At 43.5% G+C, this 142884-nt stretch overlaps 6 protein-coding genes and 1 non-coding gene across 14 annotated transcripts; 2 read left to right on the forward strand and 5 right to left on the reverse strand.

The window, feature by feature from the left end:
- Nucleotides 1–1206: 1206 nt before the first annotated feature.
- Nucleotides 1207–35289, reverse strand: tmtc3 (transmembrane O-mannosyltransferase targeting cadherins 3). Of its 4 annotated transcripts, XM_069718642.1 has the most exons (15): nucleotides 34904–35056; nucleotides 31192–31405; nucleotides 30814–31032; nucleotides 27974–28073; nucleotides 26902–27017; nucleotides 25885–26057; nucleotides 17996–18248; nucleotides 11911–12059; nucleotides 11544–11664; nucleotides 11305–11416; nucleotides 9503–9606; nucleotides 9015–9184; nucleotides 8599–8825; nucleotides 2514–3344; nucleotides 1207–1246 (listed from the first exon to the last, which is right to left on the reverse strand). In XM_069718642.1, exons 2-15 carry the CDS (start codon nucleotides 31378–31380, stop codon nucleotides 1242–1244), a joined length of 2769 nt encoding a protein of 922 aa, XP_069574743.1. In that variant the 5' UTR covers nucleotides 31381–31405; nucleotides 34904–35056; the 3' UTR covers nucleotides 1207–1241. The 4 variants fall into 4 exon arrangements, with proteins under 4 accessions (XP_069574743.1, XP_069574741.1, XP_069574740.1 ...); XM_069718640.1 differs by lacking the exons at nucleotides 1207–1246; nucleotides 34904–35056 and adding an exon at nucleotides 35203–35289 and having other exon boundaries at nucleotides 2457–3344; XM_069718639.1 differs by lacking the exon at nucleotides 1207–1246 and having other exon boundaries at nucleotides 2457–3344.
- A 29-nt stretch (nucleotides 35290–35318) lies between these two features.
- cep290 (centrosomal protein 290) lies at nucleotides 35319–83152 on the forward strand. Of its 3 annotated transcripts, none has more exons than XM_069718636.1 (51): nucleotides 35319–35678; nucleotides 38307–38384; nucleotides 38601–38670; nucleotides 38757–38803; nucleotides 41953–42087; nucleotides 42552–42605; nucleotides 43885–44031; nucleotides 44332–44514; nucleotides 44752–44841; nucleotides 45246–45368; nucleotides 46192–46315; nucleotides 48153–48325; nucleotides 48626–48788; nucleotides 48899–48999; nucleotides 49594–49660; nucleotides 51368–51483; nucleotides 52914–52989; nucleotides 53176–53309; nucleotides 57284–57448; nucleotides 59266–59415; nucleotides 59498–59613; nucleotides 59690–59792; nucleotides 60113–60343; nucleotides 61920–62093; nucleotides 62196–62307; nucleotides 64095–64300; nucleotides 64499–64650; nucleotides 65232–65343; nucleotides 65854–66309; nucleotides 66388–66552; nucleotides 66680–66787; nucleotides 66991–67125; nucleotides 67228–67497; nucleotides 67681–67788; nucleotides 68000–68199; nucleotides 70105–70318; nucleotides 70662–70799; nucleotides 72165–72386; nucleotides 72775–72897; nucleotides 73957–74099; nucleotides 75346–75501; nucleotides 76875–76998; nucleotides 79286–79420; nucleotides 80237–80323; nucleotides 80405–80569; nucleotides 80667–80789; nucleotides 81340–81509; nucleotides 81599–81740; nucleotides 82074–82147; nucleotides 82446–82540; nucleotides 82642–83152. In XM_069718636.1, the coding sequence occupies exons 1-51, from the start codon at nucleotides 35568–35570 to the stop codon at nucleotides 82884–82886; spliced, it is 7311 nt and encodes a 2436-aa protein (XP_069574737.1). In that variant the 5' UTR covers nucleotides 35319–35567; the 3' UTR covers nucleotides 82887–83152. The 3 variants fall into 3 exon arrangements, with proteins under 3 accessions (XP_069574737.1, XP_069574738.1, XP_069574739.1); XM_069718637.1 differs by having other exon boundaries at nucleotides 51380–51483; XM_069718638.1 differs by lacking the exons at nucleotides 81599–81740; nucleotides 82074–82147; nucleotides 82446–82540; nucleotides 82642–83152 and having other exon boundaries at nucleotides 80667–80797; nucleotides 81340–81453.
- A 225-nt stretch (nucleotides 83153–83377) lies between these two features.
- Nucleotides 83378–87322, reverse strand: rlig1 (RNA 5'-phosphate and 3'-OH ligase 1). 3 transcript variants are annotated; one of them, XM_069718647.1, is made up of 7 exons: nucleotides 87102–87322; nucleotides 85446–85560; nucleotides 85200–85295; nucleotides 85006–85122; nucleotides 84654–84857; nucleotides 83931–84100; nucleotides 83378–83739 (listed from the first exon to the last, which is right to left on the reverse strand). In XM_069718647.1, exons 1-7 carry the CDS (start codon nucleotides 87189–87191, stop codon nucleotides 83536–83538), a joined length of 996 nt encoding a protein of 331 aa, XP_069574748.1. In that variant the 5' UTR covers nucleotides 87192–87322; the 3' UTR covers nucleotides 83378–83535. The 3 variants fall into 3 exon arrangements, with proteins under 3 accessions (XP_069574748.1, XP_069574747.1, XP_069574749.1); XM_069718646.1 differs by having other exon boundaries at nucleotides 85446–85563; XM_069718648.1 differs by having other exon boundaries at nucleotides 83378–83714; nucleotides 85446–85563; nucleotides 87102–87320.
- Nucleotides 87323–88497: 1175 nt separating this feature from the next.
- lyve1b (lymphatic vessel endothelial hyaluronic receptor 1b) lies at nucleotides 88498–91926 on the reverse strand. The gene is made up of 5 exons (XM_069718652.1): nucleotides 91754–91926; nucleotides 91028–91188; nucleotides 90136–90504; nucleotides 89439–89517; nucleotides 88498–89179 (listed from the first exon to the last, which is right to left on the reverse strand). The coding sequence occupies exons 1-5, from the start codon at nucleotides 91924–91926 to the stop codon at nucleotides 88978–88980; spliced, it is 984 nt and encodes a 327-aa protein (XP_069574753.1). The 3' UTR covers nucleotides 88498–88977.
- Nucleotides 91927–97166: 5240 nt separating this feature from the next.
- Nucleotides 97167–104702, forward strand: LOC138632798 (golgin subfamily A member 6-like protein 25). The gene is made up of 7 exons (XM_069718625.1): nucleotides 97167–97433; nucleotides 99473–99673; nucleotides 100029–100216; nucleotides 102688–102901; nucleotides 104078–104176; nucleotides 104274–104341; nucleotides 104536–104702. Exons 1-7 carry the CDS (start codon nucleotides 97167–97169, stop codon nucleotides 104693–104695), a joined length of 1197 nt encoding a protein of 398 aa, XP_069574726.1. The 3' UTR covers nucleotides 104696–104702.
- A 424-nt stretch (nucleotides 104703–105126) lies between these two features.
- Nucleotides 105127–119411, reverse strand: eif4g2b (eukaryotic translation initiation factor 4, gamma 2b). Its single transcript, XM_069718627.1, has 22 exons — nucleotides 119355–119411; nucleotides 118986–119028; nucleotides 118663–118771; nucleotides 115713–115778; nucleotides 114468–114593; nucleotides 113820–113922; nucleotides 113546–113677; nucleotides 113243–113309; nucleotides 112450–112601; nucleotides 112174–112284; nucleotides 111670–111852; nucleotides 111306–111447; nucleotides 111015–111178; nucleotides 110807–110920; nucleotides 110269–110412; nucleotides 109975–110079; nucleotides 109103–109318; nucleotides 108442–108700; nucleotides 107615–107819; nucleotides 107308–107516; nucleotides 106766–106887; nucleotides 105127–106680 (listed from the first exon to the last, which is right to left on the reverse strand). Exons 1-22 carry the CDS (start codon nucleotides 119409–119411, stop codon nucleotides 106615–106617), a joined length of 2895 nt encoding a protein of 964 aa, XP_069574728.1. The 3' UTR covers nucleotides 105127–106614.
- LOC138632815 (small nucleolar RNA SNORD97) lies at nucleotides 110496–110662 on the reverse strand. Its single transcript, XR_011311835.1, has one exon. It is a non-coding gene; the product is annotated as a small nucleolar RNA SNORD97 (small nucleolar RNA).
- Nucleotides 119412–142884: the final 23473 nt, after the last annotated feature.

Here is a 142884-nt window from a genome sequence, read left to right on the forward strand (position 1 = left end):
CGCCACCTCCGGTCATACGCGTCAGCTTTCACGCCTCGGTGAGGCCGGACGTGAGACGGATCCGGTGCGTTACCGGCTGGTACCGTCAGATGATGCGCGTCCCTCTCTACATATGCAGCAGACCAATAAGAACCCTGCAGGTGTCACCTGTGCTGCTGCTACACCTGTTAGAAACAGACACCGCAGAACAGCCATGAGTTATCATCTCTGTTTATTTAATAACCTCGACCCCACCACATAAAAAAACTCTCAAATCGTACAAAAGAAATGAGTCACTCAGCAGAATGAAGAGGAACTGAAGATGAACTGGATGCTTCCCTGGTCAGAGTCGTACCTTCTTCGTTGGGGGTGGAGGGGCGGGGGGGGGGGGGGGGCTGCCAGCCATAGACGGAAACATCTGCAGTAATAAATAAGACTGGATGCAGTAAACCCTGTAAACACATGAAGTCAATGCATAGCAAGGCTCCGTAGTACCGACAGCCATCAGCACTGAGCAGAGTCACGGTGCTGAGACAGTGTGACATGAGAACAGGTGCATCATGGGAGCTTTGGAGACAGCTCACAGAGAAAATACACTTCTGCTGAAGCTGCTTTACAGATCGCAATGAATCTTCATGCTGACGCAAGTTGACGAGCACCGCGGCCCCGTTAGCAGCTACGCTACCAAACGTGTGCGCTTACAGACGCTCTGAAACGTCCCGGGACGACTCGGTTCACTGCAGGTTCACTGCAGGTTCACTGCAGGTTCACTGTGGTCGCTGCTGGAAATGTCGAAAAAGGCCAAATCACCGACTACAGAAACTGGAACACAGTTTCCTCATGATGTTTTAAAACATCCTCGTCACCGTGGAGACGGATGTTGGAGACTCATTTTATGCAAATGTGCTGTGAAAATTCTTCCCTCGTGAAGTCAAAAATTTAAAAATGAAGAACTCATGAGCAGCGTATGAAAGGGTGTTGCTGAGGTCAGAGTCTGTCGGGGGGTTTCCAGGGAAAAGGACAAACGTCCTTCTGCAGTGAACAGAGTGGAGGTGTGACAGACGATGACATAATCCTCTAAATGGCTGTGAAGTGGAGGCAGGAAGTGGAGTGAGATGGATCCAGATTAGGAGCTGTTGTTGCAGCACCACAGAAGTGTTGGAGGGTTAATCTGCTCTGGGGTTTATTTTGAGAAGCTGATATCATCCTGCCTGGAGGAAGTCTGGGTGACGCGTCATTTCCTTTAATTGTCCACGATACAATCATTCTTTAAAAAAAGAGAAAGAAACAAGAACACAAGAGTGAGTCACATCTGAGAGAAGAAACATTCAAATCCAGTGATGAACAACCAAATACAAAGAAATACAACTACTGCAGATATGGAAACACTCTCTCCTTCTCTCTCCCTGTCTCCTTCTCTCCTCTCTCCCTCTCCTTCTCTCTCCTTCTCTCCTTCTCTCTCCCTGTCTCCTTCTCTCCTCTCTTCTTCTCTCCTCTCTCCCTCTCTCCTTCTCTCCTCTCTCCTTCTCTCCCTCTCTCCCCGTCTCCTTCTCTCCTTCTCTCTCCCTGTCTCCTTCTCTCCTCTCTCCCTCTCTCCCTGTCTCCCTCTCTCCCTCTTCCCTGTCTGTCTCCCTCTCCCTGTCTGTCTCCATCTCTCCCTGTCTCCCTCTCTCCCTGTCTCCATCTCTCCCTGTCTGTCTCCATCTCTCCCTGTCTGTCTCCATCTCTCCCTGTCTCCCTCTCCCCCTCTCCGTCTCCCTGTCTGTCTCCATCTCTCCCTGTCTCCCTCTCTCCCTCTCCCCCTGTCTGTCTCCCTCTCCCCCTCTCTCCCTCTCCCCCTGTCTGTCTCCCTCTCCCCCTCTCTCCCTGTCTGTCTCCCTCTCTCCCTGTCTCTCCCCCTGTCTCTCCCCCTCTCTCCCTGTCTGTCTCTCTCTCCCCCTCTCTCCCTGTCTCTCCCCCTGTCTGTCTCCCTCTCTCCCTGTCTGTCTCTCTCTCCCCCTCTCTCCCTGTCTGTCTCCCTCTCTCCCTGTCTCTCTCCCTGTCTCTCTCTCTCCTCTCTCCCTGTCTGTCTCCCTCTCTCCCTGTCTCTCCCCCTCTCCCCCTGTCTGTCTCCCTCTCTCCCTGTCTGTCCCTCTCTCCCCCTCTCACCCTGTCTGTCTCCCTCTCTCCCTGTCTGTCTCCCTCTCCCCCTCTCTCCCCGTCTCTCCCCCTGTCTGTCTCCCCCTCTCTCCCTGTCTCTCCCCCTCTCTCCCTGTCTCTCCCCCTCTCTCCCTGTCTGTCTCCCTCTCCCCCTCTCTCCCTGTCTGTCTCCCTGTCTCCCTGTCTCCCTGTCTCCCAGGTTGTGCTTCTTGTTTCATGGATTTCGTGAGCATGTTGTTTCCCTTCTTTAGTGCTGAATGTGAATACATCAAAGAAATAACATGTTAGTTCATTAAGGATGCACATTTCTAAGTGGGGATGATGCAGTCTTATTCTGGAGCATTAAAGAGCTCTACAAAAGTAGTCCGGCTGTCAATCACAACGCTGTCAATCACCACTCAGTATGCGCTCGATCTCCTCCAGTCTCTTCAGGGCGGCGGCCCGTTTCTGCTCGATATCGTTCATCTCTTTCGTGGACTTCCCTTCGGCCCGGCTGCCTCCGGACTCGGGCCGGTCCACACCTCTCAGGCTCTCTGCAGAGGATTTCCTCTCATTCTTCTCATCCCCTCCTCCTCCACCCCCGACCTCCCCAGCACCACTCCCCTCCCCCTCTCCTTCCTCCACCCTGTGTGGCGTCTCCTCCGGATCCTTCGGGGCAGCTGCCTCCGCTGATGACAACGGCTGCCCCGCAGCGCTCATGGCAGCCATTTTACTTCGTACGATGCTTAAGTGACGACGCACGTACTCCTCGTTCGGCGCCATGGCCAGAGTTTCCTCCAGGCAGCGCTCGGCCCGCGGCAGGTCGCGCTCCTCGAAGTACACCACGCACAGGTTGTGCTTGCCTTGGACGTTGGTGGGGTCCATTCGCAAAATGCGCTCGAAACAGTCTTTAGCTCCGCGGGTGTCCTTCTTGTGGTTCATGAGGATGTCTCCCTTCAGGATGAGGCCCTTGATGTGCTCCGGGTGGTGGCGCAGCAGCTCGTCCAGCACAGGAAGTGCATCGATCTCTCGTTTGGACTGAGAGTAGAGCAGCGCCAGGTTGAACAGCGCGCTGCGGAAACCGGCCTGCAGACCGATGGCTTCACGCATCCAGCGCTCTGCTGCTGCGTTCTCGTTGGCGTCCATGGCCAGCATGCCCAGGTTGAAGTAGCCGTTGGCGTCTTGGGGCTCCTCCTCCACGTAGAGGAGGAAACGACGGTTGGCCTCGGGCCAGAACTTTGGCTCACCTGCAACACAAAACACAAACAGTGTAAAGTACTTCACTGAAATTCATGAGAGGAAACACAGCTGTGAGGAGAGGATGAAACATATATGATATATATATCATATGTATATATCATACAAGTCAGTGGTGTGAAAAAGTGTTTCCCTTCCTGATTTCTTATTTTTTTGCATGTTTGTCACTTAAATGTTTCAGATCATCAAACAAATTTAAATATTAGTCAAAGATAACACAAGTCAACACAAAATGCAGTTTTTAAATGAAGGTTTTTTATTATGAAGGGAGAAAAACAATCCAAACCCACATGGCCCTGTGTGAAAAAGTGTTTGCCCCCTAAACCTAATAACTGGTTTGGCCACCCTCAGCAGCAACAACTGCAATCAAGCATTTACGATAACTTGCAATGAGTCTTTTCCAGCTGTGGAGGAATGTTGGCCGACTCATCTTTACAGAGTTGTTGTTGTAATTCAGACACATTGGAGGGTTTTCCAGCACGAACCGCCTTTTTAAGGTCATGCCACAGCATCTCAATAGGATTCAGGTCAGGACTTTGACGAGGCCACTCCAAAGTCTTCATTTTGTTTTTCTTCATCCATTCAGAGGTGGACTTGCTGGTGTGTTTTGGATCATTGTCCTGCTGCAGAACCCAAGTTGGCTTCAGCTTGAGGTCACGAACAGACGGCCGGACGTTCTCCTTCAGGATGTTTTGGTAGACGGTAGAATTCATGGTTCCATTTATCACAGCAAGTCTTCCAGGTCCTGAAGCAGTAAAACAGCCCCAGACCATCACACTACCACCACCATATTTTACTGTTGGTATGATGTTCTTGTTCTGAAATGCGGTGTTACTTTTACGCCAGATGTAACGGGACACACACCTTCCAAAAAGTTCAACTTTTGTCTCGTCAGTCCACAGAGTATTTTCCCAAAAGTCTTGGGGATCATCAAGATGTTTTCTGGCAAAAATAAGACGAGCCTTAATGTTCTTTTTGCTCAGCGGTGGTTTTCGTCTTGGAACTCTGCCATGCAGCCATTTCTGCCCAGTCTCTTTCTTATGGTGGAGTCATGAACACTGACCTTAACTGAGGCAAGTGAGGCCTGCAGTTCTTTGGATGTTGTCGTGGGGTCTTTTGTGACCTCTTGGATGAGTCGTCGCTGCTCTCTCGGGGTAATTTTGGTCGGCCGGCCACTCCTGGGAAGGTTCACCACTGTTCCATGTTTTCTCCATTTGTGGATAATGGTTCTCACTGTGGTTCTCTGGAGTCCCAAAGCTTTAGAAATGGCTTTAGAACCTTTTCCAGACTGATAGATCTCAATTACTTTCTTTCTCATTTGTTCCTGAATTTCTTTGGATCTCGGCATGATGTCTATCTTCTGAGGATCTTTTGGTCTCCTTCACTTTGTCAGGCAGGTCCTATTGAAGTGATTTCTGGATTGAGAACAGGTGTGGCAGTAATCAGGCCTGGGTGTGGCTGGAGAAATTGAACTCAGGTGTGATGAACCACAGTTAAGTTATGTTTTAACAGGAGGGGGAAAACACTTTTTCACACAGGGCCATGTGGGTTTGGATTGTTTTTCTCCCTTAATAATAAAAACCTTCATTTAAAAACTGCATTTTGTGTTTACTTGTGTTATCTTTGACTAATATTTAAATTTGTTTGATGATCTGAAACATTTCAGTGTGACAGACATGCAAAAAAATAAGAAATCAGGAAGGGGGCAAACACTTTTTCACATCACTGTACATATATATATATATATATATATATATATATACACACACATATATCTATACATATATCTATATATAGATACATATATCTTTATATAGATCATATAGGTATATATATATATATAGAGAGATCATATAGGTATCTCTCTCTCTCTCTCTCTCTCTCTCTCTCTCTCTATATATATATATATATATATATATATATACACCCCTATATGATACCCAAAACAAAGCTTGTGCTCATAGCGACAGGATGAACTAAAACATGAGCAACACGTTTTGGCTTGTGGCCTTCATCAGGGTCAACATGAACATACGTGTTGATGTGTTTCACGCTGGAGGTCACAAGCTATAACGTGTTGGTCTAACGTTTACGTTTTTCAACATACTGCAAGTGTTTGTGGAGTTTCAACCACTTGTAACTCAATAAAACCGAAACGGCGGACTCAAGACTTCAGAACGACACTTCACGAAGCAACGGGTGATAAAACGGTTGTCTTAAACACGATTACTAATAAAGCTATGTGTCCTCAACCTACGGTTACCAACACAAACCTGTTTACATGGTTTTACCGGAGTACGGAGATGGTTTGGCTATGCAGACTTCCGTCCCACCGGCAGCTGCTGCTACTCAACACAATACTCAACACAACCCGGAGCCGACCAGCTCCGTTGTTCAAAGACAAATGTGTGAACACGAGAAGTTTTCAGGTGCACTGGTGCGACCAGAGAAAATGGTTGGTCACATTTGACCGATTAGTTGTTGCACGTGACCAGAATGGTTTGAAGAGTCATTTAAAGAGTGGAAGAGGGTCCGATAGGCACCTCGCTGATTATTTAGAAAGTCATATTTTCAAAATGATCATGATTCAAAAGTAGACGGTCCTTTTAAATGGTGGGGAAAGTCAACAGAAATCCTTTGATTGATGGAGTAGCATTAAATTAAATAACCTTCACACCTGCCATGACATCATACCAAGGTTGACTGAACCGAGTCAGACTGAGGTGAACATGTTGTAAAAGGAAGACATGCCCTGTTTCTAACTACTCACCTCTTGGTTAATGTTGTTTGACTAATTTTGCCCTTCGTAATCTGATGATGAAAAACATCACCTGCAGCACGAATGTGACGAAGGTTAAAATGTGGTGAGTTTTACAACAGCAGAGAGGTTGGGTGGATGACCGAACATACAGTTGAAACCAGAAGTTTACGTACACTGTGCAAAAAGACACATAACACTTTTTTTCTCACTGTCTGAAGTTAAATCAGACTAAACCTCTCCTGTTTCAGGTCCGTTAGGATTACCAACATTATTTAACTTTTGCTAAATGTCACAATAATGAGAAAGAGAATTTCTTAGAGAATTTTATATTACTTTCTTTGAGGTCAAAACTTTACATACACCAAAAGTACTATGTCTTTAAACAACGTGGGCAAGCACAGATGATGATGTCATGGCTTTTGAAGCTCCTGATAGGTTAACTGACAACATGTGAGTTAATTGAAGGCACACCTGGGGATGTATTTTAAGGCCACACCTCAAACACTCTGCTTCCTTGTTTGAAATCATGGGAAAGCCAAAAGAAATCAGCCAAGAAATCAGGGAGAGAATCGTGGAGCTCCACAAGTCTGGTTCATCCTTGGGTGCAATTTCCAGATGCTTGAAGGTGCCACGTTCATCTGTGCAAACAATTATACACAAGTATAAACATGGGGATGTCCAGCCATCACACCGCTCAGGAAGGAGACGGGCTCTGTGTCCCAGAGATGAACGTGTTTTGGTCCGACATGTGCAAATCAACCCCAGAACAAAAGCTAAAGACCTTGTGAAGATGATGGCTGAAGCTGGTAAGAAAGTGTCATTATCCACAGTAAAACGAGTCCTGCACCGACATGGGCTGAAAGGCTACTCAGCAAGAAGGAAGCCATTACTCCTAAAGAAACATAAAAAAGCCAGATTACAGTTTGCAAAAAGACACCAAGACAAAGACCTTAACTTCTGGAGACATGTCCTGTGGTCTGATGAAACTAAAGTGGAGCTGTTTGGCCATAATGACCACCGTTACATTTGGAGGAAAAAGGGGGAAGCTTGTAGACCTGAAAACACCATCCCAACTGTGAAGCATGGAGGTGGCAGCATCATGTTGTGGGGCTGTTTTGCTGCAGCAGGAACTGGAGCTCTTCATAAAATAGACGGCATCATGAAGAAAGAACATTACCTGGAAATATTAAGGCAACATCCCAGGACATCAGCCAGGAAGCTAAAACTTGGGCGCAAATGGGTCTTCCAAATGGACAATGACCCGAAGCATACTGCCAAAATAGTTAAAAAGTGGCTTGAGGACAACAAAGTCAATGTCTTGGAGTGGCCATCACAAAGCCCTGACCTGAATCCCATCGAACATTTGTGGGCAGATCTGAAAAGGCGTGTGCGAGCGAGGCGGCCAACAAACCTGACTCAGTTCCACCAGTTCTGTCAGGAGGAATGGGCCAGAATTCCAGCAGAGTACTGTAGGAAGCTTGTGGAAGGATACCCAAAACGTTTGACCCAAGTCATGCAGTTCAAAGGCAATGCTACTAAATACTAAGGAACTGTATGTAAACTTTTGACCTTGAAGAAAGTAATGAAAAATTCTCTAAAATATTCTCTCTCATTATTGTGACATTTAGCAAAAGTTAAATAATGTTGGTAATCCTAACAGACCTGAAACAGGAGAGGTTTAGTCTGATTTAACTTCAGACAGTGAGAAAAAAAAGTGTTATGTGTCTTTTTGCACAGTGTATGTAAACTTCTGGTTTCAACTGTATAATGCCTGAATCTCCTGTCAAACCTGCTGTAGATGGAACTGTTTCTGAAATGCCTTTGCTGTCACAGTCCCACTGAAGCATGTCCTGACAGGAACTTGGCCATGCCTGCTGTGTCGGGGCATGTCTGGTTCATTTCAACTGAAGCAGAACCTGGTTACACCCTAAAAGTAACGTCAGGTCACTTCCTGGGTTCATACCGTTGGACTTTTCAGTTTGCTCTGAACCAAAGTAGCAGGAGTGAAAGGTCCTTGGACCACGGTTCGGACCCATGGACCACTGATGATTGTCCTATCAGTCGTTGTAGTCATCAGTACCGCTCACCTTACCGGTAACTACAACCCGCAGCATAGCTTGCACTCTTTGCCTCCATCTGTCAGCGACTATAACTTTTGCACGATGAGGACGTTTACTTGCCAAACTTCGAACTACTCACCAGTAGTGTGCGTGAAGTCGGCGCTACTGGTAGAACCATTATTAATAGTATAAAGACATTGAAATAAATGTGTTTGTTCCTTTTTCTCCATTCAAATGGAAAAAGCTACAGCCGCGATCGCAACACGCCAATGTCAGATGCACGCCTATCGAAAAACCAATCGATGCTCCCCGATACCAAAACTACCTGAGCCAGGAGCATCCGATGCAACACCAACCTTTCTTCCCCTCCATGTGTGAAAACGCCCTCCAACTATTCTCTTACTCCTTGCAGACGCGACTCACCAGACTCCTGCATGAGAAGCGCTGAGTTGAAGAGGGCCAGCTTGTGGCGTGGGTTGAGCTCCAGGGCGTGGTTAAAGTTCTTCAGGGCTTCGGTCGGGTCTTTCATCTCGATGTTGACGATGGCCAGGTTGTACCACAGGTCGGCGTTGGTGCGGTCCAGCTCCAGGGCTCGAAGGTAGGCGTCCCGCGCTTCTGTCAGCTTGTTCATCTTCAGCAGCAGCTCCCCTCTGAGTCACAACAAATGAAATGCAAGTGAACACCATCTAGTAACACCGCAACTCGGTTAGGGAATAGAAAAGAGCACAAAAGATGAACAGTGAGGGAAGCGACAGAAATGTTTGACACCACAGAGTACGGTCATTTCGAAAAGACCATGTGGTCTAAAAGATCTGATGGGTACAAAGTTAAACTCTTACCTGCTGATGTAGGCCTGCTTGAAGTCGGGTCTCATGCTGATCGCTTGTCGGTAGAGCTGGTCGGCCTCCTCCAGCCGCGAGTCGTTGGCCCGGATCAGATTTGCCAAGTTGATGTAAACATTCAGATGGTTTGGAGCCACACGTGTCGCGTACTTCTTACCGGGAATCACCTGATGAGACACGCCTCATTAGTCTCTGCTGACTTCTGAGCAACACAGTGATTCTAAGGAGGAGATGGAAAATCTGTCTGATCGGGGATGTTAACGTTAAACCTGCTTCAACTACGTGATCCAGACCAACAGACACTCTAAACTGTGGCGACAACAAGCCTCACTGACCCAGCATGAAGACGACATGTTTAAAAGGAAGAAAAATACAAATAAAAATGAATGGGCGTTAGCCAAGAGGCGTGTCTTTGCCCAGCGATGAATAGTCTCGGTACAACCTGCTCCAAACATCTGCGGACTGAGCATGAAATGACTTGATACCTGAGGCATGAGGGATTTGGCAACCAAGTATGCGTCTTCTGCCTCTTTGGACTTATTCAAGTTTTTGTAGGTTCTTCCAACGTTCATGTGAGCGCCGATGTCATCTGCAGCAACGTTGGACAAAAAATACAAAAGGGAAGAGAGGAAATAAAAGTAAATTCTGTTTATTTGCAATGAATTTGAACACATTTAATAAAACAAGACTCCAAAATATGGCGGGTGTATTTAGAAGCAAATCCTTCTGCAAACCAGTAAGAAAGTGAAGCGTTGCACGAGGTCAGTGGAGTCAAGCTGAACTGATGCTGGATGATTTGCGCAGCAGGAAGTCCTCGCTGGTGTGTTTGCATTGCTAATCTTGGGGAAACACTCATGAGTGGTGAACCGGCAAAAGTGCTGATGTCTCAGCTGATGACAGACTTCTTAAAAACCGAGTCAGGAAGCATAACGGAGAAACTGGAAAAGGCTGAAGCTGTCGTAAAGGCATATTTCATGTGTTAACATTAGATGGAAGATAAGTGTAGGTTTGTTTGACTGTATAGAGTATAATGGACTCAAAAGAACAACTATTAACCATGCGGATGGCTTTAAATGCGGGAGCAGCTCAGTACAGTGCCTTGCCCAAGGACACTTTGACAGGAGCAACAAGTGAGTGAACCGAGTGAACCAAAAGCCCATCAGACATCGAACTCAATGGGAAGCCCGCGAGAATTTATATGTTTAAAGAAGATAACATGTTATTATAAGCATTTAATATTTCACCAGTCATCCCTTCCATCAGCTCTGAGACCCATGGAGAAGAAACAACACCTCTATTGGAGCAGCCGTTAACCAATCAGCCTTGACCACATGTAGTCGGCATCTGACGCGTTATGTACGCTGAATGACTCCCAACACGGCCATCGTTGAAACATCAACATCATCGAAGTTAGCAGCCTTATAACAACACATAAGTGGGCGGGGCCAGGCAACAAAACACACTCTCGCATGATAGATTTATTTGACAAGATTTAAAACATACTGTACATGACATGCTGATCACAAATGACAGACTTCATATAAAATTCTTAAAAAGTATCGAGGATTAAAAATACACAGTAAAGCCTTATGGCTTATTTCCATTGTGGTGCTCGTTTTATTTTCTCATTTTTCCCCCCCTTTATTTGACCATTTCCTGTCCATTTTTCATTGTTCCATTGTAAACCAAAGGAAAAGTAGGAAGTGCATCAAAGGAAGCTGTTGGTGATCATGTGAGCTGTGAACAACAGCCTTCGTTGTCCTGAGTGGGGTAAAGTGACCCTGAACTAACAGCGCCTGGAAATACTAGCTGACAGTTTATTTATGCAGTGTTGAGGCGATACTATTTCACTGACCACATGACATCTTTCTACAGTGTTGGTAACTGACACAGCGATGATGCTGGCAGAGACTACCTATCATATTTCCCTCTTTAATCTTCCTCATGCTCAACATTCCTCAACACAGCCAGACTCCGACTGAAGAAACGCTCAGAACTCAGCTCAAACATTCAAAGATGAAAACAGCATGAAATTATACCCTCTGACCTAAAACAAACCCAAATAGAGTAACGACCCTGCACAGTGTTTCTTCCACAAAGAATAATGAACAGGTAATAATGTCTACTGCATGCTGTGAATTCCACTGAAAACAACTGATGTCACCTTTTTCCTGTTAAGAAATAATTTTACAAGCCCCAGTGGATTGTTCTTTCGTCACCATCTGAGATACTATCATGTTATTCACACCTGTCAAGTATTTACAAAGGTTTGATTTATGTCTCTCACCTGGTTGAACCCTGGTGGCCTGGAGAAAATACCGCAGCGCCTTGGCGTAATTGTTCTGGTTCTCCAGAGCGTGGCCAACGTTATTCCACAACTTGGCATTGTTCTTGTTAACCTGAGTCGGCAGACAATTCGAGGCACATGTCAATAAGCTTGTTCTATTTTGTCAGAGATTAATTAATCATTTAGAAAAAATTAATCATGTTAGACTGTGAAATCAACACTTAATTCAAATAAAAAACCTTCAGGGCTGAGGTGAACAGAGTGTATTCTGACTCCCAGTCCCAGTTCCTGTTGAAGGTTTTCACTGCATGTGTCATCAACATCACTCCAATCAGCAGCCAGGAAATCTTCTTCAACTGTCTACAAAGGCACACATTTAAAGAGGGTTAAATTCTGTTGCTTTGGTTATACAATAAACCAAAGGCTTGATATTGTTCACATATATCCTTTCAGAATTTGAGAAGTATAAGAGTCCACTTTGTTCTTTGTATCTGCAGCTATGACTGTGTTTATATTCAATAATGTTTGCACCAATTTATGTAAAAATAAACGGTAGAACCTGTCCTCTGTTGTTCATGTTATTTGTCATTTTGGAGAAACACTTACACTTTCTGTGAGACGATCTTGAATCCATGTGCAACGAGAACACAGAAGCCCATGCTGGGCACATAAAGAACCCGCTCCGCCACAACGAAGCCCACAGGGAAGAAGAGGTTGGACGCCGGAACAAACGGCAGGACGATCAAAGACAAGGCCTGGAGGACACACAACAAACAGCTTTAGTCCATATGAGCAAGTCTCAGAGATCCTGCTTAAAACGTGGAACAAATATGCAGCAACGATTAAAAAAAGATTCTACCTCCAATAAAATGTAGTTGTGATAAGCACCTTCATGCCAGACTGACGCTGTCAATGGTTGAATAAGATATCTGTTCCTTGTGTTTTTTTTAACTTTCCACTAATAATGAAAGAGTCATTATGTTATCACTTCCTATCATAATAAGTACACTGCACATCACAGAAATATCTGGAAATAGTTATCACCTTTTATTTAATGAGCTTAAGGAAACTCAAAGTAACAAAAAATTTCAAATATTGCTGAGATTGGTTGAATTTGCATTAATTTTGTTGTGCCTGCAACATTGTGATTTCCTGTGAGGACTGAGATGATCAGAAGCTACTGACAGGTAAAACTATAAATCTTAGAAAATGAGCTGGCTTCCATCAGATCTGGGTTCAGCATCCTCGTGCTCAAGCTGGAGCCTGAAGGTTGGTCGGTTTGTTTTTTAACATGCATCACTGACGGGCTCAAAAAAGGTCAAATAGGGAGTGCGTGTAAAAGATTTACTGAAATAAATTAAACGTATGAAACATAAACCAATGCGGAGCAACAGCAGAGGGGGGATGTGGAGGAACGTGTTTCATGTAACAAGTAGCATCGTTAACATGCTCCATTACAGAGAAAAATAAAAACTGTCTTAATGAGCATCTAAAATATAACTTTTACTTCACGCAGCCGTCTTTTAACAATAACACTAATGGCTAAAGCAGTGATGCCTCTGAATGTGTTGGAGACTCCACATTTGGTTAATTTATTTCTACACAGTACGTTGTGTGTAATAAAGTGCGCATCCGGGTTTCTAACAGACGGCTGCTAGCCGGGACATAAAAGGACGTGCACACAAGAACATTGGCTGATTAGACAAGTTAACTTTCCTTTTGAGTTTTTGTTGATGTTAGATGAGCATTTGCCCCCATTTGTTTCAGACTTAAAATGTCTTCTGGGGGATTATAAGCACATTTCATTCAGACAATGTGTTGGGAGCATTTCCCTGGTTTCTGAAGGGTTACCAGATTCTGGTGCGTAAGTGCCCATCACCAGCATGTGTCCGAAGACCAGGGTTAAGAGGAGTTGGTAAATGGAGTAGATTTACAGTGGGTACGGAAAGTATTCAGACCCCTTTAAATTTGTCACTCTTTGTTTCATTGCAGCCATTTGCTAAAATCAAAAAAGTTCATTTTATTTCTCATTAATGTACACTCAGCACCCCATCTTGACAGAAAAAAACAGAAATGTAGAAATTTGTGCAAATTTATTAAAAAAGAAAAACTGAAATATCACATGGTCATAAGTATTCAGACCCTTTGCTGTGACACTCATATTTAACTCATGCTGTCCATTTCTTCTGATCCTCCTTGAGATGGTTCTACTCCTTCATTGGAGTCCAGCTGTGTTTAATTAAACTGATTGGACTTGATTAGGAAAGGCACACACCTGTCTATATAAGACCTTACAGCTCACAGTGCATGTCAGAGCAAATGAGAATCATGAGGTCGAAGGAACTGTCCAAGGAGCTCAGAGACAGAATTGTGGCAAGGCACAGATCTGGCCAAGGTTACAAAATCATTTCTGCAGCACTCAAGGTTCCTAAGAGCACAGTGGCCTCCATAATCCTTAAATGGAAGAAGTTTGGGACAACCAGAACTCTTCCTAGACCTGGCCGTCCAGCCAAACTGAGCAATCGTGGGAGAAGAGCCTTGGTGAGAGAGGTAAAGAAGAACCCAAAGATCACTGTGGCTGAGCTCCAGAGATGCAGTAAGGAGATGGGAGAAAGTTCCACAAAGTCAACTATCACTGCAGCCCTCCACCAGTCGGGGCTTTATGGCAGAGTGGCCCGACGGAAGCCTCTCCTCAGTGCAAGACATATGAAAGCCCGCATAGAGTTTGCCAAAAAACACATGAAGGACTCCCAGACTATGAGAAATAAGATTCTCTGGTCTGATGAGACCAAGATTGAACTGTTTGGCGTTAATTCTAAGCGGTATGTGTGGAGAAAACCAGGCACTGCTCATCACCTGCCCAATACAATCCCAACAGTGAAACATGGTGGTGGCAGCATCATGCTATGGGGGTGTTTTTCAGCTGCAGGGACAGGACGACCGGTTGCAATTGAAGGAAAGATGAATGCGGCCAAGTACAGAGATATCCTGGAAGAAAACCTCTTCCAGAGTGCTCTGGACCTCAGACTGGGCCGAAGGTTCACCTTCCAACAAGACAATGACCCGAAGCACACAGCTAAAATAACAAAGGAGTGGCTTCGGAACAACTCTGTGACCATTCTTGACTGGCCCAGCCAGAGCCCTGACCTAAACCCAATTGAGCATCTCTGGAGAGACCTGAAAATGGCTGTCCACCAACGTTCACCATCCAACCTGACGGAACTGGAGAGGATCTGCAAGGAAGAATGGCAGAGGATCCCCAAATCCAGGTGTGGAAAGCTTGTTGCATCATTCCCAAGAAGACTCATGGCTGTACGAGCTCAAAAGGGTGCTTCTACTCAATACTGAGCAAAGGGTCTGAATACTTATGACCATGTGATATTTCAGGTTTTCTTTTTTAATAAATTTGCACAAATTTCTACATTTGTTTGTTTCTGTCAAGATGGGGTGCTGAGTGTACATTAATGAGAAATAAAATGAACTTTTTTGATTTTAGCAAATGGCTGCAATGAAACAAAGAGTGAAACATTTAAAGGGGTCTGAATACTTTCCGTACCCACTGTAGCTCAGCAGCTTGGGCTTCTTTTTACCCTCGTTCCTGTTTCGGTACACATATTGTTTGTGGGTTTATAGCTTTACAAATATGGCTAGCATCGCATGAATGTTGACTCCATGCTCAGACATATGGAATAACAAGAGATCAAGCATTGCAGTGACTGAGCAGTTGGACTAACTTGGATGTTGGGTAGCTTCGGTAGCACCACCACTCATGCTTTGAGCTTGTGTGTCAGAGGTTGACCAAACTCTTCACTGTTTCTGCAAACAACATATCTGATAGTTGAGGTGGATCCAACTTTACATTCCTCTGGATACGTTTAGGAATGATAGCTTGCCTTAAACACTTTTTCATTTTTAATGTTGCTAACCCAGCTCTTTCTTTACTAGTTGTTGCATTTGCTCCTGGATCCAAAGTTGCTGGGAGGAGACATCAGGTCTGATACGGGGGGATGGTTGGCAGCATGGGTCTGTTTAAATGGTAATCAATGTGGTATCCATTTTTATGCAATTGAGGTATATTTTGTGGACGTGACTTGTATATTTTGTTTATTGACTTGTTTGGTTTTGTTTCAGATGTTAAGGTGGAAGCTTGATCTTGAGAGGGAGGTGAAACCCCTCCCATTGGCTGAGTGTCGTCAGCTGATGCTGTTCACCTGTGGCCTTCCAGGCTATAAAAGCTGGCCCGCGTGTTCAGTCTGTCTCTCTTCTTCTTCGGCATCAGCGGTATTTCGTGTTTGCACGTTCAACAGCACTTATGACACATGTCCACTCACTGTTGCATTAATGCTGATTTTAACACTCCATTCTTGGTTTATTCTATTTTTAATCAATTTAAATTGTTCTACGTGACTGTCTTGCGTGGACTCTGTTCTTGCCACCTTCTCTGAGCCAGTTTACTGACACCATCGCCATCGGACTTTAGGGCAGAGTGAGGAGGCACAGAAAGTCCTACTTACTACCAACATTAGATGCATGACTGTGTACCATAATCATGCTTGACAACATGCTGCAGTGTAAACTTAAAAAAAGGCTATTTGTAAATACTTTTTGTACACAACTGGATGTTTAAAGTGAAGATAAACGATTAGCAGAATTACAGCGAGTTCATCGGCAGACCGGTTTTAATTTTGTATGACAAAAACAAGTAAAAAGTATAAAAGCTGTTATTCAGAAATTATTTTAATTTCTAGTTTGCTGCCTTTTTGTCACCGGGGGAGAAAGTAGGACTCTGGACCAGCTCACCGTTATCTAACACTATTTGTAAGTGTCCCGTGCTCCATGTGAGACAGCTGGCAGCCGTGCAGTGATGCTATTAGCTCGATGTGGTATGATATTGTTATGCAACGTATTCCAGAAAGCTCTTGGAAAACCAGAGTAAACACCGCAAAGGTCATAATTCAGTTGATTTTGTGTTCGTTTGTGTTCCCCTTTCTAAAACTGAAGCTTAGAGCAACACTGTGAGGAAGTTTACTGACCGTACGAGAACCAGTCGCCTGTTACACAACAAATTGTCATTTGTCTGTCCCACAATGAACCATCCTCATCCATTCATTCTGTCAAAGAAGAGTTTGCGTGTTATTGATCATTTGGCCTGTGTTGCCTATTGTTGTTTACTCAATTTGCAAACAAAACAAGTATTGTTTTTTTAAATGAAGCCGATAATTATGATCTGTAGTTTTGTCTCTTTGTTAATGATGCAACGCAACACCGTCTTGAAGTAAACATCACTCACATTTAGTTCACAATTGAAACCAGGTAAGAACAAAGGCGAGAACCTAAACAACAGGGCACCCAGGGTCGTCATAACGTGTCTCAAATAATGTTACCACCAGCTAATAGACCCGTGTTCATCCAATACCCAATTTAGGGGGGTAAAGTACCATGATCATTTTTTTGTCTATTGGGCAGTTGGTGCGACGGTTGGACTGAAGAGAGCACAATAAACGATGGTTTTGGTGAAGCTAGTTTCAAGCCATCCTGTTGTGTTAAAAACAAGAAGGGGAGTTCTTTCATGTCTAAAAGTGTTTACATCAAATTAAACGGTCGTTTCTGAGGGACTGAAACGAAAAAAATAAAAAGTTATGGTGTAACTTAGTGTTCACCCAAGCAGAGACACAAAACATTTGGTGTCACAGTCGTAATGAGGTCAACGGAGACGCATCACGATGGACGATGACATCGTTCATGAGGTCTGAACTTTAGTTCGTATTCTATTGTTTGTCTTCAAATAACATCGTATGACCACTCACAGGCTGATCTCTGAACTGAATATTTATGGTATAAACTGTGACGTATACAGGGATCTAATGTCATATTTTCACAAATATGGAAATATTCTGAAAGTTTGAGGTTTCGGAAACACGTAAAAAGAACTGAAGAAACGTTTGCATTCGACAGCAATCAACTTGAAGCAGATTAGTGGTATTGATCATGTTAACGTTGGACAAAAGGTCAGATTTCCTTCAGTTGAATCGCTCAATTGAAGCAAAGTTCCGGTGACAATCGGGTAGATTGGACTCATCATTGTTTTTAACATGTTGTATCCCACCATGTTTCCAGGAGACATTTTCTGACTAAGTAGCATTGTGATAGCAGGAAACTGGGTCAAATCATGGCTCAACTGGAGGTTTGTGAGGAGGCTCTCTAAAACACTGTGAAAATTGAATCAGCTGTATCCAAAGCACAGCACGATCACGTGAGCACATCTTCAGGTGATGCAGCTCCGTTCGCTGAGGTCAAGCAGGCTCTCTAAACGAGGGGAAACCAGGCCACGACTTCAACACCAAAGAAGATCCGACTGTCCTCTGCAGTCACCTGACCTCAACACCACTAAACATTTATGGATCCCCTTGAGGACGGAGGACGCAGAACATTCATAAGAAGCTCTTTGAAACACAGTGGGATCATGCTGGGACAACATGGTTTACCAGGTTATGTGACTCATGTTATTCAAGGAGAAGAAGGGGCAGACAAATTAACAAGACATTTTGAAATCCATTTCCATTTGTTACGCTGGCGGCATTTGTAATTAAACATTTTGTATTCAATTTATTGCAAATCTCAGAGTTTTGCTTCCCATTCTATTTAATATTAAAGTGCTTTTGAATAATTGTCCAAAAAAACCTCCTCTCACCATGACGACAGTTTTGGCAGAGCGGTGGCTGTAGCGCAGGCTGTGGTAAGCTAGCAGGCCCAGGAAGGAGTAGAAAAGCAGCGTGGCCAGGTTACGGAAGTCGATGAGCGACTCCACCAGAGGGATGGTGCCCATGGTCCAGTCGCAGCACAGCTCGGACGGGTTCAGCAGAAGCCACGCGTTCACAGGAAGTAGGTAGTTGAAGGTCATTTGTCTGGTGGGAGTCGGGCTGACTGCTGCCGGGTTGTCGAATCTACAAGAGGACACAGAGGGGAAAAAAAATCATCAGGCCAATAAAATATGGTGACATGGAGGGTAAACAAGATGAAGTCAGACCGAGAATGTGCATTAACAAAGGGCTTTTAAGTTGAAAACTCAGTCACGTGACATTCGATTGAGCCATATTTAAATTCACCACCGATGCTCTGTCACTTACCCACAGACATTTGGTCTTAAATGCCTGGACCAATCTGTGCTCCATAAATATGTGTAATATCATGAAATCTACATGGATTGGTCTTAATCTACCTGGGCGGGGCTGCCAAAGTAAAATTGGGAAAGGTTGGGCTCTGCGCTGCAGCAGACAAATGAACAGTCAGGGGGGCGGGGCTCTTCCGCTACTGATGTGTTCACAGACGAGGTAAACTTGAAAACACTAAAACCAGAGGAGGCTCTGGTGAAACCAGACTGGATATAAAAGAGTTCGTAGCTTCAGGTCTGTAAAATGGTTCCGATCCAGAAGTGTCTTCAGCTGCAATACCAGCGAGTGCCACTAGAGGTCGGCTCCAAAAAGCCTCCGGCTCCATAGACTCCCATTCAACTTCTCTCATCAAATCCAAAGTGAATAAAATGTGTCCATCAGTTATCTCGGTGTTGTTAGCTAAAGTCACTCCTTCTTATTAGTTTTCTGGAGGTCCATCTGAAAATAATCCCTCATTCATTAGAAAAGAAGATTCAAGAAGACCTGTTTTTGGGGGCGTGTCTGTTTGATTGACAGGCCTGTGGTGCAGTCAGGTGACAGCTATCGGTGGGCGGGACGTAGTATCGTCAGGTTTCCAATCAGATCGGTCAGATCCACCGCTGGCTCCTCCCCCAGCTCGTCCAAATATGGTCACTTCCTGCTCCAAACCGCTCCGAACTAACAAAGATGGTGACGGACAGAATCTGAACTGGAGGATTCATAACGTTCATAAACCAACGATGACCTCACTGATGGTTGATGACATCACTGATGGTTGATGACATTACTGATGGCTGATGTTTGGGTGAAACGAAGCCTCAGGTAGATGTTCTTCTATGTCCAAGTTCCAGATAGACCATAATACATAAAGTTTTGTTAACTGAGAGACTTCAGTAAATTAACTCCTGTGAAAAGTTTAAAATTGTCTTCACATTTATCCCTCTTAAAAAGATGCTTCAGATTTGATGAGGATGTAAACTCGTCATACAACCCTGTTTCCAAAAAAAGAATGCGGTCTAAAATCCCCCAAAAATATATAAATGCGATGATTTGCAACTCAAACTTATTTAATTGAAAACTAATCTTTTAATCCCAATTTTTTGGAAACGTGTTATTCTCATCAAATTATAAACTTATTTTTCATAAAACAATAACATTTCTCTGTTTCAACATTTGATATGTTGTTTTTGATCTATTTTCAATTAAATATGGGTTTATGTGATTAGCAAATCAGTGCATTATTATTTTTATTGACATTTTATACAGAATTGCAACCATTTTGATAACAGGGTTGTACTTCAAAACTGCATGGTATTTAGGTTAGGTGAGGTTAGGTATTTACTTTATTAATCCCCGAGGGGAAATTTTTTTCGCTACAGCAGCATGCAGGAAGAAATAATATAATAATATAAAAGCAATAAAATAGCAGTAAAAAAATATAAAATATAAAATGCACAGTATATACAGTACAGTATATATCTACAGTATATATATTATATACAAACAACCAAGAAACACAGTCAACAGTGTTATTATGTGATGGATTTTGCCAGAGGTGAGTTATTGTACAGTCTAATTGCGGTCGGCAGGAATGATCTCCTGTATCAGGAATGATCTCCTGTCTCAGGAATGATCTCCTGTATCAGGAATGATCTCCTGTATCTGGAATGATCTCCTGTATCAGGAATGATCTCCTGTATCTGTCCTTGTGACAGCGGAGCTGGAGGAATCTTTTGGAGAACGTCCTCCTCTGTCCCTGCAGCAGGTGGAGAGGGTGGTCAGGATTATCCAATATGGATAATAGTTTGTTCAGCGTCCTCCTCTCCACCACCTTTTCCAGGCTGTCCAGTTTGTAGCCGATGATGGAGCCGGCCTTCTTAACCAGTTTGTTAAGTCTGTTGGTGTCTCCGGCTCCAATGCTGCTCCCCCAGCAGACCACAGTGAAGTACAAAGCACTGGCCACAACAGATGGTAGAACATCTCCAACATCTTGCTGCACACATTGAAGGATCGAAGTTTCCTCAAGAAAAAGAGTCGACTCATCACCTTCTTGTAGACAGCGTTGATGTTGGTCTTCCAGTTCAGTCTGTTGTCATGGAGACACCAGGTACTTGTACTCCTCCACCATGTCCACCTCCTCTCCCAGAACTCTCAGCGGTTGTGGAGCCGTCGTCTTCCTCCTGAAGTCGACCACCATCTCTCTGGTCTTGGCCACGTTCAGGAGCAGGTGATTCCTTCCCGCCCACTCCACAAAGTCCTCCACTACTGCCCTGTACTCATCCTCCCGTCCATACCGTCCACTGACTCCTCCTCCCGTCCATCCCTTATACACCATCCACTGACTCCTCCTCCCATCCATCCCTTATACACCGACCACTGCAGAGTCATCAGAGAACTTCTGCAGATGTCTTGACTCTGAGTTGTTCTGGAAGTCAGTGGTGTAGAAGGTGAACAGGAAGGAGACAGAACAGTTCCCTGTGGAGCTCCAGTACCACTGACCACCGTATCAGACAGCACACTGCCCAGACGGACAAACTGTGGTCTGCGTGTCAGGTAGTCATTGATCCAGGAGACAGTGGACGTGTCCACCACCACCGCCCGCAGCTTCTCACTCAGCAGCAGTGGTTGGATGGTGTTGAATGCACTGGAGAAATCAAAGAAGGTGATTCTCACAGAGTCACCGGTTCCATCCAGGTGAGACTGAGCTCGTTGCAGCAGGTAGATGATGGCGTCGTCCACTCCCACATGAGGCTGGTACGCAAATTGCAGAGGGTCCAGAGAAGATTTCACCAGCGGCCTGAGGTGGGCCAAGACCAGCCTCTCCAGCACCTTCATCACATGAGATGTGAGGGCAACCGGTCGGGAGTCGTTGAGGCCAGATGGAGTCGTTTTCTTAGGGACAGGAACCAGGCAGGACGTCTTCCACAGCACCGGGACCTCCTCCTGCTTCAGGCTCAGGTTGAAGAGGTATTGCAGGACCTCAGCCAGCTGGACGGTGCAGGTCTTCAGGACCACGGGGCTGATGCCGTCAGGCCCTGCAGCCTTGCGCTGGTGGAGTCTCTCCAGCTGTCTCCTAACCTGGCCAGTCGTCACAGAGAGGGGGGTGAGAGGGGTGGGGAGGTCATGGTGTTTGGGAGGTGTAAGGTGTGGAGGAGACAGATGAGGGTGGTGAACTAAATCTGTTGAAGAAACAGTTTAGCTCATTGGACCTCTCCAGGTTCCCCCTGGTTGTTCCTCTCCAGGTTCCCCCTGGTTGTCTCTCTCTCCCCTTGAACCCAGTAATCTCCTTCATACCGGTCCACACCTCCCTTACGATGTTCTGTTGGAGTTTGGCCTCCAGCTTCCTCCTGTAGGAGTCCTTGCACTCCCTAAGCTTCTCCTTCAGGTGGCGCTGCACTCTCCTGAGCTCCTCCCTGTCCCCAGACCTGAAGGCTGCTTTCTTCTTATTAAGAAGAACTTTCAGGTCACTGGTGATCCACGGCTTATTGTTGGGGAAGCAGTGTCCAGTCCGTGATGGTACGGTGGTGTGTTCACAGAATTTAATGTATTCTGTGATACAGTCCGTCCTGCTGTTGATGTCCTCCCCATGTGGTCCACACAGCACGTCCCAGTCCGTGGACTCAAAGCAGTCCTGCAGGGCGTCTTTAGCCTCCTGTGTCCACCTCCTCACAGTCCTGGTGGTTACAGGCTGCCTCTGCACCAGAGGAACATACCTGGGAGTCAGCAGGACCAGGTTGTGGTCTGATCTACCAAGGGGGGGAAGGGCAGTAGTACTGTATGCATCCATGGCATTAGCATACAGTAGGTCCAGAGTTTTATTGTTCCGTGTGGGGCAGTTCACATACTGGTGCAAAGTTGGCAGTACTTTATCCAGACTGGTTAAAGTCTCCAGTAACTAACAAAAATGCACCGGGATGCTGAGTCTGAAGTTTGGACACAGTGGAGTAGATGGTGTCCACTGCTGCCTCTACGTTCAGCTGATGGAGGAACGTACACAGCGATAACGATGGCGGACGAGAACTCCCTCGGTAAATAATAAGGGCGCATCCCCACGGCTAGAAGTTCAATGTCCGGGCTACAGAAACGTTCCTTCACACACGTGGTCGGGATTGCACCACCTCTCGTTCACATAGACTGCAATCCCTCCACCTTTCTTCTTGCCTCTCCGAACAACGTCTCCGTCCCCCCGAACGGTCCTGAAGCCGGGTACAGCCGCGCTGTGGTCCGGGAGATGTGAGTGCAGCCATGTCTCGGTGAAACACATGATGCTGCACTCCCGGTACTCTCTCTGGGTCTTTACCAGCACCGAGCTCGTCCGTCTTGTTGGCCAACGACCTCACGTTCCCCATTAAGATCTCCGGTACCGCTGGTTTGTATTTCCTCCTCTTCGCCTTCAGTTTAGCTCCAGCGCTGTAACCCCGCCGTCTTCTCCGAAGTTCAACGGGGATCTCAGGCCTCGCTCCGGGCAGCAGCAGTAGAGGTCTACTCAGCGCGATCAGCTGATCACGAGAGTAAACAATAACAATGCCCCCAACCAGAAACGTGGAAAAATTACGGTCCATTGTCTGACCGTTAACTTAACACACGTGAAGAAAAGAAAACAACAACTCCGAAGAGGAGAAAGGCTTAAAAATACTATAATACAAAACACACTCGGGGGGAGCTGCTGTAACAGGCTGCCGCTAGCGCGGCACCATCTATTAATGCAATTAATTGCTATTTATTTTCAGCAATAAGACATAATATTAAGATGGAGATCCGTGACAATGAAAACATGTGAGCTGAAATGTGAATTGAGACCGTTTGTCCTGGAGCCACAGTGACGGCATGTCGTCTTTGACACCAGCACATTCTCAGCTCCTGATTTTTATCGGCAGTTCCAGTTGAGCACCTCGAGTCTCGACTGGAATCTGAGCTGCTCCGGTACGGCAGATAGTCCGAACTTGTTCTACACAACCACAACTGCGGAAACTGATCCAAACTGCGGAGGTGATAGTCTAAATATGTGGCATTGTTATGGCTTGGACCTACAAACTCTCAGACAATCTGGAGACAGCTTTAGGATTACGGCGAGAGGATTAGGGCCAACCAGGCTAATTGTCTGGAATTTTATCTTCATGCTCAAATGCCATGAGGTTGAATCCTGTGCAGGCAATTTCAAAATAGTTTAAACTCAGTAATTACTTAATCCGGTTGAACTATTAACATTTTGCCATGGGCACGGGGATCCTCTCACTAGTTCATCTGAATGTAAACACTGAATCTCTCATTGGGAATTATAACCTATTAACTAGAATCCAGGCAGAAATAATTCAGACAGCATTTGTTGAACTTCAGCCTTTGTGCTTCAGTTCATTCAATTTGAAATAAAATAATCTATACTACATTAAATTAGCTTCAGTTTAAGTGGGGTTATATCAGTATAGTAAGAACTGTGTGACCAACATAGCCCTCTTGTTCAAAGTTTAGGGGTTAAAAGTATTTGGACCAATCATGAAATCTCATCATATTTAATATTTTGGGTGAAATTCTTTGCAGTCAATGAGGTGACATCAGAGGACACGTTCTGTCCTCCCTGGTGAGGCTTGTGTCTGGGTCACTCTGGCTGCAGTCTGGTCCTCAGTTAGGAGGCCGAGGAATTTAAAAGCCTATTAAAGCAAGATGGTAAGACGGCACAGAACGCAAATGGGGCCAAGTTCTAGTGTAGCGCTGTCCGGTTGGACGTGGCACCCGTCCCGTCCTGACCCGTCCGGTCCCGACCGGTGCTTTCAACCCAAATCAAGCTCTTCCACCTCTTTGACGTTAAAAGTGCTTCAGTTGTTTTGGCTGTATGTTCAGTATGTTGTGTTGTCCTGCTGAATGATTAAATATAATCCAGTTAGTTCTGATGCACTTGGCTGAATGTGAGCACACGGAAGGCTCCTGAAAAGCTGCCCAAACATTCTGTGCACCAACGGAGTCTCCCATTAAATTCCTCTGACGACCATCTTACTTTTACCTCCACCAGTAAAATAAACATCACAGTTTGTTAAGGAGGAGCACAGTAAATCTCACGAGGACGCTCATAACTGACAATAAATCATCTGAGGAACAAAAAGATAAAAACAACAACAGCAAAAAAAAAAACTTGCAGCTTTTGTCTTTTCTAATTCACTGACGTGTAAGAGGCTTATCGGGAGGTTTCTACAGTTGGTTTTAGATTGCTGTGGCTTTGACCTTTAAACTCCTCACAACTGGTGGCTTTCAACATACCAAATGAAGGAATTAAAGCAGCACTGAAAAGGAGCAACTACGATGCAGATGTACATTTGATTCATTTTCAGGCAGAGCTCTTAAAGATCTAGAAAATAAATGTTGGCCACATCCATCTACTGCAGCAAGTCAGAAGCCGGAGGAATATTTTCTACTTCAATAAAATAGCAGTGTAAATCATTATATAATCAGAAATAATGAAATTTGTGTGTTTATGTAAACCTGCAATCCATTAACATTAAAATCATGACTTTATCTGCTTAGTCTCTGCAATTGTCTTTTCCTTTTGAGCACATACATGCAAACAAGGCATTTCCTGGAGCTCTCTCCCAATAAAAGCCTCCAGCTGGATCACTAATGGTCCTATACAGGCGGATATCTGTCAGTGAGGGATAAAGTTGGTTTGCCAGAATGCAGCTTCCGATATCCATTTCAAATGAAAAGCCATTGTTTCAAAATAAAAGCCCCTTTAGCATTTCAAATACATGTTTTGGCCTACTACTGTAATTTAAAACAGCAGACACACAAAAAAACCTGCATTCCATAGCTAATACATCAGTTAAAATGCAATCTCTCAAAAAGTTGTTTCACTGTTTTCAATGTTAAAAAAACCTTTTTTAACACATTTTATAAATGTCTTTTTGTATCTCTATTTTGTATGAAAGAGTTTGTTTTAACATTTCAGTGTTTTAAAAAAGCAGTGTGAGTGATTTAAAAGTATTTTTAGCATTTAAAAAAAACCAAAACTTTGTTTAACCACTTTAAAAGCTTGGTTGGTATTTTAAGACGAATGTCTTGTCCAGTTGATACTGAGGCTTTCCACTTCCAAACTCCTCCACTGCCCGTTTTCACACCATAATTGCACACAAAGAGCGCAAACACACGCATGCACACAGTATAAATATGGATGTTATAACAGTTGAATTCTGTGTTATTTGAATTTTTTTTTGCTGTGCTTCTAAATTTCTTTGTGTGCTCTTAAACTGTTTTTATTTCGGGGCACATTTACTCCGTGGGAAAAACAGAGGTTCGTGTAGAAAATGAATCCATTCAGCCCAGAGCAGTCAAACATTACTGTGAAAAATCAGCTTTTAGTGCGAATGATTCACTAAATGACTTCAAAATGTGTCAACAGTGAAATAGAGTTTGTGGAGCATCTTGTTGTGATGCTGCCTACCTGGTGAAGACAGGGAGCTGCGACTGGATGACCTGAACCCTGACGATGACGAGCAGCAGGGTGCTGATGACGAGGACGATGAGCTTCAGCAGAGTTTGCAGGACAGCGTAGGGGAAACCGTCTTTACCCTGCAGGACCTGCCGCAGCGTGAGCAGCAGCATGGGCAGAGTGAACTGAGGGGAGGAAGGAAGAACGACAGGATGCAGTGTAAAGCAACTACAGCCCGGCTGATTGATCAGTTGGCCGATCACGGATATACCGGTATCACCTTACGTGCTGTTCAAAATGAAAACTTTTATTTACAGAACATAATGCAGAAAAAGTCATTTAGAAACTGTTCTATTTATGTGTGTTTTTAGTTTATAGTTATTTACTGTTTCAGTTCAAAGTGTAATTTTATATAGTTTATGATTAAACTCTCAAACGTCCTGCCACCGTTATTTACTGGATCTTTGTCACAAGTGTTTGATAATCCCATTTTGTTTGATATATTGATCTCAGGTTTTTTCTTCTTCATATCAGTCTCAACCCCGAAAATTCAGTATTGGTCTGGCACCCCTTCAAACTAACCACTGACCATTCACAATTTAGCAGATATTGGTTATTATTGATGATTATTACAAGGTCTCATATATTCTACTGTAGGTGAACTGTGGGTTCTGCTTAGTCATTCTGCTGGGTGTCTTTTCCAAGCACCAAAATGTTTTGGCCAGATGACGGGTCGGAGCGTGTCTGAAACGGGAAGTCTGACGGTCAGCAGTGGTGAGTGCCGACAGCGGTACAAGGAAAATGAATCAGTGACAAGGTGGTCGGGGACGTCCGAGAACAGTTCTGATCCACCTCGCAGCCTGCCGGACCGGAGAGGATCTGCTGCTCATGCCTTGGTGCCAGACACCAGAAGGGGAAAGTCAGAAGTCTGGAGCACATCACTGCAGAGCTGGTCATAATGTTCTGGGGCTCATCCGTGTATGAAATGTTTCGTGTGACCCTCAGAAACAAAGAAGGATCGTTTCTTACCCCCTGAGCAACGAACACTTCATGGACGCAGCAGATGCCGACGACAGTGATTCCCTGCTCCTTACACAGAGTCGCTGCAGCCACAAGGACGACTGTCAGAGCGATGGGCGCCCAAACTGGAAACGGAGCACAGAAACCACATTAGTAACACAAATTATACAACTTCTCTGTGGAAACCTTCTTTGGATCCACCCCTCATTAACATGTCCAGTGTCACTTCGTCTGATGTTTGCACTCGATCACTGGAAAATCAGCCCTTGAAGTAGAATGAAAGCAGGTCATACCAGGATGTAGATAATGTATGTCACAAAAACACAAACAGCTTTTCATGGTGATCTGCCCACTCAGTACAAGTCCAGACACACCTCCTCATTCAAGGGCTTTTTATTACTACGCATGACCAAACATTTGGGGTGACGACCTCTGACCTCAGGGTAATAAAAAAGCTGCCATCAAAAGCTACTTTGAAGAATCACACATTTTTGTTTCTTTACACTTTTTTATGTTTACTTCTACTACTTTACTTCTGAAGTCTTCAGTGAATCAACACTTTAACTCTGTGTGTATATTATCTATGACCTTAAAAATCCTGCATTGGTGCGCCATTGCCGTGAACTTAATCTGAATGAGAGTAGCTTGGCGTGAATCAGTGGTTACAGTCTGTACAATCTGTTGCAGGCGTGACTTTATGTTGCACATTTAAAAACATGGGGCATGAAATGATACCTGAGGGTGTCATCTTATATTCACCGACCACAAACGCAGCACACGCAGGTGCATCTGCATTGAAACGATGGGCGATAAAATGCAAACAAAAACACGTTAAAGCAGCACGTTTCTGAATTTACACGAGACGTTGTGATTAAAAACCCTCATTATTTGTCAGTGCAATGAATAATTGGTCGTTAATTGCTCACTCCTGAATGCTGTTTGGATTATTCGGCTCAACGAATCACTAACGTTTTTTTTTATAGCAATAGTTTATAGAATAAAAGTGCGTATGAGAATAAAAGATGACATGATAACCCAGAACGTGTTCCACGCTGGAGATGATGAGGATCGTTGGACTCACCGATGGAGTGGTCAGCGCCGGTTGACTTTGTGTACGCCAGGAAAGCAGCCAGGAGGAAGATAGAAGACAGAAGTTCAGCTCTGCCGACCACACCAGTGACCTGGTGGGAGAACGGGGGGGCAGTCAGTACTGTAGGTACCCGTCCATCATGATGTGGAAACAACATGTCTTACTGTTCGTTTCGAGCAGAGTTGCAGTGCAGAACGGTCCGTACCGTGTGTTCAGTGATTAAATAAAGACAATACAGTCAGAGGACTTGTGATGAAAGCCATGCTGTTCAGACACAGACTCTCAGGTGTGTCAGTATCAGGTCTTCCTACCGGCACCGGACTGCCGCTCTCTGGGAGGTTAACATCCACCACACATCCCACAATGGGGTCGTCTGCACACATGGCCAGATAAGCAACACGATATCTCTGTGAACATGACGCACGTGTCTCCAGCTGGCAGAGAGCTGGTCCTGAATCCAGCTGTGAAAACACATCATTCAGGTGAAACACCACAGCGGAGGGTTGGTAGAGATGCAGCTCCACCACCGAGCCTCTCTGACACCAACATCTGTCACTTATCTAAATGATGACTGCCCTCATGTGGAAGAAACAACCTGTTATAAGCAAAAGGCCCAAGTTCTCAGAAATAGACTTAACCTACATTCACGCATGTGGTCACACAAAGCGCTTTACAGAAGAGAGGCTATTGTTCGTGTGTGTCCCTTAAGATCATCACAAGAGGGTTCGCAGCTTCCAAGAAACAGGGATTAACATCAGGAATGAAACGGAGCATCGTCGTCTGACTGACCTATTTGTCAACTGGTGGAGGACGATAATACAAAAGAACTGCTGGTGGCCGACGTGGCTGCAAGCAGCTTCCAGGAAACGCCTACAAATATCACTTCAATCCATCACAGCTGTATGGTAGAGAGATAAGAAAATAAATATGTACATTCAAATGAAACTAAAATGAAATAAAATGGAAATATTCCCAGACCACAAATCCCATTTCCTGTGTGCGTGTTCAGTGCAGCTTTTCACCCTTATATCATTTTGGAGCCTTAACAAATTGTTGTGGAGTACAAGAAGTAATTTTTTTTATTTCACTCTATTAATCCCCGAGGGGAAATGTCTTCACTACAACAGGGGGGCTCTCAGGGGGGAGATGCTGCAGCAGGCTGCCACTAGCGCGGCGCCAGGTAACCTGACCGGAGGTGCATGTTTTTGGATGATGGGAGGAAGCCGGAGAACCCGGAGAGAACCCACGCAAGCACAGGGAGAACATGCAAACTCCGCACAGAAAGGCCCAGGACCGGATTCGAACCCGGAACCTTTTTGCTGTGAGGTGACAATGCTAACCACTGCACCACCGCCCAAGTTTAATTTATATTTAAAAATACTCGGGAGATACAAAAAAACAACAACCCTGAAGTCTTCATTCAAAAAGACATTGATAAAGACATGGAGACACACTGGGTCTCTTTGTACCACCTCATCATGAAGGGACCTTCAGTGCTTGGAGCATAACTCAAAAACAAATGATCCGTTCAGTAAGAGATTCCAGATGGCGATAACATGAAGGGCATTTGCTGGACTAACTCTAAGGGCTCATTTGTGAGGCAAATTGTTCCCATTCAAGAAGTCTGAGAGACTCTGCATAGATTAGAGGACACGGTGAGGAGCAGCGGTGCAGCAGAGCATGCCGTGTAACACAAGCACTCCTGAATGTTTCCTTTGTTTTTCCTCTCCGGTCTGGTCATCTGTTCAGCCGCAGTGAATAGGATGAATTACAAGTCCTAATTAGGGAAGAGCCTTTTCAGACAGGCCAATCAGATCAAGTTCAAATGATCAACAATAAGCAAAAGAAGGGTTTTGGTTTCCTGTCAGGTTCAATAAGACCGGGAGTACTGCCGACATCCACGATGCCCTGATTAACCAATAACAGCTCATCTGAAATAGATAAAGGACAAAAGTCTTTTTCAAATATTTAGATGCAATGATAACAGTAAGAGGTAGATAATTAGTGATGCACACCGAAGGGGTTTAAATGACACCTGCAGTAACTGTAGTTCCCTTAATCTCTCTATACGCGAGTTAGTAACAGGAAGAGAGAAGGGAGATGTGAGGGATGAGACATAATCACATCTTCAGCATCACACAGGATTTACTCATCTTCTAATCAGAGTCACATTAGTTTGTTTTAATCATAACAAAGCAGTGTAATTTGGCTTCTGAAGCTGCTGTGATGAGCAGGAAATCTTCAGCACAGATCTTATGAAGAAACCACATGCAGGCTGCATGAGAACATAAATACCTGCAGCCCAGTGTGTCTTTGATGCCCCGCCTCCACCCAGCAGGTGGGCATGTTGGAGCAGAGCGAAGGCTGGTGATGTTTCCTAATCTGTGCTACAGTACAGTATGTACACACGGATTATATATTACAGCCTCTTTTATACCTCGTTGCACCTGTACGTCAACGTGTCCCTGGTAATGTACACTCACCTTTCTATCAACGCATTTGTGGACGGATGCACTCAGTCAATGTTAAGTTATACAGCATCTAGTTCAGCATAAACGTTTGAATTTCCTGAAATATGCTTCAGTACCTCCCAAAATAGTTTCTACATTTCTTCAGTGATGACTTCATGCTGCCCCTTGTAGTAACTGAACAGTTAACATCGCAGAATCCTTTCTTTTCATACCTTAAAGTCCATAAATTCACGTTAAAAACTGCTTCGTTACTCATTGTTTCAACAACAAGCGCATCACGTTAAAGGAGTAATGACTGAGTGGAGCTGGAAGGTGTTCAGACCTGCAGGTTACGTTTGTTCTCCACGCAAACACACTCACAGCTTCGGTGTGGATGGGGTGCACAGCGAACAGCAGCGCCGCCACCAGGCTGGACGTGTTGTCCAGGAACAACCGGCACACTCGCAGGAAAAGCACGCAGACGGCAGCGTGCAGCACGACGTTGAGCAGATGGTAGGACGCCGCGCTGAGTTCACTGAAGAGGTAGTTCAGCCGGAAGGTGAGCACGGTCAGCGGTCGGTAGGATTTATGGCTCCGCTCCTGTCAGGGGACACGAAGTGGTTCTTTAATTTATCTTTACAGTCAAGGTAATCTGACTTTAAATGAAAATGTAAATGAACCAACTCGGAGGCTGAGACTCACTACTTCAGCTTTTATTTCTGCCTGAATCAACAAACTGAGTCACACAGCATGGCTCACCTCAGCCATCGGCGTTCCCCAGAAGTCGTTGAGAAACAGGTTGCGGACCGGCGTCGACGGCCGCAGGTCCTTGTTGTCGAGGATTGCCGAGACGTCATCAAACACAAACCCGCACGACAGGCTGTTCCAGTAACATCCCACCACCAGTCCAGTCAAAAGCAAAATCTCCTTCCATGACACAACAGCCATCGCTGACCGAAGCCGTCATTGATCACTGTGATGGAGAACCAAACATCATCATTCACATTTATTTCCTGGTCAAACATAAATAACTTCACAGCAACCAATCCATTGTATTAATAATGTAACTTTCTAAAAGACTATGACGAGGAAAATGCAGTATAAAGCACTTTAAAAAAAACCTGCAGTTGATCCAAAATGCTGCAGCGACAGGATTATATTTATCTTGTTATCTTATCTCAGAGATACCACGTCATCCTGACTGAACATTTCTGGGTGGCTGTGGCTCTGATGGCAGAGCGAGTCGCCCACTTGTCAAAAGCTTCTATTTCAGTTGCTCCGCTGACTTAGTGATGCTACCGTAGAACCGTCCAAGAAGCCCTGAGCTCCGTAGAACCATCCATGAAGCGCTGAGCTCCGTAGAACCGTCCATGAAGCCCTGAGCTCCTCCGTAGAACCGTCCAAGAAGCCCTGAGCTCCGTAGAACCGTCCATGAAGCCCTGAGCTCCTCCGTAGAACCGTCCATGAAGCCCTGAGCTCCTCCGTAGAACCGTCCATGAAGCCCTGAGCTCCTCCGTAGAACCGTCCATGAAGCCCTGAGCTCCTCCGTAGAACCGTCCATGAAGCCCTGAGCTCCTCCGTAGAACCGTCCATGAAGCCCTGAGCTCCTCCGTAGAACCGTCCATGAAGCCCTGAGCTCCTCCGTAGAACCGTCCATGAAGCCCTGAGCTCCTCCGTAGAACCGTCCATGAAGCCCTGAGCTCCTCCGTAGAACCGTCCGTGAAGCGCTGAGCTCCGTAGAACCGTCCATGAAGCCCTGAGCTCCTCCGTAGAACCGTCCGTGAAGCCCTGAGCTCTGTAGAACCGTCCATGAAGCCCTGAGCTCCTCTCTAACACCATCTACACATCGCTTCTCTGTTGATGATCTCTCTTCGCTGTCCTCCTGGTCTCCAGGTCTCCTGGTCTACCCTGGTCTCATGGTTCCTGGTCTCATGGTCTCCTGGTTCCTGGTCTCATGGTTCCTGGTCTCATGGTCTCCTGGTCTCATGGTCTCCTGGTCTCATGGTCTAATGGTTCCTGGGCTCCTGGGCTCCTGGTCTACCATGGTTTCATGGTTCCTGGTCTCATGGTCTCCGGGTCTCTTCTCTCTGCTCCCCTGAACCGGTGGAGGTTCCTGTTGGCTGCATCTCTATGATGGAGTTGTTGTTCTGAGATGATCTCACACGTGAACCTCCGTTGGTTCTGTGGACACAAACATTCCTACCAGAACCTCCGTTGGTTCAGTGGACACAAACATTCTGGTACCAGAACCTCCGTTGGTTCTGTGGACACACACATTCCTAACAGAACTCCGTTTGGTTCTGTGGACACAAACATTCCTACCAGAACCTCCGTTGGTTCAGTGGACACAAACATTCCGGTACCAGAACCTCCGTTGGTTCTGTGGACACACACATTCCTACCAGAAGCTCCGTTGGTTCTGTGGACACAAACATTCCTACCAGAACCTCCGTTGGTTCAGTGGACACAAACATTCTGGTACCAGAACCTCCGTTGGTTCAGTGGACACAAACATTCCGGTACCAGAACCTCCGTTGGTTCAGTGGACACAAACATTCCGACCGGAAACCTCCGTTGGTTCTGTGGACACAAACATTCCTACCAGAACCTCCGTTGGTTCAGTGGACACAAACATTCTGGTAACAGAACCTCCGTTGGTTCTGTGGACACAAACATTCCTACCAGAACCTCCGTTGGTTCAGTGGACACAAACATTCTGGTAACAGAACCTCCGTTGGTTAAGTGGACACAAACATTCCTACCAGAACCTCCGTTGGTTCTGTGGACACAAACATTCCGGTACCAGAACCTCCGTTGGTTCTGTGGACACAAACATTCCTACCAGAACCTCCGTTGGTTCTGTGGACACAAACATTCCGGTACCAGAACCTCCGTTGGTTCAGTGGACACAAACATTCCGGTACCAGAACCTCCGTTGGTTCTGTGGACACAAACATTCCTACCAGAACCTCCGTTGGTTCTGTGGACACAAACATTCCTACCAGAACCTCCGTTGGTTCTGTGGACACAAACATTCCTACCAGAACCTCCGTTGGTTCTGTGGACACAAACATTCCGGTACCAGAACCTCCGTTGGTTCTGTGGACACAAACATTCCGGTACCAGAACCTCCGTTGGTTCTGTGGACACAAACATTCCCTACCAGAACCTCCGTTGGCTCTGTGGACACAAACATTCCGAACAGAACCTCTGTTGGTTGTGTGGATACAACCATTCTGGTACCAGAACCTCCGTTGGTTCTGTGGACACAAACATTCTGGTACCAGAACCTCCGTTGGTTCTATGGACACAAACATTCCTACCAGAACCTCCGGTGGTTCTATGGACACAAACATTCCGGTACCAGAACCTCCGTTGGTTCTGTGGACACAAACATTCCCTACCAGAACCTCCGTTGGTTCTGTGGACACAAACATTCCGGTACCAGAACCTCCGTTGGTTCTGTGGACACAAACATTCCGGTACCAGAACCTCCGTTGGTTCTGTGGACACAAACATTCTTACCAGAACCTCCGTTGGTTCTGTGGACACAAACATTCCTACCAGAACCTCCGTTGGTTCTGTGGACACAAACATTCCGACCAGAACCTCCGTTGGTTCAGTGGACACAAACATTCTGGTACCAGAACCTCCGTTGGTTCTGTGGACACAAACATTCCGACCAGAACCTCCGTTGGTTCTGTGGACACAAGCATTCCTACCAGAACCTCCGTTGGTTCAGTGGACACAAACATTCTTACCAGAACCTCCGTTGGTTCAGTGGACACAAACATTCTTACCAGAACCGCCGTTGGTTCTGTGGACACAAACATTCCAGTACCAGAACCTCCGTTGGTTCTGTGGACACAAACATTCTGATACCAGAACCTCCGTTGGTTCTGTGGACACAAACATTCTGGTACCAGAACCTCCGTTGGTTCTGTGGACACAAACATTCTGGTACCAGAACCTCCGTTGGTTCTGTGGACACAAACATTCTGATACCAGAACCGCAGTTGGTTCTGTGGACACAAACATTCTGGTACCAGAACCTCCGTTGGTTCTGTGGACACAAACATTCTGGTACCAGAACCTCCGTTGGTTCTGTGGACATTCTGCTACCAGAACCTCCGTTGGTTCTGTGGACACAAACATTCCGACAGAACCTCCGTTGGTTCTGTGGACACAAACATTCCGACCAGAACCTCCGTTGGTTCTGTGGACACAAACATTCTGGTACCAGAACCTCCGTTGGTTCTATGGACACAAACATTCCGACCAGAACCTCCGTTGGTTCAGTGGACACAAACATTCCGACCAGAACCAGAATTTAAAAGTCCAACCAGCTCGTTGTGCTGCAACATACAGCTGGCTAACGTTGCAGCTAAGTTAGCAGCTAATGCTAACTAGCGTGCTCGCGCTGTTCGGGCCTGAGGAGGTGACAGCAGAAGTAATGAAGCTCTTTTCTTACTGCGCCTGTAAAAAGGAGCGAGACGACCCGGACGGCGGAGGTGGTATCAAACCCGAGGAACGGGGACCGACTCACGGGACACACGCTTCATCAAGCGGCATTCCATTTGTGCTAACTAGCGTTCAACACATCGTCCCTATCACTTCCGGTTCAGAGGTCACCGCGGAAGTTGAACGCTAGCCGAGCTGGACTCTGCTCCCTGCCGAACCGAGGTGTTCCCGGGCCGGTACCGAGCGGTTATAAATGCCACAGTGCCTTGTGATAACACCCGCCATGTGGCCACGGTCGGGTTGAGTTACCTGTTACCGCTTTTTAATGCTGTTTGTAGTTTGTCGTGGACTCGCTTTTCAAGCTAACTGCTAATGTTGTTGTCAGCTGTAACCAAGCAGCCAGAACCGTCCGGACGTGGACCTCAGGGCGGTCCGTCCACCCGGACTCTGTCTTCACTCATCCGGGACATCCGTGTCTGAGTGAGGGTGGATGGCAGCGGGGTCCACTGATCACAGCGTCGAGCTCGTTCAGAAACATGAGCTCGGTTCTGGTGTTCTGGTGTTGAAGCTCTTTGTGGTTCTGTGGGACGTTTGAGGATCACATGCGTGTTTAGAAACGGTTTCCTCACCAGCAGGATCCCCGTAACTCTTCATCTCCATCTTCAACGAACACCATGTCTGAGGTGGCTGCAGGTCCCTGGTCCAAAGTGTCCAACGTCGACCCGGAGAACCTCCATGAGTGTCAGAAGGACGAGCTGGACGACGTCTGCCACAGTTTCTTGTTGGTAATTGTCCACATTTCATACCAGTATTAATTACACCTCAAGGAAGAGTTCCAGACCTGTACCAAAGTAAAAGTACTGGTACCAAAGTAAAAGCACTGGTACCAAAGTAAAAGCACTGGTACCAAAGTAAAATCACTGGTACCAAAGTAAAATCACTGGTACCAAAGTAAAAGCACTGACACCAAAGTAAAAGTACTGGTACCAAAGTAAAAGTACTAATACCAAAGTAAAAGCACTGATACCAAAGTAAAAGCACTGATACCAAAGTAAAAGTACTGGTACCAAAGTAAAAGTACTGGTACCAAAGTAAAAGCACTGGTACCAAAGTAAAAGTACTGGTACCAAAGTAAAAGCACTGGTACCAAAGTAAAAGTACTGATACCAAAGTAAAAGTACTGGTACCAAAGTAAAATCACTGGTACCAAAGTAAAAGCACTGACACCAAAGTAAAAGTACTGGTACCAAAGTAAAAGTACTAATACCAAAGTAAAAGTAGTGGTACCAAAGTAAAAGCACTGATACCAAAGTAAAAGTACTGGTACCAAAGTAAAAGTACTGGTACCAAAGTAAAAGCACTGGTACCAAAGTAAAAGTACTGGTACCAAAGTAAAAGCACTGGTACCAAAGTAAAAGTACTGATACCAAAGTAAAAGTACTGGTACCAAAGTAAAAGTACTGATACCAAAGTAAAAGTACTGGTACCAAAGTAAAAGTACTAATACCAAAGTAAAAGTAGTGGTACCAAAGTAAAAGCACTGATACCAAAGTAAAAGCACTGGTACCAAAGTAAAAGTACTGGTACCAAAGTAAAAGTACTGGTACCAAAGTAAAAGCACTGGTACCAAAGTAAAAGCACTGATACCAAAGTAAAAGTACTGGTACCAAAGTAAAAGCACTGATACCAAAGTAAAAGTACTGATACCAAAGTAAAAGTACTGGTACCAAAGTAAAAGCACTGATACCAAAGTAAAAGTACTGGTACCAAAGTAAAAGTACTAATACCAAAGTAAAAGTAGTGGTACCAAAGTAAAAGCACTGATACCAAAGTAAAAGCACTGGTACCAAAGTAAAAGTACTGGTACCAAAGTAAAAGCACTGGTACCAAAGTAAAAGTACTGGTACCAAAGTAAAAGCACTGGTACCAAAGTAAAAGTACTGATACCAAAGTAAAAGTACTGGTACCAAAGTAAAAGCACTGATACCAAAGTAAAAGTACTGATACCAAAGTAAAAGAACTGGTACCAAAGTAAAAGCACTGGTACCAAAGTAAAAGCACTGGTACCAAAGTAAAAGCACTGATACCAAAGTAAAAGCACTGGTACCAAAGTAAAAGCACTGATACCAAAGTAAAAGCACTGACACCAAAGTAAAAGTACTGGTACCAAAGTAAAAGTACTAATACCAAAGTAAAAGTACTGGTACCAAAGTAAAAGCACTGATACCAAAGTAAAAGCACTGGTACCAAAGTAAAAGTACTGGTACCAAAGTAAAAGCACTGGTACCAAAGTAAAAGCACTGGTACCAAAGTAAAAGCACTGATACCAAAGTAAAAGCACTGGTACCAAAGTAAAAGCACTGGTACCAATGTAAAAGTACTGGTACCAAAGTAAAAGCACTGATACCAAAGTAAAAGTACTGGTACCAAAGTAAAAGTACTGGTACCACCTGGAAACACTCCACTCCAAGTTAAAGTCCTGCAGTCAAAACCTCACTGAAGTTAACATTTTATCAACTAAAGGTACTTAAAGTATCAAAAGTAAAACTACACGCAATGCAGTAAATGCTCTCTGTCAGCGGTTTTTTTTTAAAATTTTTAACTAAATTAATGTACATTCTAATGGTGTAATTATTTAAAGTTTTGCTTTTTAAAACTACTTCATGTACTGCTGGTTAGTTTAATCTCCAGTAATGCATCGTATTCCACAAGATTTTTAAATGTTTGTATTGTTTCTGTACTGTATACATTAAGTCAACGAACACATTTTCCAGAAAGTGCATTTTAAAATAGTTTATTTAGCTTAAAAAGTAGGAGATTTTTCTCAACCCATAAAACATCAAATCCTTCAGTTTATCAGAAGAATTCAAAATCACCACATTTGGAGATGATGAGAAACTGTAATCTTAAAAAGTAACTCGTGACTAAAGCTGTCACACAAAGTAGAAATGACAAGATTTGTCTCTGCGATTTAGTGGAGTACAAGTATGAAATAAAGTACATATACCTTAAATTTATATTTAAGTACAGTACTCGAGTAAATGTCCTCAGTAACACTCCATCATTGCTCTTAGGTTGCAAATTTCAGTCACACTGTGTATGTCAATGTGATCAAAGAAATGCTGCTGTCCTTAATATGAGCTTGTTATTCAGGGCCTCTTGCTGGGTGTCTTTTTGTTTTTTTTAACAAAATGGACTTCTCTGATTGGTTTGCTTTGACTGTCCATGCTGTCTTTGCTCGCGGCAAATCTCTCACAGCAGCCCAACATCTGCAGAAACCTCGAGCTGAACTCGTACTGAATGGAGCAATACTATTATACGTATGCTACTATAATGTTTTGGTCCAGATTCTGGAGCTTAAATGACACAACAGTTGTCTGCTTTTAATTCCAAACCTGTTTTTTCCCACACAGATTGATGAATTGGAGGTGAAGGATGAAGCTCCAGAGAAAATCATTCAAGTCCTCCGAGTGTCTCAGGCCCTCCTGGAGGTGTTCAGTTTTATTATTTCCACAGTCTGATCTCTCCCATGCACATCTGTTACCCGCCCCACTGGTAGATGCAGTGTGTTTTAAGAAGGAAGGATATTTTATCTTTAATCCACTCGACTGATCTTGATTCTGTTTCAGTGCATCTGCTGTTTGAAATGTTGCCTCTGAAACAGAAAGACGATCATTTCCGATGTCTTCTCTCCCTCTGCCTGTTAGATTAAGAATCGGGAGCTCGCTCTTACCGTCAACTTCGTGGAGAACGTCGGTGTCAATCACGCTAGAATCGGTTCGTACGCAGATGAAGTTTGATCAACAAAATGTTTTGTACGTTCAGCCCGGTTTACATTGTTGTTTCTGCCTTCTGTGTTGTAGAAAAGGAACTTCAAGCAAAGCTGTCTAGACTGGAGGAAGAGGGCAAGGTAACGTCTGTGTATCTGTTTAATGAACTTCATATGTGTCTACATACACTGAAGGAAATCATTATTTGATCTCTTGACGATTTTGTAAGTTTGTCCACTGACAGAAATGAACGGTCTATAATTGTAATGGAGGTTTATTTTAACAGACAGAATTTAAAAACAAAATCCAGAAAATCACAACATACAAAATTTATAAATTGATTTGCATCTGATTGTGTGAAATAAGTATTTGATCCCGTAGCAGAACATGACTCAGTACTTGGTGCAGAAAGCGTTGTTGGCGAGGTCAGAGGTCAGAGGTTTCTGGTAGTTGGTCTCCAGGTTTGAACATCTCAGGAGGGATGTTGTTCACTCCTCTTTGCAGATCCTCCAAATCCTTCAGGTTTCCAGGCTGTTGCTCGGCAACAGGAAGCTTCAGCTCCCTCCACAGATGTTCTCTGGGATGAAGGTCCGGAGACCGGCTCGACCTCTCCGTGACCTTCATGTGCTTCTTCTTGAGCCATTCCTTTGTTGCCTCGCCGAATGTTTTGGGTCATTGTGGTGCTGAAGACCGTCCACGACCCGTCTTCAGTGTCCCGGCTGAGGGAAGGAGGTCGTCCCCAAGATGTCCCGGTACACGGCCCCGTCCGTCCTCCCCTCGATGTGGTGAAGTCGTCCTGTCCCCTCAGCAGAGAAACACCCCCAAAACAGAATGTCTCCACCTCCATGTTGGACGGTGGGACGGTGGGGACAGCGGGGACAGTGTTCTTGGGTTCTAGTCAGCGTTTCTCTTCCTCCAAACACAGCGAGTCCAGTTGATGTCAAAGAGCTGGATGTTGGTCTCCTCTGACCACGTCACCTCCTCCAAGCCTTCTCTGAATCCTTCAGGTGTTCGTTGGTAAACTTCAGACGGGTCTGTCCCTGTGTCTTCTTGAGCCGGGGGACCTCGCAGTGCTGCAGGATCTTAATCCATGACGGCGTCATGTGTTACCGATGGTTTCCATGGTGACTGTGGTCCCAGCTGTCTGGAGATCATGAACAAGTTCCTCCGTATAGTTCTGGTCTGATCCCTCACCTTCCTCATGATCATCAATACCCCACAAGGCCAGATCTCCGTGGAGCCCCAGACCGAGGACATCCGGGCGGCACGGTGGTGCAGTGGTTAGCACTGTCACCTCACAGCAAAAAAGGTTCCGGGTTCAAATCCGGTCCTGGGCCTTTCTGTGCGGAGTTTGCATGTTCTCCCTGTGCTTGCGTGGGTTCTCTCCGGGTTCTCCGGCTTCCTCCCATTATCCAAAAACATGCACCTCAGGTCAGGTTACCTGGCGCCGCGCTAGTGGCAGCCTGCTGCAGCAGCTCCCCCCTGAGAGCCCCCCTGCTGTAGTGAAGACATTTCCCCTCCGGGATTAATAAAGTGTATAAAATCAAATCAAAATAAAAAAATCCAGACCGAGGACATCCAGACCGAGGAGATGCAGACCGAGGACGTCCAGACCGAGGAGATGCAGACCGAGGACGTCCAGACCGAGGAGATGCAGACCGAGGAGGTCCAGACCGAGGAGGACATCCGTGTCATTTAGTGTTTCTTCCATTTCCCAATAATCTCACCAACAGTTGTCTCCTTCTCACCGAGCTGCTGGCCGATGGTTTTATAGTCCATTCCAGCCTCGTGCAGGTCTGCGATCTGTCCCTGACGTCCTGAGACAGCTCTTTGGTCTCCATGGTGGACAGATTGGAATCTGATTGATTGATTCTGTGGACAGGTGTCTTTTATACAGGTGACGAGTTGAGATTCGGAGTACTTTCTTAAAGCGAGAGGACAAATCTAACCGTCTGTGGGAGACAGAGTTCCTGCTGGTTGGTAGGAGATCAAATACTTATTTCACACAATCAAATGCAAATCAATTTATTACAGGAAGTAGTATTGTTTCAAATCACACACTGCAGCTCTGCACTGACAGGAAATGACCTCATCATGTGACCACATCACCCTCCAAAATATCTGCAGCTTTAATTATTTTACCCAGAAATCAACGTGTTTTTTTTTCCCTCTGTTTAACACTCAATAAACACACTGATTCTTCTGGCCAACTCTTTTAATTTGAAAATCCTTTACGTCGGTGGCCCCGCCCCTTCCGCTATGGAGCCAAGATGGCGACCGTTTAGGGTTGAAAGTGTCCAGAGTTTCACACTTCTTGTTTGGAGCGTTCTGAGTGCTTCATCCTGGAACTGGTAGTGTTCTGATGTTTTTGTACAACATCTGGAACACAGCATCAGAGAAATGTCATATTTCCATCACTATGTCTACGTCGTTTTTTGAAGCTCGAGTGCCCCGACTCGGCCTTTCTTTCCTTTAATAGCATATGATTTGAGAATTAGCGCCACCACACTACATTCTTTGTTTTGCGTAATGGTGCATGTCATTGTTCGTAATTTCTTTCTGTATTTCAGCAGCAGCCGTTGCATATTTCAGTAGTTATCATAGTAATATCTGTTTACAAAAACCTAAAGGGCAAACAGAAATGTAATTTTTATTGATATACTTTTATATATATATATATATATATATATATATATATATATACCCAATAAACGGCTATTCTTCTACGTGAGGTGTATTTTTAAACTAGGATTTTACTATAATAGTGGCATAAAATGAACAGAAAAAGACAAATCCTAAATATATGAATGACAAATAATCTTTAACTAAAATAACATTAGCGTAACACTCTTACCAATTATGAATAACATTATAGATAATTATTATGAATGTGAATAAACACACTTGTGTGTGATTTGAAATCACTTTCCATGCATCTTTACTGCTGGTAGTGGTGCCATACCTCTCAGCCAATCAGTGAGGGCAGCCCCGGCTACAAGGGGATTGGCTGTGGTGACCACTGAAGACAGCACCTAAGAAGATTACAGCTAATTCCCTGCATGCTCACAGCAGTTATTTCTAGTTTCAACCTGATTATTATTTCGGTTTTGTTTTAGGTTTGTATGTAATTAGAATTTTCCCTCCTTCTGTTTGCTTTGCAGAGAGAAAGTTAATCTTTGTTGTTGATCTTACGTGCATGTTGGCGCTGTAAACAGATGGAGGTGATGACACACTGAACGGTTTCTGGGTGGGGGGGTTGTTTATCTCGTTTCCGGTTCATTCGACGCAGCACTTCGGCACCGGGCCAGACACCCACTTTCTTAGGGATGAGATCCGTCAGCTCGAGACCCAGCTGGAGCAAAGGGAGAAGGAGCTGACCCAGTTAAAGAAAGAAATGGGCAAGGACAAGAAAAGCAACGAGGAGGTATGAGCATCTCACCAGGAGAGTCCTGGAGAGTGGATTCACGCCGAGTCCTTGATGACCTTTGCACACGCTGTGTTGACATTTCACATGCTGTTGAAAAGCATTTCTTATCTGGTCAAATCAGACGGTGCCAGCAGGTGATATTGAACTGCATATTAGTATATTTTAATAATGGGCACTCAAGTAATAAATAATTGAATGTTTTCACAAATATTCATAAAAAAAATTCCATCTGAAAAAAAAAACATTACAACTTTAACATATTTTAATTATTTGACCAATTATGTGTATTTTCGCTAACATGAGATGTCGTTTGTATCCAGGTTTCACCCACTTTCCATTTCTTAATACTCAGGTTAAAGCTCTTGAACGAGGCCGCGGCCGAGTGGAACAGATGTTCAATGAGCATCTTCTTTGCTTTGCATGGGACTCTGTTTCTGAATTTTGTGCTGTTTTTTTTCTAGCTGGTTGTGCGAGCGGAGGAGGCTGAGAACGAGGTCAAGAAGCTGAAACGAGAGGTAGGTGACAGTCGGCAGATTATTTCCTCACGTCATCCTCCTTTAATACTCCGTCTATTCTTAATCTGTCTCTCGTTATCTCTTTCTGTTCCACTGCAAAGATAAAAACACTTAAGAAGAAGGTAAGAAATGTAGGAAATAGTTAAATTAGGTTTTAAATATTCAGAGTTAGTTTGATAGTTTAGGTGTAATTGAGCCCATATTTAAGGGACACATTTTAAAAGTTTATATTAGTTCTGACCACTGAATCCTATTTTTGTTGTCATCGTGATATGAATGTGCTGAAGAGAAAAGTGTGAATAGATATATATGATTTTATTTACATTTACATTTGACCAATCAGATGGAGCCCTGGATACAGACTGCTGCCTAATGTTGAGCTCCACCACAGAAATATCACATCTCGCATAATAATCATGACGTTTAACTCAAGCTCCAAGCAAAAAAATCTGTTTGGATAAACGTTGATGACTTTTCATTGACGAGTGTCCCGTTCGGCACCATGAACGTCTCCCTGCATCTCTTCTGTTCAGTCAGTGGCAGAGAAAAAAAACCTTCTAACTTTCTGTCTGAGTGATAACTTTACATGTAAATAACTCTGAAGTTGCAGCACAGCAGCAGCTTTTAAGTGGCTGCTGGTTAACGTGTGGCATCTTAATTCTTAATTCAATCATAATTGCCCGTGTTTCGGTCTCTATTTCATACTCGTCCTGTTGTTGGAGTCCAGAATAATGAGAGTAGCTTTGTTTGAATTTGGCCACATGAACATACAGAACATGTGAGTTCAGAAAGAAGAAGAGAATCAACCAGATGTAAAGACACCAGGCAAAATGCAGATACAACGTAATGACATCACACATATGATATCATCGAACACTTTTCAAGGTGGCTTTAGCTACTCTCCATTGAAAGTAAAGCTTTTTTGGATTTGTTTTCACGGAGACATTATTTAGTTTAGATAGTGAGTTTTGTATTGTAATTACTGTTGTAGGTTCGGTTAAAAGTAAGACTGCAACTTACTAATCATTTTCTTGATGAATCAAATAATCATTTGGTCCACAAAGCCTTAGACATTATTTTAAAATGGCCGTTACAAATCCTCAGAGCTGAAGGCGACATCTTTGTCAAACACCCAGTCTGGAAGGCCAAACTATTTATTCACCTTTAAAAGACAAAACTAGTGGGAAATGTTCAACAAATAAGTGCTTTTACGTGTGTGTGTGTGATGACAGGAAGTCTGATTTCTGAATTGATCTCTGTCCTTCCTGCACCACATCAGAACCAGCAGCTCCAGCAGGATGTGGACTTCTACCGTGGAGAGTTGGACCAGAAGGAGCCGGTCCCGTCCAAAGACGAGAACGCTGAGACTCAGAGGAAGCTCAACTCGGCCAACCGCCAGCTCTACCAGTGCCTGGAAGATCTGCAGGTACTTTGGAAGTCTACTTGTTTAGCGTAACATCTGGCTGATGCAACAGACCATCATTTAACAAGCCTGGCAGGACTACAGTGCTTTCTGACAAATGTCAAGGAAGAAAAAACCCTAAATCTGAATACTGCCAAAGACATGCAAGATAAGTGTTGTTTTTAATTAATAATTTAACTTTTTACTAGTTTGTTTTATGGCTTTCATCTGTTTCTATGATCTGCTCTTTGTCCTGCTGATTTGTAGCATGTGAAGGTATGTGTCCACAAATCAAGCCGACTCCATTGTTTTTGTGTCCGTCAGCGAGCCGAGGACGAGAACGTCCACCTGAAGACACAGAACGAGCAGATGCAGAAGAGTCTGGAGGAGTCGGTGAGGGAGATGGAGAAGATGACAGACGAGTACAACAAGATGAAGATCGTCGTGCAGCAGACCGACTCCATCGTGGACCAGCTCAGGAAAGAGCGGGATCATGCAAAGCTCCAAGTAAAGACCGCCCTCAGTGAACTGATCTTTTTATTATCTTCTCTGTTTCAATTCCAAATCTGTGGGTAGTTTCCTGAAATATATTTTCATCATTCATCATTTCACTGCGGGTTATCACATACATAAACCAGGATGCCATGAGAAAAGGCTGCGATGTTGAATCTGTCTGGTTTTTTTTAGTAGATGATGACATTTGTTGTACTAAATCATGTCTCCATGTGTCTGTTTAATGTGCAGGTCAGAGAGTTAACAGATAAGATTCATAGCATGACTGAAGAAGACGACCCAATTATGGCAGCTGTTAATGCCAAAGTGGAGGAATGGAAGGTGGGTGTTCATCAAACCTTTTGTTTTTCCTTGAAGAAACATATAAGCTAAAGTATGTCTGACAAAAGAGTACAGATGGATTAGAAACATACAGAGATTTGAATAACGTCTTTAAGGTTTTTCATTCTTGGATTCTTGGATTCTTTACCTGCCGTTCAACCGTAAGAATGGGAGTCTTAACCTGCAGACTTCTCCGGTGTGTTCACGGGAAGTTGTAAAAACTCTCAGTTCATCCGGATCAAGCAGACTCTCTTTAGACTTCCAGAGAGTCAGAAGAGACTCACTTCCTCGATTTATCTCGCAAAACCATCTAACGTTTCCTACTATCATGACTGAGTTTTGCATTTTGTTGAACTCTTCTACAACTCTTGTACTGTTGTGCTGACTCGGTCTTTTCCTCACAGAGAGTGCTCTCGGTGAAGGATGATGACATTGTGGTGTACCAGCAGATGATCCGCGACCTGAGGGAGAAGCTGCGTTCAGCCCAGCTGGACTTGGACAAAAGCAACGTTATCGCCTTGCAGCAGGTTCGTCACAATGAATCCTCGTCTGTGTGTTTCTCATCTCCTGCCTCCCTCAGTGGTGACCACAAAGGCTCTTTACATAGAAGTAACTTTAAATGAAAGGTTTACCTAATATGGTAAAGGATTGATCAGATTTCAGGGCACCTTATTTTTAATTGAAATAAATGTTGTGTCTATCATTCTATCATTTTTGTGTCACTTAAGATAAAATAGTATTTTTCAGATGAAATGTGCCAATAGAGAAATTGTTTGATTTAATTTGTGACGTCATTACAGGAAGTGGTCATGTATTAAATGATCACAATAACAGCTGCAGGAAAAGCATGAGGAAGAATGCTTACAAAATGCAGCATCATATGTGCCCTCAAAAAAGCTTAAATTAAAACAATGTGCTTCAGATATGATTCTTGTAGACTGGGCATACTTTAATGTGAACTAACAGAACAACAGGAGAACCCTGACTACAGTGTGGAGTCAGTATGTGTGCATGTCTTTGTGGGTATCTTCCGGTGTTGGGGTTTCCTGACACAGCTGATTATTTCATGTTTTTCCAACTATCTGTCTGCATGTCATTTGTCTTCGTTGGGCTTTCTGTCTTTGCTTCGTCATCTTTTATCACCCTGTCCTTCCTCCATCTCTGTCGCTGCCCCGGGTCAGGTCATATACGAGCTCTGCGCCGTAAGTTATATCTGTCATGTACCTCTTATCCTCGTATCCTTGTTTTCATTTCATACATTTCCTTAATGATGATAATTAAGTGCCCCACAGCTGGGTTTGCTGGTACATAAATCGTCATCAGTCTGAGTTGTCGGTGAATGTCTTCAAGGCCGTCCAAGAGCGAGATAATCAGATCAAGATGCTGAGTGAGCAGGTGGAGCAGTACACGGGTGACATGGAGAAACACGCCCAGCTCATCGAGGAGCTGAAGACGTCCACGAGGAAGGACCGAGGTGGGTGGAGCTGGTTCATACGCATACCGAAGACACGCATGTAACAGACTTCTGAGAAAGTCCGTCGAATGTCCCGCTCTGAAAGGAGAAAAATATAGTCTTTAAAAAAACACGCCACACATTCATGTTTTCGGCTTCATCAAATATTATTTTCTGTGAGCACCTTTGGATTTTGAACTGTAGGTCAGATAAAACAAGCGGTTTTAAGATTCCACCGGAGACTCCTGCAAGTTCTGATAGATGAGAGAGAAATAATTGATGGAAAACAGGAACCAGTTTTATCCCTGAAGAGAAGGGAACAGTACAGATTACAGCATCAGGTGTGTCTGCTCTCAGAAATCTCTATTTTAGATGCTTGCTCCGGAATAGAGAGATAATAATAATAAACTTTATTTGCATAGTACCTTTCATACAAGAAAAGCAAATATAAAGGAACATTTAAAAATATAGAAAATAAATAAAATGTGTAAAATTAAACACGAATAGAGTTCAAATATGGAAAAGAATCAGTAAGTGAAGGCTGCTGCAGCTTCTCAGTCACGGCTCAGGACAGACCTGTTCAGCCTCACTGCTGTGACTCTCACTCAGAGCAGGCAGCTGTTTTCACCTATGAAACCTTTAGAAGCTGAACAGCCACATGTTTCCAGGGGAGTCAGTGGGGAACAAATCAGAGCTGGACAGTGAATACCGGATCGTTCATAGAACTATGATTCTAAATGAAATGTACCTGCAGGATGCCTGTAGTGGTAATTGTTTGCAGATATATCAACTATAAGGTTCAAATCGTGTCCTGATCATGTAATAATACGGTTCTTCTTTTAAGTGGCTAAAATTTTTTATAAAATCTGCAGGAGTTTTGTTTAAGGTAAAAGTTTAGCATTGATATTAAAGTTTGCAGTAGCATCACCTCAGATGAATCTCCATGAAGTCATGAGTCATCCCGTAGGTCAATCATTAACTGAAGTTCAATCTCCTGTTAAATTAAGTATAAAGTAAAGCTTGTGAGGTATTGCGTTCATCTTTTCAACTTTCTGTGGCTGATAAACAGGTGAAGATGAGCAAAGTAAATCTTTAATAGTAATAAATGCTCGTTATGATGTGAACAAGAGCAGCGACTCTTTAACTGGTCTCGCCCTGAAGGAGCCACATTTTCTCTTAGTTATGAAGTCGTGATCCAGATTCTTTTTTTTATGTTTTAAACCACTCCGATTTTTCTTGGAAAAAATTGTGCAATAATTCACAATGCCTTCAAGCACTGTTAAAAATATGATTTCAGAAAAAAGTGGATAAAATCCCAATGAAATAAAGAGGCAGACTTATTTTGAACAACAGGCATGTATCTGTTACATCTGTTACAGACTCATAATACGCATCAAGTTTCAAGAATCTAAATTGAACTTGAAATTTGTGAAATGTGAAATTTAATGCTAAACATGTTTACAAATGCTCAAATGAGAGAGAACTACTGATTTGACAACAGTAGTTTTGGTCCTGTATGTACTTCAAGATAAAAGCACACCATCAGAAATTCCGTAGACTTCAAAATAATAGTTTTCCCTCAACTTTGTTTTACCCTCAACACACATTCACGGCTCACTCTGACAGTCCTCGTGACCCAGCAGTTAAGAAGCACTGACCTAAAGGAACTAGCTAATGAAATCCTATATTATATGACCTTTATTTAACCAGGTAAAATCAATTGAGAACCAATTCTCATTTACAATGATGACCTGTCAACACAGTCCACACAGTGACACAAACAGCACAGATATTGTGTGAGAACTGGATGTTTACTCGAATCTGCAGTTAAAGAAGTCATTTGGGTTTCTTGAACAAGGCCTACCTTCGAGCACGCAGCAGAAGAAGATGGAGGAGCTGAAGTCCAGGCTGGAAGCTGCAGACACCAGAGCAGCGGAAGCAGAGGAAGCATTGAAGCTGGCAGAAGATCATGCAGAGGAGAAAGACAAAGCTCTTATTGAGGCTTCAAACCGCTTGAGCCAGTACGAGTCTGTAAGTCTACAAACTCTCTCTCCCCTTTGGGTTTCACTCGCAGCTTAAATCAAAGATTTGGTTTCATCTTAATCAAATTATTTGAGACTTAATTTCCCAGAAGTCAGGCTTTTGAATTTATTCTTTTAATGTTCATCATTACTTTTAATAGAGACGTGACTGTGGTGTGACCAACGGGCTTCTTGAGTCTACAAGTGTGGTGTTTGTCTGTCGCCGTATCTCATGGCTTCCTGAAAAAAACAAGAGACAAGATGTGCTTTTTGATGGACAAGTAACCACAGATCTGTTTCTGTATTTCAGGGCACTTACGGCCTGGAAGCAGCCATTGTGGAGATCAAAGAGTGTAAAAATGAGATTAGAGTGAGAGATCGTGAGGCGGAGGTCATGACCAGAGAGATCAACCAGCTCGAGATGACGATTAGCGACCTCATGGACCAAAACCAGGATTTTAGAGAAAAACTAGGTCAGACTTTAACAAACCTTTACTTTTCTCATCTCCCAGGATGTTGAGACAACACTGATTTGGAACCTTGAAATTCATTTCACTTTTCTTTCTGTTGGTCTCCACTGAAGGTCTGGAGCCAAAGCAGGAAGTGGATCTAACAGAGTTCAGGCGCGCCAAAGATCTCAGACAGCGACAGTACAAAGCAGAAAATCAAGTTCTCACCAAAGAGGTAAAGTGGAGTCACAAAGGTTCAATTCAGTTCAATCTGATTTAATTTGTGTAGGTTATTTAAAGGAACTTAATACAGTAAAGTCCTTCAATCTTAACTTTACAGCATCATACAGAGAAACCCAACAATTCAACAAAGGGAAAACTCCTCTTTAAGGGAGAAAAGCCTCCAACAGACTATGGGAGAGAGAAAGAGTGAAGTTAATGAGGTCTAATGGTGAAATATGAGTTATAGAGAGTAAAAGAGTGAAGTTAATGAGGTCTAATGGTGAGATATGAGTTATAGAGAGTTAAAGAGTGAAGTTAATGAGGTCTAATGGTGAGATATGAGTTATAGAGAGTTAAAGAGTGAAGTTAATGAGGTCTAATGGTGAGATATGAGTTATAGAGAGTTAAAGAGTGAAGTTAATGAGGTCTAATGGTGAGATATGAGTTATAGAGTGAGAGGAAGAAGCCCAGTGCATCATGAGGTCCCCCAGCAGCCTCGGCCTGTAGCAGCTCCAACTACAGGATTCATCAAAAAGGGAAAGCAGCAGTTACAAAGGTTGTTTTTTTTCATGAGCTCCTCTCACCTTACTTTTTCATTTCTTTCTAGATTGAACGGCTTGAAGAGGAGAGACTAGAGCTGAAGAAACAGATCAGACGCATGGCGAAGGAAAGAGGTGACAGTAGAAATGTGTTTTATTTTGACATTGATGTTCTTTTCCAAAAGAGATAAAATCTGAGTTCATGTCTTAGATTTATTTATGTCCATCTTCTGATAAATTTTCAGGGAAGAAGCAGCTGAACAGCATCGTGTCATTCATAACTGACTTTAACACTTTGGTTCGTCTCAACTTCACTCACGTGACTGAACATTTACAGAAGGAGCTGCCTGCTTGTATAATATATGGCAGCAGTATTTTAACAGGTTCAACATGATGGTCAGTGTAGTTCTCTTCAGTCTTTATGTTCATCCAGCAGCATTCAGACCTGGTCTGTGATGAAAGTGATGCAGAAATGCTGCTAATAATAATAAAGACAACTTTATTTCTATTGCGCTTTTCAGAAACAAGTTACAAAGCGCTTTACATACATTAAAACACAATAGGGAACAGTTAGTAAAATATAATGATTAAATACAACAAAAATAAAACAGTCATTAAAACAGAGTGAATCAATACAAATGCAGTCAACAAAAGGCAGGTCTAAAATAGTGCTTTTAAAGAGTGGCTTGAGAGAAGAGTGTGTTAGTGTCCCTGATGTCCTCTGGCAGGTCGTCCCACAACTGAGGGGCCCGAACAGAAACCTGTAGTTTTAAGATTAGTTGGAGGTTCGGTCAGGAACGACCAACGTGACATCTCAGGTTGCATGTCAGCCCGTAGAGGTCACGAGGTCAGATATATATTCAGGAGTGATAAGTGATCATTACAATTTTTTAAATCTATTCTCAAATAGACAGGAAACCGATGGAGTGATTTTAAAACAGGTGTAACGTGCTCCCTCCTGTTGGACCTGCTTCTGAGTCTGGCTGCTGCATTTTGAATGAGTTGAAGTTGTGTGAGGCAGGAGGACAGAGCGGTGCAGTAATCTAACCGGGAGGACATGAAAGCATGAATTACTGTTTCTGGGGTATTGAGGGTTAGAAATGATCTGATTTTTGAAATTTTCTTGAGTTGAAAAAGAAGCGATTGTACATCAGAGTTGATGTGCTGCTCGAAGGTGAGATGGCTGTCACAGTCTCAGGGTAATCCCTGAGGTTTCTGCAGGAGGACGTAACGTTAGCTGAGAGGGAACTGAGATGGGAGGAAATGTAACTTTGGGATGAGTCTGGACGTATGATGATAATTTCTAATTTTGCTGAATGTAACTGAAGAAAGTTTGATGCCATCCGATTTTTTTATTTCTGCAATGCACATGTGGAGGCCGCTGAGTTGGTTAGTTGGTTAGTGTGGTTGTTGTTGGATAGCAGATGTTGCTGAGGCTGTAGTAAGATGGCATTGAAGGGTTTCATGTGTGAAGAGGGCATCACAGGCTGGTGAGACGGGAGAAGATGGAGGAGGTGGAGCATCAATGATGACAGAAAGGAATTTTTTTTGGTTGGATTTAATACAGGATGGTTTGTTTGTTCAGAATCATTTCTATTTTACATTGTTCCTCTGCTTTGATTTCTGTTTCTCTGAATAACGGTGTCATATAGGCCAGTTTTGGTAGAGTTTATTGTGTGAGCATGACAGCATCACACAATAATAACATGTCTAAATCATGTAACTAAATAATACAAACCAAAACTATGTAGAGTGTTTTCTCACTGGTTTATTGTCTATCATAACTTTCGTTCTCTTTTAAAACATGATATTATTAGATATTAACGGTTTGGCGTTAATCAGCCATGTCTGCAGGGTTCCCTCAGTCCAGCCTGCTGTTGGAGGACGATGTCAGCAGAGCCGTGCAGCCGCCTCTCAAACGAAGCAGCACGTACACTGATGAACAGATCAGACGCAAGGTGAGGAACAACATCCTTCCTCCATCCTCCTCCATCCTGACTCCTGAGTAACAACATCCCTCCTTCATCCTCCTCCATCCTCCTCCATCCTGACTCCTGAGTAATAACATCCCTCCTCCATCCTCCTCCATCCCTCCTCCATCCTCCTCCATCCTGACTCCTGAGTAACAACATCATCCTCCTTCATCCCTCCTCCATCCTCCTCCATCCTGACTCCTGAGTAATAACATCCCTCCTTCATCCTCCTTCATCCCTCCTCCATCTTCCTCCATCCTCCTCCATCCTGACTCTTGAGTAACAACATCCCTCCTCCACCCTGACTCCTGAGTAATAACATACCTCCTTCACCCTCCTTCATCCTCCTCCATCCTCCTTCATCCTCCTCCATCCTCCTCCATCCTGACTAACAACATCCCTCTTCCATCCTCCTCCATCCTGACTCCTGAGTAATAACATCCCTCCTTCATCCTCCTTCATCCATCCTCCTCCATCCTCCTCCATCCTGACTCTTGAGTAACAACATCCCTCCCTCCTCCATCCTCCTCCATCCTGACTCTTGAGTAACAACATCCCTCCTTCATCCTCCTCCATCCTGACTCTTGAGTGACAACATGACTATTTCATCCTCCTTCATCCTCGTTCATCCTCCTCCATCCTGACTAACAACATCCCTCCTCCATCCTCCTCAATCCTCCTCCATCCTGACTCCTGAGTAACAACATCCCTCCTCCATCCTCCTCTATCCTGACTCTTGAGTAACAACATCCCTCCTTCATCCTCGTTCATCCTCCTCCATCCTCCTCCATCCTGACTAACAACATCCCTCCTCCATCCTCCTCCATCCTCCTCCATCCTGACTCCTGAGTAACAACATCCCTCCTTCATCCTCTTTCATCCTCCTCCATCCTCCTTCATCCTCTTCCATCCTCTTTCATCCTCCTCCATCCTCCTTCATCCTCTTCCATCCTGACTCCTGAGTAACAACATCCCTCCTTCATCCTCCTCCATCCTCCTCCATCCTCGTTCATCCTCCTCATCCTCCTCCATCCTGACTCCTGAGTAACAACATCCCTCCTTCATCCTCCTGGATTAAGATGATGTCATGTATCCAAGAATTTATTTATTAACTAATTTATGTGGATGCCAGTAGGACACCAGGTAATGACATGGTTATGTGTCCATTAGGGAAACAATCCCAATGGTTATTTAAAAGAGAATCCATAAGAAGAATATTTACGAGAGAGGATAAACTGAGTCAAGCACATCAAACCGACAGGAAGTTAATGACCTGTGATCGGTCCACATTAATCTGTGATTGTCAAATAAAAGTCCTGAACAACTGTAAATGGTTTAGTGGCCACAATATGTGTTGCAACTGTAGATAATATCTTTTACTTAGGTTTTCTTTTTTTTTTTCCTTTTTATTGCAGAATGAGTTCCTGGAGAAAGAGTTGATCAATAAGGAGAGAGAGTTGGAAGTTCAGAAGACCCAGTTTCAGGTCAAATGTAAGTATGAGATTTGACATCAGGTGTTTCATTTCCTATGTTTGGGAAATGTGTGTCTAAAGTAAATAACATTTTAATAATAAGAAGAAGGAAAGTTAACATCTGAACAGTTTATACAGAGAGAATAGTTTTTGTTCCTTTTAAAGTGAATTTAATATCTCCCTGCTTCACTGTTTGTCCTGTCAGTGGAAGAAGTGTCCAAAGTGAAACGAGATCTGGAGGCTGCATTGAAAGACGCCCTTCAAGCTATGAGGATCAATCAGCAGATGTCTTCATGCGATGATGCCGTCTCTGTTCCTCATCTGGAGAGGTTGGCTGGTGTGAGTATCTGCCACACACCGAACCTCATGTTAAACACGAGTCGTCTTTAAATACAAGCTGCCTTTAATTATTCAAAGTTTGGTCCATATCGGGGACTGTTTTTGCATCTTTATGGACAAAGACTTTGGGGTCATTTTGAATGAATTGGCATTATGTTGTTGGAAGGACTTCAACGTCATCTGAACAAACCTTAATGAGAACAGGGTTTCCAGACTGGAAGCACATCAAACACTGAAGCACTGAGCAGGAGTCAGGCTGATAATATTACCTTAATATTAAAAAACAATTCAATTCAACTTTATTTATATAGTGCCAAATCACAACACAGGTTATTTCATGGCACTTAACACATTAAAGTTACAAGTCACGGGAAGACTTTACAATATTATACAGAGAAACCCAACAATTCAACAATTCAACAATTCCCACATAAGCTAGGAGGGGAAAAACTCCCTTTAATAGGAAGAAACCTCCGACAGAAACAGGCTCAGAGGTGGGCGGAGCATCTGTTAACAGAACCAGGATCAGAGGTGGGCGGAGCATCTGTTAATAGAACCAGGAGCAGAGGTGGGCGGAGCATCTGTCTCGACTGGTTGGGGTGAGAGGAGAGCAGAGAAAGAAAAGGACAGCATAGAGATAGAAGAGAAGAACTGTTGGTGGAGACGACAAGCGCAGAGCAGAGACATGCAGCTCCATGACGGGACATCTGGAAAAGAAAGAACAGAAACTACACGAGTGAAGGAACTGAATGGAGACAACAGATAATAAGTAGAAACTATGGGAGAGAAGAAGATGGTGAGGTATGAGTCAGTTAAAGAGTAGGAGGAAAGAAAAGAAGCTCAGCATGTAACGAAGTCCTCCAGCAGCATCGGCCTATAACAGCATAACTAAGGGTTGGTTCAGGTCTACCTGAGCCAGCCCTAACTATAGGCTTTATCAAGAAGGAACGTTTTGAGTCGAATCTTAAAGCTGGAGAGGGTTTCTGCCCCTCCAACACAAACTGGGAGCTGGTTCCACAGGGGAGGAGCCTGAAAACTGAAGCTCCGCCTCCCATTCTACTTCTGTAAACTCTAGGAACCACAAGCAGACCAGCGTACTGAGAGAAGTGCTCTGCTCGGATTATATGGTTCTATAAGATCTCTAAGATATGATGGAGCCTGGTCATGTAGAGCTTTGTAAGTCATCAAGAGAATTTTAAATTATATTCTTGATTTCACAGGAAGCCAGTGAAGAGAAGATAAAACTGGAGAAATATGATCTCTCTTGCTAAATCCCGTCAGTACTCTTGCTGCAGCATTTTGGATCAGCTGCAGGTTTTTAATGAGTAATTTGGACATCCTAACAACAAGGAATTACAATAATCTAGTCTAGAAGTAACAAATGCATGAATGAGTTTTTTTTCTGCGTCACGCTGAGGAAGGATTTTCCTGATTTTATTAATATTACGTAGATGAAAGAAGGCAGTTCTGGAGATTTGCTTTATATGGTGTCTAAAGGACAAATCCTCATCAAAGATGACTCCAAGGTTCCTCACAGTTCTGCTGGAGGCCAAGACAACGTCATCCAGAGTAACTAAGTGATTACAGAAAGAGTTTCTGAGGTGTTTAGGACCAAGTACAAGAACTTCTGTTTTGTCTGAATTTAGAAGCAGGAAGTTTTTGATCATCCAGGCCTTTATGTCTTTTAGACAGGCTTCAAGTTTTACTAACTGATTAGTTTCATCTGGTTTTATAGAAAGATGTAGCTGAGTGTCATCTGCATAACAATGGAAGTTGATGCAGTGTCTCCTGATGACATCTCCTAATGGAAGCATTTACAAAGTTAAACGTATTGGGCCTAACACTGAGCCTTGTGGAACTCCATCACTAACTCTTGTTTGTCTGGAAGACTCATTGTTGACATGGACAAACTGGAATCTATCTGATAAGTAGGATTTGAACCAGTCTAATGCAGTTCCTTTAATCCTCGTAACGTCTTCTAATCTCTGTAATAAGATCGTATGATCAATCGTATCAAAAGCAGCACTGAGGTCCAGAAGAACAAGTACAGAGACGAGTCCATTACCTCAGGCTAATACAGAATACAACTCAAGCAAAGAGTGCCATGAGTCCTACAGGAAGTAGATTAGTGTTTATTTACAAACAGAAAAAACAACAACAGCCTCAGAATAGAAGATAATTTGTTCACACTTGAGTTTGTTTGTAATTGTAAATACATCCTGATCTACTGGCTTATTTCGCTGAAAGTAGTGTGAATAGGTTGGAGGTCTTTGCTGCTCCAGACTGGAAGCTTTTATTTGAAAGAAAATCACCACATTTATCACATCCATCACTTTATAAATACAGTTTATTATTATACTGTGAATTATCCCATGTTTACTCACGTAAACATCAAAAAGTGTTTTTAATTCAACACCACTCCTTAGTTCAGCTGTTAGGGTTGTATGTGTGTATTTACACAATCTAACTGTGACAGTGGACAGAAGCCAAAGTCTTGTCTCACTTTGTACTGCAGGGAAGGACACTGACTTTATATTCTTCTGCATCTCCTATTGTTTGTGTTTCAGGAAGATGTCAACAGTTCAGACGCCCATTAGTCAGCAAAGATCTGATGATTGTTTCTGTTTCTGTGAAGTCTGCCACCTTACCGTTTTTCAAACAGTCTTGTGGTGTCTGATCAAGTCTTCATCGCTTCAAGTTACTATGGCAATTCTTTTTAAATTGACTTCTGCAGAAATCAGCAGCTCAGGTCTAAAACAGAAATAGATTTTATATCATGTCACATGATGCTTCTGCAACTCATCATCACAACCTTTCTGTTTAAGTTCCTGTAGAAACGTGTTTCCCAACGACTCTGCCGTCACCTTGCAGAGTGCCTCCACAAGGACATCAGCTGCGCTCAAAACAGTGGACGTTGTCCCGCCTCGTTATTTTACTGTTCTTCAGTTAATGAAGCTCAGGATTTGTCACTTAGCAACTTAATAAACAACGAATGCGCAAAAAAATAAAATAAAAGAGGGAAGTCAAAAGTTTGGGATGGTTGGACGCAGCATACGATGCAACACAAAGGGAACCGCTGGGGAAGATGATTCTTGGGCTCTGATGTCACTGCTGGGTTTAGCAGCAGAACAACAAGGAAGCAGGAGGCACCAGGTATCAGTCACAGCTGAGCGGGTCATTTACAACAACAAGTGTTCTTAAATCTTACATGTAGCATGAGATTATGATCATGGTGGAGGTATTTAACGATTTTAATTATTTATATGTTGGGTCAGATTAATATCCCGTCTGCAGCAGCGCTCCTGACTGCTTCCCGCTAGCGTAGCATCCCGGCATCCTTGTATTAGTTATTTGTTCAGTACAGGAATAATGTAAGAAGGTTACTGTTTGAGTAGAAATGCTTAAATGGAGCAGCTAGCTTACCTGTCTGACCTGTTGCACACCTGGTCATTGGAGCAGCAGCTGTTCGTGGCTCCTGATTGGCTGTGAGGGCCAGGTGAGCTCTCTGTCAGCTCATGAACTGTTCCTCTCCTTCCAGACCAGGATTCAAATCCACTTTGAGCAGATGTTCATCCTCACTGGCTCTCCCAGTGGAGGCGAAGTTATAATTTTATTTTTTAATGAATTATTTTTTAATATTTATCACTGCTCATGTATATTTAATTTAAATCGTTGTGTCTTTGTTTTATTTCTTTAACGTTAAATTGATTTATTGATTATTATTTTTTTCATGTCTGTTTGATTTGTTTTAATTCTGTCTGATGTTATGCAGCAATTTGTTCAACTTTTTTTTATGTATAAATGTACTAAATCAATGACATGACGTGACTTTTGACGTGACTCAACGCGTTGTGACTCGACAGTCAGCACCTTCAACGAACTTCTTCTTGAACTCGTCCCATCGTTGGTCATCCAGATATTTTTCTTGTTGGTTTTAATGCCTTTGATCGTTGCTCATCATCTTCCCGTCACAGGCGCTGGATGTGAACATCATGAGCGGTCAGTCTGAGGCCGCACCGCATCTCAAGTCCCAGATCCATCAGCTACTGGGGAGGAACGAGGAGCTGAGGCAGGAGCTGAAATCAGCCCGGGAGGAAGCGACCGGCAGCTTCAGTCAGCTTGTTAGAGCCAAAGAAAAGGTACATTCACATGAAGAGATGATATGATTCACTGGTTGTTCAGAGTAAAGCAGATCTTAAACCCAAACTCCGGTTATTTAAGGACAAATCCGAGTGGTTTCAGCTGAAAGTCGTTAACCTGACAAATTTAAAGTTTAATAAACATCCGTAGTGATTTATAAAGCCGTGGCCTCCGTTCAGCAGTGTGATTGACAGGTGGAGAACATTTCTCTGACCGGTCGGACTCCTCTCGTTCCAACATGTGCTGCTTCTGTTTCATATGAAGACAGAAAGGAGATACAGTACATCTGGAAAGTATTCACAGCGCTTCACTTTTTACACATTTTGTTGTTACAGCTTTATTCCAAAATGGATTCTATACGTTTTTCCTCAAAATTCTACACACAATACCCCATAATGACAACACTGAAAACGGTTTTTTTGACATTTTTGCAAATCTATTAAAAATAAAAAACGAAAGAAATCACATGTATATAAGTATTCACAGCCTTTGCCATTACACTCAAAGTTGAGCTCAGGTGTTTCCTGTTTCCACTGGTCATCCTTGAGATGTTTCTACAACTTGATTGGAGTCGACCTGGTAAATTCAGTTGATTGGACATGATTTGGAAAGACACACACCGTCTATATAAGGTCCCACAGTTGACATGTCAGAGCACAAACCAAGACATGAAGTCCAAAGAATCATCCGTAGACCTCAGACAGGATTGTATGGAGGTACAGATCTGGGGAAGGGTACAGAAACATTTCTGCAGCATTGAAGGTCCCAATGAGCACAGTGGCCTCCATCATCCGTAAATGGAAGAAGTTTGAACCACCAGGACTCTTCATAGAGTCGGCCGCCCGGCCAAACTGAGCGATCGGGGGAGAAGGGCCTTAGTCAGGGAGGTGACCAAGAACCCGATGGTCACTCTGACAGAGCTCCAACGTTGCTCTGTGAAGAGAGGAGAACCTTCCAGAAGGACAACCATCTCTGCAGCACTCCACCAAGCAGGCCTGTATGGTAGAGTGGACGGACGGAAGACACTCCTCAGTAAAAGACACATGACAGCCCACCTGGAGTTTACCAAAAGGCACCTGAAGACTTGACTTGACTTGAGGCTGTAATTTCTGCCAAAGGTGCCTCAACAAAGTATTGAGCAAAGACTGAATACTTATGGACGTGTTATATTTCCGTTCTTTATTTTTAATAGATTTGCAAAAATGAAAGAAAAACGTTTTTCACTTTGTCATTATGGGATATTGCGTGTAGAATTTTGAGGAAAAAAAATATTTAATCCATTTTGTAATAAAGCTGTAACATAACAAAATGTGGAAAAAGTGAAGCGCTGTGAATACTTTCTGGATTTACTGTAAACAAACTCAACTTTTCATCTCAATCACTTTCTTTGACAAATAATGTTAAATGGAAACCATGTTTCCCACAACACAGCCTGCACCATGTGTGTGAGAGACGGCTGGTTTTATATTAAAGCCTTTTCTTCAGGCAGCTGTCGTAACTTATCTTTAATTTTATTCTGTTACACATCTTTCTCTCTTTTATGTTGCTCTTCTTTTACCTTTTTATTCCCTTGTCAGGTTCATTGTGCTCTTGGGTCGAGTTCTATCCTTTAGTTTTCTATTGGTTTGCCTGTCTATGTTTCACAATATCTCCTGTGACACAGTTTTTCTTTTGTCCGAGACTGTACTTTTGTTAGAAACTTTTCCAAACAAGCCTGTTAGGAAACACTGAAATGGCTTTGATGTACAAATGATCTTTTTAGAGAACCTGAAGTTGTTTCTATATAAAAACACATTTAATCATTGGTTGCTGTCAGGTGAACCAGCTCGAAGCGGAGGTTGAGCTGTTCAGGAAGGCCGGTGGCAGCGGGGTCATCCTGCGACCTCTGACCCTGCCTGAGGGCCTCGGGCCCAGCAGCACCGAGGTCGTCAGCTCCCTGAACGAGTACGCGGTTCGACTTCTTCAGGTCGGTGTCTCTGTCCTCTGAAGACCTGGACTGAACTTAAAAATGAAACCGTTCTAATTTATGTTATACTGCTTTTATTTAGGAGCTCAGAAACAAGGAGGAAAACAGCAGGAGAGTTACAGGAACGCTGGAGGAGTACAAGGAGAAGTTTTCTGTTATCAGCCATCAGCAGGGCCTCCTCTATAAGGAATACCTGAGGTGGGTTAACGACAACGTCTCTGGCTGGTTTTTAACCTCACGTGTTAAACTTCCAACCTTGTTTATCGTCTTTTAGTGACAAGGCAGAGTGGCAGAAAGAGAGGGAGACGTTCACAGAGATGAAGAACAAGCTGGAGGAGCGAAAGCAGGTGGACGAAGTTAAAATCCAAGAGTTCGATGTAAGTAGCACAAATAAATGTTTAACAGGCAAATACGAGTTAAATGTGACAAGATGCACTGCAGCAATGAAGCATGTTTACACACATTGTTTCAATGTAGATTTGATCGCCGATTAATCTCACTAAAATAACTTTCCTCCAACTCAATAACTGAAACACACACGAGGAGAACAGAACATCTGTTCAGACTCGATATGAGCGAGACTCTGGAGAATCTTGGACAGCACCGACGCCAACACATTGAAATCAGCTGCTCAGTGTCTGAACACAATGAATGAATGACTCAACGACTAAAAAGAGAATTTTATTTCACCCCTCAGGACCTGCTGGACGCCCTTCAGAAGGACCCCGAGGAAATGAGGCGGCAGCTGAGCGAAGCGTTTCGCCGGCTGACGGTGCTGAAGGTTAACGAGAAGAAGCTGACGCGGCGCTACACGACGCTGCTGGAGCAGGAGGAGCACCTCCGCAAGGAGAACAGCCGGCTGAGGGACGACAGCAGCCGCCTGCAGGCCTCCGTCACCCAGAGGATCGGCTACCTGCAGAGATACAAGGTAGTGGCACCAAAACACTCCAATTGAAACAACTTCTGTGTTTCCCATCGTATAGTAGTAAAAGGTTGCAGTTAATCATCCACTTCTTTCAAAAGATTCTTCAGGAAATGAAAGCTGGAGCCAGTTTTCACTGAATAACTAAAGCAGGAAAAAAACATCATATCGCTTTTGTTTGTTTTTTAATTACATTTTTATTACAAACACAACTCTGAAACATTATCTTGAAAACATGTTTAAATGATGTTCCCATCTTAAGAAGGGTGAAAAGAATAAAGTAGAATAACTTAAAAGTGTGTAAATAATACATATAAATACAATTAAAAGAAAATCTGAACATTGAACAGAGGAGCAGCTAAATAAATCATTTTGGATTGTGTAAAATCTGTTCTAGATGTTCTAGATTTCAAACAGCTTTCAAACTTTTCCTGTTCAAGTCTTAAAACAAAAGTTAGTTAAAAAATATTGTGGATCACATGAACTCAGTCCTCCACTGTGGGAGTTTCAGTTGTCATCCATTTTCTATAGAGCTTTCTTACTTTTTATCAGCAAAATATTAATCATAAATCTGTTTTCAGGACCCAGGACAGCATCTGGTATCCTACTTTGGCACCCTGTCTGTGGTTTTTTATTTATTATTATTAATTATTATTAATATTATTTATTTATCCAGATGAACAATTCACATAATCTGGCACGGTAAAAAATAAATACCAGTGGGAGGCCTTTATTTGGTTTTCCATCAGGAGAAAGTTTTGGATAAAACCTGGTCCTCATCACAACCGACACTAAATGATGACGTGAAAACACTGAAGGCTGCTAACGGCTAACGACATCCTGCACAAACAGGCGATGATTAAATAGTTAAATTCAGTCCTTTGTCTCGCTGCCTTCAGCCTCCTCTCATTCAACCTGTGTCTCCATCCCTCCGATGTTCTGTATTGTTCTTGTGACAGTAGTTTCACGTGCAGTCGCTATGACGACGAGCTACACTGAGGGAATACAGTCCATTATCAGTAGAAAACCAAATCCACAAAAAGTGTGTAATAAATTCATAAAAATCAGCATTACAGAGAAACATGAACAAGATGACTTGGTAATAGATACATACATATACAACGGTTAATTATCATTAAGTCAGCGTCAACTTTATTGTCAATTTCACCATTTGTACAAGACAGACACAGAGATCGAAATATTGTTTCTCACAGTCCCACAGCGTGCTAAAATATCAAGATAAAACAAGAAAAGTATAAATATGTAACAATAAAAACAGACAACAACCACAAGTCAGGCTTGACTGCAATATGTATCTGTACAATGAATGCCAAAGACGGATAGCAGCAGATTATAAAGTGAACAATAACAATGTGAAGTGACAGTAAAATATGAAGGCTTCTGTAAAATTCAGGTCTTATTCTCATATTTCTGAGATGTTGTGACCAAATGTAGTTATTGTAACAGGCAGAGCTGACAAACAAACACATGGCATTTTGAACCATCCATTATTACAATATGGATGGTTATGGTTATTACGATGTACGATGCCCGTTCAACGTCGCTCGTCTTTTGTGTTGAGGAAATGGCTGCGTATAAGATGGCAGCGCTGCAGAAGACCCTGGACGACAGCGTCCCCTCGTCGGACCTGGAGCGGGCCAACCGCCAGTACACAGAGCTCACGGTCAAATACAGAGACCTGCTGCAGCGGGACGGCCGCCTCGCCCAAAGAACCACCAACCTCCACCATCTGCAGGTCTAAAAACTCATTAACCATCTGAGTATTCTCGTGACACCTCCTTATTTTCAGCTGTTTACTGACTCACCATAACATATTTCTATCTTTTCTGTCTCTCAGAGTGAGAACGAGTCTCTTCGAGATCAAATCTCTGCCGGGAATAAAGAACTGGAGATCTCAAAGGAGAAGCTCAACACATTAGAGCAAGCGTGGGAGAACATCAACTCAGCTGGTAAACTCATGATGCCGCTCATCACGGGCAGTTCGGTTGTTTTCCTCTTTTAAAATAACTTGAGTTTTGTTTTTTTTGTCTTGAATTTAGATAATAAAATGTGTTTTAATAGCGGTTAAACTACAAAACAGCCCAAACAGTCTTTAACTGACATCGTGGAGAGTTTGGCGCTGACCAAACAGTAAATCAGCTCAGAATAACCCAGCTGAGGAGGAGCTGAACTTCTGGCCACTGTCCTTATCTCCAAAACATTTTCAGGGATGTGGTGATGCCACTAAACTTCCCACAGGGACACCAATCCAAGTTGTTTGTGTCTTTTTTAAATTTGTATTCTTCCTGAGCTTGAATCTGCTCTTCCACAGCCATTGTTGTAACACAATAGATGATTAAAGCTGTTTAGTTTCAGCCTCACAGTGATCCGAGTCAGCACGTTCCTGTCTCCACAACAAGGATGTTGACTTACATGTGATCATAACCGATCAGCGCTGTAACACAGAGAATCAACCACATCTGAACTCTCAACGTAAATCAGAATAAAACCCAGTTTTATACAAATACAACACCGCAGTTTGACTTAATAAAAATAATAACAATAAACTTTATTTGTTTAACACCTTTCATGAAAGAAAGGCAGCTCAAAGAGCAAGAAGATTACATGGTGTTTCACAAAAAAAAAAGAACATTTAAAAATATAGAATAGAAATAAAATGCCTTATTTTTATTTAATGTTTATTTGTGTAGTATGTAGCATAAACAATGTGACACCACAGCACTTATAGCCTCAGATAATTTGCAATGCTCGTCCCGAGATGGGCTTTTAAAATACAGAAAATCAACAAATCAACACATTCACAGGAGACGATCCCAATCATACATTCAACCATAGATATACACAATCAAAACACAAAAGTTAATGAGAAATATGGAAAATTGAGATAAAAACACCATAAAAGAAGCACCAGATCATTCATGACTACATGACTGCTGCCTCTTTAAAAACTCTCTCAGTTTGAGTTTAAAATGATCCCAATCAGGATCCAATTTGACTTCGGTTGACTGAGAATTCCACATGCTGATCCCTCGGAAGGATAAAATGCATAAATTTAAACACAAATAGAGTTCAAATATAAAATAAAGCAATACGCATTTTAAAGACGCGGTAGTTCAAAGAGCTCCAGGAGAAGCTAGTTAAAGGCTGATGCGAAGAGATGTGTTTGAAAGTATGTTCTGAGCTATCCTCCCTGATATCTGCAGGTAGTTTGTTCAAAAGCTGAATCCCCAGTTTTATTTGGTCTGTTGCTGGAAAAGAATCAGTAAGTGAAGGCTGCTGCAGCCTCTCAGTCACGGCTCAGGACAGACCTGTTCAGCCTCACTGCTGTGACTCTCACTCAGAGCAGGCAGCTGTTTTCACCTATGAAACCTTTAGAAGCTGAACAGCTGCATGTTTCCAGGGGTTTCTTTAACCTCCAATAAACCAGCAGCAGATGATCTCAGAGGAACACAGTTAACCAGTGAGTCAGTGATGGAACTCGTCCGAGTCCATTCAGAGCTCCGTATGTGAGGAGGATGAACAGCTGAGTTCTGGATGAGCTGAAGTCGCTCTAGTTTTCTAGAGAGACTTCAGGAATCTGTCTGGTTTATGAACGGCTGCACCTCGGCTACGTTTCTGAGATCTGAGTCTAAGATCACGCCGAGACTTGTTACCTCTGAGTTTATCTACAAGTTCTTGACTTATTCCTGGTTTGTGGATGAATATCATTCTCTGTTGTGCTTTTCTCTGTCATCAGGAGGCGGAAGCTGCATGGACAAGGCGGGCAAAGCGTCGGTCAACAACGAAATGGTCTCTGCTGCAAGACGCATCACCACGTTGGAGATGAAGGAGCTGAACGAGAGGCAGCGAGCCGAGCACGCTCACAGGATGTACGAACACACCAGGAGCTCCCTGCGGCAGGTGGAGGAGCGCAACGTGGAGCTGGAGTCCAAGTTCGCAGAGGTGAAGAACATCAGAGGGTGTTTCTGTGGCTGCAGGCGGCAGCAGGGTGAAGTGTTAGAAAGTGTTTTGTTTCACCACCTCGGCTGCTGGACTGTTTTACTGCAGCGTGTGCCAGGTCATCACCCGTTTATGTTCTTTTCAGCCAAAGCATTTATTTAATGACTCTCCTCAGGCAGTTCTACCTCTGCTTTCCTTCAGCTGACCAGGATGAACGCGGAAGCCCAGAGGGTTGAGCGGGAGCTGAGTGACGAGCTGGCGGACTGCGTCAGCAAAGCTGTGAGCGACGCCGACAGAAACAAGATCTCAGAGCTGGAAAGGGCCGAGGCCGAGCTCCGCACCGAGGTCTCCAAGTACGTTGGTCAAAGTCCCGGCCTGACGCAGATCATTTACACTCTTATCATTGAGTGAAAGACTCGCAATCGTAACATAACTTTAGGGATAAATCCTCAGAGCATACATGTTTTTGAGCTCACAGCATTGTTATATAAATGTTAGTCAAAGATAAGCCTGCCTGAGTGAGAAAAGATGGCGAATTTTCCCGACAGAAGTTTCTCATGTCACAGTAAAGATAAGCTCATTCTTTAAAATCAAGTTTCTTGTTGATGATTTGATGCCTCCTATCAGCACCACATTATTCAACTCTTCTATTCATCAGCAGCTGAACTAAACTGATGCTCCACTTTTGTAAATGTGAAGTCATTCAACAGATTTTATAACGTTGAAATCTGTTTTAGTCTAGTTTACATTAAAATGCACCTCTGTATTGATTATCCACATTTATAGATGGATTTAAATACTTTGGCTCTTCACATGAGTATTTCTTTGCTTTTCTGGAGTGTGTTGGTGGTGAACCGTGGAACTTATAATAATGATGGGAATAAAGAAATGAAACTTTTTTACAGTTTAAAACCATGTGTTTTTTTCCCTCCAGGCTTCAGGAGGTGTCTGATGTGGCCATGACTCAGGTGTCCGCTCTGCAGTCCAGACAGAAGTCCAAAGAGAAAGAAGTCGAAGCTTTAAGGAGACAAATACTGGACTACCAGGTAAATATTATCCTCTGATTGATTGACTTAATGAGAACAAGTCAAATCAGATAGTTTACTGTCTTTTGTATTAGCTGTCTATCAACAGGTGGTTCTTTTATATCATTATCATCATTTCAGATGTTTGCTTTCAGCCTGGTAAAATAAAACAGGACGAAGCTTAATTCAGGGCTGGACGTTTAATGAAACCCTCAAGGGTTTTTAGTTTGAAACAGTTCCAGGATGTCTGAACGATGCTGAATTCATGATGCATTCAATGTGTTGAGAATCCGGCTCTGACCTCCTCTGGGAGGTTTTCAGTTTTAAACACATTCCCACCTGTTGGAAATCGTGTGTTTGGTTCAGATGAGATGTTGTGCCCGATTAGCGCCTGCAGGAGTGTGTGATAAAAACGTAATAGAAACCTGCTCAGTTCACACATGGCCATCTCAGAGAGTTAGTTTTAAGGAGCTGGCGTCGTAAAGTGTGTTTCATGTACGACTGATTCAGATATTTGCATCTCTCCGTCAGTCGCAGTCCGATGAGAAGACCCTGATTGCGAAGCTCCATCAGCACATCGTGGCTCTGCAGCTCAGTGAAGCAGCTTCTCTGGTAAAGCTGGAGGCTGCCGTCTCCAACAACCAGCAGCTGGAGGCCTTCAAACTGCGCGCCGAGCAGCGGCTGGACGCCGGCGAGCGCGCTCTGTTTCTGGCCCGCCAGGAGGGCAGGAACCGCTGCGTGCACCTGCGGCGGACCGTCCAGTCGCTGCGCCGGCAGTTTGCCGGAGCGCTGCCTCTCCCCCAGCAGGAGAAGTTCTCCGTGACGATGGTGAGCCTGCAGGAGGACAGAGTGAAGGCCCAGGAGGAGAAGAAGAAGGCGGAGGAGGAGAGGAGGAGGGCGGAGGGCCGAGCTGAGGAGCTGGAGCTGAAGCTGCGAGGGCTCCAGGAGCTCATGTCCACACTGAAGGATGTGAAAGGAGCTCAGAAGGTCACTTATTGACTCACTGTTTGTTTTCTGCCCTCGTAGTTGATTAAAGATGAAACTGTAACTTTGAACTCATAACAGGTAACGGAGTGGCACAAGAAGATGGAGGAGGCTCGTCTGCAGGAGCTGAGGAGAGGCCGGGAGCTGGTGGTCCAAAGGGAGGAGATCCGGTACCTGAAGAACCTGGTGGAGGAGCAGGAGCGAAGCATCCGCTCGCTGGAGGAGGAGACAGTGCAGCAAAACACTGTGAGAGACTCCTGGAACAGTCTTTATGCACAAGTCATTGTGATAAAGAAAAAGTATTATTGTGGTGTGATGAAGTGAATTAACATGTGAAAGTAATGCAGAGAACTCTTCTCTTTGCTCCGTTAAGCTCCAAGAAGAGCGTCAGCTAGTGTGGGATCAGCGAGAGGTGGAGTTAGAGCGCCAGCTGGACCAATACGAGAAGCACCAGAGTGAAATACTGAGCAGTGCACACAAGGTAAACTACCGTTTAATGATTGTGATGATGAAATAGCTCAAGTTGATATTTTCTTTTAAACCAAAACATGCTGGATTTGCAGCTTTTTCAGTTTTTGAATTTAGTCAAGAGTAGATTCTAGCATTGGTCTTACTGTTTAATGTATTACATTACATTACATCTCTGAACCATGGTGTTAATGAATGTACTTGTGGTTGTTTCAGTTTGAGGAAGCTGCAGGATCTCTTCCAGACCCGACGCTGCCTCTCGCTCATCAGTTAGAGTTCGCTTTGAGTAAAATCAAAGAGCACGTCTGCACCATCCTGGACACACAGGCCGCCTGCAAGAACTTAGATGAGGTTGGATATTCAGTCACTTCACATTTCCACCATTCCTCATAGATCAGATGCACAACGTTATTGTTTGTCACTGTTTGAAATCTTAATTTTTTCCATATGCAGAAGTTGAAAGAGAAGGAAGCAGCTCTGTGGAAGGCAGAACAAAACATGGTGTCCAGAGATAAAGTGATCAACGAGCTGCGTCTCCGGCTGCCAGCTGCAGCCAGCAGAGAACGGCTGCTGGCCGACATCTCCAAACACGAAGAAGGACGGACAGACAGTCAGCCGGCCCTCAGGCTGGCCCACCAGACCATCAAAGACCTCCAGGGGCGGCTGGACAAGAAGGAGGACGTGCTGAAGAAGTACCAGAACCAGCTGTCTCAAGCAAGACAGGTACGGTGACACGAAGACAAACACCAGGAGGGCAGTCATTCTCAGCCTCAAACACTCTTATGTTTACTTTTAACTTCTACAAATGAAGAAGTTTTCAGATGCGCAACACAACAACATTTCTTTGTTTGTTTTGAACTTTTCATTTCCTCTTTGTTTCCTGTACCTGCCTGCTGTCCATCCCAGGATCAGAAGGAGATGATAAAGAGACATCAGGACGAGATGAAAACGTTGCATCAGAAGTTGGATTTGCAAACGGACTCTTCGCTGGATCGCTTCAAACAGACGGCGATGGTACTCGTCAATCACGGTCTCTTTATGAACTGTTAGATTCGTCTGACATACAGAAGACTGGGCTTTCTGGAGGCTGGTATATCCCATAATTCCCAGCTATGCAGCTGGAGATGTGTGAAGAACAATCAGCACATCCATCTTGATGAAATGTCCCGCTGTGCTTGGTGTTGAATGTTTTCCTGAATGCTCCTTTCTGCCTCCATTGTTCCAGGAGTTGATGAAGCGGCCGACCATCAGGGTGCCGAGCTCCAAGCACCTGGAGCGGCTGGCTGAGTTGGAGCAGACGGTGGCCGAGCAGGACGTCTCGCTGCGCTCCGTCACAGAGAAGCTGAGGCTGACCTCTGCAGAGATGGAGCGGCACCGGGTTGCCATGGAAACGCAGGCCAAGAAACACGCCAACGACATGTTAAGGTAATTATCCTGTATAACTTTTTTTCTTTTTTTTTCAACTCAGTGGTCCTCTATGAAGTTTATATTAAAGCAGAATCATTTAGGTTCCCTTTATTTAGTTATTTATGACACTCAAAATTGAGCTCAGGTGCTTCCTGTTTCCACTGGTCATCCTTGAGATGTTTCTACAACTTGATTGGAGTCCACCTGGTAAATTCAGTTGATTGGACATGATGTGGAAAGACACACACCGTCTATATAAGGTCCCACAGTTGACATGTCAGAGCACAAACCAAGACATGAAGTCCAAAGAATCATCTGTAGACCTCAGACAGGATTGTATGGAGGCTCAGATCTGGGGAAGGGTACAGAAACATTTCTGCAGCATTGAAGGTCCCAATGAGCACAGTGGCCTCCATCATCCGTAAATGGAAGAAGTTTGAACCCGATTGAACATCTCTGGAGAGATCTGAAGATGTCTGAGCACCGACGCTCCCCATCCAACCTGATGGAGCTTCAGAGGTCCTGCAAAGAAGAACGGGAGAAACTGCCCAAGAATAGGAGCCAAGCTTATAGCATCATACTCAAAAAGACTTGAGGCTGTAATTTCTGCCAAAGGTGCTTCAACAAAGTATTGAGCAAAGGCTGTGAATACTTATGTACGTGTTATATTTTCCTTCTTTATTTTTAATAGATTTGCCACTTTGTCATTATGGGGTATTGTGTGTAGAATTTGGAGGAACAAAATTAATTTAATCCATTTTGGAATAAAGCTGTAACATAACAAAATGTGGAAAAAGTGAAGCGCTTTGAATGCTTTCTGGATGGACTGTAGTGATCTCAGTGATGAGATGAAACAAAGCGAAGCTGTCAGACTGCGAGGAATAAGATGATTTAAACAATGTAATCGCTAATTAAGGGAAATTGGAGGAAATTGGGTGTTATGGGGTTGAAAGTTTCATTAAAAAGCATCTGAAGGAAAGCAAATTGAAAAAGGCTTTCAGTAGTGCATTAGGTCACTGGCATTAAAGCCACATGAGAACACACTAAAAGGCATGAATGGGAATGAATGTTTAAAAATACAGCACTGTTCAACACAAACTGCTGCCTCCAGATATTCAGGTCAACACCTGTCAGAGTCTGCATGTTCTCCGTGTGGCTGTGTGGGTTCTCTCGGTTCTCCTGCTTCCTCCCACCATCCAGAAACATGCCATCAGGTTAACTGATGGTTCTACAAATGTCCCTGAGGTGTGAATGAGAGCGTGAATGGTCTTTGTTTCCGTCTGTCTCTATGTCCTGTGATGGACTGGTGACCTGTCCAGGTGAACCCTGCCTTTGCCCAAAGTGAGCTGGGATAGGCTCCGCCCCCCGTGACCCTGTTCAGGATAATGCGGGTATAGATAATGGATGGATGGATAGTGTCATTGCAGTGCATAAGAGATCACTGTGGTGATGATTTAAGAAGTCTGCTTCTCTGGCAGAAATATGTCCCTTCTTTCAAGTAAACTGAACTAAACTCAGTTTATTTTGTACAAGCTGCATACAGTAAAATCTGCCTCATGTGGTAGACATGATTCATCCATCAGGGGAAGTTGGAGGAAAACATTTTGACAGAAATATGGTCCCATGATGAAACTACCAACCAAACAATACATGAAACTGATGCTGCCCTGTTGGCAATGAAATGAACCTGCCTTTGGTTGTAATGTAGGAAATGTAATTCAATGTAAAGCTTGATTCTGAACTGGGCTATTTATTTATATTTACCCAATATTTATTGTGGCAAATATGTTATAAGTGTGTAACATTATTTTGTACTCATAAATACACTCGTTAATGTCTGATTAGCAGATGATAAACATGTTGGTCACAAACATCTGATGAAGAACACCATGTTGTAAAACTGACAGAGGGTGTTTGTTGCAGGCTAGAGGAGCACCATGTGTCCCAGCTGAAAGCTCTGACCGCTGAGACCGAGGATCAGAGGAGCCAGATGGCCCAGACGGAGAAGGAGGTGAACTACCTGCGCTCGGAGCTGGAGGCCCAGAAGGAGGCCAACGTTCGCTCTCCAAGCAACACCATGAAGAACCTGGTGGAGCGCCTGAAGGCACAGCTGGCCCAGAAAGAGAAGCAGCTCAAGGTTCTTCTGGGATTATTGGTTTCTGTAACGTTTAAATGTGAGAAACATGAAGTGGACGTCAGGCTGAAGAGGAAAAAGTACTTGTTTCCTCCCAGTTCAAAGATGAATGTCGAGTGTTTTCTCTGATAAATGGCAGCCTGACACTTTTTTCCTTTTTTATGGTACTCACATCATGTTTTCATTTGTCAAAACTCGTTTCGTCATTTTTCACCTCGGAAAAATCCCGTTAATACCAATAATGAATGTGAGTGCGAGGACGTTGTCTGTAGGAATGAATGGCCACGTATTCCCCGTGAATTGAACTCATCCTGTTTCCTTTGTCTGCCTGCTTCCTGTCCGACAGGCTCTCAGTAAAGCTCTGCTGGACCTGCGGGCCGAGATGACGTCGGCCGCGGAGCAGCAAGTCATCGCCAACGCTGCACAGAAGGAGCAGAGTCTCAACGTACAGATGATGATTGACAGGCACACCAAAGACTTGAGGGTCAGACCGCCGTCACCACACACTGGTTTTTCATGTGTTTGTTTTATTTCATTTGCTGTTGAAGCCATTAAATACATGGCATCGATCTATCTATCTATCTATCTATCCATCCATCCATCCATCCATCCATCCATCCATCTATCTATTATTTATCTATCTATCTATCTATCTATTATCTATCTATCTATCTATCTATTATCTATCTATCTATCTATCTATCTATCTATCTATCTATCTATCTATCTATCTATCTATCTATCTATCTATCTATCTATCTATCTATCTATCTATCTATCTATCTATCTATCTATCTATCTATCTATCTATCTATCTATCTATCCATCCATCCATCCATCCATCCATCCATCCATCTATCTATTATTTATCTATCTATTATTTATCTATCTATCTATCTATCTATCTATCTATCTATCTATCTATCTATCTATCTATATATCTATCTATCTATCTATCTATCTATCTATCTATCTATCTATCTATCTATCTATCTATCTATCTATCTATCTATCTATCTATCTATCTATCTATCTATCTATCTATCTATCTATCTATCTATCTATCTATCTATCTATCTATCTATCTATCTATCTATCTATCTATCTATCTATCTATCTATCTATCTATCTATCTATCTATCTATTCTATCTATCTATCTATCTATCTATCTATCTATCTATCTATCTATCTATCTATCTATCTATCTATCTATCTATCTATCTATCTATCTATCTATCTATCTATTATCTATCTATCTATCTATCTATCTATCTATCTATCTATCTATCTATCTATCTATCTATCTATCTATCTATCTATCTATCTATCTATCTATCTATCTATCTATTATCTATCTATCTATCTATCTATTTATTATTTATCTATCTATTATCTATCTATCTATCTATCTATCTATCTATCTATCTATATCTATTATCTATCTATCTATCTATCTATCTATCTATCTATCTATCTATCTATCTATCTATCTATTTATTATCTATCTATCTATCTATCTATCTATCTATCTATCTATCTATCTATCTATCTATCTATCTATCTATCTATCTATTTATCTATTATTTATCTATCTATCTATCTATCTATCTATCTATCTATCTATCTATTTATCTATTATTTATCTATCTATCTATCTATCTATCTATCTATCTATCTATCTATCTATCTATCTATTATTTATCTATCTATCATCCATCCATCCATTTATAAGGCTTTTCATAAGAATAATATTTGTGTGTAAAATCCCTTCTATGATGTTTTTGGCGCCACCAAACTGATCATTTTAACATCAAGTGACCTTGAATAACTCTCTTTTTTTTCCCAAAGGCACAAGTACAAGAGCTTAATGAGGAACTTCAAGCTGCAAAGGATTCTGCCAAATCAGCCAGAGGCCGTGAGAACGTGCAGAAGGAGGAGGCGGGCCGACTGGACCAGGACATCCAGAGGTACCAGAAAACCCAGAGACGCCTGCAGGCCGAGAAAGACGAGCGGGAGCAAGAAATCCACGAGCTCAGGCAGCAGATCAAGAGGCTCAGCGGCGCCCTTCAGGTTAGAGGTGCTAACGAGTCACTCAGTTATTTTATAAGCTGCAGAGTGAAACATTCAACATGGACGAGGAGGAAGACTCCTCCGACTCAGACCTGAGATATGATGCGAGACCGTATTAGGCCGGCATCGTAAAATACAAAACAAGTGAGGAATGCTTCAGATAAACGCCAGCGAGTACCAGAACTGATTTAATTATTCAGGTATTATTTTGGATCAAATAGGGTTTTTTTTTAAAGTTGGGGTCCAGATTTGTCTGAAAACTTGAATTTCATCTTGTGACGCTGACCTTAGCAGCTTCTCTCATTGACATAAACTAGAAATGTCCAGTTTGGACCGTTGCACCGAGTTGGGATGTATTTTCAGAACATTGTCTGTGTTTGTTGTCCAGAATCCACCAGAACCAGATGGAAAAGGTCCGACCATCGAGAATCTGCAGAAGAAGATCAGGAGGATGGAGGCTGACCTGGAGAAAAAAGGAGAAACCAAAAGTGTCAAAGATGATCACGGAAAGGTTTGAACATCAGCTCTTAAAACATTTTGGACCCTTTTTTTTAGCGCTGGTTTCTCTGGCTGCGATGTTTTGGTGGAGAAGAAGCACACATGGTCAGAAGGCTCCTTCAGATACAGTCCTGCAAAGAGACTTGTTGGTATTTAGGTGGAAATTAACATCACTTTATGACCAGTTTGGTAATTTTATCAACAAGCACAAACAAGATACTTTGAGGATTTTGTAATACTGTGGTCCAATGCCTAAAACTTTAAAATTACATCAGTAAATCCTGTAGTTCATTAAAGCCTGCAGCCCCCTTGACCCTTTGATGACCCCCTGACGACCCTCTGACCCCCTGATGACCCTCTGACCCCCTGATGACTCTCTGACCCCCTGATAACCCTCTGATGACCCTTTGATGACCCCCTGATAACCCTCTGACCCCCTGATGACTCTCTGACCCCCTGATGACCCTTTGATGACCCCCTGATGACCCTCTGACCCCCTGATGACTCTCTGACCCCCTGATGACCCCCTGATGACCCTCTGACCCCCTGATGACCCTCTGATGACCCTCTGATGACCCCCTGATGACCCTCTGATGACCCCCTGATGACCCTCTGACCCCCTGATGACTCTCTGACCCCCTGATGACCCTTTGATGACCCCCTGATGACCCTCTGACCCCCTGATGACTCTCTGACCCCCTGATGACCCTCTGACCCCCTGATGACCCTCTGAGCCCCTGATGACTCTCTGACCCCCTGATGACCCTCTGACCCCCTGATGACTCTCTGACCCCCTGATGACCCTCTGACCCCCTGATGACCCTCTTTTTATTTATTATATATATTATTTCTTCTCTCTATTGATCCGTATTGATCGAGCATGTTTCAGACGTGATCAGGTTGACGTGACTTTAATAATCAGAACAGCCTCCATCTGTTCTCAGTTAGAGACACCGACAGCAGAGACCTGCTGATCTGCACATCACAACAGCCTCTTCACGGGACGGACATTTTACCACTGTGATATTATTGGATGTGTGTTCAGTTCATGTGCAGCCGTCCTGTCTGACAGACTAAAGAAGAAACGGTGCGCTGGGAGGAAGGAAAGAAGTGGCAGAGCAGGATGGAGAAGATGAAGAGTTCACTGAAGGACAAAGAACGAGAGAACCAATCTCTGAACAAACAACTGGGCACCCTGAGAGACCTCTACACCAGGTACACACACACACACACACACACACACACACACACACACACACACACACACACACACACACACACACACACACACACACACACACACACACACACACACACACACACACACACACACACACACACACACACACACACACACACACACACACACACACACACACACAGACACACACACACACACACACACACACACACACACACACACACACACACACACACACACACACACACACACACACACACACACACACACACACACACACACAGACACACACACACACACACACACACACACACACACACAGACACAGACACACACACACACACACACACACACACACACACACACACACACTCACTCACACACACACACACACACACACACACACACACACACACACACACACACACACAGCTCTAGTTTGTGCTGTTAAATGTTTGTATTTCTGAGTTACTTCAGATTTTCAGTCATAACAGTCGAATATTTCGTGAAACAGTTTGTTTTCCTTCAAACACACAACATGTTGACGTTGACAGTTTATGGTGTCGTGAACTTCCTGTTTTCTCCTCTGAGGACATGATTGTGTGTTATTGTGTGTAATGTGTGTTATAGTGTGTTATTGTGTGTAATATGTGTAATGTGTGTTATTATGTGTAATATGTGTAATGTGTGTTATTGTGTGTAATGTATGTAATGTGTGTATAATGTGTGTTATTGTGTGTAATGTGTATAATATGTGTAACGTGTGTTATTGTGTGTAATGTGTGTTATTGTGTGTAATGTGTATAATATGTGTAACGTGTGTTATTGTGTGTAATGTGTGTTATTGTGTGTAATGTGTGTAATATGTGTAATGTGTGTTATTGTGTGTTATTGTGTGTAATGTGTGTTATTGTGTGTTATTGTGTGTAATGTGTGTTATTGTGTGTAATGTGTGTAATGTGTGTTATTGTGTGTAACGTGTGTTATTGTGTGTAATGTGTGTTATTGTGTGTAATGTGTGTAATATGTGTAATGTGTGTTATTGTGTGTAATGTGTGTTATTGTGTGTAATGTGTGTAATGTGTGTTATTGTGTGTAATGTGTGTTATTGTGTGTAACGTGTGTTATTGCGTGTAACGTGTGTTATTGTGTGTAATGTGTGTAACGTGTGTTATTGCGTGTAACGTGTGTTATTGTGTGTAATGTGTGTAACGTGTGTTATTGCGTGTAACGTGTGTTATTGTGTGTTATTGTTTGCAGACTGGAGCAGGAGAGAGCAGCGCTGCAGAGGAAGCTGAAGGCTCGAGGTGTGACGGCCGACCAGGTGGTGGCAGTGAGATCCTCTGAGCTGGAGACGGAGATGGAGGAGCTGAAGAAGAGGAACTCCGGGCTGGAGACGCAGATCATCACCGTCAAGTATGGACCGGCCTTTAAAACCGCTTTTTATAATATTCACTTTATTGTTATAAACTCGTTGGTTCTTGGCTGGATTTACATCATGAATTTAAGACTACACCGTGTCATTTCAAAATATGCACTATAATTTACTTCTCGAAGGATTAGAAATTAAAAAAAGGTGCAGGAAACAGGTCATAAAAAAGACATCCTGTAAATATTGATTAAAAACATCAGTCAAGAACATTTTTGCAAAACTATGTACAGCAAAGACCAATGAAATCCAGAAATACTCGAATCATAAATTCCTCTGTGAAAATGGAGCATCTCTGAAAGCTCAGTATTAATTAATAATTGAATGATATTAGAACCGGATCGGTGAAGGTTCCAGATCCCCACATGAGAAATGATCATCTGTCCAGAAGACCTTTATAAATCCAGAGATATAAACTCTGATAAACTGTGATATCTCCAGAACAATCCACGTAACTCTACATCTGTATGTTGTGTTCTTCAACAGCAGCAGTTCACACGTATTTATTTTTACTAATGTCTCAGTTTCATGGAAGTCGTTTCATTGTTTAATTTAATCACCATAATGGTTTGTGTTTAGTGTTTTTTAGGCCGATGCTGATATCAATGTGTAAAAGTGTAACAATATCTGGGTCAGTGTAATTACATTTACAACATTAAGTATTTAAAAATATGGCTAATGTGAAACTAGAGCCGGAAGGATGCTGGATCTTCGTGGCTGATGCTGCTACAAATATTAGGAAGTTAAAGAAATTTATATCGATATATTGGCAAAGACATAATAAAAGCAGCCACAGCCGCACGTATCAATGTCCAGTCATCATAAGGTTGGTGGTTCTATTCCCGAGTCCTCCTGTCTGCATACCAGAGTCCCATTCACCTTTATCATATTTTAATATTTTATTTTATTGAAACAGTGAATTTCACTGGAAACTAAATAATGATAGAAAACCATAAATGATCATTAAAAAAAAAAAAAAACACAAAGACAAATTTCTAAATTGGTTAAATTCAAGATTTCTTTTCTGCATTCTGTTCTTAGAAACAGTTTTCATATCAGACAGAATACACACTAATACCTGTACTAATATCTGTGATTGGACAGTAACGTCCAATAAGACTGGCCAACTGATTGGTGGGACTCCGCTGGGATCTACATCTAAAACAAACATAATAACAACAAACATAATAACAACAACATATTTAAACTTGAATCATGTGACACATCAAGTTTTAATGCAGTTGATTCTTCAGTAATGAACCTCCTGCTCGTCCTCCTCGGTCTTTATAAAAATACAAAACAAACTCTGTGATGTTCAGTAATAATAAGTTCTCGCTGACGGATCGTGTCGACCGTGCAGGCAGCAGCAGGCGTTACCGCGGGACGTCGCCATGGAGACGCTGATGCTGAGGAACCGCTTCCTGGAGGAGAGACTTCACTCCGTAGAGAGCCACGCAGCCACAGAGCTCCCGTCAAGACCCTCGGTAAGTCATGAGTTCACTCTGAGATCACGACTCGTTTATCAAACTGGTCGTTAGTTCACACCTTTATGTCATTGTGATTGAATATCTGAGTTTTGGACACTAAACAAGTCATTTGAATTTGACTGACAGAAAAGTAATCAGCAACTCTTTTCATAAGTGATGAATCCCTTCAGTTGGTTTGATTACGAAGCATCATTTCATTCTTCTTCCTTTATATCATCGTGAACTTATTATTTGTTTTTTGGGGCAGATGAAACAGTTCAGTGGACATTTTTTTGACATTATAGACAAAATGAATAATCAGCTCCATCAGAAAATAACTTTTACAGGGTTTGTTTTGCTTTTTTGTGATTAAAAGCACGATTTTGCTGCGTTTTTTTATTTTGTTTTGATTGCGATGCAGTTGGCAGTTTTTCGTTTGTTTTTTTCCCACTCAGTCAAATTGAGAAAATGTGACTTTTTATTTTTTATTTTAAGTACGACATAATAAATAGTCCAAAGTAATAAGTAATATGATGATAAGCAGACTGTACATCACAGAAATAGCTGGAAATATTTTAGTTCTCATCTCCTTTTAGTTTCTAAACTTAAAGAACCACAAATTACAACAACAACTCAATTTCAGCTGTCTCATAGAAGTCTGCTAGGAGAGTCCTGAAAGTGACGTAGATTCACAAACAGACATCGTGTGACTGTAGTATTTAATACAAACACTACATCTTCTGTATAAATAGGTGCTTTAAATGCTTTTCATATAATATTAATTTAACACATACTGTATCCACAGAAACAAAGTCCTGTCACTTCAGTTTTTTCCTTTTTTTTGGTTAACCAGTATTTGGTTTGTTGTGATGATGAGGAGAAGAGAGGATGAAAAGCTTTGACGATTGTAAGTCATTTTTAATGATGAAGCAAGTTTTGTTTGGAAATGTTTACTTTGTGCTGTAATTCCTCCAGCAGAGTTTCTACTGTAACTTAATGCAGAGAAATAGTTGGACCAAATTACAAGCTCCTGATCATATTGATTATTATTATACTGAAATATCAATTTCTTGGAAGGACTGAATAATAGGAAGATTAATGGATCATTTCAATAATAGTTGGTTTCCTCAGTAGTTATTGGAGTTGTGGTGTCGGAGCAAAAACAAAAACACGTGTTTATGTTGTATAAACTGTATATTCACTGTTTATTTACGGATGTATTTATATATTTATGATCTTTTTATGGACTCAAAGATGTGAATGTTTCACTGTTTTTCTGCTCTAACGACATGAATGCGCTGCAACTTACAGATATGAGAAGACACCTTTATTACAGGTTTACAGCACGTCCTGCAGCCTTCTTATCTCTGCATATCATGTGACCCTGTTCTGTTCCAGGGACTCTGACATGTCCGTTTATCTCTGTGTTCATTTCTCTGTACTCTCCTTCCTCCCTGGATTTAACCGGATGACTCCCCTGTGAAGTTAAAGAGCCGCTCCTCTCCGACTCTGAGGAGGATTTCTTCTGTCACATTTGATGTTGAAGACGGGTCCCGCAGAGCGAAGGCAGCGAGGTGTCCCGTTAGCTCGGAGACCGCAAAGAACGCTGTCGGCCATCGGAGGGCGCCAGAGAGAGAAACTCAGACCGGCTGTGGCGCAGCGGAGGATGACGGAAGTGAAGATGAGACGCAAACAGCTGCAGATATTTCAGAAAGTACATCAGACGTCTCTGCTGGCCGTGAAGTTAATGTGTCTGAAGATCAAGAAGATCCACAGAACACGAAGGGAAGTGACACCGAACCTGACAGACCAGAACCACACGGTGTAATGAAGAGGAATGGAGAGAGCGAGGGTGTCTGTCACCTGGATGGTCCACACACAGATGAGGATGATGATGATGATGAAGTGGGACTCACATCAGAGGAGCCTCGACAGGCTGAAGAGGAAACAGAGGAAGATAATCCGGAGCAGTTGTGCTCAGCAGATCCAGATGTGGAGTCCAGCAGCACGACGAGCAAACGACCCGGCAGCTTTATCGGGACAGAACGAGAGACTCGAACAGGAGAGAGCAGATCTCTCAGACATCTGAAGGTACTTTTTAGTCGCCTTGCTGAGGTGGTAACGTGTCACCAGTGAGTAGGAAGTGGCTTGTTAGTGTGTCGTGTTTCCTCCCCTCCGCTCTGATCAGCTGTGTGGAGACACTTCATCACCCTGGAAACAGAAAAGAAAGCTTGTTTCCTCCACAGCAGTCAAACTAACGACAACCTTTTATATGGACTCATCCTGTTTCTTTTCTTTCACGCAGACGTCGGGACGAGGCACGGCAGCTCCATCACACCGAGACCAGGACCTCCAGAAAGAAAACCTCAAGCTGGCCTCCGAGAACCTGGAGCTGCGCTTTCAGGTGGAGCAGACGAGCCGAGACGTCCCGAGACTGAAGGTACACAGAACCTGAAGGAGAGACAACACCGGTTCTACTGATGTTTAGAAAGGAGGACTCCAACGTTTTAGGGGAACAAACTTTTTCACTTTGTTGGTTCGAGTCACATGAGGAGGACCAGTCCTCTCCGAAGAGGCTGAAAATCACAGAAAACCGCAACCTTTTATGCATCACTTCCACCGACTGGATATAAAAGTGTTCGTAGCTTCCAGGTCTTGTAAAATGGTTCCGATCCAGAAGTGTCTTCAGCTGCAATCAAGCCTGCACCTCGTTCTAAAAAGATGTTCTGTGCAGAACATCCATTAATGCAGAGACAAGACTCACAAATCAACTTGCTCGTCTTTCTTGCCAAATATCTGCGTTTGTTCTTTTTTGTCCCAGATTGTTGTTGTTACTGTTCCAGCAAAGTCGTTTCACATGTTATTACATTTTCTCCATTTTTGAAACATGGACTGTTGCAGTGGCCTGGTAGCCTCGGACTCATTTTGAATTCAAATGAACACCGCTGCAACCGTTAAAGCAGTTTGTTTATCTTGAAAAACATGTAGTGAATTACATTTCCCATCAAACACACACTGCTGTGAAGCTTTAAGAAACATCATTGACAAAAAACACAAAGAAATTTGATTTTGCTTTAATGAAAAGTGACTTAATTCATTGCATCATAAAAGTCTTCATAAAACTGTCTTCATTTATTTCAGTATCACAAAGTTTAAAAGAGTTTATTATTCTGATATTTGGCAGAGAGCAACTTGTGTTTTTCCCAAGAGTATTATATTTATAATTTCATCCAGTTTCTCTTTGTGTTTGTCACAGAATCAGGTCGCAGACTTGAAGGAGATGTGCAGCGCACTGAAAAAGGAAAAGGCCGAGGTGGAGAAGAGGCTGGCGCACATACGAGGAGTAAGTTAACGTCAGGCTTTTAGAAGGAGTAACTGAACATAAACCGTACGTCCATCCACGACTCGTCCTGCTCCTCTTCAGACGGGTCAGAGCGGCAAAACCGTCCCAGAACTGGAGAAGACGGTGGGACTGATGAAGAAGGTGGTGGAGAGGGTGCAGCGGGACAACGAGGCGCTGAAGAAGTCCAGCTCACCCGTCAATCAAGACCGAGTCGCTGCGCTGGAGAAAGAAAACGAGAAGCTGAAGGTTGTTTCCGCTCACGTGTGCTTTCACATTCTGTCAGAAGTTTCTCAACTCGTCCGCTCCGTTTCTGTAGATGACCGGAAACGTTGTTCTCTTCCAGACCGACTGTGAAACCCTGAAGAGTCGAAGTGAAGCCGAGCTGACTTCAAAACTGGAATCTAAAACCAAAGGACTGGAGAGAATCGTGATGGAGAACGAACGTCTGCGCAGGGAAATGAAAAGGGTGACGAGGTTTTTAACGGTTTAATTTAGAGACGCAGTGATGGGATTTAGTGACATCTAGTGGGGACGTTGGAGATTACAACCAACCCTTCTGAATCACATACTATTTAGTTTTACTTTTATGACATACTTCAGCGACTCTTAAAATGTCCCGTTGCATGTGGTATGTGTACAGCTGGGTTAGGGTTAGATATCTATAGTATCTAATAAGCGGAACAAACACGACATCTGAGTCTCAGACACCTTCGCCACCAAACCAGGTGGAGCTGAGACGGGACGGTTCACTGAGCTGCAACGTCCCAACAGTTTGATCTTGTCGTGAATCTTTGGTCCGAACTGGGACGTAAAGTTATGAAAACTATTTAGAATTTCAGGTGATTAAATATGAATTGGATCCTCCTACGTTCTACACACGGAACCTTTTAATACATCAAATAAAATAGCATGACGCAGGTATTTTACAAGTGTTTTAGTTTGACGTCAACTGTTTTTTTTTGTTTATAAAAGAAGTTTCTTATTGAAAACCCTCTGAATGTTTCATGCTGTAACAGGAAGCGGAGGCTGCAGAGAGGCTGAGAGTCACCAAGACGAGCGTGGAAGTGGCCAACGCGAAGCTGGAGGCGGAGCTGGAGGAAACCAAGCAGAGACTGAGGACAGCTCTGTCCCGACCGATCCCCGAGGGCGCCGACAGTAAGACCTGGAGGAGCTCCGTGGTGACCAGGTCAGCTCTCGCATCCCAAACATGTTTCTGTTCAATCACCGGCAACGACTCCGTTTACCTCCGACAACGTCTGTGTCTTCTGTCTGCAGGATGTTTGAGAACAAGATGAAGGAGCTGGAGAAGGAGCTCTCCCAGAAGACCTGCAGCCTCTCTGAACTCAAACAGCAGCTGAAGGAGGCGACGGAGCGCGAGGAGCGAACTCAGACAAGCATCCGGCAGCTGGAGGATCAGGTACACCTTCACCGGTTTGGGTTGACCTTCACCGGTTTGGGTTGACCTTCACCAGTTTGGGTTGACCTTCACCAGTTTAATAACTGGGATCGGGTTGACCTTCACCGGTTTGGGTTGACCTTCACCAGTTTAATAACTGGGATCGGGTTGACCTTCACCGGTTTGGGTTGACCTTCACCGGTTTAACAACCACAACAACCAGAAGTCACACATTAAACAGCCAGACGGACTAACGTGTCTCGTCATGAAGCAGTCTTGTTCATTGCTGTTCATCAGCTCTTGATCAGCTGCTGTTCCTGTTCTATGAACGTTTAACGGAGTTTCATTTCTCAGGTTGACATGTTGAAGAAGTTTCCTACAGCAGCAAAGAGTGAAGCCGGACTGAGCAGGGAGTTCCAGGCCATCAGGTACATGAAACCATGAACTACACAGGAGGGTTGACGAGCTCATCCCTCTGATATATAAGATGTACGTATCGGTGTTGAATGATCGAGATTCATGAATGTGTAAAAATCACATTTTCACAGGACAGTTTTCTGGGAATCATTTAGACGACAGAAGTTTTGGAAAATACCTTAAAAGTGACTTTTCACCAAACTGTACTTTAATATTGAGAGTTGGATGAATGATAAAGAAGCCGTGTGGATGTAAACAACCATCTTCACCTGGTTAGTGTGAATAACGATAACGTTGGGGTGATGTCAGGATGCTGAACGCTGAGCTGGAGAAGGAGAACGAATCACTGAAACAAAGGATGAACGAGCACACGGAGAGGTACGGAGACACGACTTCCAAACCAGGTGAGACCTCAATCAACGGCTTCTTCAACTTCCTGTAAACTTAAATCAAATGTTAATTGTTTGGAAGAAAGAAATCACTTCTGTTGTGTTTTTTTAATCAGATTACGGGAAACTGAAAAACCGTCTGCAGGCAGCTGAAAGTGAGAAAGTCAAACTTCAGGCGGAGGTGAAGCAGCTGAAGAGGGAGCTGGAGAACTTCGACCCGACGTTCTTCGAGGAGATCGAGGACCTGAAGTACAACTACAAGCTGGAGGTGAAGAAGAACGTCCTGCTGGAGGAGCAGCTGAAGAAGGTGTGCGATGAGTTCGGGGTTCAGGCCGAGATGCCGAGCGTGTCCATCAGTTAACTCGTCCTCAACGCCGGCATCTCAGTCCAGCACATTTTTACTGCAGTTTACAATCACATTCAATTCCTCAATTAAAGTCCTCGCAAATGAATCCGAGTAAAGTTGACCTTTTTACAACAGAGCGACTCAGGCAGCTGTTTCTTTGTTCGTGTTAATATTAACTTCTTTGTTTAGCAATGTAGCTCCTTATGCAGCATTTTATATTGTTTCTCTGTATTTGCCAATAAATAAGCTTTAATTTTAGATTGTAATAAAGAAAGAAATGAGTTCAATCCAAACGTGTACCCCCCCCCCCCCCCCCCCCCCCCCCCCCCCCCCCCCCCCCCCCCCCCCCCCCCCCCCCCCCCCCCCCCCCCCCCCCCCCCCCCCCCCGTTGTTTATTCTTCACTCAGCAGCTGTAACATTCAGTATTTACAGGATAGAAAAGAAACGTCACCTTTTATATGAAAGCAGTTCTGTAAAGTGTGTTCAGCGTGCTGAACTTAGTTAAACCTTCCTTCAGTCACCGTGAAGCTGATCGCTGCAACTCGCTGCTTCCATGGAATAACTTAAGTGTACAAACGAGGAATTCTTTAAATCACTTCTTCTGGAATTACTGAAAATCCGTCTTGGGAGTCGGAGCGCCGTCCTCTCCGTCTGCCTTCAGGGCTCAAAGCCGACGTCCTTCAGCCGGCCGAAGCGCCGTCCGCTCAGAGCCAGGAAGGATGCGAACAGGTCCTTCCTGCTGTTGTAAGCGTCGTCCGTCCCGCCCGCCCGGATCACCACCGGTCTGTCCCCGAGGCAGGTGTCCCCGTCCGGCCAGCGCAGCCCCAGGTGGTGCCGGTGAACCTGCCGACACGGCAAACAGAGCAGCCTGAAGTCACGGCGGTCCGACGGGCTCAGAGCCCGACAGCATCTCTGTATAAACCACTGAACCTTCATTTAAGTACATAACGAGTGAGACGATCATAATCATAATCATAATCATAATCATAATCATAATCTGCCCTTCAGCTGAGACACTCATAAGAAGTTCATGTTGACCAGCAGAGGAAGTCGTCCCACCTTCACCAGCGTGCCGTCGTTGCAGTGCCACACGATGCCCTCGACCCGGCCCGCCGGACTCTCCTGGAACCAGGAGCACAGCTGCTGGAGGTCCACCGGGGGGGGCGTCCGGATCCGAACGCTGCCGTGGGACACCAGGCAGTGGACGGGCTGCTTCTTACTGCCCAGTCCTGTTGGAGGAACCACGGTGATGTCACACGACCAGGACCGTAGTTTTAGATAAACCGAGATGTCTGTGAAAGTACTGGAGTCATAATTATGATTATATAAGTAGCTCCGCCCCCAGAGATCTGATTGGTCAACTGAACATTTGGAACGAATCATCATGACATCACTTCCTGTTCATCACTAGAAATATCCCTCCACCTCCTCAATGGGAACACAGAATTAGAATAGAGTTTCATATATGTAATATAATGTAGTTTCTATTTGTTATAGGTCTGATGTTACTGATTGTTTTCCAGTTGTTAGTCAAACCCATGTGTTGCCATGGAAACAGATGGCGCTAACAAAAAGTTTTACATTTTGAGTGAATTGCTCCACAATATTTAGATTACGTGTTTTAATTAGTCTGAAACTTGTATAATCAATCAAGTCTAATATTGCTTAAATATATTTGGACTCTATGTTTCCTCTCCAACCAGCTGGTGACAAAACAATCAGTTCAAAAAGGAAACCACACTTCCCTCTGGACGTAACTATAGAAACGCTGGATCACGGTACCGTAAGGGTTTCCGTTGACGTTGGTTCCGATGAGCTCCAGCGTTTGTTCCTGCAGGTCGGCCAACGGGACGGCTGCGACCTCCAACACGTCGTCGTCGTCGTCGGAGCTGCCGGGCCGTAGAACCAGAGCCGACCCGACCTCGTAGTCCACCACGGAGGAGTGCCAGCAGTACTGCTTGTTGTCCGCCTCCACCGGAACCCAGCCTGCACGGTCACCGGGACAGAACCGGTTGAACCCAGACCTCCCACGGTTCCTCCCACCACCTCACACTAAAGCTCATCATGTGATGGAAGTACATCTCCAATGTGTTCTTTGCGTTACTTCTGATCCATATAAAGCAGAATAAAGAACCTGGAATGTGTCCGTGTTCGTCGGGAACCGGGAGGCCGCGGTGATGTTGGACTCTGTGAGCCGGGATCCACGTCTCCGGTACCGTCTTAAAATCCTCCTCTACGTTCCACGAGAAACCTGAAGGACAACCGAGTGTAAATGTCTAAATATATAATGAGAATATGAACATTGAAGGATGAAACGTGTCCGTCCACCTTTACAGCTGCGGTGTGCCTGCTGGTACTTTCTGAACCTCTTCTCTGCCTGCTTGTTGGGTTTCCTGTCGAGTCGAGCCCAGAGGACCGGCTGCCCTGAAGACCCGGAGACCAGAACATCATATTTTCAACAGTTCAGAGGTTTACTGGCCTTTTGGAATATTTGTCTCGCACTCAGACGTCTGTAGATGGTCCAGATACGAGGGTCTGGTTCAGGTCTGGTTCCGACCCGGTGGACCTGCTCACCTTGGTGAACTGTAACATAACAGCAGGTGCCGTCCAGTTTCTCTGTGGCGAGAGCACCGTCGACGTCGGCCTCCCGAGCGACCGGGTTCACGTTGTCGGTGGCAACGACCTGGAACTGCTGCAGAGGAACCAAACAAAGGCTGAACATTCACCGATAACATATTCACGTATTTCATGATATATACTAGTCAACTATAACATTATTAATCCTATCGGTACTAGTCAACTATAACATTATTAATCCCATCGGTACTAGTCAACTATAACATTATTAATCCCATCGGTACTAGTCAACTATAATAGTATTAATCCTATCGGTACTAGTCAACTATAACATTATTAATCCCATCGGTACTAGTTAACTATAACATTATTAATCCCATCGGTACTAGTTAACTATAATAGTATTAATCCCATCGGTACTAGTCAACTATAACATTATTAATCCCATCGGTACTAGTTAACATAACATTATTAATCCCATCGGTACTAGTTAACTATAATAGTATTAATCCCATCGGTACTAGTCAACTATAACATTATTAATCCCATCGGTACTAGTCAACTATAACAGTATTAATCCTATCGGTACTAGTCAACTATAACATTATTAATCCCATCGGTACTAGTTAACATAACATTATTAATCCCATCGGTACTAGTTAACTATAATAGTATTAATCCCATCGGTACTAGTTAACTATAACATTATTAATCCCATCGGTACTAGTTAACTATAATAGTATTAATCCCATCGGTACTAGTCAACTATAACATTATTAATCCCATCGGTACTAGTTAACTATAATAGTATTAATCCCATCGGTACTAGTCAACTATAACATTATTAATCCCATCGGTACTAGTTAACATAACATTATTAATCCCATCGGTACTAGTTAACTATAATAGTATTAATCCCATCGGTACTAGTTAACTATAACATTATTAATCCCATCGGTACTAGTTAACTATAATAGTATTAATCCCATCGGTACTAGTCAACTATAACATTATTAATCCCATCGGTACTAGTTAACATAACATTATTAATCCTATCGGTACTAGTCAACTATAACAGTATTAATCCTATCGGTACTAGTCAACTATAACATTATTAATCCTATCGGTACTAGTCAACTATAACATTATATATACATATATAATATTTAATAATATTATTAATCTTCTGTTGCTTTCCTACTTAGTCTTACATTAAATTATATTCTATTAAATATATATCTTACTGCTGACTACCTGTAGATGTTTTTATTAGTGATAAACGCCCTATATTAATAAAGTAACTAACTAACCTAACTAACCTAACCTAACTAACCTAACCTAACTAACATTACCTAACTAACCTAACCATCTTACTGTCCTGGAGTTCGTTAGGTCACCACGTGAGAGCATGACGTCACATGTTGTTGATCACCTGTAACGGAGCAGCCCACCTGACATGCTACCTCATGAAGCTAACGCTAACAACGAGAGGGAAATAAACACGGAGGCATGAGCCGGAAGTGCAGTTTAACATTCTCACTTCAATTCCACTGAAATAAATAAAAGTAAATAAAAGTTGTTGTTGTAGTAAACATGACGCAGAGTGGAGGTGCCCGCGCGCTGCTGCTCCGTGCTAGCGGCGGCTGAACCCACCTGACTGTCCCGTTTTCTGGACGCTTCTTCCTTCACGTCGGTCACAAAAACACACGCCATCTTCTGCTGAACGGATCCCAGCCGCCGCATCGTGCCGGTGCTGCGACCCGCCGGTACCGTCCCGGTTCCCGGTGCGAGGAGCGGAACGTTTAGCGGCGCTTTGGTTTGGGAAGTTGCCGTGTTGATGACGTCACGCACTTCTTCTTCTGCTGCTGTATATTTTGTCGGTTCGACCCTTTGAGGCCACCGTACTGCGCGTATGATAACCGCCCTCATTCACGACATGAAGAAAAACTACGGCAGCAGGAAAACGACCATATTAGTACAGAACGTTGATATGTAGGCTGTTTCACCTCCTCCACCTCCTCCACCATCCACTCCTCCACCTCCTCCACCATCCCCTCCTCCTCCACCTCCTCCTCCTCCACCATCCGCTCCACCTCCACCACCTCCTCCTCCACCATCCGCTCCTCCTCCACCACCTCTTCCTCCACCATCCACTCCTCCACTACCTCCTCCTCCACCATCCGCTCCACCTCCACCTCCTCCTCCTCCACCATCCACTCCTCCACCACCTCCTCCTCCACCATCCGCTCCACCTCCACCTCCTCCTCCTCCACCATCCGCTCCACCTCCACCACCTCCTCCTCCACCATCCGCTCCTCCACCACCTCTTCCTCCACCATCCACTCCTCCACCACCTCCTCCTCCACCACCTCTTCCTCCACCACCTCCTCCTCCACTCCACCATCCACCATCCACTCCTCCACCACCACCTCCACCTCCTCTTCCTCCTCTACCTCCTCCTCTTCCTCCTGTACCTCCTCCTCCACCACCATCCACTCCTCCTACCTCCTCCTCCACCATCCACTCCTCCTCCACCATCCACTCCTCCTACCACCACCTCCTCCTCCACCACCTCCTCCTCCACCATCCACTCCTCCACCACCTCCTCCTCCACCATCCACTCCTCCACCACCTCCTCCTCCACCACCTCCTCCTCACTGAATAGTGCACGAGCTGGTGCACTTTGCTGTAAAAGAGTCAAACTGTTACCGATGGGCGTAACCGTGGCCGTTTTATGGGATGTCCTGATGTCCGAAGAGGCATGAAAGAAAAATCATCCGATCGTATCTCATCCAAAATATTAAAACATCCACCTCCCTCTTCCACTCAAAGTTTCATTTTTAACAATATGTTTTTTCAGTATATTTTCATTTCGTGGTTGCAACTGTCACATTTCCTCCCGATTGTCTTGTTTTTTTGTCTTTAGGTTGTGTTTTATATTATTTTTATGATAGAATCATATAGTTATTCACTCGAGAGGTAAAATAATAAATAAATAAAAGAGTCAATGAAACGCTCCAGTAACATTAAGTAGATTTATTTCAACAATATTGATGAAACTGTGTTCATGCACACAAACACAAAGGGAAGACAAACTAGCTGCAGCGTTTCGATCTCAACAACATCAACAGAAGTTTACAGACAAGACCATAAGATTATATTGATATATATATATATAAATATATATGGTCATAAAAATAGAAAAAATGGGGCCTATTTAGATTTGTACCATCAGGAAGGTGCCTGACAGGTTTCAAACTCGTCCTGCAGCATGACAAGCCCAAAGAATACAGCCCGGGTTATTCAGGACCATCTTCAGCTACAAGAAGAAGGAGACCTGCAGCTGATGGCTCATGGCAGTGATTGTGCTTATTCAGAATTACAGTTGTACTTTGCCGAGTACAGTAAAGTAATCAAAGTATTTTTGGTGTAAATCATCCTGTTTTTGAAACACTGACGGACATTTATCAGGTAACACTGTTGTGTTCATTCAAACCATTTTTTAAAATCCTATTAACCTGTCTTGAAGCTACTCTAAAGAGTGAGCTTTGATATCCGGATTCACACACAGCGTGATGTCACTTGAGTACTTCCTGTCTGCCTGGTCGTGGTCGTCGTCTCCTTCTGCTCCGTGTTGACTGTGCAGGTCCGTCTCGCTGTCCGTGTGCTTCCACATCTCCGTCTCTACGTCGTCCCGCTGCTGCCGCTCAGACCAACACCTCCTAACGGTCCTTTTCCAACAAGAGAGGAGGGAAAGGCGTATCATAAAGTACAATATACTAAACATGGATAAATAAAAACACATTCAATTCTTTATGCCCGACGATTGCTTTCACACATGCAAAACAAAAACAGTACGATTCCAATTCTTCTGTATTCCAAACTTAAAAAGCCTTTTCTGCTTTATCACACAAACTTTATTATTTAGAGGTAAAAGTGCTTTTTTTTGAGTGTTTGAAACCGTACAAGTTATCTGAAAACTCGACTCACAGTTTGTGGTACCACATCACACCTGCAGCCGCCAGCAGCAGGACGGCGACGCCGAGAGTGACGAGTGCTGTCAGAGCAGCTGGAGAACCAACAACAGAAAGAGCGATGAGGTCAGTGGGATTTCTACACACACCAGTTCAAATCCAAGCTGAACAGAATTCATGTCATGAATGGTATTGTAGGTCACTGCTGTTTCACTACCTGAACCTCAAGTCTATGACAGAGTACAGCTTTATTTTTTTTTAATTTTCTGGACTCTTTATATACTTGTTTGTGTGATTTGTGTATTAATTAACATGATGATCTTCATCCAGTTTTAATTAAATTCTCTAATTGATTTTAAAGTTCAAACATTTTTCCAATGCAACCAGCAGTTTGTTTTGGTGTTTTTCTGCCCCCCACTGGCCAGAAAATATTCAATACAGCTTTAATACTGGCAAATAAAATAATCCTCTTTAGGTAAAACATTAATTTTGGTTAAAAAAAAAATCAAAAAAACTGAAGGCTAAATTACCCATCAACCCCTCATTCCATCACCTTTGGAGGATATCACAAGTTTTTGTTGTTTAAAAAGCATCCTCGACATCCTTCCCCTCTCAACCTCTTGAGCTCTGTCAGCATGTAAAGTCATATTTCCAGAAAAGAAAGAAGTAAATTAATAATTTGGGAAAATGATAATAAATATTGTTGAACAAACCTCCCAGAGCAACTTCTGCAGAGCTCACCGTGGAAACAGAGACGCTGGAGGTGTGAACGGAAGTGGAAAAGGGAAGACTGACAACAGTTAATGTGACACGCTGAGAAGGAGCAGCAGTAGGATGGGTGGAGACAGGAAGTGAAGAGGAGGTGGAGGATGAAACCCTGGATGAGCGTGAGGTCTGGACGGGGAGAGCAGAAGCTGAAGTTAAGGCCGTCTTCTCGGGGGTTCTAGTTGTTGGTGGCGACTCGGTTGTGGACGTGACTGACGGAGAGGCGGCTGCTGAGCTTCGGGTTGCAGCTGTCAGGGAGCTGGAAGACGTGGACGATCGATGGCTGGCTGTCCATGTTGTCAGAGTTTCCTTTGAATCTGAAACGAAAGTTTGATATTTTAGTTGTTCATCTAATGCAGAGGTAGTTAGGGCCTAAATAACTGTAAATTAATCATGTAACAAATCATAAAACTACTTTTTTGTTTCATTTGCTCACATTAAAGATGAGAATATCAGTCAAACTGAAGTGATTGCTGAAGACACGTGGGAACAAACACTGGAAACACCAACCTGTTGACTCATTGGAGACGGCTTGCACACAGTTTCTTAGTTTTGGTCAGTTGAGTGTATCTGACACACATTAACCGTCACAACTTGCACAACTTTTTTACGACAATATAGAAAACAATGTTGTTCTTTTTTTAGCTCAATTAACTAATTAAATATACAGCATTTTTGGAAAATGTATTTTTAATTGAGTTTAAACAAATTAGGCTAAATTAAACTGATCGATCTCAGTACAATTAACTCAAAAGTTTAAACTTGGTGACTCAAGATAAAAAAGTGAAATGACAGGACCGATGTGTGTGACCGATGAACTGTGATTACAGTAGAGCATACCGGACAGCAAATAATCCGTACCGGAGGCATTGAAGCAGAAGACACCAAACTTTCTGTCGGTCGGTGCAAACCACGTCACCACTCCGGTTTTTCCCTTTCCACATTTGATGTCAGACGAAAGTCGCGGGATGGCGACGATCATCTCAGCTGTCCAACCAAATCTGTTCAGATAGTAAATAAAAGGGCAGATATTGCAATGTTTATACAATAAAACAAAAATGTCTCACTTTAATAAATATTTTGACTTCCCCCTTTAATTCTTAAATCCTACAAACGTTTATTACACGTGATATATGACCCATGAATCTGACATCATATTAATGATGGATGCTGGGATCATGGGACCACACACACACACACACACACACACACACACACACACACACACACACACACACACACACACACACACACAACACACACACACACACACACACACACACACACACACACACACACACACACACACACACACACACACACACACACACACACACACACACACACACACACACACACACACACACACACACACACACACACACACACACACACACACACACACACACACACACACACACACACACACACACACACACACACACACACACACACACACACACACACACACACACACACACACACACACACACACACACACACACACACACACACACACACACACACACACACACACACACACAGAATCCGATGCTTTCAGCCTACTTGCATGTTTCCAGTCCGTGCTGTACGGCTCGCTCCATCTGCTCTCTGGTCGCCATGGTGACATTCAGAAACAGGCAGGCGGCTCGTGCAGCCCTGAAGTTCAAGGTGTAGTCTCCTCCTTCAGGAAGCATGAAGACGCCGGCTGCTCTGTGATTCTGAGGTACGGCTGACATGTTGGATAATTAAAAAAAAAAAAATCAGGCGACAGTCATGTAAGAAATGAATCACAAAGGACTTTTAATTTGTAAAAATGATGGATCTTATATTAAGTATCACGTTGAACAAAAAGGTGGTTTATTTCCCTCTCTGTCCTTTCAAAATAATCTGTGTTAAACATCACTTTATGTTAGAAGCTATTCTGGGTCTGTGAACACCACAGGCCATCATCCAGCTGACAGAGGGAGACTGATCAACATACAGTCAACATGCAGTCAACATACAGTCAACATACTGTCAACATACAGTCAACATAGTCAACATACAGTCAACATAGTCAACATACAGTCAACATGCAGTCAACATACAGTCAACATGCAGTCAACATACAGTCAACATACAGTCAACATAGTCAACATACAGTCAACATACAGTCAACATGCAGTCAACATGCAGTCAACATGCAGTCAACATACAGTCAACATACAGTCAACATAGTCAACATACAGTCAACATACAGTCAACATGCAGTCAACATGCAGTCAACATGCAGTCAACATACAGTCAACATACAGTCAACATACAGTCAACATGCAGTCAACATGCAGTCAACATACAGTCAACATGCAGTCAACATACAGTCAAAATGCAGTCAACACAGTCAACATCAACATGCAGTCAAACAGTCAACAGTCAACATACAGTCAACATACAGTCAACATGCAGTCACATGCAGTCAACAGTCAACATACAGTCAACATGCAGTCAACATACAGTCAACATACAGTCAACATGCAGTCAACATGCAGTCAACATCCAGTCAACATACAGTCAACATACAGTCAACATGCAGTCAATATGCAGTCAACATGCAGTCAACATGCAGTCAACATGCAGTCAACATACAGTCAACATACAGTCAACATACAGTCAACATCCAGTCAACATACAGTCAACATACAGTCAACATGCAGTCAATATGCAGTCAACATGCAGTCAACATTGTCAACATGCAGTCAACATGCAGTCAACATACAGTCAACATGCAGTCAACATACAGTCAACATCCAGTCAACATACAGTCAACATACAGTCAACATGCAGTCAATATGCAGTCAACATGCAGTCAACATTGTCAACATGCAGTCAACATGCAGTCAACATACAGTCAACATGCAGTCAACATGCAGTCAACATGCAGTCAACATAGTCAACATAGTCAACATGCAGTCAACATACAGTCAACATAGTCAACATGCAGTCAACAGTCAACATACAGTCAACATACAGTCAACATACAGTCAACATACAGTCAACATACAGTCAACATACAGTCAACATACAGTCAACATGCAGTCAACATACAGTCAACATACAGTCAACATACAGTCAACATGCAGTCAACATACAGTCAACATGCAGTCAACATGCAGTCAACATGCAGTCAACATACAGTCAACATACAGTCAACATGCAGTCAACATGCAGTCAACATACAGTCAACATGCAGTCAACATGCAGTCAACATGCAGTCAACATGCAGTCAACATACAGTCAACATACAGTCAACATGCAGTCAACATGCAGTCAACATGCAGTCAACATACAGTCAACATGCAGTCAACATGCAGTCAACATGCAGTCAACATGCAGTCAACATACAGTCAACATGCAGTCAACATGCAGTCAACATAGTCAACATGCAGTCAACATGCAGTCAACATGCAGTCAACATGCAGTCAACATGCAGTCAACATGCAGTCAACATACAGTCAACATGCAGTCAACATGCAGTCAACATGCAGTCAACATGCAGTCAACATGCAGTCAACATGCAGTCAACATAGTCAACATGCAGTCAACATGCAGTCAACATACAGTCAACATGCAGTCAACATGCAGTCAACATACAGTCAACATGCAGTCAACATGCAGTCAACATGCAGTCAACATACAGTCAACATACAGTCAACATGCAGTCAACATGCAGTCAACATGCAGTCAACATACAGTCAACATACAGTCAACATACAGTCAACATGCAGTCAACATACAGTCAACATGCAGTCAACAGTCAACATGCAGTCAACACAGTCAACAGTCAACATGCAGTCAACATGCAGTCAACATGCAGTCAACATGCAGTCAACATGCAGCAGTCAACATGCAGTCAACATGCAGTCAACATCAACATGCAGTCAACATCAACACAGTCAACATGCAGTCAACACATCAACATGCAGTCAACATGCAGTCAACATACAGTCAACATGCAGTCAACATGCAGTCAACATATCAACATGCAGTCAACAGTCAACATGCAGTCAACATGCAGTCAACATGCAGTCAACATGCAGTCAACATGCAGTCAACATAGACAACATGCAGTCAACATGCAGTCAACATGCAGTCAACATACAGTCAACATGCAGTCAACATGCAGTCAACATGCAGTCAACATGCAGTCAACATGCAGTCAACATAGTCAACATGCAGTCAACATACAGTCAACATACAGTCAACATGCAGTCAACATGCAGTCAACATACAGTCAACATACAGTCAACAACAGTCAACATGCAGTCAACATGCAGTCAACATGCAGTCAACATGCAGTCAACATGCAGTCAACATCAACAGTCAACATAGTCAACAGTCAGTCAACATACAGTCAACATGCAGTCAACATGCAGTCAACATGCAGCAGTCAACAGTCAACATGCAGTCAACATGCAGTCAACATACAGTCAACATGCAGTCAACATACAGTCAACATGCAGTACAGTCAACATACAGTCAACATGCAGTCAACATGCAGCAGTCAACATACAGTCAACATACAGTCAACATGCAGTCAACATGCAGCAGTCAACATGCAGTCAACATACAGTCAGTCAACATACAGTCAACATGCAGCAGTCAACATCAACAGTCAACACAGTCAACATGCAGTCAACATGCAGTCAACAGCAGTCAACATGCAGTCAACATGCAGTCAACATACAGTCAACATACAGTCAACATACAGTCATTAAAAACACAACATGCAGTCAACATGTTCAGTCAACATGCAGTCAACATACAGTCAACAGATTTTTTTTTTTGTATTGCACCACAAACAAACAAACAAACAGCCATGTTGAAGGTGAAGAAGAACAAAGTGAACACGGGAGGAAAGAACCAATGAGAAGAATGAGAAGAGGAAGAGAGGAGGAAACAGGAAGATGGAGGTCAGCTCTGCTGGATGGCCCATCACGAGATCACACACACACACACACACACACACACACACACACACACACACACACACACACACACACACACACACACACACACACACACACACACACACACACACACACACACACACACACACACACACACACACACACACACACAGGGGACAGACCTCGACAGCAGCTTCATCCTAACCTTGTTGTTGTTGTTGTTATGAAATGGAATAAGAAGAAAAAAAAAAAAGAAGAAGAAGAAGAAGAAGAAGAACTAGAAGAAGAAGAAGAAGAAGAAGAAGAAGAAGAAGAAGAGGAAGAAGAACTAGAAGAAGAAGAAGAAGAAGAGGAAGAAGAACTAGAAGAAGAAGAACTAGAAGAAGAACAAGAAGAAGAAAAAGAAGAAGAAGAAGAAGAAGAAGAAGAAGAAGAAGAAGAAGAAGAAGAAGAAGAAGAAGAAGAAGAAGAGGAAGAAGAACTAGAAGAAGAAGAAGAAGAGGAAGAAGAACTAGAAGAAGAAGAGGAAGAAGAACTAGAAGAAGAAGAAGAAGAAGAGGAAGAGGAAGAAGAAGAAGAAGAAGAAGAAGAGGAAGAAGAACTAGAAGAAGAAGAAGAAGAAGAAGAACTAGAAGAAGAAGAAGAGGAAGAAGAACTAGAAGAAGAAGAAGAAGAACTAGAAGAAGAAGAAACACGTCTTTGATTGTTTTGTTCAGTTTTCAGCGGTTTGGGGTTTTTCTGCCGCGTCAGCGTTTCTTCCCGAGGCCTGTTTGCTCTGTCGGGCCGGTCGGAAACGAGACTTCCTCCTTCTGTTCCTGTCGTGACGAGGACGAACGTTCAGTCCCCTTTAGCTTCGGGACAACTGGGCTGTCACCATGGCAACACATCAAAGAGGCTCACAGGGCCGACGGCGGAGCACCGTTGACGTGTTCGATCCGCTGTCGGAGCTTCACCAACACATTCAGAGGAAGAAACCTGAAACCTGCACGGCACGTTATTGGATGTTACTGATCCCACCTGAAACTTCTGCTGACAGACGGACGGACAGAAAGCTGTCCTACAAACGGACACCACTTATATTTGGATTCAATTCATTCTTCATCAGAACTTATACAACTTGTAAAAAGCATCAAAAGTTCTGTCAAATGAAACAGACACAAAGAACATGGGGATTCATTGGAGGTCCAGTTGAACTGAACTTTCAAAATAAGAGTCATGTTTTCTAGTTTCAATATGAAAATAATGAAAAGGGGGGGAGGAGGAGGAGGGGGAGGAGGGGGAGTGGAAAGGGTTGTGGAGGAGGAGGAAGAAGAGGGGGAGAGGGAGGAGGAGGAGGAGGAGGAGGAAGAAGAGGGGGAGAGGGAGGAAGAGGTGGAGGAGGAGGAGGAAGAAGAGGGGGAGAGGGAGGAAGAGGCGGAGGAGGAGGAGGAGGAGGAAGAAGAGGGGGAGAGGGAGGAGGAGGAGGAGGAGGAGGAAGAAGAGGGGGAGAGGGAGGAAGAGGCGGAGGAGGAGGAAGAAGAGGGGGAGAGGGAGGAAGAGGCAGAGGAGGAGGAGGAGGAGGAAGAAGAGGGGGAGAGGGAGGAAGAGGTGGAGGAGGAGGAGGAAGAAGAGGGGGAGAGGGAGGAAGAGGCGGAGGAGGAGGAGGAATTTCACCCAGATGGAGGACTGAACATTTTATGTCTTCACTTGGAGTAAAAAAGAGGCGGAGCGTCGTTCAGGCGAACCCCCCCCCCTCTCTCCGCCCCCCTCCCCCCTCCACCTGGGAAGGCCAACATATCACCTTTAAATATACCCTACAATAAATAGATTTCATATTAAAACTAGAATGAACCCCTGAGCAGAGATGAAGGTGTCCTCGTGCTGTGGTCTGTGTCGGTGTCGTCGGTCCGATCACGTTCCCTGATGAATAATGAACGACGGGATCCTCCCATTGAACGCAACATGAAACGGAGAGCTGCTCCAACTTCTCTCCCAGAGTCCGTTTCCTCTCGGAACTTCCGGCAGAACTTCTTCATCTGTTGGGCTTTGAGATGTCGATCAGAGCCAAGTCCCACCAGGACCTGCAGACGGTCGGGAAGGCCTCGCCGGACGACAGCTCGTTCAACTCGTTCTCCGTCAGCAGCAGCAACGTGACCGGAGGGAGCCGCTTCGGGAACGGCGTGACCGAGGAGGTCAAAGCTCTGCCCCGGCCCACCCAGAGGCCGGTGCGGGCGGTCCGGCCGGTCAGCGCCGCCGGCTACAACGGCACCTTCCTCCAGATCAACCACCTGCAGGGAGAGCTGGTCAGAAAGAGGAAGGTAAGCCGTCAAAGAGGGTTTTAATATCATCATCATCATCATCATCATCATCATCATCATCATCAGAACAAACTCAATTCAGGTTTCATCAACTCGGATTTAGATTTCAAAATAGTCAGATTATTAAATTATAATCTCAAAATCACATTTTCACTTTAAAATACTTTTTTTCATTGTATTTACTCCAGAATTGTCACATGACTCATAACTGCAGGTTTAATATCTCACAAGTGGCTGTGAACACATCCCAACAGGAAGTGCCTCGTAAATATTAACAGTTGGAGTTTGTTTGTACCGAACACTTCATCTGAGTTATTATCCTCATCTCACAGTCACTCATCAGGTGACGACCTGTCGCAGCAAAAAACACATCATGTTACTTCTTTCATAACATCCCTGGATTAGTTCATTTTCTGGTATCATCCTCACCGCGTCCATAGATGATGAAGAGCTGAAGACAGTTGGACAGCTTCACAGCTCCATAATAAACCACAAACACGTGGACTCACTGGACTCGTTCAGGTATTCAGACTGAAGTCCGTTCAGTCACCATCACATCTCTTCTCAGGAAGTTCTGGAAGTCTTTAGAGTGAAAACATGAAATTCGAACACAACGACCGTGATTTATTTTCAAACTATTTAAAGGTCAGGAATGTACTCAGAGTTAAACTAAATGTTCCTCAAAAGATAACATGAAGCTTTAAACCTAAAATGGTAACGCTGAGTGGGAGAATGGGTTTTCTGCTGCTACAGGAGTGTTTGAAATAAGGACGTTTCTGAAGTACAAAAGCATCATAATTTCTCATAATGACATCGTTCATCATTTCATGGGTTTGTATCCTTTGGAAGGAAACTAATGTCAACCTGTCTCAGGAATGTGAGGATCTGAAGAAAGAAAACAAGTTCTTATCAAACGAGATCCACATGGAGCGGATCGTGATGCGCACGGAGAACGAGCTGACCATGAGGAACCTGAGGAACCTGAACCAGGAGCTGCAGGCGCAAGTCAGAGAGGTACGAAGACCGCCGTCAGTTCACGCAGCACATCACTCAGGAGATGACCGGGAGGAAACAGGAAGAGGAGGACGGTAGAGAATCCACCACAACCAGAACAAACATCTGTCAGGAGAGACCTCACATCTGCACAGACTCAGATTTTACACCAGCTTTAAATACTCAACAAATCATATTCTGTCAATTCTAATAAAGTAACAACTTTTTAAACTCTGTAAACCAAGTTTAGAGTTTTGATGCTGTTTAGATTCAATAGAAACTCTTTTTTTTTTTACACACCTAAAAGACAAAAGTGCAAAAAAACAACAAAAGGTCAGAAATAACATTTCAGAAAACATGTCACTTTGTTTTCTAATACTTCATTGTGAGTGCAGGTGGCGCTCTTCACAATAAAAGTCGGGAGAAATAGGAACATCCTTTTGTTTTTAAAAACAGTCTTTATGATTGTTTGCAGTAATTATTTAAAATAATTTGAAATAAACAGCCATTAAACCAACAGATGTGGAACAAGTTCACAAAAATAACGAAGCAGCCTTTACAGGGTTTTTAAAATTGAAATATTCCGACTTTTGTTTCTTAATATGCTCCAAACACACCAGTCCACCATCCCATAATACGAGCAACAGCATCTTTTTTTGTTTTTCTTCTCAGTCTAGAAATGTAAATACCTTTCAGGCTTTCTTTCTAAATGAATATTGCACTGCTCAACTCATGACTCATGAACAGAACTCCTCCTCACAGGTAGATCAGTAACAAGCTCGAAGCGCACTTTAATTCTATAAAAAACAAACAAACATGGCATTTGAGGTAAATCAATAGATGAAATCACAGATCTGGTCTCCAATAATCATAGTGATCTTATGTTAGTCTGTGTTTTCATGCCAAGAAGAGCCTGAAGCCGCATACTGTAGCGGTGAAGCGACCCTTGTTCTGACTCGGTGGTCGGAGTCGTGTTACATCTAGAAACAAAGGCAGACTTCTACTGTTTCCTGACACGCCCACCTCGCTCTCCTGACCTCCACCAGATGAAGCAGAAGCTGTACCACAGCCAGCAGAGGGCGGCGCTGTGCTCACGGGCCGCGGACGAGGCCGAGGAGTTCAGGGGCGAGGCGGAGAAGAGCCGGGCCCTGGCCGAGGCCCGGGCCCTGGGAAGTCATCGGGACAAGGACGCGGCGGAGGCGGACCGGGACCGGCTGAGTGGAGAGCTGCTGCAGAGGAAGAAGGAGGTAAACACCAGAAACAGAAAGTTGATCTAGTCAGAACCGTTGCTTAGCAACAGATCGGAGAAGATTATAGGAAACCGTTGGTGGAGCGTGTGATGTTGGGTCTCCGTCATGGACCCGTGATAGCAGGAAGTGAAGTGGTGCTATTACTGATGAAACAACAGTGATGACATGTTCTGGATGGTTACAGAGTAAAGCAGCATTACTTCAGTCGTCGTGTGATGAACTGCAGATGATGCAGATCTCTTTTAACCTGAATTCTTGTCCCTGAATTAGCCAGCGTATAAACAGGAGCATTAAACGGATTGAATCATGACCCACGACGCTGAATCTGAACATGTGTCTTTTCTCTGAGCAGCACACTGATCTGCAGCTTCTGCTGGCTCAAACAGAGAAGAACTACTTTGAAACCCAGCTGAAGCTGGACCGGGTGTCCGCAGAGAAGCAGGTTCTGCTGCAGGAGAACCGGAGCCTGCAGGGAGACCGAGACGACCTGCGACACCAGCTGAGACACGTCACACGGGAAAACGTCCAACTCAAAGAGAGGTGGCTGCATGTTCACGTTCCCTCCACTAACTGAGATCCTAAATATGCACCTTCAATCTTTGGTTTTGCCTTCAGGTTTGGTTCTTAGTCAAATAATAAGAAAGTCAGGCAGCAGGATTTCTGTGTCATGAAATAACTGGAACTAAAAACTGTTGATTAAACTGGCATTAAAAATGTTAAATTTACTGTTTCCAGAGGAAGAAAAGACAAAACATCATGGATGGAAACGTTTTCCTGAAATGTTATTTAAAATGAGTTTAAAGTTTTATTGTCGGTCCAAAAAAAGTCTTTGAGGTTCTTAATATTGAAAACTACCGCAGCACGACGTTGCTTCATATTAAAGTGGTCCCCATTCATTTTTGGCCAGTAGGGGGCAGAAAAGCTTTACTTCCTGCTTACACATCCAGCAGACATGAAGCAGCAGGACTTTGAAAGAGAGATGAACTGTGCTGAAGCTCACGATGAAACTATGTTCACTCACTATGTTTCTAGAAACTCATCTCAGCTTCTTTTCAAGGACTAGAGAAATGAAAAACGTCTTAAACTTATAACAAGCAGCCGGCATTTATCTAAAATAAACTACAAACTTCACAGTTTGTAATATGTTCAGTTTGCTCTTTAGTTTTCACTCCATTTAGTCTTTAAGTTGGGAAAACGATGTCCTTCTTTATAAAAACAGAGAAGAAGAATATAAATCAATAAAATGACAACAAAATCAAAGCAGAGAAAAAAACATAAACCACCAAAAGAAGTGTGATGGAGCTGATCTGAGATCAGTCCTCTGAAGGAGAGACGCTGCGTCTGCTGGACGTCCACGTCTCTGTTTCTGTGTTTCACATCATTACATGCAAATCAATAAAGAAAACCTTCACAAACAGGGACCTTCAATTGTTCTCATCAAAAATAATGATTACCAAATTGGGAACTAAACAACATAAAAATGAACTTCAAGTACCTTTAAAATAGCTGCACATTCAATACTAAGACTGTTTTTTTGTATTATCCAAAATACAAAAAAAAACAAGTGAACAAGAATGAAACAATAAATCACAACTAAAACCCAAACAATGAATAAAACAGTGAAACAATAGAGCTTCCATTAAAAGCCAAGACAAAAAGATGTCCTAAGATTTATAAAACGTCCACAGAGTCATTAAACAGCAGAACTACATGACTTTATTACTAAAGAAGAGAATTTTTGACAGAACCTCCATCACCAACTGGAGCAGCGCTGATGTAGCTAAGCTATCTGACAACACTCAGCGAAGGACCAATGAAACGCTCCATAAATCCTCCGCTGCTCCTTGTGACCACTCTGGGACCATTTCTGTTCACAAACAAACCTCTTAACCAGCTTTTTATCTGATTTGACTTCAAGGTTAAGTTTCTTTTCTGCCTTCAGCTCCTCCATCTCGCTCTAATCTCCCTATCTCTCCGCGGGTTTTCCTATCTATCGCCGCCACTGCCCTCTGCTGGACGGAACTGGGTACTGCAACTGGAGAAAAGACAAAACAAACCCACAGGGATGATAGTTTCATCTGAGTGGGTTACAGACTTAATACTTTGATAAAGGGAAACTTAACGGGACCGGGGATAGAGCCCTGGTGTACATCTGCACGTGTGTAAAATAATAATATAATTTAAATCTTTTAAAATGCTGTATCAGTATTTTTTATCACCAAAAATCTAACTGGTAATTATATAAGATGTCAATGTTCTGATGCTATTTTTCAATGAAAGGGGTTTTTCAGTTGTGATGTACTCTACATAAAAGACAGTGATGGGTCGAGGTTTGTTTTGCTGCTTGTTGAAACTCATCAGATGCTGAACAGTGTTAAAGTGATTGTAGGCCTCTTAGTTAGAACAATGTATAGGAGGTCAGAGGAGGGCTGTTTTTATCCTTCTCTTCTCATAGGCTATAAAAGTAGAAATATACAGGAAGGTTGAATGTCAAACCTGATTGTGAGGCCTTATCAAGAGAGAATTCCCCGTGAAGCCCCGAAATCAACCTTTAACGGCAGACTGTGTAAATCAAGGAATAACTCAGTGATTTCTTATGTTTTAAACTCTTTCAGACTTAACGTCCATCATCCACCAAGTGCTGCTAAACATGGTCAGATGATGAGGAACAGCGAAGGCTCACTGTCCCGTTCTGTGGTAGTTTAGTGTATATTTTAGTTTCCTCAGTGCTCTGTACCCTCAGCATTAATCAGCCACACTATAAAACTGAGGAGAAAGGCTGTTTGAGTGAGAAATTTCACCAGAGAGACAAAGTATTTCAGAGGCTTCACTCCCTTCACATTAAAAGCCCATTAAATCTGGATGTGGACAGATATACAGGTGGTCTGGATTATGGTTACTAAGAGACCTGGAGATGTATGTTCAGCTGCGTTTGGTCCCGCTTGTCAAGCAGCGAGGAGGTGAAGTCACTGCTGCTTGTTTCGGGTGTAATTTCAGCCGTGTGTTTGCAGTGAGAGGACGTCAAGGCGGAGGGCGATGGCGTCGGAGGAGGAGAGCAACAAGGCCAGCCAGGCCCAGCGGGAGGCCGAGGCCGAGCGGCGTCGGGCGGAGAAGGACAAGCAGGAGAGGACGTTGGAGTGTCTCAGCTGGAGGGAGAAGCACCGGGAGCTGGACGACACGCTGCGAGCTCAGGAGGACCTGAAGGCTCAGAGGCAGAACAAAGCAGTGCGAGAGCATGCCTCACGTTCACTGTAGTGTTCACTGTGGTGTTCACTGTGGTGTTCACTGGTGTTCACTGTGGTGTTCACTGTAGTGTTCACTGTAGTGTTCACTGTGGTGTTCACTGTATTGTTCACTGTAGTGTTCACTGGTGTTCACTGTGGTGTTCACTGTGGTGTTCACTGGTGTTCACTGTAGTGTTCACTGTAGTGTTCACTGGTGTTCACTGTGGTGTTCACTGTAGTGTTCACTGTGGTGTTCACTGTGGTGTTCACTGTGGTGTTCACTGTATTGTTCACTGTAGTGTTCACTGTAGTGCTCACTGTAGTGCTCACTGTGGTGTTCACTGTGGTGTTCACTGTATTGTTCACTGTAGTGTTCACTGTGGTGTTCACTGTGGTGTTCACTGTATTGTTCACTGTAGTGTTCACTGTAGTGTTCACTGTGGTGTTCACTGTAGTGTTCACTGTAGTGTTCACTGTAGTGCTCACTGTAGTGCTCACTGTGGTGTTCACTGTGGTGTTCACTGTGGTGTTCACTGTAGTGTTCACTGTAGTGTTCACTGTGGTGTTCACTGTATTGTTCACTGTAGTGTTCACTGTAGTGTTCACTGTGGTGTTCACTGTGGTGTTCACTGTATTGTTCACTGTGGTGTTCACTGTAGTGTTCACTGTAGTGTTCACTGTGGTGTTCACTGTATTGTTCACTGGTGTTCACTGTATTGTTCACTGTAGTGTTCACTGTAGTGTTCACTGGTGTTCACTGTGGTGTTCACTGTAGTGTTCACTGTAGTGTTCACTGTGGTGTTCACTGTGGTGTTCACTGTATTGTTCACTGTGGTGTTCACTGTAGTGTTCACTGTAGTGTTCACTGTAGTGTTCACTGTGGTGTTCACTGTGGTGTTCACTGTAGTGTTCACTGCAGCTCACTACACACTGAATAGTTAGGAAACATCACACAACGCTGCCCAGTGAGGAGAAAAAAACTAAATGTACAAATGGTTTTCCTGGAAGTCATCATCTGTTTCCAATGACAACAATGCAGCAGGACAATGATGCTGTCAGTTATAACATGTTAATACTCAGAAAACTTTACCCATTTTTTTATTTTTTATTTCAGAACATGTTTCTGGTTCTGCTGAATAAATCTTGAGTAAATTTCATATTTTATTTTCCTCGACAGTGTCAAGCCAACATCAAGAGCTACTTCCTGTGTATGACGGAGAGCGACCAGAGGGTGAAAATCCTGAAAAATACAGATGGCAGCCCGAGAAACTTCACGGTGAGACGACTCTACGTCATCATTCAGAAAGTTAGAGAATAAAGTGTGCTGATGAGAGATCAATAAAATAAATTCTATGTCCCGTAACTTTGCTCAGGAAGGAGATCCTGTTTATATCTCCACTCCGGAGTCCAGCTCTGAGGAGCCGGAGAGGAGTTCATCCAGGTGAATGCAAACAGAGTGCAGCGGCTGCTGTGACCGCCAGGGGGCCTCACACGCAAACTACAGCTACACTAACAACTTCTTCAGACCAGAAAATAACTGGGATTAAAAAACAGGTCTAGGGTCTAGGGTTAAAAGGTCAAATTATAGCTTTTGTCTCTTCCAAAATGAGTCTCTTCCATTTTTGTGTTCCTCAGGACCATGTTGAGGGTCTCGGCCCCCAACACGGGGAGGGAGGGGGGTCAAAGCCACTTCGAGGAGCTGCCGGCCTTTGGAGGCGAACGGCCCGACTCTGCTCCTCCACGCAGGAGCAGGAAGGTGGTGGAGTACTTCTGGATCCCCACAGACCAGGAGTGACCAGGAGGTATATGGAGGGACCAGGAGGAATCAAGAGAGATTAGAAGTGACCAGGAGGGATTAGGAGGGACCAGGAGATATTAGGAGTGACCAGGAGGGATTAGGAGTGACCAAGAGTGATCAGGAGAGATTATGAGTGACCAGGAGATATTAGGAGTGACCAGGAGGGATCAGAAGAGATTAGGAGTGACCAGGCAAGATTAGGAGTGACCAGGAGGAATCAAGAGAGATTAGGAGTGACCAGGAGATATTAGGAGTGACCAGGAGGTATAAGGAGGAACCAGGAGGAATCAAGAGAGATTAGGAGTGACCAGGAGAGATTAGGAGGGATCTGACAGCTCACACACCTCCACAATAAGACTCAGTGTCGTTACCTCAGATGTTGAAGTGTGTGTTGGTGTGAAGCTGTTAAATAAAAGCAGAGAACCGTGTTGGTGCTCATGTTCTGGACTTTATTGACATTAAAGCAATAGAGGTGCACAATGATTATGAATACCTGACAATAAGATCCAAACCCACCGTCTCACACAGACAGCTGGTGAGCACGATTGTTCAGGAAAACTTTTAGCATTCGTTAGGTTTTAGTGCAGGCGAAACATCAATTACAACCTGCCCCAATTTTTTATTTTAGTTTGCCAATATTAGGAACAATTCATCTTCCATGCAGACCCTTCCAAAATAAGAGGTCACACTCAGTCAGTCTGAAATCAGGGCAGCATTAAAACTGAAACTTTAACGGGTACGTTTGTCAATTGAATTCATAAAAACAAGCTCTTCTTGCCTTCTTAAATATTAATACTTTGTAAACCATGTGAAGCTTCAACTGGAAACGTCTGCTTCAATATATTTATTGTGCAATTAGGCCTGGATTAAATCAAATACTTCAGTGTTTTTTTGGGCTCTAGATTCTTCTTAGTAGATTTCATTAATTTCCCAGCACAAAAAACAAACAGCCCATCTAACTAAGAGGTAGAAACACAGGCAACTTTGAAACGTTACAGCGGCACACCAATGATTACAGTTCGTTTTTCTTTTTTTAAGTAATGTAACATCTGGAGGAGGATGAGTATTGCAACCACTCATGTCATAAAAGATAACAGAGGGACAGATAGCAAAAGGGAGAAATAACAGAAAAAAAAAAAAGGGAAAGCTGCTCATCATCGACTATGAAGAGCACTTCTTATTGTTAAAAAAATGGTTTTAGTGAGCAGAAGTTGACCTGCATGCACCTTCATCTGTCATGAAATGTTGTTCCAGTTGATGCTTTATTCTCACTTCAGACCTCCTCCTTTCATCACGCTGTCTGAAACAAAGTCACGTTGTCTTGACTTGTCTGGGTTTAAATCCTCGCTGCTGTTTTCAGGTGCGATGGAGAGGACTGGCAGAAGATCACCGAGCAGCTCGCTGACAACACCTTCGGTTAACGGCTCTACTGGGACGAGCATTAGTGAAGAGCTCCACTAACTGGACTAACTTCTGGGGAAATCCTACACCTTAAATAAAGCGGTTTCCTAATGGGGAAGGTTCACATCAGTAAAAATCATAGTGGAAGTGAAAAACATGCAGCACAGTGAAAAAAAAAAAAAAAAAGAAGTTACAAACCTAAGTCAGAGCAAGAAGAAGAAAATAGAAACGCATGGTGGAGCCACGCTAGACTTCAAGAATTCATGTAGCTGATCAGGACACGGATTAAAAAATAAAATAAATCAAACATCCATTAGGCAACAGATCAGATGACTCGTCTCAGCGCCGGTGGTCGCACACGAGGCCCTACAAGGTACAAGCTTTTGGGTTTACGAGACAGAAGCAGCCGAGAGCCACGTGGTAGTGGTTACATGAAGCACGCAGTTTAATACAGGAAAAGCGAGTCTACGAGTAAGGGAAGGTCGCTCTACGCCACGACGCTTCGGCTTGGTTCGTCAGTCTGCTTCCTCCTCCGACTCCTCCTCCTCCGCCGTCTCCAGCCAGGTGAGCCACTGGTTTACCTGCCGGGAGGGAAAACACACTCCGTTTTGGTACACAACAGAATCTTGGTGGTGTTTATGAGGACCTGAATGTTGTTTTCTGTACCTGGAATAAAGCTTTTCCTTTTCCAGGGAATTCTTGGGTAATGTCTTCTTTCCATGCGAGGAAGGCTTCTTCTTCAATGATCTCCATGTCGTAGAAGTTGACAAAGTAGCGCAGCAGCATGCCTTGTTGGAAAGAGTTTAAAACACCGTGTTATTAACGCTCTGAACCCGACGAGAACATATTTAAGATTTAAATAGTCATGATAATATAAACAATGCCACTGTCTTTCTTCCTTCTTTCCTGGTTTTACCGGCAGCAGGTTGTAATGTCTTACTCCCGTCAGAAGGTGGCGGTAAGGCACCAAGCAGTGACTTCACCAAAACAACTTCAGACTTCAATGTCTCTTAAAATTTGTTGGTGAAGTGAACAGGAGCTCCCAGTGAGGAAATATGTGACGGAAGAAAATAAAACAACCAAACTGCAGATAAACCAGCTTTTTCCATCCAAACACTCCTGCATATATGAATCTTCTACATCCCTGTCCTGCAGTTTCTACTTGTTGGACGCTGACTTCTTTGTGTGCAGCAGACGGTCCACCGTACCTTTAGGGAAGCTGCTGACGTTGCAGTGGACCTGCAGGGCGTAGAGAGCGCTGACCTGCAGCTCGGTGTGGTCGTGCAGGAACTTCTGCATGACGGGCTTGAAGGCCAGCAGCAGCTGCTTCTCCTGCTCCAGCTGCTCCTTGGGGGGGGCCGCCAGCTGCTCCTCGACCTCCGCCTCGCACAGCTCCAGGGAGATGTACTGGAGGAAACTGGGAGGACAGCGGAGGGTTAAAGGGGGGTTCCTTAAACTCAGCTGGTACGCTGACACAACGACGACCCTGCAGAGTAACACGTTCACTAAGTGTACCTGGTCATGAGGATGTTGACGAAGCCTTTATCGGTGTGCAGCTTGGGCGAGATGTTGTCTTTAATCCACTTGTAGATGGACTGAGGAGAGGGGTCTGCCTTTATCTGCTTCAGCAGCTCCTTCTCCAGCTTCAGCAGCGGGAACAGGAAGCTCAGGCCCTTCCCCTCCAAGATCTCCAGCATGCGGTCCTTGTTCTGGTCGATTTCTGCCACCAGGAGGAGGTCGGTTATTCACACACGAGTCATGAGCAGGTTTAGGCAATATAGTTAAAAACATCTTGCGACTGACAGACACTTTAAACGTGATTGTAGTGCCCAATAAGCACCACCAGGGGTCAGTCAGGATACAGGCAGAGAGCTGAGCTAATAAACAAACTGTTGGGCAATATTTCAGGTTTACATGGGATTAAACAGGCGAGCTAGTCAACCATCATGTGCAGCTTCTACTGCAGGAAGGAGGTGAAAAACTGTTGACCAGTGGCCTTAAAATAACATAACACCTACATGTCCTTCAACTGAACACAAACATTACTCACTACACCGAAGGACGATCCTTTACTTTGTTAAGCTAAACACTCAAATGAGGATCAACTGTGCAGCCTTGTTGTGTTTATTTAAACCAATCAGCTGTTTTTATTCCATGTGTGACACTGAGGAAACAAAATAACACAAAGTTGTTACAGAACTTTTAAAAGGATATCAAGATCTTTAAAAAATAATAATAAAATAATTTAGCTGCCTGCCAGAAGATGTATTGGAGCCGTGGTCCCCAACCTGAGGTCCGCGGCCCCAGAAAGATCACCTATCAGATGCAGGTAGAGGACGTACCAGGGAGCATCTTCTGCATGTTGACTTTGCTCTGCTGGAAGAGGTCGGTGAGCCACTCGCGGTCCTTCAGTTTGGCCGTCTGTTGCAGGCAGAGCAGGAAGAGGGGGAAGTGGGTGCCGTTCTCCAGGGGGTGAGCCAGCTCCGCCACGCTCACCAGCTCTGCGATGATGGCCCGGGCCGCGAACTGGGCCAGGTAGGACTTCACCAGGGGCACGTCCACCTCGATCTTAGGGCACTGGTCCAGGACGTTGAGGAAAGCCTGCAGGAGCGGGAGGAAACGCCAGAGCATGAATAATGATGGATTGTAAGTGCGTGACTATCCGTGGTGTTACGGTACGGGTGCTCAGAGCGACCAAAAAGGACCAAAAGAGACCCGACTTCACCAAATGGCTCATTTAATAGATCTATAACAAGTAGAAACTACATTATATTACATAGTATATGAAACTCAGTTCCAATTCTATTTTCCCATTGAGGAGGTGGAGTGATGTTTCTCGTGATGAGCAGGATGTGATGTCGTGATGATTTGTTCATAATGTTCAGTTGACCAATCAGATATCTGGGGGCGGAGCTACTTGCTGTATATTGTGCTTTAAATCACTACTAGCCACTGTCACAGTGTGCATGTACGTCCATGTATGTTGTGGTGGCGTGTTGTTACCTGCATGAAGTTCTCTGCAGTGATGAGGCCGTCTATGCGCAGCGTGTGAATCAGAGTGCTGGCGTGCTCCTTGTCCTCATCAGGGCGGTCCAGGGAGCACACGATGATCTTGCTGAGCATCTCTGGCAGGAAATGCTTCGGAGCCTTCATCTCTCTCACGCCGCTCACAGCCTCCGTCAGGTTCTTGGTGTTCAAGTACTCCGTCATGATCGCCTCCTACACAGACGATTCAAAGGGCTCAGAGAGGCGCTGCAGCAGCACGACATGAACGAGGGCTAAAAATCACATCTCTGTATTTTTAGGCTGAATAATATTCCATGATATATATCTCAGTATTTTCTACAGTGTGGGCTCAATGTTCATGTTTAAACCAAAGCTACATGTGAGACGCCACACGCTCTTTTATTAAAACAGATTATGATCAAAATAAAATCCGTTTGAAAACATGGAAATGACAAAATAAACATCCTAAATTAAATAAATGTTGTCGAGTGCTGTTAAATCGTCCTTCAGTAAACGTGTTGTCTCACTTCTGCTTGTGATTTTGCTGCAGTTAATTTTGTGATACTCTTTAATACAGCAGCCATTTAAACTAGTTCTTCTCACTCTCTCCTACTTTCTTTACTCTCCTATAGTTGTTTACAAGCTTTTCAGACCTGCTGGCTGCTTTAGCTCATTAATTAGCGATGGCTTCTTCCTCTCCTGCTCGGTGCGTCTTATATTTAGTTAGTCCTCTGCCTCCTTGTAATAAATGCAGTTTATTTTCCGTGATGGAAGCGAGTCTCACAGCTCTGCACCCTGAAAACCTGCTCTTAACTGACAGTCTTCTGATTTTCCATATTTCATGGAGCAGCTCCAGATGTTGTGCCTACCGTCATCTTGACAAGCTCCTCCCTGGCAGGAGGCGGTTTCTTGTTCGTCTTCTGAGGTTTCTCTTGAATGGGCGGAGGGTTGGTCTTCAGGCCAAGCTGTGGAGGCTGAGGGCAAAGGTCATGCGGATTATTTTACACATACAGTTCACCAACCAGCGCTGATATCGTAATGTGAAGTCAGGTTTCTGTCAGTCACTCGCTAGCTGTTGAAAAGTTAATGCTTCCTCTCAAACCTCAGGTGTCGGTGTTCTGTAATTGCGTTCCAACATCTCATCTACATCTATGTTGAGTAACGGGTGGGCGTGTCCTACCTGTCCCAGGGGGGGTTTGAGTGCGTGGGGGCTGGGTGCTGGGAGGCATCATGGTAGGGATCTGGGGCTGGAGCTTGGGCACCTGGTTCTTATTGAGGAGGAATGACTGAGCAGGCCTGAGGCTGATCTGAGGCATCATGAACACAGAGCGTAGAACAGGATTAGTGCTGGTCTTTACCAGACGCTACATCTGCTTATTGTCTGTATGTGATGCCCTCATATTTCATAATCGCAGTCAGTGGACCAGCTACCAGTTTGAGGAGAAGGAGGAGGAGGAAAGATGGAGATTAAAGATGGAGTGAAGGGAAGAGAAGAAGAAAGACCAGCAGCAGGTTGTGTTCCTCAGAATAACGCGTCTTTTTATAATCACTGGGCATCAACACAGTCATCAGAGCAGGAATCAGTTGTTAATGCTGATCTGAAGATTTCATTTTGTACATTTTTAAGTGTGCTACGTGTCAAAATGCCGGCGGGGGTGTTTCTGTCTGTATCCTGCAACTTACACATCCAGCTGGAGTTACCTCGTCTGCGTTGAGCTGTCCTTTCTTGCTGAATCGTGGAGGCATGTCTTTGGACTGAACCTGCTGCTGGGCCATGTGATTCTGGTTCTGGCTGAGAAAATGCTGGTTCTGAACCTGTTGGAAGATGATTAGAGTCAGTCAGAAAAATACTGCACAAAAAAGAGGAGGAACAGGAGTTCCTGACTGACATCAACTGTCAGCAGATTACCTGGTTGGACTTAACAAAAGACTTGGCCCCCATTTCAAACTGAGACTGTGGAGGAGGGGCGATGTGGCCGCTGTGGCCGTTGAAGAGCGGGTTGGTGCGATGGCGTCCCATAGTGGGCGAGTACCTGTCCTGAATGACCCCCGGCCCAGTTCCAATCCCACTGCCTGAGACAACAAAGTGCAAAGACGTTACAGGTACACACAGTAGAGGAGAGCGTGTCAGCAGAAAACCACACGAAAGCAAAACCAGAAGATGGTGAGATGTTGCTACACAGAGGAACCAAACCCACACCTGGCATCTGTCCAAACATGTCAGCCAAGCCTCCGAGAGTCTCCCTGTCCAGTTTCACTCTGTTGGGCATGAAAGGGCTTTCCAGGAAGAAGTCCATCCTCATCCCCTGAGACATGGGTGCTGGAATGAAAACACCCAAATCCTGGGAACACACGGCAGAGCCAGTCACTAAATTATCCTTCAACAATCATTACAAAACAAATCCACAACTCAACCTGGATTCCTGATATTAACTGGAGTCAGATGGTGTTTACAAAACCAGAAACTTATACTAGTCTCAACTGTCAGGAAAATGTCACGCTGACTCGTCACGACAGCCTGCACACGTGCAGAAGCTGCTTTCTTTATGATGTGACTGACTCACTTTCACTGCTTCTTGACGGATCTGGTGAATCGTCTTTGGTCCGTTGTCGATGAAAGCCTTGCGGGGGACCCAGTTGTTTTCTCGAAGTTCCACTGTGTCTTGCAGCAGGAAGCGGATCCTAGCGGGCAACTCCTTGTTGTTCATTAAGGATCGCATACGGCCAAAGTACTGATCCATTAAAGACTGAGGAGAGTGGAGAGGAGAAGGTGGCGGTGAGCGACCGTTAGTGTTACAGCAGGATTCATTTACCACCGGCTCTGAGCCCAGTGGGGCATTAGGTGAGGCCACATAGAGAGCTAAGCCTGGACCTGAAACGAAGCAGGACGACTTCAAAATGTAAATACTTTTACTATCAAAAATGAACAGGGTGTTGAATGCAAATTAAAGTTTTTCTTCTTGAGAGAAGTGTCTCTGTTGAATCTGACGTGTTGTTCTGCAGACGGTGCAGCATGACGAGCTTAAAGCCTCACAGCCGCTCCAGATGGCTGCCGTCACAGCTGTTACCTTTGCTTTCTCATGGTCGAGTCTCGGCCCCACTGTCCTCATTATCTGACAGAGGCATTCCAGATCCTCCCCCATGTCTTTGAGCTGGACTCTCTTCTTCTTTTCCAGAAGCTTTATGAAGGAGAGACGGCAGAGAGAGGGGTCACAAGGTACACTGGTTGGATTGCATGAAGGTGTACAGCATTTTCTTTAGATTCCACATCTTCTTATGAGGTGACTTCCAACACCACCAAGTACTGTAAATACCAAACATTAGAAAAACAAGTGTGCACGTACTGTTTTGATGCACTTATGAAGGATAGATTCATGGATGAGGTCGAGTTTGCCAAGTTCCCCGATGAATTTAATGTTGCCAAGCATCTTGATCTTGGCAATGGCACGCTGCTCCTCCTCCTCAGAAGTAAGAGGGTTGTCATGTTTGTCATAGACTGAGGTGAGAAGAGGGAACAGCAGTAGGTAAGAGGACAGGTTACAGCAAACACATGATCACCTCTTAAGCCCGGGTCAGACCAAAGATTCGCAGAAAGAAATCTATTTTGGAACATTGCAGCAGAGCGAAGTGGCCGTCTGACCTCGGCTTAAATCAGCTGCTGGTGTCGATAGTGGGCAGTTTCAGGTGATTAAAAGAGACGCTGATTCCTCCAAATAACAGAACTGCACCAGAACAAGACCGAACACGGAAGATCTCCGGTCTCAAGTTCACGGCATATATTTGGATAATTCTCCTGGGAAATACAATGAAGTCGTCGCAGCTCTGAATCTCTACCCTTTGTTTCATATTTTGCCACTTCATCACAGCTAAAAATTCAACTATTGCAAGTAACTCTATCACTATGCTCATTCATGTTTTAAGATGTTAAAATTCTTTCCAGCTCCAAAAAAGACAGAAACTGCAGCAGTTAAAACGAAGGTAGAGGCGCTGCTGTGCCGAAGTGACGTCATCTGTGGCTGCTCTGCTGTAAAACTAGCAGCTTTCAGGCTGGGCAATTGTGAACAGCTGCAAGTTTCCAATCATCTCGTCACAAATCTTTGGTCTGAACTGGTCCGTACAAGATGCACAAAGACTTACTTTCAACATTTCTGGTGCGGTTTTCAAATTCATCTTGAAGCTTGGAAATCAGCAGTCTTCTGAAGGTCTGCAACAGAAGCAAACATCAGCTGGTTACACGCAGCTCAACGAGAAACGCTGCTGCAGTCACTAACAGCACAGATTACAAAGAGTTAGAGGTGTTTCAGAAACCATTAAATCATCATTAAGAAATATGTTCCTTTATTAGAAGCATCGTGGTGCTTCATTATGGATTGTTCTACAGAAAACAAATATATCGCAGGCTGAGATGAACTTTCTAGAAGAACAAGAACCGCCACTTACTGTGCTCTGCTTTTGGGATGTTTGGATCTCGGATGAAGGGCCATCAAAGTTTGGAGCGTCCTCTGCCAAACGCAGACATAGCTGAGCATAGAGCGAGCTATACTTCGGCTCTTCTAGGGCTTTGTCTACAATCTGAAGCCCAGAGAGAGGAGGGACAGACAAGACCGCCCAGGTCTTTAAAATGTTCCTTGCATGGCCACGAGCAGCCCGCCAAGTATCAATGAACACATTTCCATTCAGCTGAACAATAAAAGAATTAAAGTGAACGCTTTACCAGCAAGATGATTCCTTTAAGGACGAGTTTTGAATCTACGCCCACGTTCAGGAGCTCAAGGCATAGCTTGTCAAACTTGTCAGGCGTGAGTTTGTTGAGTATGCTGAAAAAAAAAAAAAACAACCCAGGAGACAAACAGCCAGAGGAGGAAGTCAGTATGTGCAAGATTAAAGATGAACATCAGGACGGTTTTCCAATATATTTAGTAACATGTGAAGATATCTCAGGGTTATTTTAGGCAAAAACAAATAGCATCCTGACCAACAGCATCATTTTACTAGCTTTAATTTCTATAAAAGCAAAACGTGCAGTCGTCACCAGCGAGGCTAAATTCCCCTCCGACACACTTCAGCACTTCATCTTTGAACAATATGAGGAGCAGAACATCTCACTTCATAAACTCCTGAGATGATATTTAATAGCTTCAGTAGAAGACTTCTTAAAGAGAGACATTTACTTCAAATCAACCAAATCAGATTATTGTTAAAACATTTGCTGGTCTGAAACGTCCCAACAGAAACTCCACCAACGTGTTGATGAGAAGTTGTTCTGTTTGCTGCTGATGGCTGATTTGGCCGTGTGTGTCTGTGTGAGGGAACAAAAGGAGTTTGTGTTTTGTGACTGAGGAAGGATGAACTTGAACCTTACCCCCTCACTTTCCTGAAGATTGCATCGTGTCGCTCTTTTTCGTTGCTGGAGTTGGCATCTCGTCTAGTGCTTCGTGAAGGAACCCATCTCTGAACGCTTTGCCCTGGGGTTTTCCCCAGGAACTCGCTGCAGAGGCAGAGAGGGAGACTGAGTGGTGACGCTCAGCTGCTGCAGCAGAGGACACAAACACGGCCTAACGTACAACAACTGCACTTGAAGGGCTGCCCAGCAAATGGTGTTAGAGGATGAAACCGGACGATCCTTCCCCCTGAGGAAGGTGTGATGTATGTCCAGAGAGAACGTCAGCAGCACGTAGGAGAAGCTGCTGCAACAGTGACAGCAGAGATTATGTTTCTCTAATCAGTCCTCTGCTGTGTAGATAGAAGTTATCTAGAGGCTGCGCACCATGTTCACCGGCTCAGAAAACAAAGACCCGGTTCATACAACGTTACGCATGAAGGTGCAGGTCCTCTTCTTTTAGCAGCCTCGACACGATATACGGTCGTATAAAGGAGCCGAGCGCTCGGTGTCCTCACCGGCTGCTCCAACACAATCATTAACCTTCCCCCAACAGAAGTGTTAACGGGCAGCTCCCTTCATGTGTGCACTTTTAAAAGTTAAATGCTCATTATTCTGGTTTTGTATTTCTCTGTGATGCAGCAGAGTTAACAGGGTTACTTAATATATTGTGTATCAGCCTGCAGCTTAACTCACCTTCTGATGCCCTAAAGCATTAATCTAAATAATGAAAACAATATCATAAACTAAACTAGTTGACTTGAACAATTCATCATCTGAGAGAATCACCAGTGCACATTCATTTCCTGCTTCTCCTCCACGGCACACAGTAAATCTACAATAAGACATCTCACCAGCCTCATTTCACTTCAAGTGCTGGTTGGTGAAAGTGTCCCTGCATCAACATGTTTTTAACGTTTCACACAAGTGTGAGTGCTGTGCTGCCCATTTAAATGCTTTGCTCAGTTTTTACTCTTTGTTATGAAAAGCGCACGCACACACGCACACGCGCGCACACACACACACACACTGCAGCTGAGTGACATCATGCTGCAGGACTTCTTGGTATTGAAATTCAGATTTCCTGGAATTCTGTCCCACTAATCAAAGTCGTCTCAGATTTGTCCGTCTGGAGGAAACTACTAACAATAGTCATAAAAAAAGCCATATTACTACAAATAAACTTCCAACACATTAGGTGAAGCCAGATGGAGCTAAATAACCAACCTGTTGCCGACAGTCTTGGGATAGTGCTGAGGTGCACCCCTACCACCTCCTCCCCCCGAAGAAGCACTGCAGAGGCAAAAGCAAGCAGGGGAACACGTTAGGTTCATGCAACGCTGCACTGAGTCCTCACAGGAAACTAGATTTATTCAACCTTCACTAACAATGGAGAACACACTGAGGAACACAAGACAAAATTCATCTTTAAACCCCCCTCCCCCAAAAAAGTAATCATGAGCAAACTAATCTGTAAGAACACATTCAACCATAAACATAAACAAAGTCTTTAACAATGTGTAACCTGCCCTCCTCCCTGGATGAAGTGTCAACAGAGGAGGAATAATGGCCTGACTTGTCCAAGCGCTTCATGAATAAACATTACATGATGTGACTGTCCCAAAGAGCGTTGGGGAGCCAGAGAGGCAGCTTCAACAATAACAGTGCTTTCATTTATAAAGAGCGGTGACAAACGGAGAACATCTAGAGGTGCGTGTGACATGAGCATGAATGCACCAATCAGTCACCGGAGAGGAAGCGAGCCGAAGCACATCCACATGCAGACATCTTAAAGTTGAATCTTCCAGAGAGCCGAGACCACACGCTTCACGCTGCAGTCACACACTGTCACACCGTCTTACATTTGCTTTCTGTGGTTGGCATTTAGCAATTGCTCGCCACTACTTAATGAACATTAATTCGTTTTTTGTTATGTCATAAACTGTCAGCAGTTTAATCATCTAAACATCTTTGTTCTTTTACAAAAGGTTGGCTGTTTTCTAAAATCTGAGTTCAGAAAAATCCTTCTTTTGTTTTAAATACGCTGCCATTGTGGTTTAATTACTGAGCTCTGCCTGATTCTTAGAAAAATAAAAATAAATACAAAAATCACTAATAAACTTCTGAATGAAATTAATGTTTAGAATAAATTATGTCATTGTGGGTTTAGATCAAGTTTGTGTTGTTTAACTTTGCCCAACACTGGAGCCTGACTGAGTCTGGATTTTTACAACAGATGCTAGTAAAGAAATTCAAATCATGATATATCTGCAGATATTCTTTTTACACGTGTCGTATATACCATTTATATACGTATATAAACATTGTGTTTTTTACAATGATCCCTCAAAAATGGCGATTGACCACTTTTGACACTTGTGACAAAGATAAAGCAGCAGGATATTTTATTGTCCACAGTGACATCAAGGAAACTTCACTGGGAATCTAATAACTAAAGATATAAAAACACACAAATATATACATTTTAATTACCCCCAAGCATCTTTTTCTGTATTATGTTCTGTGTAACTTTTTATATCGGTCTAGCTTATAACTAATAGATCAAACAGAAAGAACAACATCTTTTTTTCTAGGGGTGTAACAGCAATGAACCCGTCACTACCGGATCATTAGTTCGGTATGAGGCTTAGTCACAACGTCTATTTATGTCGACACTCCCGGAACCAAAATTGTGGAGCATGAACTCCACCAGGACCAGCTGTCAATCAGCTGTGGCCTGCTACTCGGGTCAGCCCTACAAAGTGGGCAGACAGCGATGCATTTTTCACCTTTCTTAAGTCACGCTACACGACGACGCTTTGGGTCGCCAGCTTTTACGCAGCTGGAGTCGACTGCTGCGTTTATTAAAATGAGTTTCATCAGATGAAGTTAAGATGGACGACTGGAAAACACAGCAGAAATGCTTTCTGTGTGAAGTATGAACAATGTGCTCTTGTTGACCACTTACTTTTCAGGTAAATGACAAAGTTTGTGCATCTCTTTTGTTTTCTCTGCTGTACTGAAGACGTATTGAACTATGACCTCCAAACTGAGGTACAGCTACTAAATGTATGTACTGGAACATCTGTTTTTTAGGTGACTGGAGATATTATCACGTATGTGGCCAAAACATGCTGAGACGCCCAGAAGCTCTGGTGACAAGCAGTTTCAGGTTCAGTGGAAAAGTAGAAGAAGCCGTTCTTCACTCTGACTGCTGCTGTTTCATCACAGAAAACACGATCGACGAATAATCAAATCTCAACGACTGCACGGAGCTGCACGTCAGTTTAGTATATTTAATGGAAACCGGGGCTGTTTATTTACGATATTTGTAAACCTTGCGAAATAATATTTAAGACTATGGCTGTACATTTAATTGTATTAAAATGTAATTTTGATAAATACTTCTAAGCGATCTTATTTCCAAATAACAACAATTCTGCTGCATCAAAACCAGCTGAAGGTTTTTGTTTTTATGTTTTAATGCTGCATTTAAGCCGATAACAAGAGCATCCTCTCTCTGATGTGTATATATATGTGCTCGTCATATATTCAGCAGCATCAATTTTTTTGTTGAGTTTCGTCATGTATCAGGTAAATAAGTGCACTAAATATTCATATGAAAAATGGAGAGATAGAATTGCGATTCTCGTTTTATCCAGAGTTGTGCAGTCTTATTTTAGAAAAAAAATGTAAATGCTTCAATGCACATGATCAATTTGCTCTCTGATATTAAAGCTTCACAGAAACATCTGAACCCTCTGAAGGAATGTACCATAATGACTGCAAATGTAGAACTCACAATAAACTCTGAGTTAAATATCAACTATCCTATGGGTCCACTCAGACATTTCAGAAGTTAATCCAGGCTGTAAGACATCCTGCTAACAATGACTGTGTGTATTGTGAACGGCCTATTGTGTGTGCTGCCATCAGCAATATACAACCAACAGGACAGAAACCCTCCCAAGGCTCAGGCCTCACGCCCAGCATCCCTTTTCAAAAGGTCTCACAAAGAGAAGTGTCCGACAGCCATTTTGAGCCGACCCACATCCTGCTTTGTTTTAAAAGGCCGGAAGTTCCTGCCCCAAAATGCAAGCGGAGGGATAACCATGATAAAACATACATCAAACAGATGTCCATGTTGGTGTGTCCTGTGCAGGCTCTGGTTTATTACCTGAAACGAGAAGCACCCCCTTCTGCAATCACACTCTCCACTTTGGCGGCTTGACAATGGAGAATACTCAAAAGAATAATAAAAATAGGAGGAGATGGGGGAAACGGTGCTGAGGAGGAGAGAAGGGATGACATTAGATATACTTATATACATTAGATATACATATATACATTAGATATACACTTATATACATTAGATATACTTATATACATTAGATATACACTTATATACATCAGATATACAGTATATATACACACACATACACACACTAGAACATGAGCACAAAACCACCGTCCAGACTCCCTGATCAGCTCTAACGTTACTGGACCTTAAACAAAGAGTCTCCAGCGGCACCAGGCCCACAGCCTGCAGACACCAGGACCGGACACCGAGGACCGGACACCGAGGACCGGCGGAGGAACATGACTTTAACTTCATGTGGCTCGGTCACATTTAAAACGTAGAAATCTGCGCTCATGTTTTCTGCTCCAACAAAGCGAAGGGCAGCTAACCGGCTAACGCTAACTAATTAGCTCGCTTGCTAGAAACCATTCAGTTCGTGACGTCACTGAGGTGACGTCACTGAGGTTCACCGTGCTCGAGGAAGCTCATAACAACAAGAGGTTGAATCCCGTTCTAAATTCTACTGGGTCAGTGCTGCCGTCCGGTCCGGACCGCCCGCATCACCTCACCGTGACACCGCGGGGGGCCGGGCAGGGGGGCGGGCGGGGCCCCACCAAGCGGCCCATCCGGGCTTTTGAGGCCAGTTTTGCAGGTAACTTGGTCGAATCCCGAAAGACGGGACGTCCCCGTCCTCCGGTGGCACCAAGCACCATGAAGATGATCTGGAGTCACCGGGAAACACCGGGACCACGAACCGGACTCACGAACCGGGACCCACGAACCGGACTCACGAACCGGGACCACGAACCGGGACTCACGAACCGGACTCACGAACCGGACTCACGAACCGGGACCACGAACCGGGACCCACGAACCGGGACCACGAACCGGACTCACGAACCGGGACCCACGAACCGGACTCACGAACCGGGACCCACGAACCGGGACCACGAACCGGACCCACGAACCGGGCCCACGAACCGGGACCCACGAACCGGGACCCACGAACCGGGACCACGAACCGGACCAACGAACCGGGACCACGAACCGGACTCACGAACCGGACCAACGAACCGGACTCACGAACCGGACTCACGAACCGGGACCACGAACCGGACCAACGAACCGGGACCACGAACCGGACTCACGAACCGGGACCACGAACCGGACTCACGAACCGGACCCACGAACCGGGACCCACGAACCGGACTCACGAACCGGACCCACGAACCGGACTCACGAACCGGACCCACGAACCGGGACCCACGAACCGGGACCACGAACCGGACTCACGAACCGGACCAACGAACCGGGACCACGAACCGGACTCACGAACCGGGACCACGAACCGGACTCACGAATCGGGACTCACGAACCGGACCCACGAACCGGGACCCACGAACCGGACTCACGAACCGGGACCACGAACCGGACCCACGAACCGGGACTCACGAACCGGGACTCCCACGAACCGGACTCACGAACCGGGACCACGACGCCATTTTCTACTTGGATTTACAAGCTAGGCTATCGACCGGCTCCAGGCTAACATGCTAGTTAGCTTCATCGAACGGAGGCGGACGTTAGCATCTTAGCAGGCTAGCAGAAGCCATTTTGGATGAACCTGTGCGGTATCGTAATAAAGCCGTCTTACCTTCACCAAAGCAGCTTCAGTTTGATGTTGTTGTGAAACTACCACAGGAGAATCAGACGGTTGTAGAAGGGAAGTATTCTGCAGCGGCTCCGGGAGAGCTAGCAGCGTGAAGCCCGCTCAGACACTCTCATCAGCCCGCTGGTTAGCTAGCTAGGAGACAGCCTGCAGCCTTATGGGGCAGGAAGTCACCAATTTGCATTGGTGACGTATTTTGTTGCTACCTCAATTCTGACCAATCACATCAAAGATATGTTTCAAGGCGTTTCTCAGGCCACATATCATCCAATGATAGGCGTCTTCAAACAAAGGAGCCCGCCTCCTTTATTTGATTGACATACAATTTAACATATCGTGTGCAGACAAAGTTTATCTGCTCAAATTAAAATGGATTAAATTACATTAAATTTTCACCGAGGGCAAAATCAATTCATATATTTTTCCAATCAATTAAAGAACAGATACATTTCAATAAAGTGTGAACAACAGATGACAATAATACATTGGGGAACTCTTTTAAGAACATAATTGCTGGTGTTTTTTTCTGAAGAGCTGACACCTTTCAGTGATGTCTTTGTTTCTTGGAGGTCTGAAGTCTGAAGCCTTACTGGCTGAATGACTACTGCTCATAATCAAACCTATTGGTTTTCAGTACATGTGTTTAGGTTAAATTTTAGTATACTAAAACACAGAGTTGATTTATGTAGTTATTTGGTTGAGTATATAGTCTACTGCATACTTTTTCTATATTAGTAAAAAAGAGGTATAATTTATAAAGCTATAATGTGTTAGTTCTATTCACTGCCTCATGCCATAAAAATTATATACAGTAAATCTGGCAAAGTATTAAGTCCAACCAAGTTCTTAGGAAACTGTAAATTGGCATAATTCACGAACAGGTTACTAAAGGCCGGAAGCAATACTTGTTGTTTATGTATGCAGTTCATGTGTTTTTTAGAATAGCCAAGGTATAACTGCTGATGGAGGGATGTGTCACCGAGAGGCTTGAACCCATGACCTTCTGCGTAGGAGTACATTCGCCCTGTTAACTTCGTAACTGCTGAACAAAGATCTGCTTTCCACTTCCTGAACAGTTCTGGCTTTATTTTCCCTTCATCCACAACTAGCAGGTTTGGAGCCAAGGGCAAACTGCTGCGCATCTCGCAGTCTGCTGAGAAGGGCACGGGGTCGTGACCTCCTCTTCGCCATGCAGCCAGGAAAATAATTGGGGAGCTCCATCACCCCAGACACCTCCAAAACTCCCCCCGGTACTTCCAGTTAATCAACCCTCCACCTCTTCACCTTTCCTGCAGCACTACTGCCAGGAAAACTCAGACAACGACAAGAAGCAAGAAATGATACGGTTTTGTGGAATCACAGTATTTAATCCTTAGAAATCAAATGCATCCATTTAGTTTACATATATAACGTTACCACCCAAATACCGACTACTGCAGTACTGATGAATAAAATCAGCTTTTAATGCTCTTAATGAACCTACGGTGGTGTCTTTTGCCCAATAAGAGTGTGGCAAGTGTTTATTTCAAACGAACACTGGTTTCAGTGATTATATCCCCCCTCTGGATCAAAGTGAAAGAAACCCTGCTGTTCCTCCCAGGAGCTGTCTGGAGAGGAAAAGAGTTGAATGTTAAAAACATGAAAGGGGACTTGTGACAATCTACAAGGCAATCTGGCACACATCTGTAACATTTTGTATACAACATCAACAAACATCACATGCTGGTACGCACACAGCTTTGCGACCTGCAGAGACCTTTTCCTTTGGAATAAATAGACCGTAAACACAGAAGGACAACAAGGAAACAACCAACCAACAACAAACTCACGCATGCACACTAACTGAAGACACGTGCATGAAGGACTGTGTTACAGTGGATCTGAATTTGATCCAAGAAACAACAGATGAGGAAACCTGTGTTGAAAACACTGTAAAATATAGTGGTAACCTTTTCTGGCATGCATGCAGCTGTGATAATCTGCATGATTCAAAGGTCGTATTTATTATTGAAAGGGCCTAAATAAGCATAAACAATATGGAGGTCAATTAACCTTGCAGGGTAGGCAGAGGACTTTCAGTTTCTGTTTCCTTTTATCTGCCAATCTAATAACTGAATTGAGGATGTATGTTTCAAACAGATGCAGGAAATATATTTATTTCCATACTTAATGAACTGCAGGTTTATTAAATGGTTATTCAAACAGGATGTGACCTTGTAGGGTAGTTCTGCATGTTTTTGACACACAACTGGCAAAAAAAAAGCAATTTATTCGCAAGGAAAACATAACTGAATGAATGGTTCACATGATTATTATGTTCTCATATTGAAGGACAAATTAAGAGAAATCTCACAAAGTAAAACCTCCTGCAAAAAGAAAACAAAAAACAAAAACCCACAACCAGATTACTGAAATCATAGAGCTGCAGCACATAGATACTACAAAGGATGTTTTGTGATTGGTTTTTTTTTACGAGCAACAATATGTAGAAATGAAGATAAAGGGATGGAACACAACACAATTATCTTAGAACTTAGAACTGTACTTGCAGTAAAATAGCAGTGCTGTGTGGATGTGAAGCTTTAATGTAGCTCATGCAGGTTTCCACTAGGGGGCAGAATGAGCCTTTCCAGTTCAGATGAAAAACATCAAAAGGGTTCACTGACTCCTGCTGCTCTCTGTCGCTCCATCCTCCATTACGATGCACTCTGAGTCTGGATGCCTCCTGAAACCTATTTCCTTCCCCTATCATAACCACCGACTTCAAACCCTGCAGACACAATAAAGCACCTGTGTGCAGTCCCCTTGACATCATGTTGTTCTCTCTCTTTGTTCTCTTCATTATTATCCCGGCTTCCTTCAGGAGGACTTTCATCTCGTAGGTCTGCACCAACCCTTCTTGCTGAGGATCTCTGACCCAATTAGCTGTCTTTATTAAATAACCGTCCACCGGCCCTCGTTTAAACCACCAGTCGACCCTCGCAGAAACCTCAACCCTCTCTTTGGTGTTTTTAAAGTACAAAGTGATTACAGATTTAATTAGCTCAGGACCTTGCTTCCATATCCACGGTGATATTTGTTCAGAGAGTGGAGATAAAAGCTTCAGCTGTGTGACGATAACTTGCAGGGGAAATGTTTCTGCTCTGTTTATCTGAGACCACGAACCCTCTGTCAGGTCATTTCTATATAAATCAGCACCAAACCTCAATAACCTAAAAATAATTCAAAGAATCACCATATCTCATTGTCAAACAAGATCATCTGGTAAGAACCAGGACAGATGTTCACCTCAGCCATGTTGTTTTTCTGTGTTAGTTCTCATGTAACTGGATGATCAGAGTGTTCATCTGTGGTTTAAAATGTGAGAAGGTTTCAAGTTTCTATTCATTTTATCAAAACGCATCGGCTGAATGCAGGATTTTAGTTGGCTTCACTAAAACCTCCGTTCTCCTCAGCCATACTCAAATAAATCAGACTTTTTCCACATTTTATTCCATTTTTCAGAAGTCTCTGAAAACGGTAATTAACAGGATATATAGACACAGACGGTGGATTTATAGTGTGATTCTGTGTTTGTGTGTGCAGACTGCTTCTGCTTTGGAAAGTATATGAGCGTCAACGTGGCTGGAAGGTCAAAGAAAAGGGAGACAAAGATGCACTTTCATGTAAAGCCTGTTCAATGTGAACATAGTCTGAGCTAAAAGGGTTGTTTGGAGGCTGTAGAGGTGCACTTACATGTGGATACTGACAACAACAAAAATCCACTGAAAACACAATGTGCAGCACAACTTGCAGCTCTTTTGTTTTCCACCCTTTTTCACCGTATTCCTGCTGCAGGTTGACACTAAATCACGATGCAGAGATGTGGCAGCACTCATTCTTTAGTACTTTGTTCTACTTATAAAAACGTTTGCTGCCGTTATGCAAAGGTTCCTGCTGTTGTGAATAAAGCGCTAAAAACTGAGCCCATGATTTACAACAGGATGTAAAATAAGTATGTACAGTAAGAGCAGATGAACGGGGCTATCGCTAAACTGGGAGTGAAGCTGTCACTTATCGTGAGCGTCATACTTTGCTTTTATTCGTGTTTCCCTTCACAGGATAAAAAAAAGAAAGAAGAGACTTTAGAGAGTAGCAGGTTCTGTCAGAGACCTGTGAGGAGCTTAAAAAAAACAGGCAGTGTGACCTTTTCCAAAGACGCATTTATCGCTCAGTGACAGACACAGTATGATTTCTTTCCCTTTTTTAGGAGAGGGGGTTTGGTGTGTGTGTGTGTGGAGGAGGGGGAGGGGGAGCGGGGGGGGGGGTACTCAGCTTAAGCAAACAGGTCAGTCTCTGATGTAAAGTTGAAATGATGCATAAAGAAAATCTGACGGCGTAAGAGAGGGTGTAACACAAACCACTCTGAGTCGTTTTTTTGATTGTTGCTATAATTCGGCTCCTCATCCTCTCCAACACAACCTGGGACAGACACCAATCCCACAGAAAGATGCCAATAAGTCAGTAAGAGCACATTAATCATCTTTGCTGTGGTAGAATAAACATCCTGGGACTGACGAGGTCCAGCTTTGCCCTCTTTCTCCACATCGGCTATTTATACCCGGTTCACCTTTCACCTGCTCCTGTGTGTGTTCGTCCGTGACCTTCAGAGAACATTCATTCAAATATGACGCTCCTTCGGTGTCCCCCTGAGAACGCTATGACCTTTCTCACACATCTCAGAGCCTCTATTTATCCAGCGAAGGGTTTTCTCAGCATGCTGGATGCTGTTTTTTCAGCTCCACAAGCTCTGAGTTTATACAATATTCACACCTGAGAGATGCCCAGTGCAGGCACTGTCCTTCTACTGTTGGCCATGAGGACTTGTGGGAAAAAAAAAAAAAAAAACAGCTCAGTTTATTTCAGTTTACTAAAAACAGATATTGGCATTTATTTTTTGTTATTTTGTAGTTGTCTAATCTCTGAGCTGACAGAAGATGTATTTCCAGCAGCTAAATGCAGGGTATTAGCAGGAAATGGTAAACATCAGGTTTCTAACAATCTGCTCTTATCCGATGACATCCGATCATCACACAAAGAGAAGCCCATCATAAAAGAAGAGGAGGCACTGATTTACCATAACCTCAATAAACATCAATGTAACAGCCTGTAAGAAGAAAAGCTGGGTTTTGAGAGAGGAGTATGACTCCCGCTAGTTGTTTACTGGCAAAACTCTTCCATCTCCCACCGCCTACACAACTTCACACCACACTGAGGGCTGTGAAAGTGTATTCTGGGAAAAGATTCAAGGGTTGATGAGTCCAGGAAAACAAGGACGAGCACAGATTTATGAAATTTGGTGACAGAAGATCTGAAGCCTAAAACCTCTCGTGACGCTGTGAAGTTGGTATTTTTTACATTCATAAAAACAATGGGATGGATTGACATGAAATTCACATTTGTCCAATACTTATGATTCTTCTGAGCCCGGGAGTGGCCGTAGAGAGAACAATTATTTAAATCGTGCACACGAAATACAAAATGGAGGCCACAAAATACTCAATGACGACTTGATGACATATTTAGAGTCACCAAAAAGGCTAAAACAAACACTATACCGTGTACAAATACACTGAGTGAGTAAACAATTGCTATTTAGTATTTCGTGGCCTCGATTTCATCTTTTGATTCTGAACAAGTACGTGCACCTTCAATACTCCTGACATTCCCATCCAACAAATGGCTGCTAACTGAACATCCCCCTCTAAACATCTGCATGTTAGCAGTGCTACTGTGAGCGTGCTATTATCCTGATGTTGTTCGTGTTTTCCTCCAAGCGTCACTGTGATTCAGCCTTGCGGCACCTCGAGGCATGGCTGTAGGCTTTCTACCCCTCCTTCCTCTCACTGCCTTGTTGATTGACGTGCTAATAGTTGGTTTGGGGATTCAATCTGGCAACCTTCCACTCACAAGTACTCTCATGTAAATTTCAGGCCACTGTCACCCACATCTCTTCTCTACTGTAATTTATGTGGAGAAGTGGCTGATGTATTGTGCTAGAAAACCTCTTCTTTCCGTGCAGGGTCAGCATGAGGATGGGATGTGGGAATGGGAACAGGGTGGAGATGCAAACCTGTAAACAATTGACTGCGTGCAACCTTTTAATCCTTCCCCCATGTCCCGGGAGGGTTTTTGTAAAAAGTCTCCCATTCCCAGGCTGTCTGCCGAGGTGCTGATAAACTGCAGTACATGCGACCCTCTTCACATGTGAATCAATAATGCACTGTGGTATCTTCTTTTTAATCTCCCCAGTCAATTACATTGTACCTGACAGGCTAATCTAAAAAAAAGGCATCACTTGAGTGGCCTTTGGCAGAGGGTATCGCTCTAGAAAAGGGTTTCTAGCTGCTTGTATGAATCAGAGTACAGAAAGTAAAATGACTTCAAATCAAATCTGAAAGATGCAGGAGACATAATTCACTCTTCATATGAAAATCAATGAGTCCATGTTTGCAAACTCAAAGTCAATTTCTGATTCATCACAAGATGACAATATGCTGGGTCGACTTCTCCACAGATTTCTCTAAGTGGAACAACTTGTCAGCTACCTGTCAGAGTCGAAAGGCCCCGCTAAGACAAGGACAAAGTGCATTTTCAGGATAAAGTGCAGGAGAATTACTCCACCAGCAGAACCCCTCAACACAGATCCACAAGTGGGGATAAGTTTTCTCTGTGAAGATGTACGTTTTCAGAAAAACTTCTCCAACTTTCTGTTTTGTAAAAGAAACAAGATCTTGTTTGTTTGTGTATTTCTCTGTATCTGGGGAATGCAGGATTAAAATATTAGCGCTTCCTATTCAAACTCTTCCCCTCTAGTTCAAAACAAAAATCAATACGAGCTCCATTATGTAAAAATGTTCAAAGAAACCTGGTCCCAAGGGTGGGGTCGCTCTCTGCGAGCGTTCCGGTGTATTTAGACTGGAGGATGTATGAACCAAAGACTGCCTCTGGACTGAAACTCTAAAGAAGTTCTCTTCAAGCTAAAGCTTTATTTTGTTGGCACAGAGTGGAATAATACATTTACACTCTTTACAACCTGGTGTCAAACCACAGCAAGTAATAGCATCAGTCCAAGAGGACATGGTGTCACCAACCACTCACTAACCACAAAACCCACCTGGTTAGGTTCAGCTAATGATCTGGTTCTGGTTCAAATACATGACTTTACGTGAGTAATGTTACGTACATCAACTAAGTTTCTGAATGCAGCCTCCATTACAAGTTAATTACATTACGTAATGTAAGTTGCTGAAATACGTTATTTGGAAGAAATTCATGTTGACTTTTGCTTTCTTTTGACTTGAACACTGTTTCTGTTTCTGTGTTCCAGATGGTCTTTCCATCAGCACACTAACAAACAGCACTCGTCCATGTCAGGACTCTTACTGTGTAGGACAGGAAGTAGTGTTGTTTCAACTCACACACTGCAGCTCTGCACTGACAGGAAATGACCTCATCATGTGAACACATCAGCCTCCAAAACATCTGCAGCTTCAATTATTTTACCCAGAAATCAACGTGTTTTTGTGTCCTCTGTTTAACACTCAATAAACACACTGATTCTTCTGTCCAGCAGCAGCAGACAAGAAACACGTTATGTTCAGGAACAGCTGCAGCTTCATCACATACCTTTAATTTGAAAATCCTTTATGGCCCCGCCCCTTCCTCTACAGAAAACACATACAACATCTGGAACACAAGAACAACATCTGGAACATGAGTACAAAGTTGGAACACAAGTACAACATCTGGAAAGCAAGAACAACATCTGGAACACAAGAACAACATCTGGAACGCAAGAACAACACCTGGAACACAAGAACAACATCTGGAACACAAGTACAACATCTGGAACACAAGAACAACATCTGGAACACGAGTACAACAATTGGAACCCAAGAACAACATCTGGAACATGAGGGCTGTATGTGAACAGATTTTATTTCCAAATGATATAGATTAATAACTAATTGTTACATGATTGTAATGTGATGTGTTTATACGTCTTTAATAAAATGGAGCAGGTGGAGGTTTGTGGAAGACTCCTCTGGAAATCAGTGATCTCGTGGACTGAAGCTCTGCCGTGATCCCTGGCTGGAGTTTGACATAGTTACTCTGTGTCCAAATTAAAGTATGGATATTATATAGTAAAGTATATTTTGTTTTATCTATAAAATTGAGTTGAAAAAGAAGCCCGGCGGCAACATTGCTCTTGACCTCCGTGGTAATTTTGCACCGTGCCAATTACCCCGCCCTGTCATTTGTGCCATCCAACCGGTAATGGGCAGCCTGACATAAGAGAGCGAGAGCATCCGTAAATAATTTCTCGCTATGAAAATGGCGGAGAACACTGAGCGAGAAAGAGGTCTCGTTGCTAATTAAAACGCCACCGCCTGGGCCCGGCGTCTCCCTCATTAGAGCCTTCAGCCCTCTCCGGCTCAGAGAAACGCTGCGTTCCTGCACCGAGCGAGCATCAGGAGGAGCAGTCAGAGGTTAGCACGGAGAAAAAAGCCAGGCGGCTTTGTGGAAGATGACATCCAAACCCAAATTAAGTTAATTTGAGGTTGTGCAGCGAGCCTGTCAAGACCTCACAGCATCAGGACTCCAGCAGACACACGGCTAATAGGCAGGACAGAAACACTGTGAACTGCAGAGTTGGTGTCGGAGCCTCGGCCCTCGACTGCCTTTCACCCGCTCTCAAACTCAACCACATTCCCAGGAAGACAATTAGAGCTCGTTTGTGTGAGCTGGACCTGGTTTGCATTTTGGACGGTTTCTACTTTGATTGACAAACCGTGTTTTAGTTGTTGTCGTCTCTGTGACCATATATTGTCATTACAGTAAAATAAATTAACTGGCTGAATTTTGGTTGGACAGGATGGATGATGTGTAAAGATCCAAACATCAACCTGCCTTGCTTTGATATATATTCAAATGAGCTCCACACAAGGAAGTGAATTTTCTGTTATCTCCCGAAGGGTGTTTTATGTTAATATTCCCGCTCATGGATTGGAGGTGATTCCTCATTTTGTGGCGCCGTCTGAGGAAAGGTATGTCAACAACGGAGCACAAACACAAATTAATATTGACTCAATCTTCTGTGTGGAAGCTCGCTTTTCCATTTTGTTTGTGATTTTCTCAACTAATGAATTATTGCTTGGTTCTTCTCAAATCTATACAAGCAAGTTGTTGTTTTTTCTTCGTTTGACAAACAGTTTTCAGGATTAAAATGTACAGTGGTATAAACAAAGGGCAGACGTGTACGAGGAAGAGTATTATTGTAATAATGATGAGATCAATGTTGCACCGTAATAAATAATAATGAGAAACTTTGATTTGTTTAATAGAAACTTTCATACAAGAAATGAAGCTGAAAGTGCTTCACATAATAACTGGGATAACAAAAGGAACGCAAAAACATGTTAAAATGTCATTTAAAAATAAGATATAAAGAAATTAAATGCCAGGGTACACATCAAATTAAACACAAGGTAATACATTAATAAAATAAAATAGAGTTAAAATATAAAACACATTTTCAAGGCTCAGTGGCACCAGAGAGCTTCAGGTGTAGCTAGCTCAAGGCTAAAGTAAAGAGTTATGTTTTAAGCTTTATTTTGAAAATATTTCCCATGCTAGCTTCCCTGATATCTGCAGGTAGTGTTTTCCACAACTTTGGAGTGTAAGCGACAAAAGCTGGATTCCTGATTATCTTTTGGCTGTTGCTGAGAACTTCCATTAAAAGGACAATACGCAATAATAGAACTATATGGTATCACAAATACAGCTGTCACCAGAGTATGAAGCAGTAGGAGAAACATACCATATGAGTTTGATCATGTAATTTGCTTGATATAATTTTTTGGACATGAAGGTCAATTATGGTATGAACATTTAAAGAAAGGTGTGGACACCACAGACTGGATATAAGAGTGTTCGTAGCATATCGTGTCTGAAAAATGGTTCTGATCCAGAAGTGTCTCCAGCTGCAATACCAGAGAGTGCCACTAGAGGTCGGCTCCAAAAAGCCTCCGGCTCCATAGACTCCCATTCAACTTGTCTCATCAAATCCAAAGTGAATAAAATGTGTCCATCAGTTATCTCGGTGTTGTTAGCTAAAGTCACTCCTTCTTATTAGTTTTCTGGAGGTCCATCTGAAAATAATCCCTCATTCATTAGAAAAGAAGATTCAAGAAGACCTGTTTTTGGGGGCGTGTCTGTTTGATTGACAGGCCTGCGGTGCAGTCAGGTTACAGCTATCGGTGGGCGGGACGTAGTATCGTCAGGTTTCCGATCAGATCGGTCAGATCCACCGCTGGCTCCTCCCCCAGCTCGTCCAAATATGGTCACTTCCTGCTCCGAACCGCTCCGAACTAACAAGATGGTGACGGACAGAATCTGAACTGGAGGATTCATAATGTTCACAAACCAACGGGTGACATCAACAGGACGTTGGTGGGCAGAGAGTTTCAATAATTCAGCAACAAAACAACAGAATCTCATTTAATAAGAAGAATAAGATTTGTTCTCAGGAACTCCAGCTGAGACTCTTCAGTCATTTAATACTGTCTCCCTGAAATGGTTTCTTGTGATAAGTACATTTGAAACAGGCTGCCTGGAGGAGTCCTGCAGGTCCTCAGGGTCCACTCAGGGAACTCACACTTTCTGCAATTATCTGCTAACTGGAACTTCACAAGTTGGAACAAGACGGCAGCTTTTGTGCCGCGTGTCCCTCTGCAAGATTGAAATGCTGAAGAAAAACTAATTTAGCCGGATTTCACTGTGTACCCTCAGGAGAAATTCACATTGTTTATCTCAGTCACCACTATTTTAATAATGCAAATTATATTTAAAAATATCATTCTCTCCATCTCCAAGACTAACTTTTGCTTATCTGTACCTTTACACCGCCTGTATTTACGTATACAGTGATGTTACTGCACCTGAAATGTTAATGTTTTGACTATTAGACATTGTTTGAGACAATTTGCATGAATAAATGTGTGTACATTTTGTTTCTCTTAGAAATTCTGTTTATATATCACAGGTTTGTTTCCCCAGATCCATTGTGGTTGCAAAAATAATCACTTCAATTTCAGATCATTGAAACACTTTTCTGTCATCTAAATGTGATCATAAAAGCAACTTAAAAAGAGAAGACTTAAATCAGCAAACTGTCACTGATACAGCAGCATGTGTGAGCCAAAAACCCACATTATAGTCTGATGAACTGTGGATATTTATTATATTTGTCAGGAGTTCAGTTTTGTCCTCCGTTTTGCCCCCGATCACCTCTCCTCCTGTGTCCCCTGTCTTTGTCTGTGGCCACGCCCCTCACCTCCCGTGGCCACGCCCCTCACCGGTCCCAGCAGATGCAGCCACTCACCCCTGATCACCACCTGCAGGTGTGCTGCATCTCCCTGATCACCTCCCCAGACTATATGTACCCTGCCCCTGCACAACTCTGGTTGTCGGTGCATTTTTGTTAGCCCCCCGTCTGTCTTCCGTCTGCTCCCCGTCAGTCCTGTTCCTGTTCCCGTTCCTCCGGCCTCTGTGCCTCCTGCGGATATCCCGGTCAAAATCACCAGTCGGTGGAGTTGCCCTCCCGGCTTGGAGGATTGTTGACGCCGTCCCTTCCGCTGGTCTGCCGGCTGTCCTGTTACCCGTGTCCCCCTGGAGCTGTCGGTTGAGTTGCCCTCCCGACTGGACGTAAAGTGGACACGCTCGGTGCCACCCTTTGGTTTGTAGGTTTTTTGTTTGTTTATTTTTTGGACAATAAAGACTGTATTTTTGGAACTTGAAACCTTGAGTCTGTGAGCTTGCATTTGGGTCCTGGAAAAGTACACCCACCTCATAACAATATTATTATATGATAGGCCTGCTTTAGATAAAGGAATCTCGAACTGAGCCACAAGTTATGTTGCTGTTGCTGAACATGGTTCAAAGAGCTGCTGTTAATTAAACTCTGATATTTGATGAGATTATTGAGATGGAGAACAACATATAACACACTCTTGATTGACGTTATGATCCAAGGACAGATTTTTAGTTATTTGCTTTGTTACAAACATCAAACTGATTTTAAATAAGGGTTTTTCCTACTACTGGAACAGAACTAGACAACAGCTCTTACAAAATAATCGTAAATGTCCCACACTGGAGAAAGCATGATGATTTATGATTTATAACAGTGAGGGAGCGTTGAAGGAGGATTTTAGATTTCTTCTTCATTAGTAATAAATAAGTCATCATGCTGCTTGATAAGCGTTTCATTCAGTGGCGTCGCCTTCTTCTTCTTCGTCAGAGCATGTGTAATGAAAATCGAGCCTCGGCAAGCATCTCTGTGACTTTTGCTTCCATCGTCTCCGTGTTCGGTCCTGGCGGAGTAAAGACACACCCGAGTGGCTTGTACATGGCTGTAATTAAGATGTGAGGCTGCGATAAGAAATCACTCAGAAAGTTTACAAACTGAGGCAACATGAAACACTCATGTTTAATTTATGTGTATGCCTTTCAACATTTAATGATGTCCTCAGATGTTCTTTAGGGGGAAAAACACACATATTTCCATGCAAATGAGAAGACAACAAACAAATGTGCTCGTCTCCTGGATCAGCACATATCACACAGAACCAGACGTTCAGATTACACCAACGTCTGAACAAATATGCCCCTCTCGTCATTATTCATCGTTCTGCTGTTTAGTTTGTTACCTTGTTTGTTTGTGCAAAGAGTATTATTGTGTTCCCGCCGTCATCGTGCTCGTACTGTCGCACAGCGGCCAGTTGGCTGCTCAAACACAACGTGTCCGCTGCGAAGGCTTCGAAACATGTCTTTTAATTTAAATAAAATGAGACTAATGTGCAAGTAATCTACGACAACAAGGGAAATTAAAAGTCTCTGTTTGGCATGTAAAGGTGTGATAGGAGGGGAGATTAGCGTAACTGGTTCAATGACACATGGGTGCCGCGGGGGATCCGTGTTGTTAAATCTTGCTGGCGATTAGCTGTGATTAAATGATGTCTGATAAGCAACTGCTGATTAGTTTTTGCATTTGTTAATGGGAACACTGCAGAACTTAAAGCTGACTTCTTACTATTATTACTATTGTCTAAGATACACAGTTTTAACTCTGAGCATTTCTGATAATCATGTGCTTTGTTCAGCGGTTTTAATTTTAATGGTCTCAGGTACATGTAAACTGCCAGTTAATATACTGATATAATATTGTTTGTCTGGCCAGCAGCCCTTTTAATTCTGCACCTACAAACCTGACAGACCAATGCAGAGCAACATAATGGATTCCAGAGGGATGCTGAGGGATGAATACAGTTGAAGGCTGTAGATCATCACTGGTGAGGCCACCAAGGCCTTGTTATGTTGGTGCTATATGAATAAAGTTAGACTTATTATATGTCATTATTTTCTCTCAAAACCAAATACAAGTAGTTCATGCTTACCTAATTACAGCCCCCCAAAAATATAGTTACAACTCTAAATGATATGTTTTTGCAGGTATCTTGCTATCAATCTTTGTAATGTTTGACATTTGTATTAAAAGTAAAACTGGTGAACTGCCCAGGGTAAAATTGCGTAAAGTCAACTAGATCGGCTGGATCGTATCCAAAGTCGGCTGATGATGTTAAATCAGCTTGAAAAGAGATAACTAATATTACAAATGCCTCTATCCCTGATATCAGGAGAACTGCTGCGCTTGTATGTGACTGTGTCTGTTGTATGTTTTGTGTTGGAAAACGAGATGCTTCACCTCAAAGGGATATTCATTCATTTGTTTCTACTGAACTGCTGCCCGGTGCAGTAACAGTTCCTGACGAAGGGTCAAACAAACACCCACGTCTTATAGATAATTAAATGTCAAAGTAAACAAAGAACACAAATCAAGCATAATGCAATCAGGTTTTGGAACTATGTCGAGCGTGTACGTATACTGATGCAATTCATTTATTAACAACACTGATGAAGAGCAATGTGCTCCAAACGTCTCTGATGTTGTGGTGTTAATAAATAAACTGATGTTGTGGTGTTAATAAATAAACTGATGCTGAGGTGTTAATAAATAAACTGATGTTGTGGTGTTAATAAATAAACTGATGTTGTGGTGTTAATAAATAAACTGATGTTGAGGTGTTAATAAATAAACTGATGCTGAGGTGTTAATAAATAAACTGATGCTGTGGTGTTAATAAATAAACTGATGTTGAGGTGTTAATAAATAAACTGATGTTGAGGTGTTAATAAATAAACTGATGCTGAGGTGTTAATAAATAAACTGATGTTGTGGTGTTAATAAATAAACTGATGTTGTTAATAAATAAACTGATGTTGAGGTGTTAATAAATAAACTGATGTTGTGGTGTTAATAAATAAACTGATGTTGTGGTGTTAATAAATAAACTGATGTTGAGGTGTTAATAAATAAACTGATGTTGAGGTGTTAATAAATAAACTGATGTTGTGGTGTTAATAAATAAACTGATGTTGTGGTGTTAATAAATAAACTGATGTTGTGGTGTTAATAAACAAACTGATGTTGAGGTGTTAATAAACAAACTGATGTTGTGGTGTTAATAAATAAACTGATGTTGTGGTGTTAATAAACAAACTGATGTTGAGGTGTTAATAAATAAACTGATGTTGAGGTGTTAATAAATAAACTGATGTTGTGGTGTTAATAAACAAACTGATGTTGTGGTGTTAATAAACAAACTGATGTTGTGGTGTTAATAAACAAACTGATGTTGAGGTGTTAATAAATAAACTGATGTTGTGGTGTTAATAAACAAACCGCATCGGGAGCTCTGAGTCTGCTTAGTTTACTTTTCATTCAACAGGGAGAAGGTAGTTAACTTTTTGGTGAAGAGAACTTTTTACGGTGTGTTCAGACCAAACACAAAGCGCATTATTTCTGCGTAGCGATTACATACAAAGTCAATGCAAAGACACGAATGTCTGCGAATTCACGCTGGGTGATGCAAAAGGACACAAATTCGCATCCGCGCGAGTTGAAAATAACGTAACGTGAGGTGAAAATTTGCTTTGTGTTTGGTTTGAACACAACATTGTACTTTATGGCGGAGATTTCCTACTTCACGCCATGATTCACGCCAACTGCCTGATTAACATCCAATTCAATAGACAACAGTCATTTAAATTTTTGTTATAAATTTTATTACGTGTTAATTTTTTATATAACTATATGGATCAAAAGAGGGCCCGATTTTGCCCTTTAACCCTTCTGACAGGTTAATATGAGTATACAGTATATGAGTATGACATCTTAAAAAACAAGTAGAAACTGCAAAAAGGAAATATAAAATGATACTTTCTAAATAATACCTGTGTGCAAGAACAATCTGGGACTACCTTGACTATCAATTCAGCCATGATAGTACAACAGTACAGGTGAAAGACTGTCGTGTCACACGGAGCACACAGACAGACATCAAACTGCTCATTCAATCTGCCGCTGCTGTCTAAAAATACATCACGACGAGTAATGAATTTGAATCATTACATCTAAATGTGCGCTGTGATGCATGGAGCCTTACCAGGCAGCCAATCAGTGATGGCTGTTGTCGGCGTTAATTACCCGTTATGAAGGGGCATTCTTCGGTTAATGTGATGCGCTCCACTATTGTGTTTTCTTTTACTTTTGCAATTAATCACTTGGTAGTTTGGGGAAAGTGGCGTCATGTGTTTCCCTGTTGTAGTTGGAATAGTCAAGGCAGAGCAAGCCTCTCCACATCAACATCACCGTCAGAACATTTACCGGGTTCACTGTATCTAACATCAACTATATATAACAGCAGCCTGCAGATTATGACTTGTGACATTTTAGCCTCCATATTTCAGCCTGGGAGTCACGTTATTTTCTGTGCAACAACAGAGATTTCTCCTGACACCTTTCATCAACACCTGATTTCCACATCACCGTTCTGTGGCTCTAATGCCGCCCTGCATCCTCCTGTGTCGACATAACGTGGCAGGCCTGCAGCGGTGTGAGCAGAGCATCGCAGCAACAGAGAGACAGACCTGCAGCCTGAAATAAGACATCACAAAGCGGAGTTCCTGCTGAGCCCGAGCATGAAAAAAATAAGGAGCGGTGTGCAGAGAGAAATGGCAGCAGGAGACATGACAAAGGTTGACAGCTCTGAAGGCAGATGAAGGTTTCTGTCAGTGTCAACGCTGAGTCGGGTGTTAAGTCAAGGCAGGAGCGTGCCAGAGTCTTACCATTGTAGGTATTAGTGTGGGCTTTAAAGAGTGATGGAAGGCCTATGTGTTGTCTCCTTTCAGGAAAAGGTCAGGGGGGCACACTGCATCGAAACATAGACATGAACATGAATCACAGGAATGAAGCTGATAAAACTCAGTGTATGAGTCTGAGAAGGTTTCAGAAACGTGCTTTCAATCTGGATCTCCATCTGCATCAAGATACATGTGGTCATGTTGAATGAGAGAGAACATACATTTCCTGTCTGGGACACCTGGGTTAGGTTGAAATTAATTGTACTGTGGCAGCTCTAGCTGTGTGTAGAATACTGTCTGATCATCAAACCAAAGAAGGTTAAAATAACTCAACAGTGGTAATACCTAGTATCATCCATCAGTGATGTCATCGTTGGTTTGTGAACATTATGAATCCTCCAGTTCAGATTCTGTCCGTCACCATCTTTACTAGTTCGGAGCGGTTTGGAGCAGGAAGTGACCATATTTGGACGAGCTGGGGGAGGAGCCAGAGGTGGATCTGACTGATCTGATTGGAAACCTGACGATACTACGTCCTGCCCACCGATAGCTGTAACCTGACTGCACCACAGGCCTGTCAATCAAACAGACACGCCCCCAAAAACAGGTCTTCTTGAATCTTCTTTTCTAATGAATGAGGGATTATTTTCAGATGGACCTCCAGAAAACTAATAAGAAGGAGTGACTTTAGCTAACAACACCGAGATAACTGATGGACACATTTTATTCACTTTGGATTTGATGAGAGAAGTTGAATGGGAGTCTATGGAGCCGGAGGCTTTTTGGAGCCGACCTCTAGTGGCACTCAGTGGTATTGCAGCTTAAGGCAGTCTGTGGTTAAAACTGTGTCAGGAGTCCGGTTTTTTCCTGTTTTGCCCCTGATCACCTCTCCTCCTGTGTCCTCCTCTCCTCTCCTCCTGTGTCCCCTCAGTCCCCAGTTTGCTTGTCTGTGGCCACACCCCTCACCGGTCCCAGCAGATGCAGCCACTCACCCCTGATCACCTCCTGCAGGTGTGCTGCATCTCCCTGATCACCTCCCCAGACTATATGTACCCTGCCCCTGCACTCCTCTGGTTGTTGGTTCATTAGTTAGTCACCCGTCCGTCCTCCGTCCCGTTCCTCCGGCCTCTGTGCCTCCTGCGGAGCTCCCTGTCAAAGTCACCAGTTGGTGGAGTTGCCCTCCCGACTCGGAGGATTATTGACACCGTTCCTTCCACTGGTCTGCCGGCTGTCCTGCCAGCCGTGTCTCCCCGGATCTGTCGGTCGGGTTGCCCTCCCAACTGGAAGCAAGTGGACACGATAGGTGCCACCTTTTGGTTTGTTTGTTTTTGCTTATTACAATAAAGACTGTATTTTGGAACTGATACCCAAGTCTGTGAGCTTGCATTTGGGTCCTTGTAAACACCACCTCCACATGACAAACTGAAGATGAAGTTCAGTTGTCTTTGACTTATTATTGCACTAAATGTCGATAAGAAGTGAGCATGAGTCATTTTCCTGTGAAGTCATGGTGCTTGATGAATTAAATCCATAATATGATCACCATTTAAATGACTCGGCATAAATTTGCACCAAACTGCTGATGAATAATTTCCAATGCAGGATCCGTGCGAGACCTTTTAATTGGGTCTTTACCTTTCTTCCACCACTTCCTCTCATCAAAAAATAGCAGAGGTCCATTTTTCTTTTCCTCTGTAATCACTGAGACAGACTGACAGCCATCCGTGGACAGCAGAGGTGACAGTGTTTGGAATAACGAGGTTCAGTAGATGTGTGTGTGTGTGTGTGTGTGCCTAAAAACAAAATGATGCACAAATTGAGTCCAGAGGGAGCAGATGAAGGCCTCCAGCGCTGGCAGCTGATGTCTTAGTGGGAGCTCAACCGTAGTGTGTGACAGCATTCTCAGACTCCAGTGGAATAAAGTGTGCGCCTTGCCAATCCACCAACCTACATACCCGCTGCACGCATTTTAATTCGACCGAGAGCACAAGTTAACTTTGGAAACGAAGGTAAAACCCAGCAGAGGTCACACAGACGGCTCAGAAGCACAATATAAATCTCCTCATTAACAGCTCAAGCAGGGAAGGTTTTGCAGGAGCAAACACGCTCCTCAGAGAAGTTTCCAGAAGTGTTTTCACCATGCAGATGGTGCGTGACTCTCATAAAAGCGCTAACAAATGGAAGAGTAAATGAAGTGGACAGTTTCCCCCAACCGGAACATCCAGGAGGTTCTTCAATCTGGGAGAAAATAGGTTCACATCTAGTTTCACTGGTCCAAGGAAATAATGACACATGAAAAAGTATCCTGCAGCAACTAACTTTGTTGGTAGTCGGACTCAGAGAGCCTGATACCCTTTAGACTGAATATTAGTCAGACAAGTTTCCCTCTCCCGCTGGGCATGTCAATACAACACATCTATCCTCATTTGTTTTACAGCTGTTTGAACAGAGTACACACAATTTTGTTTTTAAAAAAACAAGAGCGATCCATATTTCAGTGCCGCCGAAAAACAAGACTGCTTTATGGTGCTTTATGAATTGTGTTGAACACGATTCATACTGACAGTAAGGCTGCCTGGTAATTAATCAGGATTTCAATTAACGAGGCAAAAATGTTTGCATTATCTCTGCCGCTTCAGATAAAGCTGGAAAGCAAATTAAAAGAGGATCAGCACTTGGATGGGCGTCAGATGGGATGCAAATGGCCACTAATGATTGGACTGCAGCGTACTGTGGATCCATGAACAGATGCTAATACGAAACGAGTCATGTTTCACCAAGAAAACAACAGGGAACAACAATGTAAAGATATCCATTAGAGGGTGAATTTGTTTGATTACACTTTCTTTCATAGTTTCTGCTGCAGTTTTATTGCTACTAACTACTGAGGTAGAAACATGGCAACTTGAAACACATGACAAGGACTTTTTCTATCATCTCTCCCTCTGAAGGCCTGTTAAGGTTTTTCCATTTTGTACTTGAATGTAATTTTTCTTTCTCTATAAAAAAAAAATCATGCTCACCTTCCTTGCCTTGATAGCACCCAGTGGTAGAGGACACATTCAGATCCATTACTTAGATTGAAGAACAATTACTACTACACTGTAAAAAAAATAGTCTGTTAGAAGTAAAAGTCCTGCATGGTGTTATTTAAGTAAAAGGATGAAATGAGGAAAATATACTGAAATATTAAAAATGGATGGATGGATGAATGGCTGGATGGATGGATGGATGATGGATGGATGGATGGATGGAAGGAACGAACGATGATGGGATGGAAGAATTATGGATGGATGATAGATGGATGGATGGATGGATGGATGACGGACGGCTTAATGGATGGGTGGATGGATGGATGGAAGGATAATGGATGGATGGATGAATGAATGATGGATGGATAATGGATGGTTTGATGGATGGATTATGGATGGATGGATGGATGGATGGATAATGGATGGATAATGGATGGTTTGATGGATGGATAATGGATGGATAATGGATGGTTTGATGGATGGATGATGGATGGATGGATGGATGGATGGATGGATGGATGGATGGATGGATAATGGATGGTTTGATGGATGGATGGATGGATGGATGGATGGATGGATGGATGGATGGATGGATGGATGGATGGATGGATGGATGAATGATGGATGGATAATGGATGGTTTGATAGATGGATGGATGGATGAATGATGGATGTATAATGGATGGTTTGATGGATGGATGGATGGATGGATGGATGGATGGATGGATGGATGGATGGATGATGGATGTATAATGGATGGTTTGATGGATGGATGGATGGATGGATGAATGATGGATGTATAATGGATGGTTTGATGGATGGATGGATGATAGATGGATGATGTTAAAGGTGAACTTTTTCATACACAGCACTTCATTGTAACTATTTGTATTATTGAATTGTAGATTATTCTGATGATTATGTTCTCCTTTATAGAAACTTGAACCATTAAATGTTTAATACATAGTTGCTGTTGTGAAGACTCGGTTAGTTTTAAACAGTTTTCGTTGTTTAGTATGAAAAATCTTAATTTGTAAAGTAACTAGTAACTAGTTTGACCTTTCAGCAGCTGAAAAAACAAACATGGAACAAAGGTTTCCTTCCAAAATATAAATTAAAAAGATTACGTTATAAGTTAAAACCTGATCCTCTGCATTGCATGCATTACACATACGAGGTGTTTGTTGACTCATCCGATAGAGAAGAACTGATTGGTGTGGTCAGCGTCGCCTCAAGAATTTCGTATTTAGCCTCTGTGATCAATAAGGAGTTTCAGCTTTATTGCATTTCAATCAATAACACCAAAACAAACTAAATGTTCATTAGATTTCATGATAAATATATGAAATCCAGAAACAACAGCTTATTGATTGTTACAGAAGTTTTATCTCACAGCTTTCATAAACCAATAACAATTAACACATAAAGCTATTACATTATATTCAGAGTTCTCAGAGTATATTTTTTAGAGTGATATCAAAGTCATTTGACTGATATTACCAACACTTTGCAAAACAGCATTTGACAAATGAGAGCCTGTGTATACAGTGAAGCAATCAAAGCAGAAACGACGGGCAATAAAACTGCGCAGCATACCAATTAGGGTTAAAGGCTAAGTGGGACGGCTTCTCTGCAGCAGACGTTTGGTTGACCACGTTGCCGTCCAGGTCGAGCCTGCCTGCACCGGCCGATCGATGCGGGCGGATACAGACGATGAGGGAGCCGAGTCCGCAGAGAGGGAGGCTGAATCACATGGTCTCCGATCGATACTCCAATACTCAGCAGTGTATTTTACCCCTGTCAAGACGCTCTCCCTCTACTGCCTGGAACACACACATCTGAGCGGCCTTAAGAGCTGCTACGATAAGATTTGTGGAGCGCTTTTTACTTCCTTTACAAAATAAACATTCAGCTTCACTGACATGCAGAGATGCATTTGGTAGTGTCGTGTCTGAGATGTCGGTGTTTCTCTCTATGCTTCTCTCCCACAGGAAAGATTAGAGAACAAAATAGGATGTGTGATAAGCCCAGTTTCAGAATTTTTAAGAGACAGGCCCATAAGTGAGGATATTATCTTCAGAGAGACTAATCAATAGGGCCAATCTCACACCCAGGGGGGCTTTACTGCCCTGGCACTTATTGAAGCTTTCACAGTTGTGGCCTTGGTGCCCAGTAAACCCCTGAGCTCTTGCTGCTGCCTCTCCGGAATCAACAATAAAAAGCTTCAAAGATGGTGGAGACACCATTTATTTTCCAGCTGAAGGCTTTTGGTTGTAGGAACTTCTTTCACTTTGAATTTTTTTTTTTTTAAACTCAACACTGACTTCCAATTGTTACAACACAACAACTCTTGAAGTAATTGTTGTCCTGCTGCAAACTGCAGCCTCTTCTTTCATCCTCCACCTTTATCTGAGAGTCCAAGTTCATCGAGAGATTTTAAGGGCTGTTGGTGTGAGGGGGAGGGTGGGCGGGGTTGCACTCACAAAAGGAACACTGACAAGATTTTTCTAATTTAGGTATTTCACTAAAAAAATGTTTTATTTCACCTTTAAAAAAAAGTGACATCATGTCACAAACAAACATATCAGCAACAAACAAACACGCCAGCAACAAACACACACACTAGGAACAAACAAACAAGGAACAAACAAACACACTAGAAATAAACAAACACACCACCACTGCAATTCATACATGAAGGCGGCCACAAGCTTTAAGAACTTGAGTTATTTGGAAAGTGGACTACCAGCCGACGTTATCAGTCAGCTGAGTGGATTCTCTGCAGTCAGGTTTCTGAAAACTTGTGGAAAACCTGTCTGGACAAACGGAAGCTGTTACAGCCGGACACTAATGCTCAGTGTTCACGTTTAACCGTTCGGCTGTAAACTTTACGTGTCCTTGTACATTCGGACAGATGGTGTGCTCGCTTTCAGAGCACATTACGGTTCATGTTTGAGGCTCGTAAAGCAAAAACACCACATCGCAGCTGAGCTGAGGCCGGAACAAAGAACTTGTAAACTTAGGGCTGTTATGTGGTGGGTGTTTTTCCAGGACCCAAATGCAAGCTCACAGACTCGAGGTATAAGTTCCAAAG

This window comes from Brachyistius frenatus, unplaced genomic scaffold (assembly GCF_029030835.1).
Source record: "Brachyistius frenatus isolate BFR_SWC_R1_liver_20210118 unplaced genomic scaffold, ASM2903083v1 Contig_195, whole genome shotgun sequence".
Classification (NCBI taxonomy): Eukaryota; Metazoa; Chordata; class Actinopteri; family Embiotocidae; genus Brachyistius; species Brachyistius frenatus.

Coding starts and splice junctions, on each gene's coding strand:
- lyve1b (XM_069718652.1), bottom strand. CDS start 91,926: ATGTCAGCCGTACCTCAGAATCACAGAGCAGCCGGCGTCTTCATGCTT. Junction 90,505..91,027: donor TACGGATTATTTGCTGTCCG/GTATGCTCTACT, acceptor CTTTCGTTTCAG/ATTCAAAGGAAACTCTGACA. Junction 89,180..89,438: donor GTGATGTGGTACCACAAACT/GTGAGTCGAGTT, acceptor TTGTTGGAAAAG/GACCGTTAGGAGGTGTTGGT.
- LOC138632798 (XM_069718625.1), top strand. CDS start 97,167: ATGTCGATCAGAGCCAAGTCCCACCAGGACCTGCAGACGGTCGGGAAG. Junction 97,434..99,472: donor AGCTGGTCAGAAAGAGGAAG/GTAAGCCGTCAA, acceptor GACCTCCACCAG/ATGAAGCAGAAGCTGTACCA. Junction 99,674..100,028: donor TGCTGCAGAGGAAGAAGGAG/GTAAACACCAGA, acceptor TTCTCTGAGCAG/CACACTGATCTGCAGCTTCT.
- tmtc3 (XM_069718640.1), bottom strand. CDS start 31,380: ATGGCTGTTGTGTCATGGAAGGAGATTTTGCTTTTGACTGGACTGGTG. Junction 26,058..26,901: donor AAGTGTTCGTTGCTCAGGGG/GTAAGAAACGAT, acceptor TCCTCCCCTCAG/TTCACTCTGCCCATGCTGCT. Junction 11,665..11,910: donor AAGATCGTCTCACAGAAAGT/GTAAGTGTTTCT, acceptor GTGCCTTTGTAG/ACAGTTGAAGAAGATTTCCT.
- eif4g2b (XM_069718627.1), bottom strand. CDS start 119,411: ATGGGCCGCTTGGTGGGGCCCCGCCCGCCCCCCTGCCCGGCCCCCCGC. Junction 113,923..114,467: donor ATCTTCAGGAAAGTGAGGGG/GTAAGGTTCAAG, acceptor TTTTTTTTTCAG/CATACTCAACAAACTCACGC. Junction 106,888..107,307: donor CGTCAGCAGCTTCCCTAAAG/GTACGGTGGACC, acceptor CTTTCCAACAAG/GCATGCTGCTGCGCTACTTT.
- rlig1 (XM_069718646.1), bottom strand. CDS start 87,191: ATGCGGCGGCTGGGATCCGTTCAGCAGAAGATGGCGTGTGTTTTTGTG. Junction 85,296..85,445: donor TTATGTTACAGTTCACCAAG/GTGAGCAGGTCC, acceptor CCGGGTCTTCAG/GGCAGCCGGTCCTCTGGGCT. Junction 84,858..85,005: donor CGAACACGGACACATTCCAG/GTTCTTTATTCT, acceptor GTGACCGTGCAG/GCTGGGTTCCGGTGGAGGCG.
- cep290 (XM_069718636.1), top strand. CDS start 35,568: ATGTCTGAGGTGGCTGCAGGTCCCTGGTCCAAAGTGTCCAACGTCGAC. Junction 48,326..48,625: donor GCTTGAGCCAGTACGAGTCT/GTAAGTCTACAA, acceptor TCTGTATTTCAG/GGCACTTACGGCCTGGAAGC. Junction 49,661..51,367: donor ACGCATGGCGAAGGAAAGAG/GTGACAGTAGAA, acceptor GGCGTTAATCAG/CCATGTCTGCAGGGTTCCCT.